The following is a 144,179-nucleotide window of genomic DNA, read 5'->3' on the forward strand; positions in this document are numbered from 1 at the left end:
TCATCCCAGACTCTTAGTTTTTATAAAAGATGGTGGATGAGTGGGTATGGGACGTCATTTCTCCTGAAACTGCTCGGAATCCAAGGACCATCAAATCTACTACTCCTAGACTGATTCCCAAGCTCCAGCCTCAACTCTAAGAACCATTCCTCCCATATTAATAGCAGATGATCCTTAAACCTTATCCCCATCTTCATTCGCATATTAAAAGACTTATCAGTGACTGTCCAGGCTTAGCCCACCTTGAGGAAGGAAGTAGGAGTTTTGTGGCCTTATTGTCTATGTACCACCTCCTCCTTTAGGGCTCTGTTTTCTCAAAGTCAGGGGTTTGGAATGGTAAGGACTCTTTAATAGGAATGAAGCCACACACACACACACACACACACACACACAAATAATAATAATAATAATAATAATAATAATAATAATAATAGTAATAATAAGAGACAGAACCTCACTTTGAAACCCTGAATGGCCTAAAACTCATTATATAGGCCAGGTTGGTCTCAAACTCGCAGAGATCTGCCTGCTTTTGTCTCCCAAGTGCTGAGAATAAAGGTGTACACCACCACCTCTGGCTACAATGGACATATTCATTTAAAATGGGAAAACCCAGGAGGAAGATAGTGGCATAATCACTGCAAATACAATTCAGAGCTGGGAATGTGGTTTAGTCGGTAAGCCCTGGGTTCAACCCCCAGTACCACCTGAACTGGATGTGGTCACACACACATGTCATCCTGTCTCTTGAGAAATGGAGACAGGAAGATCAGAGATTCAGAGTCATCCTTGCTATATAGTGAGTCTGAGGCTAGCTGGGCTACACGAAGAGGTCTGAGCTTTCAGGGACACCTCCATGGGCCTGAGCTCCAGTTGTAAGAGAAAGACAGCTGGGATGTGGCTGACAACTTGTCCACCAGGGAGGGGAGCCTCTCTGCCTCCCCGCAGAGGCAGCCTTATCTGGGAGGTAAGTGAAAGTCATCGTGGAAGCCGCAGGATCTACATTTCTAAGACTGGCGTTGCTGTAGAGAAAGGCTTAGAAGGGAGCCAGCTGTGGACAGGTAATGCAGTCATCAGTGGCAGAGGCTAAACAAGATGAGGGCCAGGAAAGGAAGGGAACCTGAAGAGTCCAAAGGGACCAGCAGTCAGGGGATCCTGTGTGGGCAGGAAGTCACGGAGGAGTGAGATGGCGATTAGTAATTAGACAGGTGATCGCCGTATCTCGAGATGAGTAGCAGGTTCTGACACACAGATGGCCCTTTGAACCCCACCCTTGCCTTCCCTGGGTTGTTGCTGGGACAGAGTTTCCGCATTTGTGTTTGAAACATTCTCTATAGTGCCCCAGGGCTGTCTGAAAGTAGCTAAAAGGACACCAGGACCTACATCTAGGACAGTGAAGTTCTAAGGTCACTTCAGGGACCTCAGCAGAGGTCCTCCCTGTGGCCCCAAGTAACCTGTCATCCCTGCCACTCTACTGGATCCTCAGGTTGGCACCAGAATCTACAGGTCTTCCTATAGAAGTGGCCAGATGAAAGAGCAGGCATACGACTTAGACCTCTAGAGAAGGGAAAGAACTGAAGACAGGAGCAGGAACAGGGGCTGCTGCTCCCTACATCAGCGGCTCCTGGAGCTGGAAATAAACAAGGAAGATGGATCCCACCAGAGTCCAGCCCTGAACATGGTCCCGGAAGAGCAGGAAAGGCACCTGGTGTGGCTCCAGGTGAAGCTGGGCTTCTTCAGTGATAACACAGCCGCTGCTGACTGTGGCCTGCCTGGCCAGGCTTGCTGCCAGCATTTTGAACATCTCATTTTATGCCCACAAAAGAGGCCAAGCGCATCCCCCTAATTACTATTAGCTGTTGCCTTCTGTACTATGACTCTACCAATTGTTCCATGTCTGCCTACAGCCTCTCTAGTCTCAGGCTGTGGCCCACTGAGCACTCAAGGCTTAGTTTCAGGACTAATCCACGGTCCCTTACCCAGACACCCCCAATCTGACCTTCTCTGAAGTGTGTGGGCCTTTCTACCCTGACCCTCAGGAGGGTCCTCATAGCAGAGTCCTGAGGTTATCAGATGGTTACATGGCCCACAAAAGTTCTTTGCCTGGTCTGCTTCCCTCCTCCAAACACCAGCTTCCTTCTGGGGTCCCATGCCCGACACAGGCCTCTGGGCCCTTACATCAGCAACGTCCTCTTCAGGCTCACCCAAAAGGAAGTGCCTGTCCTCCTGTTCCTACACTACCCATTTGCCCTGTGTCTTTCCATCTCTACCACTGCCCCACATCTCAGTCAGGAGTGCACAGGGCTCCTGCCCAGACCCTGCTGCGCCCCTGCCCCCCAACATTTCCTGATGTCTTATTTTCCCCAGCACTTTCTTCCCTTCCAGTCCTGGGAGGTCAGGTCAGACTGTGGTATCCTGCCACTCCAGCTCTGACCAATCTAAGATGCTCCTGAGTCTCACGGAAGAGACAAAAAGGCCCTCTCAGAACACAGGCAGCAGCTTCTACGTTCTGGAACTGCAGAATCACTCAGAAAATGAGAAGCAGGGCATTGAGTGGCCTGCTAAGTAAAGCTAGATACTTAGGCAGTATGTAAGTTGTAGAAGGTTGGGGGAATAGAGGATCCAACAGTGAAGGCAGTTTTGCTAATGCTTCTTTTAAAAGATCCAAGAAACTAGTCCCAAAGTAGAACTTGTGGTCAGGAGGTAGGAACCTCAGCAGGACACAGGGGGACAGACCCTACACTGTGGCTGTCCTCCTTCGCCAGTGTCAAGCCACGCCTGTGGCCACAGCTTGAGAGACTCCAAATGTGCAGACAGCAGCCTTGGCTGAGCTATTGTGGGGACCTAGATCGGGGCCCTGAAGTCTTTTCCATCCTGAGCAAGCGGGCACGGTCTGGTGCCACTCCACTGTGTCTCCAGGTCTCCCATCAAAGTAGGATCCCAGAGATAACTATCTTAATGCCACATCAGTCTTACTATCTGCCAGTCTGTTGCCCAGTGACCAGAGGCCGAAAGCAATTCCCTAACATTCACAGGCCATGCTTCAGGGCCCCATCTCCACCCCATTTCCATTCTAGCCCCACCTTAGCCAGAATGTTCAGCTCTAAACACTCAGTGCCCCTCTGGCCTGGGAGGGGAGAAAAGGACAGCCCCCAAGCCCACCCCACACATACACATGTGACTTCAGTGAAGGAGGAACAGGCCTCCAGGTAGATTCCAAAAACAGAGCTTGTATGGCTCCTGCAGCTCAGGGGGTAGTGGGGTGGGGAGGGTGGATGGCAGGGATTAAGTGCAGGAGATAGACAGTTGCTTCAAGACTATCATTGTCCCTGTAGTTCCAGCCCCAAAAAAATCCTCTTTGCTTGTTCTGGTGTACACTGGCCAGGATTTCACAATCCGCTGTTGACAGAGGCGGAGGGCTGGGCCCCATCTCTATATCCCAGTGAAAATGGCTGATGGTGACAGTCCTTGAAGAGCACAAATCTAAACTTGGGTTCTCGGGCTGAGGTCATGGGTGGGGGGGGGGGGGGCGGAGCAGGCAGAAGGATTACCGACCACGTGAGCGGTTTAGATCTTTGTCACACTGGTTGGCAGTTTCCGGCCTCTTACGCCCAAGCTTCCTTCTTCGGTCCCTGCCTGGCACAGGGCCGTGGGGACCGTGCAGCCAACTGCAACCTATGACAGCACCGGGCAGAGTGTAAGCGGGGTTGGTGTGTGGTTAAAACAGGCAGCACAGGTGGAGCCGCCATCTCGGCCTCACAAAAGTGCTGTCTGATGACTGGCCAGGCCTCATAGCTGCTAAAGGACACAAAGAATTACAGAACACAGTAAGCATGGACCAGGGCCTCAGTAAGAACTCAAGGGCACGACTCGACTGGGCATGGTAGCTGAAGAACACAGGAATCCTCACTCACACTCTAGCTAGTCCGCCTCCCCAGCAGGTCTGCAAGTCCGTGCCTGAGAACACATACCGAGGTGCTCACATACCCTTCCCACCCAGAGCCTCCTCCCTCCCACTCCTCCCCATTGACCTCAGTGTCTGAAATTACAGACTAGTGTTTTGGATTAACACTGGGCCTAACACAAGATCAACGGCCCTACACAGACACAGGCACACTGTGGCCCTTGGGGTCTAACCTTGGCCTACTGGGGGGCAGGGTGGGAAGAGACAGATATGGGACAGGTCTGACCTTCCACAGGCTGCAGATAAAGAGGGGGCAGTCTGGCAGCGCCTTTTCCCAGCCCCATGAGGCCTTGCTCTCTAAGCGCTCGCCTTCCCCTGGGCCTCTCATCACCAGAGCTCCACTTCTGCATCTGAGAAATGAGCACATATCTCTGAGGGTTGTGGTTAAGACCAAATGCTGCGACAAGCTAGGCAAAGCCCTTTCAAGGGAGCTAGACACAGACCTAGACATAACTCCCAGAGCAGCAGGAATCTAGGACTGCAGGCCGGCCTTATCTACACAAATGCCTTTTCCCTGGCGGTCAAGGCTGCAATCTGAGGTCAAGCACGCACATGTGGCAGGGTGTTTCTCCCCAGGCCTCTGGCAAACTTGCAGAGGGCTGCCTTCTAGCTGAGTCTTCATGTGGCCTTCCCCTGTGCATCTGTCCCCTAAGCTCCTCTTCTTATGCAGACAGCAGACTCACACATTAGGTCCACCTGATGAGCTCAGTGACCCGCCTTCCAGAGCGGCCATGTACAGACTCGCTGTAGATACTGGCAGCAGGGGATTCAACACACGAGGGCTTTTTGTTTCAAGATTCATTTTTTATTTTCATTTGTGGTGTGTGTGTGTGTGTGTGTGTGTGTGTGTGTGTGTGTGTGTGTCTGGCTGTCTGTCTGCCTGTCTGTTTATGTGTGTGTGTGAGAATGTGTTTATGTGTACCGCATGCATGTAGGTGCCCAAGAAGGACAGAGGGCATCAGATCTCCTGCGACCATAGTTACGGTCAGCTGTAAACTGCCTAATGTGGGTGTTGGGAACTAAACCTGGAGCCTCCCAAGTTAGCAAGTGTTCTTAACTGCGAAGTTATCTCCCCAGACCTTGACTGGGATTTTTAAAAGTTCTATTTCTTCTTTGACAGTTTCGTACACACCTGTGATGTATTTTGCTCGTCTTCACCCACCCGTCTCTTATCAACTCCCACCCCCTTGGAACCACTCCTTCCTGCTCTGGTGTTTGCTGTCCAGCCTCTCCTGCCTCCACAATCACACCCTCGTCTAGGTGTGTGTTTCGCCTGAATCGTCCCCAAAGGACCCCCTAAGTGGTCTCCCTCCTGTGATGTGCCTTCAGCTCAGTTGTCTCAGAACAGCAGCAGAGGAGCCAGTGCCTCCCTAGTTGAATATCCCCTGGTATTTCCCTGTCTTTGTGGTAGCTCAGTGAGTCAGTCACACATCGTGAGCATCCAACCATGGAACATCTCTAGCCCTTTGGGAATACATTGACTATTTTCCTGCCACAGGACCTTTGCACTTACCACATCTTCTGCCCAAGAAAGAGTACTGGGATGACTCTCACTCTCCAGACCTTGCCTGGCATTGATCAGAGGCTTTGTTGGCCTCCTTGTGCTAATAAAAATGGCTCCCAATCCTGCCTCTCCCCTAACCGTCCCCTGCCTACTTTCCTTTCTCCGTGGATATGTCACTGTTAGACTCCAGAAGTATACAGGATGTGTGAGAAGGACCAGATCTGTTTTGTCCTCTGCTCTGCAGTCAACGTTCATCTGCGTGTGCTACGTGAGCGAGTTGAGCCAAGCGAACCCAGTGGGCTGCTGGAATGGGCAGCGGGACCAACCACGTGGCTCATCCCTCAATCCTGCCTTCTAAAACCGCCCTGAAGAGAAGGAGGACAACTCCCAGCTGACATAGAGGCCAAGAACGAGGTTGGGGTTGCTGAGAGGCAGCATGCACACCGAGAAGCTTCACTTGCAGTGAGGTTGGTGGTCTTGGAGACAGCAGCTCCTCCTGGGACAGAGAATGTAGCTCAGTTGGTAACGTGCTCCCCTAACAGGAATACATCCCCAAGTTCAGCCTCTACCACCGTAACTACACTTACAGCAGGCTGGTAGTGCATGTCTATGACTCCAGCACTTGGCAGGTAGTAGAAGGATTAAAAATTCAAGGTCATCCTTGACTGGAAAGCCAGGTTTGTTTTAAAGCCATTCCTGTGTCCCAGTCAGCTTCCTCCGCCTCTTCAGGCTAAGAGAATAAGTGCCGTTTATTTACCTTATTGCTTTTTTTTTTTCAAGACAGGTTTCTCTGTGTAGCTTTGGAGCCTGCCTTGGAACTCACTCTGCAAACCAGGCTGGCCTCGAACTCACAGAGATCTGCCTGCTTCTTCCTCCCTAATGCTAGGATTAGAGGCGTGTGACATTATGCTCTTAATAACCCTATTTCCATGGGTCACATGTTCAGGCCCAGAAATTAGACCTTTAACATAAGAATTGGAGACAGAAGAACCCAGCCTTCAGAAAACTGACTCGTTACAGGGGCAGCCCCCAGAGTCACTGCGGCTCTACAGAACTTCCTCACTTTCTGATGTTTCAAGAGAAGTCAGAAATTCTGACTTTCTGTGAAACCGATTCAACAAGTTAAAAAAAAAACTTTCCATTGTCCCCACGCATCCACCCACTGAAGTGTGTCTAATATAAGTGGCCAACTTGTTACCCACTGAAGAGTCTCCCAAAAGAGGCATTTCCAAAGCCAGGTTGGACAACATACAGGACTGTGGTGAAGTGGGGTGGAGAGAGTTGGGAAGGAAAGCCCAAACCAGAATTTCTATGAACTGTTGCTGAGTATGCAGGAGGCTGGGCACCAGGGTGGGGAGGGACAGGAGTGTGCAGAGAGGCAGACTAGCATCTCACAAGTCCCTGCTTCCCTCACACCTTCTTAGGAGGACTTTCTGGGTCCCGCTGCCCATGCTCAGCTGCACTTCATTTTCCAGAAACTCCAGCACTGCTGCAGGTGAGGAGTCTAGAGACCAGTGGTGGCATTTATTAGCATTAGTTACTGTCCTTACTGCTGTGACTAAATGCATGAGGACAATTGGAGGCCGGGCAGTGGCGGCGCACACCTTTAATCCCAGCACTCAGGAGGCAGAGGCAGGCAGATCTCTGTGAGTTCAAGGCCAGCCTGGTCTACAGAGCGAGATCCAGGACAGGCACCAAAACTACACAGAGAAACCCTGTCTCAAAAAACAAACAAAAAAAAAAAAAAAAAAAAGGAAGGACAATTGGGGGCTAGAGAGACACTCAGCGATTAAGAACATTTGCTACTCTTGCAGAGGACCCAGGTTTGATTCCCAGGACCCACATGGTGGCTAATGCCCTCCTCTGGCCTCTGCTGGTATGTATATGTGCACACGTGATACGCATACATATAACATAAATATAAATAAATCTGTAAAAAAGTTAAAAAGAAGAAGAGTGGGAAAGATGCGGCGGTGGGAGCAGGAGGCACCTGGTCACGTGATGTTTGGGGTCAGGAGTCAGAGAACCGTGGACAGTGCGAGGACTCCAGCCTCCACACTCCAGGCTGAGTCCTCCCTCATAGGCATGCCTCCTAGGTGGCCCCAGTCAAGTTGACAATGAGGGTGAACAATGACATTGTATTTGTAAATTTTATTGCTGTTTGTGATCCAAAAGGGGAAAAAAAAACAAACCAACAACAACAAACTCCCTGAGACTGGAGGAGGATGAGAAGTGGCGGGTGGGCACTGAGAAGAAAAGTGTGTGTTTTGATCTATTTCTGCCACTGTCACAGAACACTTGAGCCTGGGTCAATTTGTGCTCACAGGCTAGGCATCCCAAGAGAGTGTCCCTGGCAGCACCTTCCTGGCTTCTGGCAAAGGCTTCTTCAACGCATGGTAGAATGTAAAAGGGCAAGTGGGCACATGGAAGAGGCCACACACCAAGGACACTGTCACCTTATGCCAAGTCACTCTCATGGTAACTAATCTACTTGAGAAAACTCCTTCCAAGGCCCTAATCCCCCAATCGTCTCTTAAAGGTCCCACTTTTGGGACCAAGCCTGAGTGTTAAGTTCTTCCAGGTGTCAAACCATATCCAACCCACAGCAGCAATCTGAGAGGCAGAGCCGGGCCATGGCTGTCTGACACAGGGACAGATGCTCCGTGTGCATTACGCATCCTCATGACTGCCAGCACCACCAGGCAGGGACACCCCTTTCCCACCCCTCACATGTACACTCACAGCTGTTCCTGACCCACTCAGACTAGCTTCTGCATCCTCTCAGGTGTCTGAGAGCCTAAGTAACCTGTCAGGCTTGGCGGCAGCAACCCTGTGGCGGCTTTGGTGCTGGAGTCAGGCAGCGTTGGGAAGGGTCTGGCCCAGGGTGAAGTAGGTGAAGGCAGGCTTTGTGGTCATCCCTTCCCACTGTCCCTGGGCAGCTGCACTTGCCCACCATGGTATCTAATCATCAGATACTACAGATCTGAAAGGGGAAAGAGGAAGTAGAAGACTAGTGTCAGCAAGGAGAGGGGAAGAGCAGAGACTCTTCTTCCTTCTTACCAGACACTGCAGGACTGGGGATCCCCCCACCCCCGATGGGAGCCCACATCCCTGCTGGGATCTGCATGCCCTGCCAGCCAGTCCTGGGTAGTCTGCTCTGCCTGGGCAAAGCATACCATGCCTGCATGAACTTGCTATTTCTGAAACCAGAGAAGGCAAAAGGAGTGAGGGGGGAGTCCCACCCAGCCTGGGCCAGCTGGTTGGGTTAATTATAAATTTTTCCCAGTCCAAACAAAGCCCAGTAAGCTCCTCTACCCCAGAAAATGAGTGTGTGTTTGGATCAGTGGGTGCCTTCGTTCATGGTGTCCTCCACTTCAGTCCCCTCGAAATGTCCCCTCTGTCTAATTTCTGTCTCCCTTTCACCTCCCTCTCTCCCCTAGCTGCTACCTCACAAAGATCCTGGGTTTGGAAGTCACAGTGAAGCCCTGTGTCCCCAGCCCTGGCACAGTGCTAGGACCAAAATAAGTATGCAGTGAGCCTGGGTGGAATTAATGAATGGGCACTTTAATACGCACTGCCATGAAATACTACTGCAGGGTAAGGCTAAAGTTAGCAAGTACTGTAAGGTTAAAAGAGCCCAGGCTTTAAATCACCCTAGAACTCTGTCAGGAAGGCAGCTCACTGGACTGACAGTCTCTTGGTGAGTCCTGCCTCACCCCCAGCCTGCTGAGGGGGCCTGTTCTCTCACCCCCAACGCCCTCTACCTCAGATTCAGCACTGCAGTTGCTTGCTCAAGTAGTCTTGATGTTCATGCCTTGTGTCCCCTAAAGAATCCACATCGAGAACTCTTTTTTTTAATTGAATTTTTCTTTTATTTTCCTTTTATTGAAAATAGATTCTTTTCTTACAGAATATATTCTGATGGTGATTTTTCCCTCCCTCTACTCCTCCCAGTTCCTCCCCACCACCACCTCCCATCAGGATCTACTCCTTTTACATCTCTCATTAGAAAAGAACAGGCTTCTAAGAGACAATATCAAAATATAATATGATAAAACAAAAAATCACACTCAACTTGGGCAGGACAAGACAAAGAAGAAAAGAATCAGAGACCCACTTGTTTCCACACTCAGCTATCCCATAAAAACACTAAACTGGAAGCCATAATATAAACTCAGAGAACCTAGTGCAGATCTACGCTATCCATGCCGCTTCAGTGAGTTCTCATGAGCTTCTCTTTTAGAGGGCTGCCGGTGGCCATGTCAGAGGAGCAGCAGGTGGCACTTGAATTCAGGAGCTGCGTCCACCAGAACGCAAGGCACTAATGGGTGAATCTCAGATAGGCAAGGCCCCAAGGGCTTCGGCTCCAGAAGTCTCTTGCTGCTGCGCCTTTTTTTTTATTTACGTATTTATTTGCATATATATAAAACAATAACAGTTAAAAATAAGAGACTACAAATTTGAACCTGATGGAGAAGGGAAGAAAAGCGAGGGATTGGTGTAAAGAGAAGTTATGTAATTTTATTTAAAAAAATATTTCTGATCCCCAAGAGCCTCCAGTATGTACAATAGTTTATTCCATGTGTGTTCAAATTCCAAGACTTCCCATATTGTGTATAATTTTTTCCATGAAAAACTAATCACCTTTATGGTTTGTTTGCTTGTGGTTTTATTGTTGTTTTTATATTTTTATTTTATAATTTAATTTTACATATCAACCACGGATTCCCCTGTCCTCCCTCCTCCTACTCCCCAGCCTTCCCCCCAATTTACCCCCCCTTCCCACCTCCTCCAAGACAAGGTCTCCCCTGGGGATTCACTGCTGTGCCTTCACATGTTTGCTGCTGCCATTTTTCTCTGGTATCTGGCATGGTGTGAATGGGTGTGATTTAATGTAGTGTGATTATCTCATGGAAATATCCTGTTCTACTGGGCATTTTTACCTATGGATTATTGTGAAGATGATTTCCTCTTAAGCTGTAGTGTTTAAAGTGTTGTTCCTGCCCCTGATAAAGCAAGGGCTGCAGAGGATAGAAAATAAGAATGAGGAAGTGTCACACAGCTAAGACTTAGGAGTTTCTCTTGAGGAGCCATATAGACTATGGTTTAGGTTAATGATTAAGGAAAACAATTCAGTCTCAGGAGTTAGTTCAAGTTCTTTCTGATACTGGGAAATGTGTTCACAGGTTTCTGTGGGCATCACAGCTAAAACAAAGCTTTAAACAATTGACTTCATGTAACTAGAAAACAAATTTGATGGTTAGTTAGGATAATTGGACAAGACTGAAATATGAAAAGTGAAGCTAGTGACCTGTTTTTCTGGTAATTATAAAAACCACTGCCTGTGTAGACGGTTATGGCTGAAAGGCTCCTAGTCTATGAGAAGTCCTGTTTTCACCTGTAATATGTAAAATGTCCAATCCTGTAAGGGTGTGAAAAGCATGTTGTTTTTCACTTGTATTCATTGTAATCATTCACTTAAACAAAATGTAGCCAGGTGGCTGTGCTGCACGTCCTTAAACCCAGCACTCGGGAGGCAGAGGCAGGCGGATCTCTGAGTTTGAGCCTGGTCTACAGAGGGAGACCCAGGACAGCCAGGACTGTTACACAGAGAAACAAAACAAAAACAAAAAAACAAACAAAAACAAAAAAATGTAACCATTGTTATCATTGATTTAACAGCTAATATCCACATGTACTCTAATACATACCATATTTTTCTTTTTTTTTTTTGGGTTTTATTGTTGTTGTTGTTTTTGTTTTTTCTAGTTCCATCCATTTACTTGCAATTTAATAATGTCATTTTTAACAGCTGAGTAGTACTCCATTGTATAAATATACCACATTTTCTTTATTCATTCTTCTATTGAGCTACATCTAGGTTGTTTTCAATTTCTGGCTATTCTGAATAGAGCAGCAACGAACATAATTGAATAAACAAGTGTCTTTGTGATAGGATGAAGTGTCTTTTGGGTATATGCCCAAGAGTGGTATAGCTGGATCTTGAGGAAGATCCATTCCGATCTTCCTGAGGAAATGCCATACTGATTTTCATAGTGGCTGTACAAGTTTGTACTCATCAGCAATGAATGAGTGTTCCTCTTGATCCCCATCCTCACCAGCGTACACTGTCACTTGTTTTGTTCATCTTAACCATTCTGACACACACCTGGAGACCGTATGAGGCTTGGCACTGCCATCCTCCTTCAGGGGCTGCCCCTCTGCTTCCATAGCAGCTAGGGCAGGGTTAAGCAGAGTCTCAGATAATCTGAAGAATGAAACCAGGCCAGATGCTGGCGCACGCCTTTAATCCCAGCACTCTGGAAGCAGAGGCAGGCATTCTCTGTGATTTTGAGGCCAGCCTGGTCTACAAATCGAGTTCCAGGACAGCCAGGGCTACACAGAGAAACCTATCACACACACACACACACACACACACACACACACAGAGAGAGAGAGAGAGAGAGAGAGAGAGAGAGAGAGAGAGAGAGAAACCAGAGGCAGAGAGGGGGAACCCCCAAGACAGAGAATAGAAATAGAGGCTTTAGGATGTGACTATAATGCTTCAGTGTTGAAGAACATGAAAGTGTGAAGAGCCATGAAAGTATACAGTGAAAAGAACCTCTCGGTGTCCAGGCAAAAGAGAGAGGTACCCAAAGCTAAAGCCATAAAGAATCAACCAGAATCAAGCAAGGTGGCACAGGCCTGTGAGCCAGCCGCTTGGAAGTAGAGGCAGGAGGATCAGCGGCTGAAGTCGTTCTGTTGGCCGTGAGGAGTCTCTTTTCCTCATTTCCCCTCTCCAGCTCAGTCAGTTTCCCTGCCTCTTATTTACCAATTTCCAAACAGAAGAAAAAAGTGGACACGAAGGTACCCCAGATGCTCACGAGCCCCCCATCTCTGCTTAGCAACCACCTGTGTTGGCTACCTTCCCTCTTGAGCTGTGTTTGAGGATTTCCAGGGTGGGCTGGAGACACTGGGACATGCCAGCCCCAGACTTTTCAGCTGCTTCTTCTAAGAATCGTGCACTCCTACATAACCACAGAGCCACAGGTTCAGTCGTGGATATTTGAATTTAAAAAAAAAAAAAACTTCTAAGTAGTATTTCTTCTAAATAAAGAAGCTTTGCATGACTAGAAAAATAAAGGAGGGTCAGGGATTAGAGCTAACCCAGACCAACCCAAACCCAGATCTTCTCTGAAAAATGTCTAAATTGGGTTCTCATCAGAAGAAAACAAGTGAGCTTTCAGCTCTGCCAAGCATCTCCCCGGGAAGCTTCTAGAATGATACATATTAAACGGCAAGGCTCCCAGGCACATATTTATGTTTCCCACAATGGCACCTTGTGTTACTAGATCTTTTCCATACATGGGGAGATTCTCACATGGTAGGTGCTTACTAAATCCAAATATGAACCTAGCCTTTGTGGCAGCAGAAAGTCCCAAAGCCCACACTATCCTATATGGACCTGCTCAAGGCTAGTTCATCCTGAATAAACCCAAACTGAGCATCCAAAAGATGGCTTTACTTACCCACAAGACATGTCCTCTAGTCCCATCAAGACCCTAACTCTACGGCAGGGTGATGATGGTGATGGTGATGGTGGCGGCAGCAGTGGCGGCACATGCCTTTAAGCCCAGCACTCAGAATAGTCTAGAGAGTGACTTCTAGGGCTACACAGAGAAACCCTGTTTAAAAAAAGACCCTTAATTTAGCTCCTCTGAGAAGACTTTCCTGGCCATCTTCCCTTCTTTTTTTCTTTTTTTTTTTTTTTGTTTTTTCGAGACAGGGTTTCTCTGTGTAGCTTTGCGCCTCTCCTGGAACTCACTTGGTAGCCCAGGCCGGCCTTGAACTCACAGAGATCCGCCTGCTTCTGCCTCCCAAGTGCTGGGATTAAAGGCGTGTGCCACCACCGCCTGGCCCCATCTTCCCTTCTTATATCCACTCCTAATTTATTTGTCCATTGTGCATTAGTCCTTTTTCTGTTACAAAAACAAAATATCAGAGGCTGGGTGTTGTCTAAACACAAGAAGTGCATGTAACATTAGAGTCTGAGAGCTTGCCTCTGATGAGCGTCTTCTGGCTGTATCACGGCGCTGTAGGCAGCATCCGGGTGGGAGTACATGCTGGGGCTGGGAGCAGGGGCAGGGCAGGAAGCAAGAGGGCCTGAGGGCTGGACTTGCATCTTCTGTAACAACCCCCTCCCACAAGAACTTACCCGAGTTCCATGAGAACAACATCAATCCACACAAGAGTGACCTAAACACCTCTCCTGGGCTTCCAACCACCTCTGGCATTATTGCCAAACCCAGGACAACAAGGCTAGCCCATATCCAAACCACAGCAACAGTATCACAGCTCAGCCCCAGCTTGGTCCACCATTTTCTCTGTGGGCTCCTCTTATCTCCCCAAACACAGCCTAGTGCTCTTCTTTCCTCCCTGCCACAGAGCGTACAGGCAGAATCTGCTGTTTGGCTCCAGGCTTCTAAAGGTCAGAGTTATCCTAGAAGCCCAATCTCTTGGAGTGGTGGGTACTGGGCTAAGAAGCCCTTTCAAACATAATTTAATATTCATGAAACCTCAAAATTCATACAAATATGATTCCTGGTTTACAGATGGGGGTACTGGGACTCCTAGAGATGACCAAAAGTCACACAGCTTGGAAGTAGTGGGGACGTTCAGCAGTCCCCGGTTGTGTCCCCTTTAGAGTGATGGAAATGGGCTGCAGGGAAAAGGGCCTGTGCAGGTTACTAAGCAATTTAGGTCTTATGGAGGTCAGGGAGAATATGGTGCAGGGCTGAGTGCACAGAGCCAGCTGTGGTGGCACTGAACTGTACCCACCCCCCCACAGACAGTCCCTCAGAGCAGAGGACTGGATTTTCTCTCCAGCCTTCTCCTCGGATTTCACATGACAGGTGCCCATAAGCACTCAGGGACCCAGGCAGGTAGACAGAAGTATAATGTATATCTCCTTCATCTTCCCCACCGTGCAGATGTCCAGATGGCAGAGCCCAGGAATGCCGCAGCCGAACCGTTGGCATCCTGTTGCCCTTTCTGCGGCCCTCTGAGAACAACTGTGAGGAAAGAGTCTTGCTCTCTGGCTGCTCAGGTTGTGTCCTGAGACCCTGGCATTGTCTCCAGGGGAATATCTTTTTTTTTTTTCCCCCCCGCAACAGATGACCAGAGGAAGATACTTCACATTCTTCCATGGTATGTAAGACAGCTGTGTGGGTTCCGGAGGGAAGCCAGAAATGGTATGCATGGGGTTGCTGGAACTTCAGAAAGGAGATGAAACAAAGGCCTGACTTCTCTGTAGTGTTTGTGATTCAGGAAATAGGAAGAAGAAACAAAGAAAGCTTGATTCTTCTTCTCAAATGGTCAGAGAAAAGTTTTTGTTTTCTTGCAAAAACTCTGTGTGTGTTTGGGAAGGATGAATAAGCAGGAAAATTTACTTGTTTTGAGACAAGATCTCATATAGCCCAGGCTGGCCCTTAACTTGCTATGTAGACAGGGTTGATCTTCCTTAGATCCCGCCTCCACCTTAGAAGTGATAGGTTACAAGCATTCATTTGATGCATGCATTGCTGGGGCTCGAACTCAGGGTGTTATGATTGCTATGTCAACAAAGCAACATTCCCAGCCCCATGGGTTTGAAAAATATTAATGAAACCTTGACGCTCTGCCTTGAGCCTCTGTTCCATTTGCTTGGGGACACTTTTAAGATGTGTTTAAAAAGTTGAATTAAGAAACAAAAATTAGCCGGGCGGTGGTGGCGCACACCTTTAATCCCAGCACTCGGGAGGCAGAGCCAGGCGGATCTCTGTGAGTTCGAGGCCAGCCTGGGCTACCAAGTGAGTTCCAGGAGAGGCGCAAAGCTACACAGAGAAATCCTGTCTCGAAAAACCAAAAAAAAAAAAAAAAAAAAAAAAACCAAAAAAGAAACAAAAATTAATGGGGCATAGGGGCACAAGCCCTTAGTCCCAGTATTTGGGAGGCAGGGACAGATGGATTCCTGTGAGATCTAAGCCAGCCTGGTCTACATAGCGAGTTCAAGGACAACCAGACTTACATAGTGAGACCCTGCCTTGAAAACAAATAAACAAAAGAAACAAACAAAAATTCAGCTTCTGTCTTGGAGAGGAAAAGGCTTATTTCACTCACAGTTCCACATAATTATCAAAAGCAGTGAGGGCAGGAACTCAAGCAGGGCAGGAACCCAGAGGCAGGAGCTGATACAGAGGCCACAGAGGGGTGCTGCTTACTGGCCTGCTCCTCATGGCTTACTCAGCCTGCTTTCTTATAGAACCCAGGACCACCAGCCCAGGCGTGGGCCCTCTCCTATCAATCACTAATTAAGAAAATGCCTTACAGCTGGACCCTACAGAGGCATTTTCTCAATTGAGGTTAGCCTCCCTTCAGATAACTCTAGCTTGTGTCAAGTTGACTAAGTAGCCAGCATGGGCCTCTGAAGGGAACTTACCTCCCTGCCACTGCAGGATCCCTGAGGACAGGCTCCCAGGCTTGGGTGGAGGTCCAACACTAGGGCTTAGAATTCAGGGCTTAGTTTGTGGGCAGACACAGTTCTCTGGGAATGGCCTTCAGAGCCCACAGCAGCTGGGGGTGAGGTGGGAGTGGAGGTTGTAAACTGAGCGCTCACACCTCAACAGGCCAAGGGTGGGGTGCCTGGGCTAAAAGCAGAACAGGCAGGCAACATCCCAGCAGAAAACAAGTGGCCCTTCTTCCACTCAGAACCCCTTCTTAGCAGCAGCTCCCAGCAGCAGGGGCCAGAGTGCAGAAAAACAGACTGGAGTGAGTCCACCTGAAGGCCCCATTCACTCACTGACCTGCCAAGACTGTGGACCGTGTCTCATCTTCTGGAGCGCTTCTCACCTGACAGTCCCTAGGCTGACCCCACTCCTAAGCCTCTCTCCTGTTACAGAACAAGTCCCCAAATGCCAGCTAGGCTCTGTGGGCCAGTCTGATGGACTACAGAGTGATTCAGCTTCCCAATTTAAAAAGACCAGCACCATAAGCCACCATCTCCCTCTCAGTTCTTCACTAAGACCTCCTCGTACCCTCGCCTGCCCTAGTCCCTGTCAATTCCAGCTCCATCCACATCCCCAAGCCTTTCTACGCTGAGGGTACCCCTCCAGCACCAGCAGCATGGTCCTGTCTTCTAAGCACATATCTACATTGCCTTCTTGCCTCTGCATCTCCTGACCAACGCTTGGTTCCTCAACTCGGGCATCCCAGCTTCAGAAAAATATCTGAATCTCTAGTGAGGATCAAACTCCAACACCCTGCACTGACCTTGATCCTGGTGTTTCATTCGTTCATTCAATCAATCAATGAACACTTAGTGTCTGCTAGGTACCAAGAGCGCAGCAGTGAACAAGAGACAAACAGGATCCCTGTGCCCAGTTTCCATTTAGAGCACCTGGGAGGGACAGTGATTAATAATACAAGGTCAGCCTCAAGTACAATGAAGACAAAGGAGACAGAAAAATGGATGGGGAACGGGGTATCTTATAGCTACAGGTGCCAGAGACAACACATTCTGAATGTTTCTCTTTGGGCCTCCTGACCCAAAGGGCAGGCTCCCCACTGTAGGCTCTCCAGAGGTGGAGCATGTATGACCACTTGCCCCACAAGAGCCCAGGGACTCCTTGGGTGTCTGCACCATCCTTCCGGAGAGCTCCCTACCAGTCACCCAGAAGTGAGGGTTCAATAGGTCAAACCAACTGCCCAACTGGTACCCACCAGCCCAGGCCTTCTTAAAGACAGGTCTGAGGGACAAGCCAACGACATGCATACAGCTTTGAGCCCCAAAGAAGGCTCGTGAAGACAAAGGAGCAGTGGACACAGAGCCCCGATATTCAACATATATAAGGATAGAAACACACCATTAATGACAGGTGGCCGGAGACATCCCTTCCTGGGTAGCTGTATAGGCATGTACCACTATACTTGGAAACCTTCTCTGTTCTACTTATTACTTAATCTATTCAGGGATCTGTCTCTGACAGGGTCAGCTTTAATGTTACTTTCAGAGAAGTTATTTTCATATCCCTCCTCTTTTTGAGACAGAGTGTCATGTAAACCAGACTGGCCTTGAACTTCCTATGCAACTGAGAATGGCCTTGAACTTCTGGTCTTCCTGCCCCCACTGCCCAAGTTTGTGCAGTGCTGGGGATTGAACCCAGGAAAATACTCTACCAACTGAAATACACCTCCAGCCCCCTTTTTCATATTCATTTGTTTGTTTGTTTGTTTGTTGGGATTGATTTTTTTTTTGAAACAGGACATTATGTGTACAAGCTGCCTCAAGCCTGTTTGTAGCCAAAGATGATTTCAAATTTCTGATCTCCCTGCTTCTATCTCTCAAGTACTGGGAGTGTGCCAGCCTTTTCATATTCCTGTGTGTGTGTGTGTGTGTGTGTGTGTGTGTGTGTGTGTGTGTGTATGTGTGTACTCGAGTAGGCCAGATAAGGACCTCAAGTGTCATTTCCTCTTCGGTGCTATCTACCTTGTTTTCTGAGACAGATCTGTCACAACCTAGGGTCCTTAGCTCCATGGTCTCTCACTCAGTTAAATTCAAGGTACCACCGGGCGGTGGTGGCGCACACCTTTAATCCCAGCACTTGGGAGGCAGAGCCAGGCGGATCTCTGTGAGTTCGAGGCCAGCCTGGTCTCCAAAGCGAGTTCCAGGAAAGGCGCAAAGCTACACAGAGAAACCCTGTCTCGAAAAAACAAAACAAACAAAAAAAAAATTTCAAGGTATCAGCTGGGACCAGGGTCTCACTTAAAGGCTCAGCTGGGAAGGGTCCACCTCCAGGCTCATAGGCTTACTTCCAGACTTGCAGGCAGACCTGAGGTTTCCATTTCTTATCATGTGGACTTCTACCATCTACTTCATAGCAAATGAATAAAAAGAGCCATGAGGGGGTGCAAAAAAAACGGCAGCCAGCCTTTTATAGTCTATCTTGGGCTGTGTTCTTATGCTATGACAAGAAGGTCTGAGGAAATATAAAAACACGTTGGGATTCTGCTGCACTCCAGCTGCATGACTGCATCATACGCAATCTGGGCATGTGTGGCATAGCTCCATAAGCCCACCTGTGCCTTAAAGAGCCGGACACAGACCCCACCCTCTCTCTCTGTTCTGTTCTCTCTGGCCCCAATCGCTATCCCTCTCCCTCTCTCTGCATGTGCTTCCCCCCAGGCCTGGTTCTTTTGTCCCTCCCTCCCTCTTCCTCCTAATAAAGCTCTGATACTGATACTGGGTTCTGTGGTGGCTCATGACCTTTCCTCGAGGTAACCAGTGCCAGTAACCAGCACTGCGTATCACTTTTAAAACCATCACACACACACACACCCAAATACCCTAAAGCCACCATTCTTTATACAGATACAACCCCCAGTTGACTTGGAGCCCAAATATCAAGAGAAAGTGCTCAGTCTAGTCTGGGCAGTGGTGGCGCATGCCTTTAATCCCAGCACTCAGGAGGCAGAGGCAGGTGGTTCTCTGTGAGTTCGAGGCCAGCCTGGTCTACAGAGCAAGATCCAGGACAGGCACCAAAACTACACAGAGAAACCATGTCCCGAAAAAACAAAAAAAGAGAGCTCAGTCTATTGTAGCAAGCACAGTATCAGCTTGGGTATACAGTGTTGGGAGAAAAACTAGGTGTGCTTGCCCAATGAGTATCTGTTCAACAAAGTTTTTTTTTTTTTTTTACAGAGTTTCTCTGTGTAGCTTTGCGCCTTTTCCTGGAACTCACTTGGTAGCCCAGGCTGGCCTCGAACTCACAGATATCCGCCTGGCTCTGCCTCCCGAGTGCTGGGATTAAAGGCGTACGCCACCACCGCCCGGCCCAAAGTTTTGTTTTTAAATCACCTGATACGTGTGTGGGATTGCTCTAAGTGCTGAGGATGCACAGTGAGGATTTAATGTACTTGACAAATGGTTGTTTTTCACCTGTTCTGTCCTAAGAGCACTTCAGGGCTCTCAAACTTATTCACTACTTGACTGAAACAGACAAAACTGGGTTGGAGATTGTGAGTGGAGCCATCCCTGGGCTGGTGGTCCTGGGTTCCATAAGAATGCAGGCTGAGCAAGCCATAGAGAGCAAGCCAGTAAGCAGCACCCCTCCTTGGCCTTTGCAGCAGCTCCTGCCTCCAGGTCCCTGCTGTTTGGGTTCCTGAGGACAGGAACTTCCTTTGATGATGAACAATGATGTGGAAGTGTAAGCCAAATAAACCCTTTCTTCCCCAAGTTGATTTGGTCATGGTATTTCATCACAGCAATAATAACCCTAACTAAGACAGAAGTGTAGGTCTGTTAATGGGGTTGGAGATGTAGATTTATGGTAGAATGCTTGCCGAGCATGTCCAAGACCCTGGGTTCAATCTCTACAGCAGACAGACAGACAGACAGACAGACAGACACACACACACACACACACACACACACAGAGAGAGAGAGAGAGAGAGAGAGAGAGAGAGAGAGAGAGAGAGAGAGAGCGCATGTAACTCACACTTATAATGTTAGCACTTGAAAACTTGAGAGACTGATATAGGATTGTCCTGAGTTCAAGGCCATCTTGGCCTTCGTAAATTCCAGGCCAGCATGTAACTTTAAAAAAAATTAAATGTGCCAAAATAAATAGTACTAACAAATCATATACATGAATTATTTGATATTTTGTAAATTGACATAGTAGTTATCCCACTTAGATCTCAAAAGACAGAAGATCCAGTAGCACGATAACTGGGGAGCTGAAAACCAGGACGCAGATTTCACCCAGGCCCCGAAGGCCACGGTGAGTCAGAGGCATGGGAACATGGTCTTCTCTTCCTTCCCCAAGTGGTCCTGGCTGTTCACTAGAGCCGCCCAGGGCTCTTAGGAAAATGCTCAGTGCAGGGCCTGGATATGGGGCTTCTAACAAAAAGACTCCTGGGCACCTGAACTTTTAGAAAGCACCAGCTGATGCCGCAGAAGGTCCCCAGAACTCTGTTTGGAGTGCATCACAAGCCCTTCTACCAGCCCAGAGAACTTGGTCCAGGCTTCCGAGCCTCTCACCTGAGACCTACAGATTCAACACAACCTGACCAACATTCATTTATTCAGATGAAGCTTTATTTTAAAAGCTGGGGACAGAAAGACAGGATGCCAACATGAAGGAAGAGAACCCAAATCGTATTATAATAATGACCAGCTCTGTTTTGTTCAAGCACACAAGTTAAATGGACTGGTTAGACTACTTCTGGTTGTGAAAACTATCCTATAACTGGCTAGACACAAGAGATGCACCATGCCACAGGGACAGCGCATTCACAGAGGTAGTTCTTGTCCTCTCTGCTTCAGGCACTGTGCTGGGGATGCGAGATATCCAGACAGGGTCCCAAGGTCCTTAACCTCAAGGACAGTCTCAAAGAGAGAGAAATGTGACAGATGCCCTTGAGATCTGTGTTGTGATAAATACTGAGCCTGAGCTCACACCCCGCCTGAGGCCACCAAACAGGGAGAGCGTCCTGTGAGGAGCAATGCCTGCGGTGGGATCTGAGCATGAGTGAGAAAGATTGCAGAGGAAAAAGGAGTGGGAGCGATATTCCACTGCTTGTATCAGAACTCAGAGGGGTGAGACCTTGGATCTCAGTGACTAGACTGAGAGTGAACATGGAGAAAAGGCAGGGTCCAGCCCTGAGGTGCACACATCCTCTTGAAGAACGTGTGGTCTGCCACAGGACACACTGTTCACGGGGCAGCTGGAGATGGAGTGCATGGGTTTCAGGGTTGTTGTGTTTTGTTTTGTTTTTTCATCGTGTGTGTGTGTGTGTGTGTGTGTGTGTGTGTGTGTGTGTGTGCTAATTGAGATTGAATCTAGGACTTCACACATGCTAGGCAAGCACTGTACTCCTGAGCTATATCTCTAATCCCTTCTTTACCAATTCGGAAAAGGACTTTGTTTCTTATGCTAACGTTGCGTAGATAGGGGGAGGGGGGAAGGACTATAAGTAGTAGCCAGACAGTGGTGGCACACACCTTTAATCCCAACACTTGGGAGGCAAAGGCAGAAGGATCTTTGTGAGTTTGAGCTAGCCTGGTCTACAGAATGAGTTCCAAGACAGCCAGAGCTACACAGAGAAATCCTGTCTCAAAAAAACTAAAAAAAAAAAAAAAAAAAAAAAAAAATGCAAGTAGTGGCAGGTTACAGTACCATCCACAGGGCTTTCCCCCTTTAAGGTTAAGCAATAAAGAATCTTACAGCCAAGTGTCTGGATTCCATGAACTACAGCATTTTCCTTTGGTTTTAGGACCAGAAATAACACAAACAAAGGCGCACTTAGCATCAGACGTGCATACTGTGGCTTATCAAGATCTGTATCTTGAATTCCTAATCTTTGAATCTAGAAATTAGAGATTTAAAAGCACAATCCTCAGGGAGAACAAATGGCTCAACTATTAGGAGCACTTGCTGCTCTTGCAGAGGACCTGGGTTTCATTCCCAGGACCCATATTGGGCATCTCACAACCACCTGTCACTCTAGCTCCAGGGTACCCAATGCCCTCTTCTGATCTACTCAGGCACCCTCATACAGGTTCACAAACCCACATATAAACCCAGACACATGCACATAAATAAATAATAAAGTAAATAAATAAAATTCTTTAAAGAAATTTTGAGTTGTTAGATGTGTACTCTCAGACTGTACAATTGTCCTTCTAGGCCTCCGAGGTATCCTTGTAATAGCTATTATGAATTATACATGTGGTGGGGAGGGGGCGACCCTCAAGGGTATCCCGAATGTGCAGGGAAACATGCTGGGCAGATGCACACCATTCAAGCATGGTGGTGGTGGTGGTGGCCAGTAATTCACAACTCAGAACACTGCATCCACATGGAGAGTTTATTATAATGGACAGGTGAAGAGAAAGATAGGAAAGAAAGAGACAGAGAGAAAGAGAGAAGAGAGAGAGAGGTCAAGGGTGCACACCTGGTGGGAAGAAAGGAAGAAGAAAGGAAGGGGAGGAGTTTTTCCTTAGAATGAGGCTTCTGCATCAGGATGCAGGGCAGGGCAGAATATTAACAGTAGCTAAGTGTGCTGGCTTGGTAGGTGGGGTTGGAAATTAGGCTACAAAATATGAGCCTGGAGACAGAAAAACAGAGAGAGAGAACTTGATCAGATAGAGACTCATAGAAGACACACAGAAACAGAAGACACTAAAGGTGGACACTAATCTGTCACCTTGTTGGAACCTTGGTTGAGAGGAGAGGTCAGAGATGCTAGTTCCAAGTCTGGGGAAGCGCAGGTGAGTCTGAATGAGGTTCATGGATGCCTCTGCCCCGCAGGAGTGAAGGAGAGCATCCAGAAGAAGTATCCTTAGCCACAAAGGGTTGGGGATGTGAAAGAATTGTTAAGGCCGGGCGGTGGTGGTGCACACCTTTAATCCCAGCACTCGGGAGGCAGAGACAGGTGGATTTCTATGAGTTCAAGGCCAGCCTGGTCTACAGAGTGAGATCATGACACAGAGACTTATTATTAATTATGAAAGTTTGGCCTTAGCTTAGGCTTGTTTCTACCTAGCTCTTAAAACTTAAATTAGCCCATTTCTATTCATCTATGTGCTGCCACATGGCTTGTGGCTTTTACCTCTCTTCCTGCATGTCTTGTTTCCCCTGCATTCGGCTGGTAACTCCTCCTTTCTTCTTCTTTGAGACCTCTCTGTCCCCAGAAGTCCCACCTAACCTCCTCCTGTCTAGCTATTGGCTGTTCAGCTCTTTATTAAACCAATCACAGTGACACATCTTCACAAGTGTAAAAGGATATTATTCTGCAATGTATGTGTTACCTTTATGACAGGGTAAATCAAATGTGAAATTGCTTGGTTTTGTATACAGTTCCACATATGATTCTAGGAATTAGTGAATGAAGGTAACCATAGGGAGATAGAGGCAGGAGGATAAGGAATTCAGTCATCCTCATCAACAAAGCAAGTTCAAGGCCAGCTTGAGCTACATAAGATGCCATTTCAAAGAACAAAGCAAAAGGTAGCTCTGCAATTACTCACAGGTTTATAAATATCTATGATGTAATTTGTCCTTTAATTCAATCAAGATTCCTGTAGAGAAGAATTTTGTTGAAGCAATCAGTAATGGAACTTAATTTGAAATGCTGAGTTCAAAACTGAATTCTTTTAGTGTACTATTAATTGGAAACTTTCCATGCTATTAGGGTTAATTTGCTTGGTAGTTTTAACCGGGACACATAATGCTTATTGGTGAATTCATTGGTTTTTTTTTTTAAGTGTCTCATCTATTTACAATTTTGCTTTGCATTCTGTGGTGATTTGTGGTATAATCGTCATAAAATAAGCCTGGGCCAATGCACACCAGTGATCAACTCAGATATAAAAACAGACTATAACTTTTTTTTTTTTTTTTTGGTTTTTCAAGACAGGGTTTCTCTGTGTAGCTTTGCGCCTTTCCTGGAACTCACTTGGTAGCCCAGGCTGGCCTTGAACTCACAGAGATCCGCCTGCCTCTGCCTCCCGAGTGCAGACTATAACTTTAATGAAGATGTTACATTGTTAGTACTTTATATCTCATGAAAGTAATTTTTACTTCTTTTAATCTGTAGCTCGTTTATTGAATAGTCACTCCATCTCTAGGCTGACTTCAGAAATGGCTGGGGATTTATTGTAATGATCCCAGGGATGGTGTAATACGTGTAGTAGGTGTAGGGCTCCCCAGCCTGAATGAATCAAGCTTTATTTTCAAGGGTTTGTTCTGGGCCACCTCCAGCATACTTCATGTACCTTGCATACTGTAACGTACTGTCCCCTCAGACACCATGACAATACAAATAACATCTTCCACATCGAGCCTAAAATAGCTGGAGACATCGCTGTTCCTTCTTATCCCCTGCTGGCAAGGACAGGCTAATGCCATGTCCATCAGCTGCGTCCTCACTGCACTGGTCCAGGCCTGAGTCATTACATGCTGTCTGCCCAGACCATGCCTGGACTAGACAGAGCCTTGCCTGCACCTCCAGGTAGGTCTGAGCAATCTTTTCTGGAAGCATCAGGGCTAAATCACGGTGGCTGGCAGCTTCCCTGGGCTCTCTTCCACTGTAGCTTAATCATGAGATGGCTGAATGCCAAGCCGCAGCTGCTGTTTGAGCATCATGGCATGACATCTCCATCCCATTCTCTGCAGGGCTCCGATCCCTGGGCTACCTTCTTCTAGAAGGTGAGTAACTACACATGCTGGCAGAGGCCACTGGTCACCAGGTGAGCCTGCACTGGGACTTATCCCACCTAGAAGACTCAATGCCTCTCGTGTTTTTTCTCAGTGGGGAATGAACTGAATGGAAGATGTAGGCTAATGAGGTTTTCCCTCCCTTTCCTTTCCTGACTAGCCCAGCAAGCGCTGCTTGGCATAGGCTAGTGAACTTTCTGTCTACATGCTGTGGGCTTCGTCTTGCTGTACCTCTGTCGTACATCATCACGCTCTCTGTCACATACATTCACTCACCTGTACACGTTCCCCCAGAGCACATCCTCACCAAATGGGCAAACTACCTGTATCACCAAGGTTCTCCAGTGGAACAGAACTAATAGAGTTATATACTATAAAAGGGTATGTGTGTCTGTCTGTGTGTCTGTCTGTGTGTGTCTGTGTCTGTAGTGTACATGAACAGAAGAAGCCAGAGGTTGATAGTGGGTGTCTTCCTCTGTCCTTCTCTATCTCAGTTTTTTTTTTGAGACAGGCTATCTCACCAGATCTGGAGCTCACTGATGATGTTAAATTGGGCAGTCAGCAGGACCCTAGCACCCTCCTGTTTCTGCTCTGCAGCACTAGAATTACAGGCATGCACCACTGCGTCCAACTTAAGAGCAGGTTTAAGAGACCGGCTTACACAGTAGGAACTAGGAAGACAATAGCTGTCTGTACACTGGAGAGACAGAGAACCCAGGAGCTTCTCACACTATGAGGCTGGATGCCTCAGCAGCCCGAATCCTGCCTGGTGCTCCCTGAAGAGTAGCTGGCAGTGAATCTGCACAGGAAGGCTGAAGAAGCTGGCATCTGACAGCAGCCGAGGAGAGCAGCAGCCGCAGCAGCCAGGATAAGCGCATGCGCTCCAGAAGCTGTAAAGACAGATGGATGCATGCTGCTTTTACCTTGGGTCTCTTTAGCAGAGTCACCCACTGGAAGGTGCTTTCTACTTTGAGAGCTGATCTCCCCTTCAGCCAATCCTCCCTTCAGACATGCCCAGAGATGTGTGTTCTGGTAATTCTAAATTCCTTCAAGTTGACAATCTAGACCAACCACTGCTGTGACAAAATACTTGGGAAAAAATCAATGTAAAAAGAGGAAAAAGCCGGGCGGCGGTGGCGCACACCTTTAATCCCAGCACTTGGGAGGCAGAGCCAGGAGGATCTTTGCAAGTTTGAGGCCAGCCTGTGCTACAGAGCGAGATCCAGGAAAGGCGCAAAGCTACACAGAGAAACCCTGTCTCAAAAAAAAAAAAAAAAAAAAAAAAAAAAAAAAAAAAAAAAAAAGCAAGCAAGAAAGTAAAAAGAGGAAAGATATATTGGGGTCCTGATCTCAATGACCTAATTTTCTTCCACTAGGCCCCCTTTCTAAAGGTTCCACCACCTTCTAATAGCATCACAGGCTGATGACGAAGCCTTTCAAATATAGACCTCTGAGAGACATTTAAGATCAAAGCCATAACATTGAGCAAACTATCCAAATGGGCCAGCATCTAAGAGGACCATGATGTATTGTTCCACTTAATAGTAATCAAAACTCATCCCTGATACCTAGAGCAAAGCAGAAAAGACCCAGCTATCCATAGAGCTATGATCTTTGTGTTGAAAGATTTCTGAGCACTGTGTCCCACTAGATAGCCAGGAGACAGCACAGTTGAATCCCTGCAATGCCTGAGTGACACTGAGATGCCTCACTGCCACCAAGAGGGTACCATGGATTTCCTAGACTGCCACCTGTATCTCCTGATGAACATCTCACCACTGTTGGTGTTGTCTAAGCTTCAGATGCTCTTGGTAGCACCCTTACGTGTGGATATGAAGCATCATCTGACTTCTTGCAGTCAACATCATCTGAGGAGGTATGCTCTATCCTGATCACACCAGGATAGATAAAACAGTCATATATTGGTGAAATTATTAAGGCAACTCCATGTAGTTAAAAGGGAGGTTTATTTTGTGGGGTAACTCACAAGTGAAGGGATAGGTAACAGGGTCTGGGAAAGGTGTAGCTCAGTCGGGCAGTGTTCTCTGGAGAACTCTGCTCGGTCTACCTCCAGCATCCAGGGTCCAGGAACCAAGAGAGCCCACGCATCCGGAACTCAGGTCTTCAGGGTCCTTTCTCGGCCCCGCCTTGTAGGCGTGACAGTTACCAAGCCTCAATGGGGGTTGGAACTTCCAGATCAAAGTTGGAATGGCTATCCACTACAGTCATATCCATCTTTTGAAGTTCAGATCTTCCATCCAAGGCAATTGGGAAAAAAATGTACTAGAGGAATCAGCTAGCATGTGACCATGCCCAGCAGGTACTGATGTCTTTGTAAAGAAAGAAAACAGAAAACTTCATCTAAATCTTAACTGCCTAGAATCAGAGAAGGGGTACTCCAAGATAAGAGAAGTCCATTTGGAAGGGAAATTGGGGGCCTGATATATTGCACATTCATCAAACCCCAGGTAGATACTTAGATCCAGCACTCAGGAGGCAGATGTAGGAGAATCTGTATGAGTTCAAAGCCAGCTTGATCTACATAGTGAGTTCCAGGCCAGCTGGCTGTTTTAAAACAGCGTATTGTTGTCTCAAGAACAACAACAACAGGGGGCTGGAGAGATGGCTCAGTGGTTAAGGCACTAGCTGTTCTTCCAGAGGACTTGGGTTCAATTCCCAGCACCTACATGGCAGCTCACAACTGTCTGTAACTCCAGTTCCAGGGAATCCGACACCCTCACACAGACATACATACAGGCAAAACACCAGTGCACATGAAATAAATAAACAAGTAAATAATAATAATAACAACAACTCAGAACCATCCTCTTTCTCCCTAGTCCCCAAACCTTGTCTGTTGCCCTAATCAGGTCCATCACAGTAAGAGACTGTTGCTCAATGGTGAAAATTTTCAATTCGTAGCATCAGCACAGACGATGCAGTCCATTAAAACTGAACTTCTGAGGGCAGATAGCTCAGGTAAGGGCCTGTTGGCCAGTGAGGAAAACCTTCCAGACACACTTGGGCCAAACACTTTGAAATGCTGTGGGACACCTCCTGTAGCTCATTTTCAGCCACTGTGTCCCCATCTGTCAAGGGGGTGTTCTAAGTCATCAACTCTCCAGTGGCCTTGGTTAGCACTCCAATTTTAGAGTCGTGGTCCATGTGTACTAATCTGTGTACTAATGATGTGTGCTAATCTGCCTCTTTTTTTTTGGCGGGAGGTGGGGGGGTGGGGGGGTAGGGGGGTGGGGAATGGGGGGTGGGAGTGGTGTGGTGGGGGGTGGGGTGGGGGTGGGGGGGTTGGGGGGAGGAGTGGGGGTGGGAGGTGGGCTTCTGAGACCGGGTTTCTCTGTGTAGTTTTGGTGCCTGTCCTGGATCTCGATCTGTAGACCAGGCTGGCCTTGAACTCACAGAGATCCTCCTGGCTCTGCCTCCCAAATGCTGGGATTAAAGGCATGCGCCACCACCACCCAGCTAATCTGCCTCTTTTTATCTCTGTTTTGTCAAAATATTAAGTGACCCAGGTTCCTAAGAGTGTCCACCATTGCCAGATACTGCTCCTCTTCAGCCGGAATTCACTCTGCTCAGCTGTTGTCTGCATCACCTTAGTTATTAACTTTTGAAAAAATATTTTCAATATCACCCCTGGCAACACACAATCAGCATGACCCATTTCCCTGCCCGCCTCTGTCCAGTCTTCCTGCTTTGTCATTCTTTTAAGGTCCAGAAAACACTTTCCACAGTGAGCTCAGATTCTCTCTAGCCATGAAATCCTTACTACCAGCACTGGTCTAGGCCTGAGAAGACACGGCACAGGCTACCCAAGGATACTGGGATTTCTCAAGGGTTCTCTGGTGATCAGCTAGTCCCTGGGACCTAGCTCCAAATATTCTTATTTGACCGAGAGGAGACAGATCCCAGTATAGTTGAGGTGGTCCTCCCTTCACTCACTGCCTTCAAACATTCCTGACTGCACACATTCTGTCCCATAGGGCCTTCTTTACCAACTCTTACTACCCTGCCAAGAAAAACAAGGAGGTGGAGTCAGGTTAAAGTCACATATGTCTTTTTATTTATATTATTTGGCCCTTTATGGCCTCTCCACCTCCAGTTTTTAGAGCCTGCTCAAGGCTCACCCTTGTTCTTCATGATGGTCACTAAGCCACCCTACTCTTGTGTAGCTCACATCAGCCTGCCTTCTGCCCAGTGCCTGTCCAGGCCAGACTTCAGAGGCCTGGATATTACTTCCTCCTTCTAATAGAAGTATTGCTACGTGTTCTAACACCATTTCAGGTCAGAGGCATCTCAAACCCCAACAGAATATAGAGATTCCTTTTTCTTTTTTTTTGTATGGTGTTTGTGTACATACAGATTCATTTGTGTGGACATGTATGAGATGTACAGTCACATGTGTGCACAATTGTGTTAAGGCCAGACATCAACATAGTCTTCCTCTGCTTTGTTTTGGAAAGGTATGGTGGTTTGAATAAAAAAATGGCCCACATAGGCTCATAGGGAGTGGCACTATCAGGAGGTGTGGCCTTGTTGGAGGAAGTGTTTGTGTAGTCAGGCCCAGTGTCCCTTTCTGTTGCCTGTATCTCCCAAGTGCTTGGATGTAGAACTCTCAGCTTCTTCTTCAGCACCAAGTCTGCCTGCATGCCATCATGTTGCACCATGACAATAATGAACTAAACCTCTGAAGTATAAGCCAACCCCCAGTTAAGTGCTTCCTTTATAAGAGTTGCCGTGGTCATGGTGCCTCTTCACAGTAATAGAACACTGACTGAGACACAGGGTCTTATGTAGCTACAACTAAACTCAAACTTGCTCTGTAGTCAAGAGTAATCTTGAGCTGCTGATCCTCTCGCCTCCACCTCCCTAGTGCTTGGATTATAGGCTGCACCTATACACAAAGTATTATGTAGTATTAGGTCTCAAACCCAGTGTTTCATACATGCCAAGCAAGCACTCTAACAACTGAGCTGCATCTCCAGAACTCTTCCGCTTTATGTTTTTGTTACAGAGTCTCTCACTGAACCTGGACCTCATCAGTTTAGCATGACTGGCTTGGCCAGCAAGCTTCAGGGATCCTCCTGCCTCAGCCTCTCCTGCACCAGCACCATGATTACAGGTGTGCATCAACATGCTCAGCTTTTTATGTGGATGCCGAGGATCCAAAGCCAGCTCCTCATACTTGAACAGCCAACACTTCGCCTGCTGAGCCATATCTGTAGTGCCAGCACCAACTTTCTGCAATCTGTTTGACCCTGGGAATGGTGAAGGGACTGTAGTCCCCAGGGTTTAACCACAGGATGAATGAAAAAGAGGTTCAGGGCACAGACGGTTGTCACTCCAGCAAGGCAGCCGGGATGACTATTGGCTGCCGTTAAATGCAGTCCTCCATGGTGCTGTAGTAGACAAAATCAGCTGATAATTAAGGAGGTGATTTTCTTCAGGCTAGGATGATCAGATACCATTCTTTATTGAGGAGTACCTCAAAGAGAGCCCAGGGTTTGTAGAGGCATCATCCCTCAGGCTACGGAAGTCATGAGGAAGGACAGAAATGGGTTTTCTGACTAGAATTGTGGGTTCTATACAGCCCTTGTAGTCAGATAGTTCATCATTTCTGAAATATACAAGTGCAGAGGCATTTCTTAACCATGACGGCTGAAATTGCTTAAGACTCCTATAAAGTACAACACTGACAGGCGCAACCTCTGTTCAAGGTGAGTGTCTTCCATCAGTGAACATCTCAAGTGGACGTAAGCCTCCTGAATGTGTTCAAGGACCGAGTAGGCCTAAGAAACAATCTCTCTGGGAGTTTGTGTGTTTGACTTCGGTTCTGAAGACTGAATTCAGGATTTCATACACGCTCAGAAAGCACTCTATCTCTGAACTACATCCCTGGTCCTTAGAACTTGCAATCCTCCTGCCTCATCCTCCCCAATCCTGACATTGCAAGAATGTACTATCATACCCAGTGCTCTTTCTTGTTGGTATATCTCCTTTAAAGACCAGTTGAACCATCTATTGAGAAGTGAGTTGTTTTAAGGTTTTAGTGGTGGGTGCCTGTCTAGGAGTGAGGACTCTTACTATAATCCCAGTATTTGGGACACTGAGGCAGGAGGATCATTATGAGTTTAACACCAGCCTGGGCTAGACACAGTCTCAAAATAAACACATAATAAAATAAATGAAAGAGGGATGCCTGAGATAGAGAAATAATAATACAAAAGGTCGATTACCAAGCTGGAGAGATGGCTCTGAGGATAAAAGTACTTACTATGCAACCCTGACTGCCTGGGTTCAATTCCTGGGACCCACAGTAAGAAAAGAGAACTGACACCCAAAAGTTGTCCTCTAACCTTCCCACATGCACTGTGGCATATAAGCACAGACAGACAGACAGACGTTCACACATACACAATTACAGTAATAAATAATTTTTTTTTGTTTTTTTGAGACAGGTTTTCTCTGTGTAGCTTTGTGCCTTTCCTGGAACTCACTTTGGAGACCAGCTGGCCTAGAACTCACCTGCCTCTACCTCCCAAGTGCTGGGATTAAAGGCATGCGCCACCACCGCCCAGCAGTAATAAATAATTTTAAAAGAGGCACTTCATAACAAAATCCAGTAGTTGGACCCTGAGAATTAGTAGTGATTAGAGAATCAGCAGAAGAAAAATATCCCAATAGCACTCCTTGAGTTTGAGATGTGATGTCCTTGACAATGTCCCTGGTCATGCTTCTTCTCATATGAGGCATTCATGACCTGAGATTTTGGCTGGACTCCTTAGTGGTCCAGACAGTGACTTGTTCAGGGAGAACTCTTGCCTGCCATTCATGGTCTGCTGAGGTGTTTCATCTGTTAAGGTTAACACCAGGTCAGTTTCCATTTGCACAACCTCCATAGGTTCTGGGAGACATGCCAGCTGCAAGGCAACCTAAACTCCTGCTAGGAATCTGGGTTTTAATTCTTGATGATGCCAGTCTAGGCCAGTGGGCGGGAAAGTAAAACACTGAGTTAGGGGGTGGGAGTGAAATATGAAAGAAAACTGGAGAAATTTGGTGCGGATGGACAATTTGAGCAAGGAAACTGGATACAGTCCAGTTTCAAGAGAAAAAAACAAACAGGTTTTTCCTTGAGGAGTGGGGGAAGGAGTCAATTAAGTCTCATCAGGCAAGACAGTCCATCATCCACTACTGCAGTGTGTGAAGAGAAACAGGAGACTTCAGATGCATAAGCAGCACCGGTGTCCCATCACTGTACATTGAAACACAGATTCTTTTTGCTTTTGATAAAGGCCATCTGAAAGATTCTCCATCACAAACTAAGGCCTTTCTCCTTAGTTTGGGTCACTGTTTCCCAGAAACAGGAAGCACAGAGATTTATCATATAGTCTTAAGTTTGATTTGCCTGGCAACCTCAGTAAACAGTCTCAAACTGTACTTTCTTATTTGGGTTTTTAAGTCTCATGAGGCCCAGGCTGGCCTCAAGCTCTTTATGTAGTTGAGGATGAAGTCAAACTCCTAATCTTCCTGTCTCTGCAAGAAGCCTTCCACGGCCATACAGTTTGTAAGCAATATAAGTCTCTGTGTGTTTACTCGGTTGGGTCTAAGTGGCTGCGGGACTGGCGGGTAAGAGAGATTTCTCCTGACCGTGGGCCAGGCAGGACTGGAGAAAAACTCTAGCTACAGGTCTACATAGCGAGTTCCAAGACAGCCAGAGTTACATAGTGAGACCTTGTCTAAAAAAAAAAAAAAAAAAAAAAAAAAAAAAAAAAAAAAAAAATCAATTTGGAAAATGTAAAGTACCAGAAATTACCAGGTGACATGGACTCTTGAGCCAAGCAAGATCACCAGTTACTGTAAACCAATACTTGACTATTTCAAGTCAGGATACAATATTTTTAAATAAATGTGGGAGATAACATGATGAAGAGTCCAGGTTTTTCTGGAGAGGATTTTTGGTTACTCTTTTTTTTTTTTTTAATTGTTATTATTCTTAGGCTGGCCTCAAACTTGTGATCCTCCTGCCTCTGCCTCCTTCAGCAAATCCTACCGGCATGCACTACCACAACCGGCTTGGTTACTCTTAAGTAACCAAGAAAACCACAAAGTTAGTCAAAACCAACAACTATCATTTGGATAAAACACAGGATTCTTGTCCTTTAGGCAAATTGCACAGAAAAAAAAAAAAGCCTTTCAGAAACTCACTCCTGTTCATTTCCTTTTGCTCATGTACCAAATCACTAGGTATCTCCAGGCTTCAACAACACACACTCACTACATGAGTGACTAGATCAGATGACCAACTGAGCCAGCATGGAGCAAGCCTCAGGACACACTCCTGCAGGCTTGAGAAGAGAACCCTACCTCAAGGTCCTTAACATCTCCAAAGTTTCTTTTTACTATATGAGGCATCTTCAGATTGCAGAGTTGAGGGCTTGGACATCTGTGGGTAGACGACCACATTTAGGCAGAACCAATATCTTCTCATTTTAACAGACATCCAAACTCTAGCTCTGCATCAGCAGATGTGAGACTAAAGCTCATTTTACGTTTTTATTTTACTTTATGTGTATGTATTTTATGTTTATGTGTATGAATGTTTTGCCTGCACGTATGTATGTGAACCATGTGTGTGCCTGGTGCTCACGGAGGTCAGAAGAGGGCAATTGGATCCCTTGGAACTGGAGTTGTGATGGTTATGAGCCACCCTGGGAATTAAATCCAGGTCCTCTGTGAATGGAAAAAAGAAATAAAAACGGAGGCCGTGATTGCTCCTGGATGTAGTGGAGGAGAAGGTTTACTGTAGATATGAGGGAGAGCACAGCCAGAGGCAGAGACATCTGGGAGAGTCCAGAGTGAACATGACCCTGAGCTGGGCTTTGTGAGGAAAGCAAGGAAGGGAGAGGGAAGAGCCAGAAGACCAAGAAGCCAGGAGGGTAAAGGGTAGAGAAAAGGATCTGGTGACCAAAATGTCTAGATTATACAGAGAAGTGCCAGCCACACCCTATAGCAGGTAGGGACTGGGAGCGGGAGGATGGGAAAGCTGGGAGAACTGGGAGGCCAGGTCCTTTTTGATATGTTAAATGGCAACTCAGCGATTTGTTCCGGGTTTAAGACCTAACTAACACTCTGAAAGAGCAGCAAGGGCTAGTAACTGCTGAGCCATCTATCCAACCCCAAGTCTCATCAATAAAGCCAGTGAGAGGGCTCAGCCCCTGCCACCAAGCCTGAGGGCCTAAGCTGCACCAGGACTGTCACGATGGAAGGAGCGAACTGACCAATGCAAACTGTCTCCACATGTGCATCATAGAAAGTGTATACATATGCGCGCGCACGCGCGCGCGCGCGCGCACACACACACACACACACACACACACACAGAAGCATACTGAATAAAAATAAATAAAACATTTTGTGTCTCTCAAAAATAAGCATATTAAAACCTTAGCCAGAACTGACCATGACAAAAGTTTCCTTTCCCAGAATCTTCTACATGTTATGTCCTGTGCTTTTCCTCATTCTGGAACAACTAGTCATTCACATCAGGACAAAAGTTCTGCTCTTTCCCCCTAGGTCCCAGGCCCTTCCCCTTTGTTCCACACAGCCCCCTCGTGTTGAACTTCATTCTCTTTTATCTCTGCCATTGCAGCCCCCTCCTTCCTTAGAGAATCTGTGAGCCTCCGCCACGCTGAGGGCTCCTCTGTCTTCCAGAACATTCTTAGCAAGATGTCCTCTCCAGCTGTACTCCACAACTTTTCTATCATGGACATCCTCTGTTGTTTCTCTGTCACATCTCCCCGTCACATCAGGTTTTCTTCACTCAGGACTCTACCCTGAAGCTGTTGCTGCCCCAGCAGGTTCTCCTCAAGCCTTCTAGCTCTCCCCCTTCTAGAAGCTTTAGATTGCCCATTAGGCTTTGCCTGAGTCACGGCTGAGTGACACAATGCTTTCCTGGTTTTCCTCCTGGCTTCTGATTGCTCCCAGATAAAGCCCATCTAAGTAAATAGCCGTATTATCCAAACAGTTTTCTAGAGCAAAACTGGTTTTCTTCCTGGAGTCTTGTTCCTTCTTACCTTCATCAAATCATTATCTACTACCCTTTGAAAATAGCCAGCCTAGCTCAGACCTTCATACCTCTTGCCTGAAGGAGAGGGAGTAGCTGCCTACTGGCCTCACCATCTGAAATCTGGCCCTCCTGTCACTCTGTGTATGTCTGATTAGAGAGGTGTTTGGAATTCCAAAGTACTCATCTTAAAGTGGTTGGGGATATAGCTCAGTGGTGCTGTATACACTGCTTGCTCAGCATGAACAATGCCTTGGATTTCACCCCAAATACTGCACTGAGAGCAAAAACGAACAAAGAACCCCCCAAAAACCCCACATCTGAACATGGCATTCAATGGCATAAAGTTTCAGTGTATACCTACCCACCCTCCCAGTACATCTACACTAAAGTCCAGGTCCCTTAGCATGGGGGACATAGCTTTTCATGACACAATTGCTTCTTTCCAATTTTATCTGTTTCTACCTTCCCCGTCCCCAACTCCAAGCTCTGTATACACAACTGGTTTTACATCAGCAGGTCCTCAAACTCACCATGCTTTTAGAGCTACTTCCATGTTTTGCCTTGAACATTAACCCCAACATTCAACTTACTAGATCTCTTACAGACTTTGTGTCTCACTCCCCTATAATTGCCCATTTGCCCCAAGTGTCTTTGCTGGACGCTGAGTGGAACTATGTATCAGATGCCAATGCTTCGTTCCCATCGTTGGAGGTTATTATTTACTCTCAAGAACCATTATGTCAAATAAACAAATTCTAATGAGATTTAGAGCAGGTTTGGTGAGTCTGAGGGTGTGGCAGGTGGGCAGATGAGAAGGGAAGCAAACAGGAGTGCTGTAGAGTTCAAACTTCAAGAGCAGAGCCGTTCTGGAAACTACAGTGTCGGGGTGGGGCTGCTGAAGTGGAGTGGAAGTGAAGGTCATGGGGCAGCATGTGAGGGACTGATCCAATAAGATGAGTCGCGGTGACATAGCCAGGTGAATGAAGGCACTGGGTGGGGTGGGAGGGAAGCTATGAGTCGGGCTCCAAAGTCCTTTCCTGGATGGTCTAATTACGGCAGGGAGGTACCTCCATCCTGTAGCCCAGCCTCAGAGAGCAAGAGGAAGAGATGGGACGATGGAAGGTTTGCACAGGATCATTGACTCTGGGGAGACAACAGCAACAACTCAGCCTTCTGACCCTGGTGCTCTGTGGACCCAGCACAGGAAAATGAAGGGCCCCTGAGAAAGTTTAAGATGAAGATGGAGAACTTTCCAGAGAGTGTTAGCATGCACAGAGAAATAGTCTAGTAAAAGAGCTTTCCAGAGACCCCACAACTGAATACGGAAAATATCTTTCCAGTGTAAATTCAAGTGGCCAGAGTTTTTTAACAATACCTGTTCTGGAAATTCCTACTGTCTTGATGGTACAATTCTCAGCTGTTGTAGGTTTATCCGAGCTAAGAAGTTATGCTTAGGCCGGGCGGTGGTGGCGCACGCCTTTAATCCCAGCACTCGGGAGGCAGAGCCAGGCGGATCTCTGTGAGTTCGAGGCCAGCCTGGGCTACCAAGTGAGTCCCAGGAAAGGCGCAAAGCTACACAGAGAAACCCTGTCTCGAAAAACCAAAAAAAAAAAAAAAAAAAAAAAAAAAGAAGTTATGCTTAGAAGGAATGCTAGTCTGACCTGCCAAGCAAAGAACTCACAACTCTGCACATGGAATTACCCACCCTATGCATTCTTTTGTTCTGTGGGAAATTGGGTCTTGGCATGTTTTTATGGAGACAACTGAGATGAAAAATGACTCTTACCTTAAAGAGAGTCAGGCCAGGCGGTGGTGGTGCACGCCTTTAATCCCAGCACTTAGGAGGCAGAGGCAGGCAGATCTCTGTGAGATCTGAGTTTGAGGCCAGCCTAGGCTACAGAGTGACCAGGGTAGTCAGGGCCACATAGGGAAACCCTATCTCAAACAAACAAAACAACAACAACAAACCAACCAACCAAAACAGAAGAGAGCTGAGTAGGACGGTACACTTTGTGATTCCCAGCACTGTGAGTTCAAAGCCAGCCTAGTCTACATAGTAAATTTCAGACCAGCTAGGGCCATGAAATAAGACCTTGTCTCAACAAACAAACAAAACCAACCAAACAAACACTATTGACAAAAGCCTTATAAACAAACACCAGCAACAACAAACCCAGAACCATGTGGGAGGCAAAGTCTTTGGTGAACTGAGTTTCAGAATTAGGTAATTTGCTCTCCCTCGGATTTCACTTGCGAAGGGCCAGAGGCTGTACCCCCCTACACCCTTCAACAGTTACAGAGAGGAGGTTGGTCAGCTGCCTTCCCCAAACTTGGAGGCCTCTTGGAGAATCTAGCTAGTTTTCCCAAGAAGCTTTCAGGGTGTTTGAGATGAACTATGCTTGGTTGAATGGATTTTAAGTGTTAACATGCTGATTTTTTGTTTGTTTGTTTGTTTTTTGAGACATGGCCACCCTGCAACACCAAGAATAACTTCAATTCTTCATCCCTCCCGCCACTGTTAAGTGCTAGGATTATAGGTGTGCATACTATACCTGGCTTACACACACACACACACACACACACACACACACACACACACATTGGGGGGTGGTGTGAGACAAGATTTTGCTATGTGGTCTTGGAACCCTGGAACTCACTACGTAGATCACGCTGGCCTCAGATTTGCAGCCTCTGCCTCCTTAGAACTGGGATTATAATAAAAACAGGTCCCCAGACCTTAGCATAACTGACACCATGATGGAAGTAGTATTCAGGCCTTGAAACCCAGGACATAGGCAGCAACATCTGCCAAAATAAGAACAAAGACCTAATCCATCAAAGTCCATAGTTCTAGGAGAGTCCGCAAATGTACTAGCCTTGCTTTTTGGCTTCTGTAGTTCTGCTTCTAGCTTGTTAACTGAGGTGTGTCAATCCAGGATAGGATTTTTGTTCTTAAAAGCTGATCCTGAGAAAGGCTTGGGACTGCACTTGGGTCCTGAACACCCAATGTTGCCACCAGCTCCTTGTAAAGACTTTCTACTGGCTTGAACCCATGTCCGAGTGGTAATCTCTGGTGGATACATCACAACAGGCATGTGTCACCCTCTTAGTCTCCCACGTCTCCGTCTCAGCTCTCTGAACCTACCATATATTAGACAAGACAAGCACTCAACACTTGAGCTACACCTCCAGTCCTACTAGAGGGCTTCAACAGTTCTAACTACTGTCCTTGTGGAATTCCTCAGGCTCTTCCCTTTGGTCTTCGTACCACAGTCACAGTGATCAAAAAACCCTTTAAAAATGTCAAAGCCCTTTCCCTTCTCACTCCAAGAAGCCCTCACAGGAGGCTCCCATCACCTTCCTTTCTTTGGGGAGCCACTGGAAATAGCAACATCCACCATCTTTCCTCCTCATCCTGTGCTTTAAACTGTTCATTAGTACATATTATTGCTTTGTTTATTTTCACTTTCTCACAGGAGCAAGGACTGCTTAAGGTCCAAGCCTCCTCCCCCACCTAGATTAGTCCTAGCACACTGTAGCTGTTCAACTATCCTGTTAAATTACAAATCTAAAGCAAAGACGCACATGTGGCATTTTGTATACCAGACTCTGTCATCAGACCTTTGTAATGTATTATTTTATTCCTGAGTATACTCACTGCAGTAACTACTGTATCATTGCATTTTTATTTTTATTTTATTTTATTTTTGAGACAGGGTTTCACACAGCCCAGGCTGGCCTGGACCTTTGTAACCTAGGATGACCTTGAACTCGTAGTCCTTCTGAGTTCACTTCCAAGTGCTGGGATTACCACCGTGCACCTCTACACTCCTCTCTGGAAGCAGTATTTGCACTCTGGTTGAACCCTATTTCTTTGGAATATTCTATCACTTTTTTTTCTCTGTCAGGAGATGCAAAAATGAAGTTGCAGGTTCTTTCCAAGCATGAAAGAATCCGTTTGAACATTTTTGAGCCCTCCACCGAAATAAAGTTTTAAGACTTGAGGGGTCGGGCGTGTGTTCCTCCAGGAACAAGGCTCAGATGCCCAGGAGGGACTGCGTACCAACCAGCAAGTGGGAGGAACTTGGCTCCTGCCTCCTTCTGAGCCCCCGGCTCTTCTCTAGCCTGCGAGTCAGGCGCCCTGAGTCCTCCCGGCCGCCCGGGGGCGCCTGAGGCTGCAGAGGACGTTGCGGCGCCGCCCGACGTCGCACCTTCGGCGGCTGCGCAGTGCGCACGTCAAAGCCGGGCTCGAGCCGGAGCTGGGCGCGGGGCGCCAGGAGCCGCGCGGCCTGAGAGAGTCCGGGGCTTCGGTAGCCGCGCGAAGGCTGAGGAGACCTCAGAGGCGAAGGCGGTGCCGGGCCTCAAAGACACAGCCGCAGCGGGATCGAGCGCAGCAGCGCGGCGGCCACCGCGGGAACCCCCTGGGCCACCGTCCGCCCGCGCAGCCGCCGCCGCCGCCGCCGCGGGAGCCTGTCGCCCGGAGCAGCTGCGGGCGGAGGACAACGGAGGGCCGGAGCGCCCGAGCCGCGCCGCGGGGACCGAGCGAGCAGCCCGAGGCGGCGGCGGCCGAGGAAGGGGACGGCGACGACGCGGAGAGGGAGCTCCCTGGCCCGGCCCAGCCCCGTGAGTGACCCCCCGGCCCGGCCCTGCTCGCGACGCGGACGCCCGCCGGCTTCCGCCCGGCCCGCCTCCATTTTCCCGGGTGGCGGCAGCGGCGGGAGCGGCCCGGGTCAGCCGGAGTCCTGGGCACCGCCCCTGTCCTCGCCGGTGCTAGGCTCCCGGGGCCTGCCGGCGGGGGCTGCAGCTGACCAGGGGAGAGCTAGTTCAGCCAGCTGTCACTCCCGCCGCGCCGGGGACTTGGAGCACCTAGCTCCCGAGCCCCGCGCAGCCTCCCTGTTAGCAGGACGCAGACACTGTCTTTTAAAGGGAACCTTTCAGGAGAATGCCTAACTGATTTCTGGCTAGGAATTGTGCGGTCGGCGCGTTCCCGGGTTCGGTTGGAGCAATCCAAAGCGCCGACTGCGTACTGGAGCCGTAGCGACTCCGAGGTGAACCTGGCCGGGAGGTGGCCTCCCCCGGGGAGCCTTAACGTTGTGATGTGAGAGATAAGACGAGTACACAAATAACCACGATACCAGGCAGGAGGGGATAGATAAGTCCTGTTTAGGAACTACCAATTGCTGAAAAGGTGCTCGGGAAAGACCAGACCTGTCGATCGTTTGTTTCCGCCTTCCCACGAATCTGGGAGGTTTCCTGGGCGAGGCGGTGCTAAACTGGGTCTAGAAGGCTCGATTGGATTTGGGAGGAGAAGGAGGTTGCAGAGAAGGGCGTGGAGGGGCAACCAAGCTGTAGAGGACAAAGGTACAAAGAGCATGGGAATGTTGCTAATTCCATCATCGAGTGCCGCGATTGGTGAGGTAGTCAAAAGAGGCAGTTGGGGGTCAGATCTTTGAATGGTGTAGAGGAGGTGTTTGAGCGACCTTCCACGGAAAACTTAGAACTCATTTTTCAGTGACTCATGAAGCCGGAAATGTATGCTAGGGCATATTAAAGACGCTCTTGTGAAAGACAGGAGAGCAAAGAAAGCCACCATCAGGAGTTGACATTGTTCCTTAACTATAATGCAATTTGAGATCGATTTTGACAGCTACCAGGATATTTAAGCAAATCTATGTCCAAGCCAAGGAAAATACCTTTTGCCGAAAGTGTTACTAGATACGTGTTTGTTAGAAGTTAATGGAAAGAGGTGCCTAAGTTAACCTCCTCTGCGCACACAAGGTGTTCGTGTTGGTGAGTTCCTTAAAGTTGCATCAAAACTCTTGGACCTGTGTGTTGGAATTGAAACTTAAACTGCCAATTTATAAAAATTTAAAAAAAAACCCTTAACAATTGGTTGCACATACACTCTTTGCTTAAAAGGGTAAAATTTTTGTTAGTTTTTAGTTATGAAAATATTGGAGAGCCAGAGGTGAAAGTTTTTAAGCTCTATTTCATAGGTTAGTAATAATAATAATAAACCTAGCAAGTAATTAGTAGCTGCTAGAAGCCTACAATATATGACTTGTGAAACTCTGACTTAGAACTTAGTATTGGTTTTGTAAACTCTTGTATGAAGAAGGAAATACAATTTTTTCAGTTTTACATTTTTCTTTATTAAAGTAAGACATGATCTAGCTGATGGTGGTGGTGGTGGTGGTGGTGGTGTACACTTTTAGTCTAGCACTTGGGAGGCAGAGACTGGATCTCTGAGCATAAGGAACTCCAGACCAGCCAGATAGATTTACAGTGAGACCCTGTCTTTTTTACTTTCTTTTAAATTAAGTTATGCTCTTTGAAATGTGGAAGTAGGAGTCCATCTCTCCTTTCTCCACTTCCCTCATCTCCCCCACCTTACCCCCATCTTTTTTTGTTTTGTTTGTTTGTTTTGTTTGTTTTGACAGGGTTTCTCTTTGTAGTTTTGGTTCCTGTCCTGGATCTCCCTCTGTAGCCCAGGCTGGCCTGGAATTCACAGAGAGATCCGCCTGGCTCTGCCTCCCAAGTGCTGGGATTAAAGGTGTGCATCTCTGCCGCCTGGCTCCCCCGTCTTTTGAAACAGGGTCTCATTCGGTAGTTCAGGTCCTTCTCCAATTTGCCATCCTCCTGTTTTGGGCTTCCAAGTGCTAGGATTACAAAAACAATTGGATTTTTTTAAAGTTATTTTCTTATTCTTAACTCTTAGATTTTGTTGCTGTCAGCATTTTTGCATAGTTCCTTTTTGGTCTTTTTCTGTGTATATTTACTTTACATAAAAAGATATACTATGTACATTATTTATTGTTTATTTATTGGCATTTTGAGACAGCATCTTACTCTAGCCCAAGCTGTCCTGGAACTTGCTGTGGAGGACAGACTAGCTTCAAAACTCCAGATAGTTTTCCTGACTTAGCCTCCTAAATGCTGGGGTTTCAAGCATGAACCAATAACACCAGTCTGGAAGTTTTCCTTAAGTGTTTTGTTTGCCTTTTACTTACAAGGTTGCATTGTTATTTACGGTTTCTTGTTTGAAGTATATTTATTAGCTTCTCTTCAAAGTGTGAATCCCATTGCTGCTTATTGAGTATGGTTTTATTTGGCAGAATGCATGCACGTATGTGATCATGAGGAATGGAGGAGAGCACACGGCAGAGGTGCTTTTAGAAGGGCACTGAGGGCCTGGAGAGGTGGCTCAGTGGTTTAGAGTGTATTCTGTTCTTGCAGAGGACCTGAGTTCTGTTCCTGTTGGGTTTCCAGAATCCAGGTTGGTTCACAACTGCCTGTGTAGCTCTAGCAGCTAGCTCCACACATTCCTGTCTTCCACTGACACCAGAACTCATGTTCACATACCTACATGTGTACACAATTTTTAAAAAAAATTTTAAGAGGAAGGGCACTGTGAAAGATTACATTCATGGCTGATACACTGTCTCAAGAACATTATAATGTTGTGGCCCTTCCTACCCTCTACGTACTACTAAAAAAAAATAGTCTCTGTATTAGGGCTGTCCACAGAGGTAACTTTTTGAGCATGCCATTAGAAAGCTTCAGGCTGAATATATTTCCTGTTGGCATACAAAATTTCTTAGTGAAATGATATGCTGTCATTAATGGGGGGTATTTTTTTTTTAATTTCAAGATAGTTTAGTTTATTGGCATTTTAGACTAGGTCCTTGTATTAAATCGGTTATTCCTTTTGTGTTTTACATTCTAAAATGTATTTATACAGTCCCTGTTTCTTTTTCTAACATCATAGAAAATGAGATGATAAAGTAGACTGGATTTGTTGTTGTTTCTTTTTTCTTTTTTTTCTTTTTTTTCTTTTTTTCTTTTTAAAAGACCGGCCTGGCCTTGAACTCAGATCTGCCTATCTCTGCCTCCTAAGTGCTGGGACTAAAGGCATGCGCCACCACCACCTAGCTTTGTTCCTGTTTTTTTGAGACAGAGTCTCATTCATACTGAGGGGCCTGAACTTAACTTTGTAGCCTAGGCTGGCCTAGAACTTGTGGTAATCTTTTGGCCTTAGACAGATGCTGGGATTACATATGTGTGCCACTACTGTAGATCTGAGTTTTCATAAGATTAATATGAAATAGTTTGAAAATTCCAGTTACTTATTGGCTTTAGTTTTATAATTTGTCTTATGTGAATCTTTATTCTGTATTGCAAATGTATATACTATATAGCATCTTTGTTATTTTCTAATACTCAAAGATTTTCTTTTGGTCAGTTTTTGTTAAATATAATTATATTTATATTTAATATATAATATAATAAAAATATATAATAAGTTACTATATTTTACCAACGGCATAATTTTCCTGAGAAGTTCCTCACTGACTGTTGATACTTGCTGGCTGTATAAGTATTTAAGTATAGATGCAGACACGAAATCACACTCTCCTTCCCACAAGCATAAAAGATAAAATCCAGTAGTAGACCAGAATTTCAGGTGGTGTCTTTTGGTTACTATTATTGAAATTTGAAAGCTTACCTTTTAAAAAAAATCCATTTACTTCTTTTTCATCGGTCATTTTAATAAGGTGTTTGCTTTATGGGTACTCTTATGTGTTATATAAATAGGAATGTCATAGATAATTGGATAGTAGCAAAATTTTTATTTTTGTAGACAAAATTTCGTCATATGATAAAGTTTGGGAAAATGAAATCTCCATGGATCCCTGGACTAGATTCCCTTCTGACTTTGGATGTTTCATTCCAGAGGTGTGAAAATACTGTATTTGTGTGTGTGTGTGTGTGTGTGTGTGTGTGTGTGTGTGTGTGTGTGCAGAGCAGTCCAAGTAGCTGAATTGTCACAAGGGTATATAGTCATTCTGTTGTTGGTTTTTTTTTTTTGTTTTGTTTTGTTTTGTTTTTTGTTTTTTGTTTTTTTGTCAGAGAAGACTGATTCTGAACCTCTAGTAAAACAGTATGAGAGTCAGGCGGCGGTGGCGGTGGCGGTGGCGGTGGCGGTGGCGGTGGCGGTGGCGGTGGCGGTGGCGGTGGCGGCGGCGGCGGCGGCAGCAGCAGTGAATGCCTTTAATCCCAGCACTTGGGAGGCAGAGGCAGGCGGATCTCTGAGACCAGGCCAGCCTGGTTTACAGAGCAAGTTCCAGGACAGCCAGAGCTGTTACACAGAGAAACCCCGTGATAAATTTTGTGTGGTTTTATTTTTGTGCTTTTTGTTTGTTTTATCTGGGGTCCAGGTATGTGGCCTCACATGGTCCTTGTGCTTCATCCTCCTTGGAGTGCTTGGGTGCTTAGACATGCCGTGTGCTATCGTGCCTGAGGAGTCTTGACTGTGGAACTGGTTGTTCGTTTGTTTGTTTTTTTGTTTTTGTTTTTGTTTTTGTTGTTTTGAGAATGGGTTTTTGTGCGTAGCACTGGCTGTCTTGTAACCTAGGCCAGGCTGGCCTCAAATTAAACAAGATGTGCCTGCCTCTGCCTCTCTAGGGCTAAGATTAAAGTGAGTGCTGAGATTAAAGGCAGGAGCCACCACACCTGGTTTAATCACTGGATCAATCCAGGGGACGTGGTGGAGGGAGCCGATGGAGGCAGTGTTTTCACTACCATTACTTGTAGACGAGTCTGGGAATAAAATGGGAAATGTTTTGCTTCTACTTCTCAGACCATCCAAGGATTATGAGAAGAGTTATTGAGGTTCTTGGTAACAGAGTTTAGATTGAAGGTTAATGGCTCATTGCCATCAGCATCATGTGTGTTGTTGTGTATAGTCCTCTGCCATTTTTGATCTTACAGAACTTACTTTTGCTGTCATTTTAATTCCCCAGGAAGGCAGAGGCAGAAGAAGATAGACTTGTGATCTATAGCAGCTGTGCATTTAAACTGGCAGAGGAAGGGGGAATGGCATGCAGAGAATTGCAAGAGGTCAGTCAGGTGTGAAGTAGCCCGGAAGGAGAGTGGTCAAGCCTGCCCAGGCCATTTATGTAGACTGTGTTCATCGAATACCTATTCCTTGATTATTTCTTCTAACTTGAGACCTTGTTACTCTTGGTACTCAGAGCCAGTGGATTGTTTTAAGCTGTAGGTTTATGTTTGCTTGTTTATAGGTATATGTTTTGGGGGGAGTGGGGACAGGGTCTCATTGTGGCCTAGGTTGGCCTCTAGTTCACTGTTAGACCAGTCTAGCTTCCTCCCTCAGTTTTCTAGGTACTGGCTTACAGGCATGTACCACCACACTCAACTTTGTGTGTGTGTGTGTGTGTGTGTGTGTGTGTGTGTGTGTGTGTGTGAGAGAGAGAGAGAGAGAGAGAGAGAGAGAGAGAGCGAGAGAGCGAGCATTTTCAGTGCATATTACAAAGAAAGAAAGCCTAGTTAATTAATTCACCAGTGTTTAGTAGCAGCCTGATTTTATTGAGCAATCATTCTTTGGTGCATTATCCAGTGGGTATATTGTTGACCAAGGAAGTACAACTCCTTGATTAATTTTGGTAAAATATTTGCATGAGAAACAAAACATAGTTTTTGTGGCTTGGTGTTAAGTTGCTGCTTTTACAGCCTTGTCTAATGGCCAATAGCTTGCCTTCTGATAAGGCCCTGTTCTTCCTCCACAGATTACGAACCTGCTGTATTAAGCGCAGGGGAAGACAGCCTCAGCAGGTTGTGGTTTATAAGTCTATGTGGGCCCATTCTTGGGTTTATGGGATTTGGAGGGCAGGGCTAATCTTGGGGTTAAAAGCAAGTTCCTGAACTCCCTTTTAGTTTAGATTCCTTAGATAGGAATGGTAGGACTACATCTGAAAGGCTTGTAGGGGTGGTGGGCCTGGCATACTAACTGTCCAGACATCTTAAGTTTTGTGATGCTAATAATACACTGTTCTGGGTGGAAGAAACCTTAGGACTTTAGAAACAGTCTAGTCAGAATGGTTCTTCCTGCAGATGGAAACACTGAAACTCACCGTAACTGGAGGCAATGTTTGGTTAACTTTGCAGGTAGGGTTTTCTAGGAAGTGCAGCCATTTGCCCAGGGTTGTACAGCTTATGAGCTGTGCGACTGGAACTGGTGTTGTATGACGGGTGTGGGGGTAGGTTCACAAAGGTTCATGGACTCAAGAGACAGAGGCACCTCAAGGATGATTCTATTCCTTTCCAGCTGCTGGTCTCTCTTTGGACTGAACCACTGTAGTTTAGCAAAGGACTCTTTTATTGTTCTCCAATTTGCACCCCAACACTTCTCATCTAAGCTTCCCAAAGGGACAATGCCAAATACAAATTCCTCAGCCAAAGAATGCCTGCAGTGTTCCTGGTTCTTCTTCAGCCAAATTTACATAGGCTTTGCATCTTCAGAAGACTCTCAGACCAGAATCAATAGAGGATACTAAGAAACAAAAGGTAGCAATCACAAAAGGTAGATTAAGGCTAGGTGCTAACACTCTGGAGTCAAATCAGGTGTAGCTCTGTGGGAATTCTCCCCACAACTGGAGCTGGGTCTCTTTGTTCTTTTTTTTTTTTTTTTTAAAGATTTATTTATTATGTATACAGCATATGTGACTGCAAGCCAGAAGAGGGCACCAGATCTCATTACAGATGGTTGTGAGCCACCATGTGGTTGCTGGGAATTGAACTCAGGACCTCTGGAAGAGCAGTCAGTGCTCTTAACCTCTGGGCCATGTCTCCAGCCCTCTCTTTGTTCTTCATGGAGATTGCTTGAGTGGAATTTTGGTACTTTATGAAGTAATGTCTTTTTTGAACCTATTTTTTTAAAATGTCCTTTAGCATATAGTATGCATTTTTTTTGGTTTTAGCATACAAAGGTTCATAATCATGTTTGGGGTGGCAGTATGAAGATTAAAGGTGAAATAGAGAATCGAGGGAGGTGAATAAGAATTACTAGATAAACTTCACATGACTACCGTACCTGTTGACATGTTGGACAAGCCTCCATAGTGTTTATTGTCTCCATCATTACAGATGGGAAACCAAATTGGAAATTTTCTAAGCATACAAATACTGCAGTTGAGCTGGGATTAGGAACCAGGCCCGCCCCACTTCAAAACAGGAACTCTCTGGACTAAGCATTACTTCATCATCTGAAATTGTTTTTCTCAGTAAGGATTTGGTTTCTTGTTGAGCATTTTTGAGTTAGTGTTTTAAATGAAGGTTTATTATTAATAAAGGCAGATGAGGATTTTTGATACATTTCTAAACAATAGCCACATGTTATAATCTCCAAAAAGATGGTTGGATTTAAATGGTTTAGTTGTATAGTTATAATTGCTTAGTAGTTTATAGTTTAGTTAGTCCAGCGGGTAGCATTTATTTTTTATGTTACTCCTACTGTGAGGATGAGAGGCATGTGGGCAGTAGGCAGGACTGGGTTCTGATGGGATGACTAATAATATCACTCTGGGCTTCAGTCATCCTTGATTCTACCAAGAGGCCTGGGTTGGAAACCCCTCAAGTCTATATTGCCTGTATTTTTTTGTGATGGTGTTGTGGGAGTGTGCCTTACCTTTTTTCCCTCTGGGGATTTGTTTGTGGTCTTGAAAGCTGTTTCTCTACGGAACGGTAAAGGCAAGTGACTGACTGCACTGGCACATAGTTTTTCCCAGTGAGTCAGGTGCCTAGAGTTATCTCACACTATTTAAGTCCTCAGCGTAGGGTGAAGATGAAGAACAAGAAGTCTGGGGGGAGGGGGGACCTGAACCAAAGGCAGTGAGTGGAAGGAAGGATCAGACCTGGAGGGTCAGGTTGGAGATAGCAAGGTCGGTCCTGAGGCAGTTCCTGGCAGATGTGCTGATGTTCTACCTGCATAAAGCTTCTGCACCAGCTGAGCTACCACTCCTTGTCAAACTAGGATTATAACGGTGGCCAAAGACAAGGTGACCCAAACGAGTAACAACTCCTTGGTGACTTTTGTTTGATTCACATGCTACAAACTTTCTGCTGTTTTTAAGTGCCTGGCCTCAGGAAATTGTTAATCTAGCTAAACAACTCTTTTCTGCTTTAATGGCAAACTGTTTTCTAGATACTTCTGGCAGGCAGGCAGGAACTTGACTCACTGGTACAATCTATGCAAATCTGGTTCTCAACCCCTTTACACGATGACTTTATCCTTTGTTCAGCCTTTATGACTTACATTAGGTATATTAGTTGTAAGTTGGAATTGAAAATTTTGGTGTTTGTTCTCACTTTTGAAAACCTTTTTTGGTGTTTTGAGACAGGGTTTCTCTGTATAACAGCTTTAGTTGCCCTGGATCTCACTAGGTAGACCATGCTGGCCTCAAACACAGGGATCCTCCTCCCTCTGCCTCCCAAGTTCTGGGATGTGCCACCACGTCCATCTTGAAAAACTTTTTAAGGTCTCTTCTTGCTTTATTTTGTATTTTTAGGGAATAAAATGTTTCTGTAAATAATCAATGATACAGGCATATGATAATTGATAAAATTTGTAGTCAGCTGAGATGAACTTAAGAACCAAAGTACATTTTCCTGTTCATCTATCTATCCCTGCTGTATTTGCACTTGTAAGTTATTTACATAATAGAAGAGATTGTAGTAGAAAGTTAAAGCATTCTCCTTTCCTGGTAAGTTTATTGTGTTTTGTGGAGTATTATTAGTCTTTGATAGCTCAGTAGCTGTTATTGTGGGTCTGGGGGGGGGGGGGGAGGTGAGAGGGGGCAGGGCCTCATGTCCAGGCTGGCCTTGAATTTTCTGTATAACTGAGGATGACCTTACATTCCTGATTTTTCTGCTGCTGCTTCCCAGGTGTTGGTTACAGGCATGTACCACAGTTGTTTATTTTGTTTTGTTTTAATGATTGATCTCAGGGCTTCATGCATTCTAGATGGATGCTCTACCATCAGGCTTTAGCCTTACCCTCAGATTTTTTGCTGTTGTTGATGTTGCTGTTGTTTTTCCAAGACAAGGTTTCTCTGTAGCTTTGGATCCTGTCCTGGAACTCGCTTTGTAGACCAAGCTGGCCTTGAACTCACAGAGATCCGCCTGCCTCTGGCTCTCGAGTGCTGGGCTTAAAGTCCCGCACCACCACCGTCTGGCCCAGAGTTTTATTTTTAAAGGTGATTATTTTTTTCTGTAGAGCTTGTCAGAGAAAAACAGTGCACATTATGACCCTTTCCAAAGGCACCACAATTGGCAACACTTCCCAACATGCTGAGGTTATTTGGTTATAATGTCCCTTTCCCTGGGAAGACCCATGAAGACCTTAAGAGAGGTTCCATTGGAATAGTTTGAGAAATAGTCTCTTTGCATACTTACTGGTATCATCATAGAATTACTTTCTGATAAAGATGTTAATTTTTTTTTTTTTCCCCGAGACAGGGTTTCTCTGTGTAGCTTTGCACCTTTCCTGGAACTCACTTGGTAGTCCAGGCTGGCCTCGAACTCTGCCTCCCGAGTGCTGGGATTAAAGGCGTGCACCACCACCGCCCGGCGTTAATTTTTTTTTAATAGCAATTTGCCTTGTAGCTCTGGCTGGCCTAGAACTTGATAGGTAGGTAGACTAGGCTGGCCTAGAACTTTTGGCAGTTTTTGTTTCTTTTGTTTTATTTTTTTGTTTTTCGAGACAGGGTTTCTCTGTGTAGCTTTGGTGCCTGTCCTGGATCCCGCTCTGTAGACCCAGCTGGCCTCGAACGCCTGGCTCTGCCTCCCAGTGCTGGGTGGGATTAAAGGCGTGTGCCACCAACGCCTGGCTGGCAGTTTTTGTTTCTTGCTTCCTGAGTGACAGGTTTACAGGTGTGTGCGTGCTACCATGCCCAGCTGGGAGATGATAACTTTTTATCAGAATTAATATTTTCGTTTTGAAATGAGTATTTTGCTTACATGTATGTGTACCACATACATACCTAGTATCCATGGAGTTCAGAAGAAGAAATCAGAATCCCTAGAACCAAAGATACATGTAGATGCTGGAAATCAAACCCTGGTCCTTTGGAAGAACACTGTGCCATATCTGCAGCTCATGAAGCAGTTTTTAAACCTTATGTATGATGCTTTCCAGTATTCTAGATTTATTAATGCTTGTTATAAGCTATTAGAAACAATTCACCATGCAATTTGAGATACTACATTTTTAAGTTACATGGGTTATAAACACAGGAGATATAATAGTGAGGCTGTACTATAGAGATAGTTCTGTAGTGAAACAGCTCAGAAGCTCAGTGTTTAAAGGCCATAAGAAAGGACTTAAATCCTAGTTTAGGCTGCTGGGGATCATATTGTAGGCCCATTCTTCCCTACTTTCCTGTTCATAAAATAGTAAGAGTAGACTGCTGTCTGTAAAGAAGCTGTGAAGGTTCAATAAGAAAACATTGTGCACAGTATCTGGCGTGTTCCAAGTACATAGTAGCTGTTACAGTGACTGACGCTCTCAGAGCTCTTTTTCTGTGCCATATATGTGTTCAGGATATTTTATGACTCTGGAAATTCTTTGAGTAGCTTACTCTTTGATCTGTAGTTGAATGTGTTATTTGTTGTGACGTCAGCAGAAAGGACACACTTAAAAGTTTTACCTCCTAGTTATAAGCTTTGTGGTACAGTATTGCACAATTAAAAAGTTTCTTTTACACAGTTCCTTAAATAAGCATGTAATTAAATACAAACGTATCCATACTAGCCCAGCATTATGGTGCATGCCTGTAATCCTAGCTCTCAGGATGTTGAAGCAGGAGGCAGATTTACACATTTGAATTTAGCCTGGGCTACAATAGTGAGACCCTGTCTAAACAAACAGTGCGTGTGCTTGCTACAATGATTAGTTTCTTGTAGTTTTTTTTTATGATTTATTTATTTTTATTTTATGTGCATTGATGTTTTGCCTGGATGTATGTCTGTGTGAGGGTATCTGGCCATCTCTCTTTCTCCAGCTTAACTGACAGGATTTAATGGAGGTGCGATTGTTCCAGCCATGTGGCAGGTAATAGTTGAATGGTGTTTGTGTATGTGTCTACAGGTACCAGGGAGGCCAGAAGAGGGTGTCAGATCTCCTGAAGCTGGGATCTCCTGGAACTGGAGTTACAGTTGTGAGCTGCCATGTTGGTGTTGGGAATTGAACCCAGGTCCTCTGGAAGAGCAGCCAGTACTCTTAATTACCAAGTTATCTCCAACCCCATTTCTTGTAGTTCTAATTCACTAAAATAAAAGTTGATGTTTCTTGTTTTATTCCCATTTCTACAGGTTATTTTTAGTTCTCCTATTCTTAATATTTCTACTGTCACTGGGGCCTTAAGCCAAGAAAAGAGACAGAGGAGATCAGTAATGGTGGAAGCCAAATCATCTATCTATTGTCTTAAACATAGCTGACTACTTCATGTATTTATGTATTTATGTACACAACACATTTGAGTGTTCTAGCCGAGAGTAAATTCCTCCTCACTTGACTTTTTTTTCCTGGACTTTAAAAAAATTAAGTTCCCCCCTCCCCTTTAAAAAAAAAAAAAAAAAGTCAGGCTTGGTGGCACATGTCTTTCATCCCAGCACTTGGGAAGCAGGTGGATCTCTGTGAGTTTGGGGCCAGCCTGGTCTACATAGAGTGCCCGGACAGCCAGAGCTGCATAGTGAGACCCTGTCTCAGGGGAAAAAAAAAATAAGTTTCAGCTGTACTGTATTTGAATGTTGGAGTGTGCACGTGCGTTCAAGTGCCTTCCTGGGGCAGAGGTAAAGAAACACTTGGGAGCTAGAGTTACAAGAGGTTGTGAGCCACCTAATATGGTGCTGGGAACTGAATTCAAGTCCTCTTCAAGAGCAGCAGGCACTCTTAACTGCTAAGCCATCTCTCCTGACCCCTGGTGAACATTTTTTATGGCCTTCTGGTGCACCTGAGAAGGGCTTCTCTGTTAAATACAGCGAGTAGTCAGTGGAGTCACTAGTCTGGGGTATGCGAGAGGTGCTAAACTAAGAGCAGCAGACAGTGTCCTCGACACATGCCAGTTCAGTATGAAAATAGCACCTGGATTCTATGCTGGTGCAAGCACAAAAATCGAGGTACAAAGTAATTGCCAACCTATACATGGATACCAGTTGCTGGTACATTGTCAAGACCTATGTGAGTATTCAGCCCATTTATAAGAACCCAGTGTTTTCATGTCTTTAATAAATGAAACAATAGCCTCAGTTGTAAATCTAGAAAGGGTCCTACATTCAGAACTGTGGTGCAGAGCTTAACCTTGTGTACATGGTATAGTTTTGTCTTGATGGGTTGTAGACCCATCCTGGAACATAGCCAAGCCAAGCCTTCTGGTCAGGCAGTGTGTTACTGAGTTACCATCAGTGCTGATTAAGGAGCTGAGAAGAAACGGAGTCTTACAGGAAGACTAGAGAAGTTCAAGTGCTGTTACTCCACTGAATGGAAAGGTGAAGTCTACAAACCATAGAGCTGGAACTTGGTATAATTGCCGTATGCCACAGCCAGGTGTTGATTTCTAAAAGCTCCAGGCCATTAGCTATTTTCCTTCTTTCAGAATTCTAAGTAAGGAAAACATTCAGATGGTTTTAAGTTGGAATATTTTTGATGTTTTAACGAAGTAATTCTATTTTACTAGTTAGGTTTTTAGGGTTTTTTTGTTTGTTTTTGTTTGTTTGTTTGTTTTGTCAACTTGAGACAAGCTAGGGTTATCTGGAAAGGAGAAACCTCAATTGAGAAAATGCCCTCATAAATCAGATTAGCCTTTAGTCAAATCTGTGAGCCATTTTCCCAGCACTTGGGAGAGCGAGGCAGGAGAATCACTGGATTGAGTTCAGCCTGGGTTGCAGTGAGATTTTACCTTTAAAAGGAAACTCTTCCAGTATTGCTGTTTCCTCCCTAACTTAGCATGTTCTTATTCTGGCCAGGACAGCAGGACAGCAGGACAGCAGTAGGCACCAGCTGTGTCCTTGTATCCTGCTTGTTTTCTAAGAGCTGTGGGCAGGAGGAACAGTGTAGTTAGTTAGCACTCTCTTCTTGGAGAATGCCAGCCTGAGAAACCCTGAGGTTAAATGTCCTCTAGTGCCAGACCCAGGCCCGGTGGCTTACATCCTAAAGCTCTTACTTGGAATTTCTCTATTGTGTGACTAGAATAATAATCTTCTCAGGCTTGCTGTGAAATGAGTAGACCAGAACCAAGCACACAGTAAATACTAGTTGTCACCCTCTTAACAATTCCCTGCTTAACTAAACTTGATGGTATTTTATAGTTTCTATTGCTGTTTTGTGCTGGGATTATCAGCATGTTTCACTGTACTCAGCTAGTTATAATCCTAAACTTAGTAAAATGAGTACAGTTAGTTAAAGAGCTAAAGAGTTCAGCCCAGTAGCCATATTTTATACAAAGATATTGATTTCTTGTTAGCAGTATTATAAATGTCAGAACAGAAATACTCTGGCTATGAAAAAAATGAAATGTCTAAATATGAAATATTTGGAATTGCTGGAAAAAAATAAACTTTTAAGAAACTGTATAATCCTAAGAAAAAGTGGGAAGACTAAGCAAGAAAAATATTTCATATTTGTGCATTAAATTGTATTTATTTAGTGTGCATGCATTCGATTTATGTGTGTAAGTGGACACACACATGCCACGGTGTGCCTGTGGAGATAGAGGGCACAGTGGAGGAGTTGGTTCTCTCCTTCCATGTATGCATCCTAGGGATCAGACTTGACAGCTGTTCTCTGGGAACTACCACGGCCTAGTATGTGTGTGCGGGTTGTTAAGATGTTCATGTAGCTAGAGGTTTTCTCTCTGGGTCCCCCCAAGCCCCGGCAGTCCCTTAGCCCACTTATAAAATAAACATACACACACTTATATTATTTAAACTGTTCGGCCATTAGCTCAGGCCTACCATTGTCTAGCTCTTACTCTTATACTCAGCCCATTTTTGTTAATCTATATGTCACCACATGTTCCGTATTTTTACCTGCTGCCTCTACATGATGGTCCCTGGACGGCAGGCTGGTGTCTCCTCTCCGCCTTCCTGTTCTCTTAATTCTCCTCTCTGCTAGTCCCGCCTATACTTCCTGCCTGGCTACTGGCCAATCAGTGTTTTATCAATCAATCATCCCCAGCATGCTCATTTCATGTAAACCAGTAAAATACATTTTATTTTTCATACTTAACTATAAGTGACTGCCAATTAAAAGTCCACTTATAAAAATTCTTACTGGTTGTGGGGTTGTAGTTTAACCAGTGTTTGTTGATTGGGCAGCATTTTTGTTTACCTCATCATTTGTCTATTGTTTCCCATTTACACTGTGTTCTCTGCCTATTGCTTGCCACCCCATCTTCATTTATATTCTTGGTACTTCCTTGATGCCCTTGATGAGATGAGAATAGACTATGAAATGATATGCAAGTACAGCTTAGCTGTTATTTTAATTTATGAATGGAAATTTTTATACTGTTTGAATAGAATATATTTTGTATACCTGGTAAAAATAATTTTCTATGAAAGCAGACATTTAAAACTTAGTTTCTTCAGTGCCTTTCATGTAACAGCAGCTTGAACAATATGTTGCATAAGCTTGGAAATACTTGTGTTTTTTCTTAACCAGAAAGGAGATTGATGGGAACTAAACAGGTACATAAATGAGTAGACAGTGTACACAGTGAAGGTGCTGGGGCTGCCCTTTTACACTCCTGAGGAGGCTGGACCACTCTCAGAGCCAGAATTTGACTCTTAAGAAAACACAGTCCCTTATTTTGATTTTGTGTAAACCATACGTATCGATTGCCTTAATGTACTTTCTCTTTTTTGACATAGGATCTTCTTAGCATTGTTTCTAAATCTCACCTGGGGGAGATAACTAACACACTGGGTTGTGTTGTATTAAGCAAATTTGTAATGTAAAGCTAAGATTAACAGCTTATGTTTGCTCCCATATGCTAAGCTTAGATTCTTTTGTCCCTCACTGCTATGGTTTGGATTTGATTTAGTCCTCAAGTATCCAAATGGAAGACTTGTGGAAGACGTGATCCTCAATGGATCATAAGTCAGGCCACCAAGAAGTGGGCCTAGTGCTCCTAGTAAAGGGGGTGAAGTTCTTGTTAGAGGGACCCCTTTTCTTTTTTTTTTTTTTTTTTTTGCTGCTGTTTGAAATGTCTCCAGTAACTGCTGTTCCTGCCATTGTCACCTAATAGAGTTAGTGTGGCACCATTGAAGAGGCCCTCCTTAAAGTTGCACTGATGCAGGTGCTGTGCCCTTGAACCTCTAACACTGTGAGCTAAACAAACAGATTTTTTAAGTTAGCCTGACTCAGGCAGTTTTGTTACAGTGATGAAAAGCTGACCAGGCACCTATTACCATTTTAGGAAATGGAAAAAATTAGGAGTATTTTTCCTTCTCTCTCTTTCTTTACTAACTACTATCCATAGAAAACAAGATAAGGAATGTAGAAAAACAGGACAAATCGACTCGAGTAAGGGTTAATACACAAATAAACACATTTTTGTGTGCTGTTAGGTGAAATCCCACATTTGGCTTTGAGTTGGGTAGCTAGAATAAAGAGTCAGCTCCAAGCATGACTGTATGTAAGACACAAAACAAACTGGTCATTTAAGAGAAGCATGACTTCCAGGAATTAAGGATGTCAGTATAGTGTCTATTTAGCTATTCAGGCTTAAGTGTAAGATATTTTAGTTTAAAACCTAAAAGATACTATTGGCCTGGAGTGCAGTATTATTAAATCAGTATTTTTTTCTGACTGACCCAGTTGTGATTCTTCCACCTCAGCCTCTGGAGTTCTGGGATTGTAGGCTTATACCACTATACATGTTCAAGTCATTGGCTTTATGATGCTCTGGAACTGTGATAGTGGCCTTTCAATCATGCCTCTGAATGTCTTAGTAAAGTTAGATACCAGAAAGGTTCAAGGTTATACTCTTAGGTTCTGGCTTTAACAATTGGCCAGTCCTAGTGGACAGTACTAATAGCTGCCTCTGAAAAGAAAAGAGCTTGCCCAGAGCTTGATTTCAAACTAGGTGCCTACATTGATTTGAAGGGCTAGGTCTTGGCATCTGCCTGTGACCCCAGTACTTGGGAGGCAGAGTAAGAGGATAATGAGTTTGAGAGGTTATATACTTAAGGCTTTGGCTTAAAAACAGATTATGTTCTAGTCACAACATAGAAGTCCACTATGTAAAACCGATAGGAATGAAGTGATTTAGGTTGGAGTAGATTGACCTCTCACTCCAGAACTCAGTGCGGTCAGCACCGTAGCTAATACCATTTCAGTCTGAAGACATCTCTGAGCTTGCACCGTTTATCCCCCATTGTTTTGAAACAAGCTCACCCTATTTGCTTCACTCCTAGAACACATGTGGGAATCCAGTTTTAATCAGGGTAACTTCCTGTTCAAACCGCTATGATTCAGACACTATAGTTAACAATAGTCTCAATATTTGGAGGAGTTAAATAAATAAATAAATCGGGCTGGAGAGATGGCTCAGTGGTTAAGAGCACCGACTGCTCTTCCGGGGGACCCGGGTTCAGTTCCCAGCACCCACGTAGCAGCTAACAACTGTCTGTAACTCCAAGATCTGACACCTTCACACAGACATGCATGCAGGCAAAACAAACAAACAAATAAAAACAATAAACAAACAAATAAATAAATCAAGGAAAGGCTGGGCATGATGGTACATGCCTTTTATCACAGCATTCAGGAGGCAGAGGCAAGCAGATATCTGAGTTCCAGGGCTAAATTGTGAGACTGATTTTAAAAAACTAAAAAATAAAGTAAGAAATTTAAAAAATCAAGATGAAAGATGTGGGGTATTTGCATATGAGAATGATAATCTGTATGCTTGAATTGTTCCTTTGTGTGCAATAGCACTCAGATATTTAGTCATTGTAGATACTTGGGTTAGTAGCATTCCACTTATAAAATGGGGAAGGAAAAATAAAATCCTATGTTGAAAATTTACAGAGGGAAGAAAGTTTTCAATGTAAGAAGCTTTTCCTGGTTGGAGTGTCTCTCAGCTTAACATCTTATGCTCCCTTGGCTGTAAGAAGCTGTTTCTTACATTTGAGATAGAGATTCCAGATGAAAAGGCAGATTTTCCAGTTTGACTGTATTGTGCTGTCTACACATCAGGATTGAAATGTTCTTTGAGCAATAAAAGAAGGCATGTGGCCATTTTGTAAACAGCACTGAGCTTTTCAACTTTTGCCTTCCTTTCCACTACATGCTTTATTACCCACAAAAGTACAAAATAGTTTTGTTTCCATATCAGACTTTAGACTGTGGCATACAGCTCTCTAGCCAACTTCTGGCTTTCATCCAAAAGTATCAGTGTCTAAGAGCCTGTTCAGGGAGCATCTTCACCTTGATACCTGCCTTTAGTGTGCAGTGTGCCTTGCTTGTCCTCTGAACTTGGTACTGGTAGGATATAGTAATGGCGTGTTTGTTGGTATTCTGTAGATTTGAAGTCTGCTCTGTGTGTACCTCTCTTCTTATTCTACTTCATACCATGACCTCATCTTTCTAGATCCATGAGCTGAGTTGTTGGTATGTGGTAGAACGTTTTATTTCCTCCAAAAAAGCACAAGCAACCGCCAGCTTCTGTGTGATCCTGCCAGTTAGTGACAGCTGCAAGATCTAGTTGCTTCCTCTGATGTTAAACACTGTTTAGCTTCATTGTTTCATTGAGAACTCTTCTCTCAACCTAGGATCAAGCCTTCATATGCCAGTTAATTTGGTGACATGGAGGGTAGAAAGGATGTGGTGTCTGGGTAGGAGAAAGGTCGTCTTAGGATGTGGTTCTACCTAAATAGTTCTCGGTCTTTGGGTTGTGACCTCTTTGGGGATGCATATCAGATTATGATTTGTAACAGTAATGAAATTGCAGTTATGAAGTAGCAATGAAAATAATGGTATGGTTGGGGGTCCCCACAACATGAGGAACTGTATTGAAGGGTCAGAGCATTAGGAAGGTTGAGAACCACTGCTCTATATGATCTTAAGTCTAAAGTACCATGCAGTTGTACATTCTTTCTCCAAAAATATTTGCTGAAAAAAGTTTATTTACACTAAATACTACTATTGGACAGCCTTCAGGTAGTTAAAAAGAAAACAAATCTGTAAATCTCCAGCTACGGTGGTGCAGCTTGGGCAGGTTTTGCAGTATGTTTGTGCTTTTGTGGGCATTTGGCCAGAACAAAAATAGTAATGCCAGACCTTGAAGGAGAGCAATTTCCCAGGTTTATATCTGACTCTGTAGACATTTAAAGCTGTGAGTTTAAGTTTTTTAAAAAATACAGTTTTTCATCAGAATGACTAAAGGCAAATTTAGAAATTGCCTTTGCAGGTATGACTTTTTAAAGTCACACATTTCTAATACACTATTACTTCTTCAACATAAAAAAAAAAATCTTCCAAAAGGTAGTTTTGTCTGACCATACTTGAAATTTGTTTCAGGTTTTTCTCATCTGTTACAGGTCAAGTTTGATTGTTGCATCCTTCTTCAGGAATTCGCTTTCTAAAGGGCAGGGTTGGCTATTTGCTTTTCTTATTTACAAAAATGTGGGCGAGACCATGATGTTTGCCCATGATCATATGGACTGTGTTTGCACAGCCTTGTGGCAGAGCAAGTAAGAAGTTTACCTTGACAAAAGGTAGATTGCAGTTTCTTTCTTTCTTTCTTTCTTTCTTTTTTTTTTTTTAAAGATTTATTTTATTTATTATGTATACAGTGCTCTGCTTGCATGAATTCCTGCAGGCCAGAAGAGGGCACCAGATCTCATTACAGATGGCTGTGAGCCACCATGTGGTTGCTGGGAATTGAACTCAGGTCCTCTGGAAGAGCAGCCAGTGCTCTTAACCGCTGAGCCATCTCTCCAGCCCGCAGTTTCTTTCTTGAAGATTGATACTTTCTCGTTCTTTTAAAATAAATTTTTTCACTACTTTATTATGTGCATTACATTGATCTTACTTTGTATATGCAGAGGCCAAAGGACAGCTTGCAGAAGCTTCTACCATGTGGGTTCTATGGATTAAACTCAGGCTTGTCAGGATTGGTGGCAAGTGCCTTTGCCCACTGAGTCATCTCATTGGCCCAGTTTCTCATTCTTTTTTATTTCATGTGTATGAGTATTTTGCCTACATGTGTATGTATGTACTATGTGGGTGCCTGGTGGCTCTTGACACCTAAAGAAGGTGTTAGAGTCCCTGGAGCTGAAGTTGTAGATGATTGTGAGCTACACTGTGGTGCTGGGAACCGAACCTGAATCTTCTGCAAGAGCAGCAAGTGCTGTTAACTGCTGGGCCATCTCTCCAGCCCCAGGTTTCTTTGTTTGTTTCTCTGTGTAGTTCTGGCTGTCCTGGAACTCACGCTGTAGAGATTCACAGAGATCCTCCTGAGTGCTGGCATTAAAGGCATGCACCACACTGTGCCCAGCTTTTCTTTTTTTTCTCTCTTTTCTTTCTTTTCTTCTCTTTCTTTTTTTGGTTTTTCTTTCTTAAATGAGGGAGTTGGTTTACCTACTAAAAGTATACTACTGATTTGTTTAGAAATAGTTGAAATTCACATTTTTGAAATTAGTTCTAAAATAACAATACTGTACCTTTAATTCCTTAATATATCTATGAATCATTTTTATTGATTTAAAAAAATCAAAGAAAGCAGTCATATATTACAGATGTTTATAAATAATATTTTGTAATATATAATTTCCAGGCTCATTATATAAAATCTTTGTGGTTGTTTGAGAAGTCCAGCATATGAATAAGAAAGCTGTCAAAGCTTTTTCAGATTGACTTTTAAAGAATTATTTTTATTTTTATTTCTGTTTATTTACTTGGTGTGTGTATATATGTATGCGCACATGTATAGTATGCATGTGTATGCCACATATGTGTCAGTGTCTGCTGAGGCCAGAAGATGTGGTCATATTCTCCCCGCTCCTGAATGAGTATTAGGAGCTGAGCTTGGGTTCTCTGGGGGAGCTGTGTGGGTTTTTAACTTCTGAGCCATATTTCTAGACCCTTCAGATGGATTTCCAATCTTTGTTTTGCTTATTCAGGTCTCATCGGTAGGTTGAGAAATCATCTTAATGTGAGTTACCACCAGCCTTTAGAAGAAGGAGCAGGATGGAACAGAACAGAATACAGAGTGAAAGTATAAAATTATGATAAAATAACAAAATTAGACAGTATAGTTTTACCTGTTAACAGTAAGTAAGTACTCTTTGGTGACATTTGTCTGTTGGGTCGGTTGGTTGGTTGGCTGATTCGTTGTTTTTTTTTCAGACAGTTTTTCCCAAGCTGACCTGGAACTCAGTGGCTAGGGAAGATCTTGAATTTCTGGTCCCCCTGCCTCTGCCTCTCAAGTGCTGGGGTTACAGATTCATGTCACTCACTATACTTGATTCTTATTAACAAATGTGTGTTGTGGGGTTCTCTAAGCCTCCATTAGTAACGGGAGTAAAGTTAGGTATCTTGGTGGTCTTGTTTCAGTAACTACACAAAAGAGGCTGACAGCAGGTGTGTATTGGAAAGTTCCAGTACTGTGTCTTGCCTGACCTGTTTGTACTTTTAACAGGAAGTAAAGGAAGACCTATGTGATTTACTCATCCAAGTTGTAGTTGACAGGAATTTGATAGAGAAGCTAGTAACACCATAAGTGACAGAATCAAGATTCAAGAGAAAACAAATTTTTATTTTATGTCGGGGGTGGTTGGGTCTCTGTTTGTATGTATGGAGGACAAAGGACAGCTTTGGAAGTCAGTTCTGTCCTTCCACCAACTCAGTTTATCACATTTGGCAACATATGCCTTTACCTGCTGAGCCACCTCATTGCTCCCCTCCCACCCCTCAATTTAAAATATACTGTATATTGGATCTAAATCAGAAGACATTTAGTAGAAATAAATGTTCATTCCTACAGGCTCATTCCAAAATGCAGTAGTAAACAAGTGAAGATGTAGCTTGCTATAAGACTACACATGAGCTGGGTGGTAGTGGCGCTTGGGAGGCAGAGGCAGGCGGATCTCAGTGAGTTCGAGGCTAGCCTGGTCTCCAAAGTGAGTTCCAGGACAGCCAGGACTGTTACACAGAGAAACCCTTGTCTCTGAAAAACAAACAAATAAACCAAAAAAAAAAAAACAAAAAAAAACAAAAACAAAAAAAACAAAAAACAAAAAACAACCATGAAAGACTGCAATTGATGGAGTTGCTCAGAAAGTTTGTCAGCTGTATCCTTTGACTATTCAAACTATCAATGGGGCTCAAGACTAAATTTAAGAATTATGTTGATCAGGTCTTGGCTGGTCAGATCACATGTGGACCACCACACTCGGAGAAAAACAGTTGAAGTCATGGAATATCTGGAGAATAATCAAGGGAATCCCTGCTTTCACCAGCTCCCCCAGTGCTCATTATTTTTATCTGTAACCAGACTTCAGCTGGATGAGCCATACAAGAAAGGTTCTTGTATGCTGTTGCTAACTTGGCTAAATCTTGTGCAGACAGCTCATAGGCTAGCGTGGAGATGGTAATGTGTGTATTAACACGTCTGATTTGACTGTTCAAAATGCTGCCTTTATGACATCTCTCATCTTGTTTCCTGTAATCCTGCATTTCTACATCCTAGGGTGCAGGTCTTCTCTATCCCATGTCTCATTGTTGTCTACTACCCACTGAAATGGCTGCCCTGGAACTCACTCTGTAGACCAGACTGGCCTTGAACTCAGAAATCTCCCTCCCGAGTGCTGCGATTAAAGGCGTGTGCCACCAGGCCAGCAGCTGCCCTAACTTTTATGATGTATTTTGACGACTTGTAGGATTTACCTCTTGTCCTAGACTGGAATGAAGCCTAGAAATGGGAAGGTTTTGTTTGTTTTTTATCATTAGAATTCATTTACAATATAAAATTTTAAATAGCCTCAAATCAGAGGCTTCTAATTGTGAAAAATGCTTCAAATGTAAATGACTTTGCTTAACATCATACTTATTTAATATGTATTTAAGTATAGTTAGTGCGTGTAGAAATATACTATACACCCCAGAGAAACTTAGTTAGATGGTTAACTGAATAAAACCCCAGAATTCATGTGACATAGTGGATTCCTTAGTTGATTATTCTCCCTTACAACCAAGCAGTGCTTTAATGAAAGAAATCAAACTGGACAATAAAATGAGATTTAAATGGGAGTCCATTAGAGTGGCATATTTGTTAAAAAAGATGCCATTAATTATAAATGTTCGATAACTGTAGACATAAAAAAAAATCTTTCGTATTCGGCATGCTGTTATAAGTCTAGTAGGAAATCCAAACTTACTTAATTTAAAGATTTATAGGTAAGGCTGTAAAAAGATGAAAACCGAGTCTGGAGAAGTGGCTCAGCAGGTAAGAGGGCTTGCTGCTTCTGCAGAGAGCCTGAGTTGGGTTCTCGGGACCAACGCTGAGGGGCTTTAATCACCTGTAACTCCGTGTTCAGGGATCTGATGGCCTCTCTGGCTTCCATGAGCACTGCCCAAACTCACCCACATTCACACATAGATGAAATTTTAAAGAAAATGAAAACTTTGTACATTAGATGACATTAAGTTGATGTACAAGTGACAGACGAGGAGAGCATATTTATAAAAATAAAAGGGGGACTGCACAATATTTCACAGATCCATAAGAAAAAGACAGTGGGTAATAGGGATATGCAAAACATACAAAAACAAAACTAGTCAGTGGAATTGGTTGGAGGGGTGGAAACACGAGGAGCTCAAGGCTTTTGTTGAGACAGGGTCTCATGCGTTAGGTCTGTAGACCTGGGAATTTACTCTAGGCCAGACTGACTTGAACTTGTGATCTCCTGCCTCAGCCCACCAAGTCATAACCTTCCTATTTTGATAGTCTCAAACTGCTGCTTATCTGAATTCCTTTCACGCTCTCCCATGGCTTCAGTTGGTATACAGAACTTTCTCTGGCCAGAACGGCCCTTTGTTTAGTCATTTCTTAGGAACCGATTTCTAGGAGGGCAGGTCAGGAATCATTTCCTCAATTTTTATAAAGGCCAGGAAGCTGACATCAACTCAGTGACTCAGGCAGGACTGGCTGTAAAGAGGATGAGGTTTCAGATTCTTGTCTCCACTCACTCAGGGACTCCAGGGAGGCTGTACTGTACCTAAGACACAGTACAGTTGGCTAGGGCTTAATGACCCTGGTAAGTGTTGTTAGATCCATTGTGTTAATGTAACCCAGCAAAGATTACAGTAGTTTATTAGCTATATGGATTGTCTTTAAAGAACTTTGTCAGCCCTGAAATAATGGGCTGTACAAAAAAGGTAGAATAAATGTGATATTACTTCCTTTTTATTTATCTTTCCGCCACCCCCTTTTGGTTTTTCAAGACAGGGTTTCTCTGTGTAGCCCTGGCTGTCCTGGAACTCACTCTGTAGACCAGAACTCAGAGATCTGCATGCCTTTGTCTCCCGAGTGCTAGATTAAAGGCATGCACCCTTTACTGCCTGGCTTGACCACTAAGTTTTTTTTAGTACTTTTTTTTTTTTTTAAGTTACTGTTGTTTCTCTGTATGTACAGTTTGTATGTGCTTATGTGTGAGGGTCACTTATGCCAGAACTCACAGGGGCTTCTCCTGTCTCCAGTTCCCACTCCACCTTGCTGTCCTCAGGGCTCAGCTTTTGTATGTGCCCTAGGCATCTCTTTGGGCTTCAGCTGCAGGTTCTTCTACTCACAGAATTACCTCCCCAGCCTTGCTCATACTTATAATGAATTTCACTGTTGTACTTGTATTGCTTTTAAATATTTATTTTGTATATGCAGGTGTTTAATTTGCTTGTCGGTGCATTATTATTATTATTTTATTTTTATGTCCAAAGTGACCTGTGAAATCCTAGGCCTGTACATCTGTTTTGGCATGTCCCAGGACCGTTGTTACCTATTTTCCACTCTTTCATTAGTATTTCTCTAGTTCCTTCTAGTGGGAAATGATCTTGAAATAATTACTATATCAATGTTACATCTAGGTTAGAAAGATGCTCATTGATTAAGGGTGCTTCCTGCTCTTCTAGAGGACCTACATTCACTTCTTAGCACCCATCAGCTACCACCAGAGGGATCTGATACCCTCTTCTGCCTTCCCTGGATACCTTCACACATACAAGTCTTTCTGTAGATATTACGTTGTACATGATAAATTTCTAACTTTAATGAAAACCGGTAGTTCTTATTACCTATGACTTTGCTTTTGTGTTCTTTTCAGCCAGCAGATGCCTCTGAATGTAAAGATCACAGATTGAAGGCTGGCAAGATGGGTCAGTGTGTGGGGTCACTTGGCTGCCAGGCCTAGTGATCGAGTTTGAGTCCCAGGACCCATATGAGAAGAGAATTTACTCCTTCAAGTTGTCCTCTGACTTGTAATACATGTACGCTGTAGCATTCCCATGCATACCTCCTCTCCCCTACATAGATATCACAAGTAAGATTATAGTATATGTGTAGTTTTACATTTTAAACTTGTGGTTTTTGCAGGGGGTTGGGATTGAGGGTTGATTTTTTTTTTTTTTTTTTTTTTTTTTTTTTTTTTTTTTGAGACAGGGTTTCACTGTGTAGCTCTGGCTGTCTGGAATTCACTCTGTAGACCAGGCTGGCCTCAAACTCAGAGATTTTACCTGCCTCTGCCTCTGAGTGCTGGGATTGAAGGCGTGTGCCACTACTGCCCAGCAAACATTTTTATTTAAGAGAAATTGCAGGTAGTTTTCACAATTAATTTTAGATTTCCCAGCATTTGGCTCTAGTTCTGAGAATTCTACTCTGACTGATGTAAAGAAATGTCAGTTTCTTTGTACATAAATTGTAGAGAAGCCGTTATTAGGATACCTGGTAAAGGGAAATAACGAATAGATGTTTATAACATGAAAGATGCTGGATAGGCTGATAAATACTGTGTGAAAAATTGGTCAGGACCTAATTCTTAACACCCAGGTCTTCTCCTTTTCTGACTTCATGATATTTGGAAAGCCATTCAGTTTTTGTTTTTGTTTGTTTGATTTTTTTTTCCCCATTTTTTTTTTTTCCCCTCTGTCTTTTCGTTGGGGTGAGAGCAGAGTCTTGCCATATTATCCTGGCTGGCCTGGAACTCTATATGCACAGCAACTAGCCTTGAATTGGTAGCAGTCTCCCTGATTCTGCTTCCAAATGCTAGGATTACAGGTACATACCCCGATTCTCAGCTTCAGCTAGTACTTTTTGAGCCCTCTTAGTCATATATAGAATAAACTAGAAATCAAATAGGATCTGTCTTAGGAAGGAAGTATCAGAACATCACTCTGATATTTCGAGAATTAGAAGAAATACTCTATTTTATACATATGATACAAGGCCTGGGGAGATGGCTCAGTGGTGAAAGTGCTGCTGTGTAAGCACAGTGTGAGGACTGGCCTTCAGGTCCCACACTCCACATAAATGCTGGGTGGCTTAGGTGGCCTCCCTGTAATTCCAGATCTAGATCCCTGAGACAGGAAGATTTCCAGAGCAAGCTGGCTAGTAAGACTAGCCTTATCAGTGAGCTCTGGGCCTCTATGAATAAGGTCAAAGAGCATCAAGTACAAGTCCCTCCATCATCAACTTCAGGCCTTTGTGAATGCGCACACATGTGCTCACCACACATTCAAACATGCATACATACATGTTACAACACATATACACAAAAGATGGAAAAAAGAAATAACTAAATAGCCTGTAAGTATCAGATCATAGGTAAAAACGTGTAATGAAGCAATGAAATCAACAAAGCCCTTGCTTTCGTGGGACCTATAATAATAGAGAAGAGAAATGGATAAATTGATGTCAGGTTATATAAGATCTGTAAAGATAAGGAGAGAAGGCTTTTTTGGGAAACAGCAAAAGGGGTGTGTGTGTGCATTCTTGCATTTATTTATTTGCTTGTTTGTTTATCATTTTAGCCCTGGGATTTGAACCCAGGGCTTCATTGCAAACTGAACAAGCACTGTGTCAGTGTATACCATACTCCCAGCACCGTGTTTGTTTTTTGAGACAAGGCTGACTTCAAACTCATGGTCCCGCTGCCTCCTCCTGACTGTTGGGATTGTAGGTGTCAACAGCCATACACCTTGCTGTAGGCCTTTGTAATCTGATGTCATTTGTACAGACATGGATAAAAGAAAAGAAAGCCATGGTGTTTGGGTTATTTGTGTGCAAAATGTGGGAAATATGTCTGAGTCCAGTCTAGAAATGTCAAAATGAGTGTAACTAAAGCCTAGAGTAAGGAAGATGAGCCTAGAGAGGAGTTTTGTGATCTTGGTGAAGAGTCAGCTTTATTGAATGAAATGCTAAGTCATTGGGTGGAATTAGAGGTTGAACAGAGAAGCAACAATGCTTTTAAACTGTTCAGGAGAGGAGCTACATTGTTTTAAATAGTCCTGTTACTGTAGCCATTCCTACCACAATCCGGTTCTTATCTAGGCTGTAAAATTTCACTGTCAAGTGTTTAATTAGCATTGGCCAGAAAAAGAACCCCCCCATCCCGCGTGTGTGTGTGTGTGTGTGTGTGTGTGTGTGTGTGTGTGTGAGAGAGAGAGAGAGAGAGAGAGAGAGAGAGAGAGAGAGAGAGAGAGAGAGAGAGACTGAGACTGACTATGTAGGCTGATCTCAAAGTTACTACATCTTCCTCTCAAGTGCTAGGATTAAATGTGTGGGCTACCATGCCTAGGCCTGAAAAGTCTCTGTTAATTGCCAAACCCACTCTATCCAGTGTCTCCTGAGCTTTGGTTTAGTTTTGGTATAGTTTAGAGTTATGCTTCTGGTGGCTTTGGTAATGAACCAAGGCTTCAGCTGGCTTCTTAAAGATCTTCCTGGTTTAATTTTAATTTTATTTGAGAAAGGCAGGCCTCCCTTCCTTCCAAAAGCTGAATGGAGTTTTTGTAGTTACAAGCACAAAAGGGAAGGATATACACTCTCACTTTGTTACACTATAATAGATAATAACCTATTTGGTTTTATTCTGAAATTAGTAGTCATGAATCAGAGTTTAGAGGCAAGGGTGGGTAGCTAGCCCCTTCTATTCAAAATTTTTTAAGTGTTTCAAACAACAGCTACTTTACAGTGTGATGTACAGATTAAAATTTTTTGTTATTTTTTGAATTATATGTATGCCTCTGTTGTGTGTGTGTGCACATGCACACAAGAGTGCACATGCTGACAGAGGCCAGGGGTTTCAGATGCCCCTGGAGATGGAGTTATGGGTACTTGTGAACCACCTGGTGTGGTGATGAGAATTGAACTCCAGTCCTGAAGGAGCAGCACATGCTCTTAACCACTGACCCATCTTTCCAGCCCATGATGTGCAAATGGAAATACTTGTGTTTGAAGTATTTTTTAAAAGATTTATTTATTTATTATGTATGCAGTGTTCTGTCTGCATGTATGTCTGCAGGCCAGAAGAGGGCACCAGATCTCATTATTTATGGTTGTGAGCCACCATGTGGTTGCTGGGAATTGAACTCAGGACCTCTGGAAGAGCAGCCAGTGCTCCTAACCTCTGAGCCATCTCTCAGTCCATGTTTGAAGTATTTTTATTTGTATATTACATTAGTAGCTGCTGTTTTTCACATTTCATATGTAAGGAAAGGGTGCTTAGTATCTGCTATTTGGTAATTGTATGGATTAAGTAGCATTAACCATGGTAGTATAGCATTGGGTCATAGAGTTTGTACTGCATTCACACTTTCTATGACTGCACACTTAATCGGGGACCCTAATGGCCCTCGGATGCAATCACCTTACAGTGTGTGGGCTTTTTTTTTTTCCCTCCATTTTTACTGTTTGCATTTGACCACCAGGTTGATGAGTCAGATCTAACACATATGTTAATATAGAGTTTTATGAAGTCAGCTGTCTAGGAATGTGTTGTCATTTAGCAGTTTTCATTATTGTCTCCAAACACACACCCACATCCATGCACACCAGAATTTTGTCTGTAAAGCAAGCACTAGATGAGATATATTATTGAATGAATGACTGTGTCCTGATACTGACTTATGGGTCATCTGATTTTTTTTTTCAGTATTTATTAGCATGTGGGTAAATAGGAGTGTGGTGCATAAACCAGAGCAATCCAGTTGCCAACGTGGTAGTACCTAACAGTCCTAACTTGAATGGCTTGGATATTTTGTTGGTAAAGTTTCAAGCAGAAGTGACCGTTTCTAGTATCCTCTGGTTGCCCATCTATTTTGGGGAAGAGGGTGGATACCAGTGTAAACAAGTACAAATATACAAGCAAGAAATTAAGAGAATACATTTTGACCCACTAATAGCATCTCATTGTTCCTTAGGTAAACCTTAATGGTAGAGTTTCGCAGAATGAACAGTAGAACCGTTTCTTTAAAAGCTGGGTGTTTATTTCTCAGTGATGGACTTAGATACAGCAACAGATAGGAAATATTCATTATTCTCACTTATACCTCATCTGAGAATATGCAAACTCACAGGATTAGACTTACGTGGACACCAACCAAAAAGCAATGCTTCCTTTTCAATGATGGCAGTACTCTTTCCATAGGTCAGGTAATGCCTCAGTCATCATAAAAACCAACACTCTTATCATCCTTGTCTTACTCTCATGTATACTGCTGTGACAGTTCTGGAGGCTAAATCCCATAACAGGTTTCTGGGCTGAACAAGTGGTGAGGTCTGTATCCTCACATGCAAAAGAAAGTGCAAGCTCTTATAAAAAGGCACATGAGGTTCCATCCTCATGACATGAACACCTCCCATTTAAGTTTCAGCCTCTCATTGTGTGCTGGAGGATTAAGTTTGCAGCATATGTATTCTCATATCAGGTCCTAGGAGAACTGTGGATTCCATTGCAACCTCTGGCCTATATGGAGAATGCCAAATGTCCTAAAAAAAATAGAGATTTACAAAATAGAATTGACTCAAAATTGTGATCTGATCATATGGGAGAGTTAAGCAAGTGGCATCTGCTATCATGGCCAAGTGTTGTGATGGAATGGGGCGGGATGCTGTGACACAAGAATCAAGAAGCAGGCCTTAGATGAGAGTTGGGTGTTAAAATGACATGCTGGTATCATTTGTTGAAACTATAGATGGGGCTGACAGAGCAAATAGAGGGCAAGGGAGACAGCCAAAACCTTGAAGGACATTAACATCAGAGCCAAGATGAGTCATTGGATTAATTTCAGAAAAGTAATAAATGCAGAGGAAGGCCACTGGTGGGGAACAAGAAGGCAAAGCAGGAAGTAGCAGATGCAGTCCCAAGTTGAGCCTCCAGTGCTCTGCATGTTCCCTGTGGCATGAAGTGCTGTGTTAAATTATACCGCCCTTTTCAAATCACCCTTGGCCTCCAGATCCTTAGGAGTCAAGCACACATCACTGATTACTGTCACAAATAGGCACCTATACGTTCACTCTAGCTTAGGAGTTTTTTTTTTTTTTTTTTTTTTTTTTTTTTTTTTCTTTTTTTTTTTTTTGGTTTTTCGAGACAGGGTTTCTCTGTGTAGCTTTGCGCCTTTCCTGGAACTCACTTGGTAGTCCAGGCTGGCCTCGAACTCACAGAGATCCGCCTGCCTCTGCCTCCCGAGTGCTGGGATTAAAGGCGTGCGCCACCACCGCCCAGCCTAGCTTAGGAGTTTTAAAAACTTAATGATAATATATAAAGGAGTTTTTGTCCATCGTGAGTAAGCTTCCTGATGTGATTGGGTTCTTCGTGGAATATCTGTTTGTTGTCTTGAGTACATGTCAGTACATTGGATTTGTTTTTATGTTCTTGTTTGGTCGATCAATTAAGAAGAATAATTATTTCATAACCTTTCCTGAACAAAGGAATTTTATATACATGATCTCCCTGGCAGCTGTGTTTTGTGTTGTGACCAACACCCTATAGGACTCTTTAAACCTCCTTTAACCTGATCACCTCTTCCATGGTCTAGCCAGAGCTGAAAACATCTGCATAGCTCCATAGCACTTTCTGCACAATTCCAGATACAGAATGCAGGTACAGAAAGATAATCTTTTCAGAGACTGTATTATGTGACCTTCTGTGTATGCAGAGATAGCCTGTTTGCTCCTACCCCATAAAAAGGTTTAAGGGAATGGTACTAGAAGAAAATGATCCGGAATTAGAGACAGCATAGCAGTCACCCAGACTTCTTATTTTAAAAAGATGCTTAGAAGTGGATTTGAGTTGTGAGAACCCATGATGAAGGACATGTGTTAAACTGTTTCTTGGGGCTGGAGAGATGGCTCAGTGGTTAAGAGCACTGGCTGCTCTTCCAAAGGTCCTGAGTTCAATTCCCAGCAACCACATGGTGGCTCACAACCATCTGTAATAAGATCTGGTGCCCTCTTCTGGCCTGCAGGGATACATGCAGGCAGAACACTGTATACATAATAAATAAATAAATCTTTAAAAAAAAAAAAAAACAAAAAAACAACTGTTTCTTTGTTTAATGAAGATATCATTTTAATTTGATCAAAATAGGATTTGAGGGTTTTTTGGGGGGGGGGTGGGGGGTTGATTTTGTTTTGTTTTGTTTTCAACCCACCACAGGGCTTCTCTGTGTAAGCCCTGGCTGTCCTGGAACTCACTCTGTAGACCAGGCTGGCTTCAAACTTGGAGGTCCACCTGCTTCTGCCTCTGGAGTGCTGGGATTAAAGGTGTACACCACCACCACCACCACCACCACCACCACCACCACCACCACCACCACCACCACCACCCGGCTCAGAATAGGATTTGTAAGATAATAGAAACTGAGACAGGGAGTAGATTGGTCAGAAGAGATCACATAAAAACTTGTTGAGAGCCAGGCGGTGGTGGCGCATGCCTTTAATCCCAGCACTCCGGAGGCAGAGCCAGGAGGATCTCTGTGAATTCGAGGCCAGCCTGGGCGACAGAGTGAGTTCCAGGAAAGGCGCAAAGCTACACAGAGAAACCCTGTCTCAAAAAACCAAAAAAAAAAAAAAAAAAAAAAAAAAACTTGTTGAGAAATAATGTATTTATGATTTAATTGTAGGCTTAATATTAGTAGCAAATCTGCATGTTCTTTCCCCTATTTGTTCTTTGTAAACAGACATGCATTTTTCTGTGTCATATTGGGGGAAAAGTTCAAAATTTTCAAATGAATCATCAAAAGTCAAAGGAAGTGTTAAGACGCTGTGCAGTGGAGGTATTAATGTAATATGCATGTTTCCAAAGGAAAACATAAAACTGGGCTGCAGTATTATATTTGATATGAAGTTATTTGATGTCCATTAATGCTTTTGGTTCAACTTTGAAATTTTTATTTATTTTTCCCATCACTGGGAATTGAACCCAGGGTTTTGCAAATATTTGCAAATAATAGGCCCGTTTTCTACCACTGAGCTATACCCACTCCCAGCTCTTCTTTTCAGTCCTTTTAATGAAAAAGCAAACAAAAAAAACCTAGAGACTTCCGTCATGTTACCATGTCAGTCGCTTCCATTGTTGTTCTGTTAAGTTTGTTTTGACAGCAGCTCACTCTAGACCTGGCTGTCTGGAGTTTCTGTGAGAATCAGTCTAGCTTCTCCTGCCTTGCCTCCCAGGTGCTGAAATTATGAGTGGGCTTGGCTGTCCTCTTGAGTTTCTTTGTGGTAGCTTTTAGATAGCTGTAGTCCTTCTTCAGATAAAGTAACATTGTGATTTGTATAGTTGAAATGTTGGTTTCCACTACTATAAACCCCATCACAAACCTTTGATCAAGGATGGTCACATCTGCACTAGAAGAGTAGAAAGTCCATGATGTAACAACCTTAAAGATCTGATGGGAGATTGATCCAAAGTGTTGTCAAGGTTCCCTCCAGCTCTGAAATACTCAGATGCCAAAGAAGTACATGCACATAAGACAAGTCTACTGGGGTGTTTTTTGGGGAGCAACATAACCTCTGGGGTAAGAGTGTGTTTGCTGCTGCTGCTATTTAGTTGAGCTCCATCTCTTGATGTTTGTCTTGCTTTCCTCAGCTGTAGAATAGACACTGTCAATTGGAGTGTCCTTAACTACAGTTAAGGACAAGGTCAGTAGGAACTGGAGTTTGTTTTTACCTTGAGCCAGATTGTCAACCTTACTAACCTCATCTGTAAGGAAGAAGTAATGACTGCTGGGGTTGTTTGAATGAGTAAAGTACTTAGCATTGGATCTGATAGTAGTAGTTACCCTGTCAGATGTACATTCTGCTGCTGCACATGGCAGAACCATCCACAGGCACCTGTTTGGATGGTTAGACAAACAGAAGATTGGGGAAAAATAAAATGGTGCTTAAAAAGCTAAGAGTGTTAAGTTTTCAAAACATTTATTTTATGTGTATGGGGGTTTTGCTTGCATGTGTGTCTATACACCATGTGTCTGAGGAGGCCAGAACAGGGTATCAGATAGTTGTGAGTGCTGGGAACCAAAGCCCTGTCCTCTGGAAGAGCAGCAAATGCTCTTAGGTGCTGAGCTGTCTCTGGCCCCCACGATGGCTTTATTTACAGATTAGAATGTGAAGTGTGTCTTCTGTTGGCCCTACTTCTTTCTTATGATCTTTGTGCTGTGTTGCAGGTCTAGCAGGCAGAGTGCAGTGGAAGCCTCTGGTGCTGCCGTCATGCCGTTCCCGTTTGGCAAGTCTCACAAATCTCCAGCAGATATTGTGAAGAACTTGAAGGAGAGCATGGCTGTTTTGGAAAAGCAGGACATTTCTGACAAAAAAGCAGAAAAGGTATGCATCTGGCTTAACTCCTTTATTAAGGAACAAATATAAGGTAGACTATGAGATAACTTGAAAACCAATAAATTCCCATATGGATGTAATTGAGTTTATTTTTTAAATAGGGTTTCACTTTGTAGCTCAAGCTGATCTGGAATGTGGGGCAGTCTTCTGAGTGCTGGAATGTGATTGCCGGTGTGAGCCACGCACCCAGTATTCATTTACTCCAGTCTTGAGTAAATGATCTGATTCTGGAAAGCAGTGTTTCCACCAGACGGGACTAGGCATTAAACTCACAGCTACATATAGGCATCCTGGGCAAATGTTCTACTACTGAGTCACATTTTCTGCTCCTGGTTTTCTAGGTTTTTTGTTTTATTTTGTTTTCCTCTCAACCCGTAGCATCTCTATCTACCTAATCACTACAGTCTAAAGCCTAGCTTTGATCCCAGTCAGGCCTTACCCACTCTTCTCAGAAGAATCCTGTGTGTTCTGCTCCCTAAAGGGCTTGGACTAGAGCCTGTGAGTTCCACTTTTTCTTGAAGACAATCCTTGTAATCTATCTCACAGACCTTAGCAGTTGTTCCAGCCTCCACAAGGTCAGAAAATCAAATAGACTGTTTGTAGTGCCTTTGTCTTGTTGTTTTTCCCTCATCCATTTACACCAAAGCCCCATTCATCTCTGAGAACTCTCAGATAGATGTATTTTCTTTTCTCAAAATAGTCTCAGACTCTTCCTCCATCCCACTCCTGCCCACTAAGACAGATCTCCACCATTTGGGCACCTGTCTTAAAATGTCACAACTGCCACCATCTTCAACTTGTTAACTTGTATTTTGTCCCCCTTGCTAGTCTGAGAGCTCTGAGCACTGTCTTTACTGTCCCCTTATGCTCCATAGGATGTCTTACTCTAACGGCCTCAATAACCATCATTTAAGAGTGAATGGTGAGATGAAATCTTTCACCTTATCTTTATTTAAGAAATTATTTCCTGTCTAGGGATGAAAGTTAGGTTACTTAGCTACTACTTTTTTGTTTGTTTGTTTGTTTTCTTAAAGCAGTAAGGCGTTAGAGTTTACCTTTGTTTTTAGATAGAGTAATGTAATCATTGTTTGATTTGAGATTCTTACTCTAAAATATTATGTCACAGTATATTATGGATGTTTTTAGGTTTATCTGTAGAACATATGGCTGATTCTTCCTATTCTGACTGGTTCTAGAGAGGCTGAGATGGCCCAGTGTTTAAGAGCACTTACTGCGTCTGAATCTGACCACTCACAATTGCCTGTAACTCCAGCTCTAGGGGTTTTGATGCCAGGAGTTCTCTGTGGCCACCTACACTCAAACATGTACATACTTATTCACATAAACATATAAGTAAAAATAACATAAATCTTAAATAACCCCAGAGTCTTTGGCTGTGAACTGTCATTTCTGCTCTGTTTTCCTCTGTGGCTTTACCAGTGTCTTCTGGTTTATGGCTGACTGATCTTAGCCTTATCCCATCTCCTTTTGTTTTCTCATTCTATTTAATATTTCCATTGCCCTTTGAACCAAGAAACCAAACTGATTTAAAGTTGTAAAGAGTGTCTCTGTCTGTCTGTCTGTCTGTCTGTCTAAAAGAACTGCTGGATAAGGTAAGTGCTAGCATGTACACAGAGTGCAGAGCTGTCCCATCTTACTAAAGTGTCTCATAAGATGTAAAAGTAGAAGTCTAGTTGCAGACAATGGGAACAGGTATCCTCAGGAAGTTAGAAGGGGCAGTTAACAGAACCACAGCAACACTTGCAATGCAGAAGGTAAGCTTGCATACTCTGGCCTCTCTCTCACTATTGGATGTCTACACCTGTACAAAACGGCCAGCAGTACTGAAAGTCCACAGGGTCTAACAGGAGGTAGAAGTAGCTACAGCTAGCAAGAAGCAGGGCTGACACCTGTGGCTGGCACAGGAGCTGGCCAGCTTGTCTTAGAAGGCAATGTGAAGGAGAACAGACCCCACTGAAGAGTGATTCATACCTGTATCATCATCCTCAGTGGCTGTTCCTTCATCCTTAAATTGTTCGTCATTGAAAGTATGTGTGTGTTCTATAAAATGATTCTTCTTTTGTTGTTCCTTAAAGATACAGTCCATTCCTTAAATTCATTCTGTTCATTAAATTGAGTGTGTGCGTGCGTGCGTGCGTGCGTGCGTGCGTGCGATGCTGGGGATTGAGTCAGGGCTTTGCAAATGTTGGGCAAGTAACTCTGCCACTGAGCTACACCACAGCCTCTCATCAAACTTACTCCATTTCTGTACTAGGAATGTCGTATATACAAGATGACAAGGTCTCTGCTTTTTAGAGCTTCCATTCTAGTTGAGAAGGATGGATGATGGACACATACTGAAAACAGTTTCAGGAGTAGTAAGAAATGGGTTTCACAAAAGCAATAAAATGGACTGACAGACTAATAGTTCTTAAGCTTTTTGTTCTCAAGACACCTTTATACTCTCAACTTATTAAGACCTTTAAAAACTTCATGTAAGTGGGATATTGATATTACCCCACTAGAAATTAAAATCAAGAAAGTTTTTGTTGTTTTTTTCTTTTGTTTTTGTTTTTAAAGATTTATTTATTTATTATGTATACAGAGGAGGGTGCCAGATCTCATTACAGATGGTTGTGAGCCACCATGTGGTTGCTGGGAATTGAACTCAGGACCTCTGGAAGAGCAGTCAGTGCTCTTAACCTCTGAGCCATCTCTCCAGCCCCTTGTTTTGTTTTCTTGGGTTTGTTTTTCTTTTTTGTTTTTTTGTTTTTTCGAGACAGGGTTTCTCTGTGTAGCTTTGTGCCTTTCCTGGATCTCCCTCTGCCTCTGCCTCCCAAGTGCTGGGATTAAAGGCGTGTGCCACCACCGCCTGGCCTGTTTTTCTTTTTTTAAGCAGGGTTTCCAAAACCCTGTCTGTAGCCTGGGACTTGCTCTGTAGACCAGGCTGGCATTGAACTCAGAGATCCGCCTTTGTCTGCCTTCCGAGGTCTGGGATTAAAGGCGTGCACCACCACACCAGGCTAAGAAAGTTTTAAATACTCATTCAAAAGTAATATACACATTCCAGTTTAACAAATAATATTTTATGGAAAATAAACCATATCATCTGAAATGAAAAATTCAGGGAGAAGAGCAGCATTGTTTTGAAGCAGTTTTTTTAAATCTCTTCTACTGTGCTGTTAGAAAGCCATTGGATCCTCATGCTTGGGCTGGCATCGCTCTCTTACACATTGTGTTGGTTTAAGTATATAAAGAAAAAAACCTATCCCCTCATAGACTTATGTAGTTAGATTTGTCCTGACTGTGGGCCAGGCAGGAAAGACTTACATAGGTATCAAACCTCTTATGAAAAAGAGAAGCCTAGGGCTAGCTCAGCACTTGATACTCTTGCAGAGGAACCAGGGTCCATTCCCAGCACTCACCTGGCATCTCAGAACCATCTGTAATTCCAGTTCCAGGGGACCTGACACCCCTTCCAGATCTCTGTTGTGGGCTCCTGCATACATATGGTAAACTCATGCACATACACATTTTTTAAAAGAAAAATTTTAAGAGAGAAAGCTGTTTTAATAGCATTTCAGATAATTTTGAATGTTTGATACCACTCTGTCACATTTATAAAGAACCAAACATATTTCACATCTTTCATACCAAATTATGTACTTTAAGGACAAAATTTAATAACATTAATGACTTTCTAATACTTCATTGGTATTCCTTTCTTCTCTCCCTCCACCTTCCTCCTTAGCCTAGACTTTCCTCACACTTGTGATCCTCCACCACCAAACTTCCTTAGTACTGAGATTACAAGTGTGTGCCCCTGTGCACAGGTCTCCTAGGCATTCTTGAGTGAAACCAGCAGTCTTGACTAAGTATGTAGTCATGCAGGTTTGAGTAACTGCTACTGTATTTTGTTAGCACCTCCTTGTTGTGTGCTGGAGTATTAGCCCTTTAATGTCAATAGCAGTGCAGTGGGGACAAGGCAAATGATGTCTTATCATTGATGTGAAAAACCTCAGACCTTGTGGGATGGTCTCGTGGAGTCCAAGAGTCACAATGTACTGTGATAGTTAATGGGAATTATGGCAGGGAGGGGACTGGCTACAGAGATGGGGGACTATCCTAATTTAGATAAGGTTCCAGAGAAAAATGTTAACTAAGAGTGGTTTGATGGAAGTAGTAGAAGAAAGTGATGGAGTCCATATCTTCTACTTGACTGAATCAATGACTATTTTGATTCACGAGCTGTTTTGTTCTCTTAGAGGATAGTTGGAATACCCGGATCATTTTTGGTGATAGCGCTAGGGGAAGGCTGCTACTGACATTCAGTTAGTAAAGCCAGGGATGCTAAAATTAGAACAGCAACAAAGAATTACCCAGTGAAATGTCATTAGTGTGGAGGTTGAGCACTCCCACTATAAGCCAGCATTACACAAGAATAGACCTGCTATGAGTATAAAACAAACATAGGGATTTCTGAAGAATAACTCCATGTAAATTACTTATTCTGGAACAGATTAAGAGTAGAGGAGAAAACACATGAGATTTCTGACTGATTTGTCAGTGTCTAAAGGAAATGGTAACTAGTGCACGTGGTAGAGAACTGAGACATGAAAGTAGAGGCAAGATAAGTTCTGAGTATTAAAACTGTGAGCTCAACACACTGTTAGTATAATGCTGAGGCATTAAACTAGGGAACTGGATGTAACCTTTTAACATTGTACTAAGGATTCTGGGCAACAAACTAAGAAATGGTGTACCAATTTAAAATATAACTATTGCAGATAAAGATGGGGGATTAACAATAGTAAGCTATTAATAAATGTTGACAAAATGCAAGAAGAGCTAGGCCAGAAGTGCAGGGATGGTAACAGACACCTTTTTATACTAGCACTTGGGGGAGGCTCTGTGTTTGAGGCCAGCCTGGTCTACCTAGTGAGTTCCAGGCTATATAGAGAGACTCTGTCTCAAACAAATAAACAAACAAAATGCAAGAGATGATAGGAAAAGTCAGGACTGCTAAGTGAGTAGACTATCCAGCCTTCTTTAAATGTTAGCTGCAGAAAAGAGTGTGTCTATGTCCATATCAGTGTCATCTGTCTGTCTCATTCACTATAACAGAAAGTACAGACTGTCCAGGAATACATTAATCAGGAAGTATGCTGAACCCTATTCAGAAGCACAGAATGCTGGATCCATGTTACGGATAAGGAGGTGAGATGCACTTCAGATGCCATTTCTTCCCTATGCCATTTTTGAGTCTAAAACAGTTTTATTCAGATCATAACAGAATCTTTTGGAGACTTGACAAATAGAGACTCCACTCTGAAAGAAAGCATGCTCCCAGCCCTCTTCTGTTTAGTCTTCACAGTCCTTGTGCATGACTCCATTCTTGTAGGCACAGGTCAGAAAGCACCCATTATTCTTCCCAAATCAGTTGTTTGAAGAAATTAATTTTTAAAGTGTTGTTTTTTAAATTTGTTTTTAATTTTGTAATGAGTTATTGATTTGTATTGTATGTCCATTGATGTTTTGCCTGCATGTCTATCCGTGTGAGGGTGTCGGATCCCCTGGAATTGTAGTTACAGACAGATGGGTACTGGGATTTGAACCCTGGTCCTTTGGAAGAGCAGCCAATGTTCTTAACCACTGAGCCATCTCTCCAGCCCCAACGAAGAAAATAATTTTTAAACCCAGAATCTAATCCTATCTTTGGTGTGAGCCATCCTTCACTTTGCTTAGGATTTCTACAGTGTTTATAACCATTGTGATCTTTTCAAAGTAAGTCAAATAATATTTATTTTAAATTAAGTCCTTACATGGACCTAAATTATTTTCTGCAGCCATATCTTGTCTAAGTCTGTTTTTCTAAGATTTTTGAACAAAGGGTAGTTTTTACATTTTTTAAGAATTGATAATCCAGCCTGTTTTCCCAGCACTCCAGAGGCAGGCAGATCTTTGTGAGTTTGAAGCCAGCCTAGAGTTACAGGACAGCCAAGATTGTGTGAGAATCTGTCTTGAGTGAACAAACAAAACCAAGTACATGACATAACCTGAAGGTTAACACCTCACATTTACAGAAAAATAATGCTGCCCCTGACCTATTACACTGAGGTCTGAGCTTAGTGTCCTAACACACACACACACACACACACACACACACACACACACACACGTTAACCATTTTCCTGCTTGATCCCCTCACAGTCCTGCCTTAAGCCTTTGCATTTGACTCTTCCTTTTTTTTTTTTTTTTAAAGATTGATTTATTTATTATGTATACAGTGTTCTGTCTGCATGTATGTCTGCAGGCCAGAAGAGGGAGCCAGATCTCACTACAGATGGTTGTGAGCCACCATGTGGGTGCTGGGAATTGAACTCAGGACCTCTGGAAGAACAGCCAGTGTTCTTAACCTCTGAGCCATCTCTCCAGCCCGACTCTTCCCTTTCTTAAGGATCTTCTTCCTAGCTCGCTCTATGATTTACGTAGGATCTTTTTTCAAGTCTTTGCTCACCTTTTCACCCAGTTTACTATTTGAAATGAAACCCTGCCCTCTTACTTTGCTCTCTCTTTCTTGTGTAATATATGTAATTGTTTCTTCCTCAGTAGAATGTAAACCTTCCAAAGATAGACCTCAGTAAATACTTGTATTTATTGAAGATTGAATAGAAAGCAGAGTTAAAGCAAACTGCTGCCACTTTCCTCTCATCTAGCCCTTAATGATTGCCGAATGTGATAAAATGCCCACATTTAGTGTGTAACTAACAATAAGGAGCTGTAACCAAGTGATTCCTTGGATCGATTAAAGATGACCAAGAGCCATATTTCTCTTAAAAGAAATATGCTGCCACCTAGAGCACTGTCTTGTGCTAGTATCTCTGCTGAGATATATCTCTGTCTTGATTGCTTCACTGTTGCTGTGACAAAACACCACAATCAAGTCAACTTACAAAAGAAAGTGTTGAATTGAGCTCATGATACTAGAGAGTTAGAGTCTATAATGGTGGAATTATAGACTCTATAATATAAGCATGGTGACAGGTGGCTGGTGCAGCAGCTAAGAGCTCACATCTTGATCCCCAGGCAGGAGCAGAGAAGAACACTAGGAGTTTTTTGAAGGCTTAAAGACCACCCCCAGTGAAACACTTCCTCCAAGGTCATACATTCTAATCCTTACCAAACAGTTCCACTAACTAGATATCAGGCATGCAAATATATGAGTCTTGGGGAGGAGGGGGTTCTCATTCAGACCACCACAGTGTCCATTTCTCTCCTTGTAGTTAAGGATGATCAGAAAATATTTTTCATGATTAGATAAATAGAATAATATGCCTAATAACTCTGAATCAGAGTTTAATCTCAAGGTTCCTGTGATCTTCTGCAAGATATAGCCCTCAACCCTGAACTTAAATTGTGATTAACTTATATGAGGGGAGTCAAAACTGTAACTAGTAGTTTGATTGACAAGGAGAATAGAAAACTATGGATGAATGAAATCGGGCACCAAAGAAAAATTAGTTACCAGAGAGCTTTAGAATGTTTAATATGGGACATATTTACTATGGCAAATGTTGAGTACAGAGCAAATGGAGCTGCTGGAAGTATGAGATGGTACAGCTACTTTAGTAAACAGGCAGATTCTTTTTTTTTTCAAGATTTATTTATTTTATATATATAAATGTATATATAAAATATACAGCCTGAATGTCTGCCTGCTGGCCAGAAGAGGGCACCAGATCTCATTATAGGTGGTTGTGAGATACCATGGGAATTAAACTCAGGACCTTTGGAAGCACAGGCAGTGCTCTTAACCCCTGAGCTCTCTCTCCAGCCCCGACAAGCAGGTTCTTAAAGAGTTAAATTTATATCACCCATATGATCTAACCCATGCTACACCTAAGAATTTACCCAAGAAAACATGAAATATATTTCTGTACAATGACTTGTGAATATTTATAGAAGTTTTATGTGTAATAGCCCATCAGGAAATAACCAGAAGCATGAATAAACCACTTATGACAATCCACCAATTTCGTGTGTGTGTGTGTGTGTGTGTGTGTGTGTGTGTGTGTGTGTGTGAGAGAGAGAGAGAGAGAGAGAGAGAGAGAGAGAGAGAGAGAGAGAAGGCACATGCCATGAAGATCAGAGGACAAGCCTCAGAAATTGGTTCTTCTACCCCATTGTGGGATTCAGAGCTCCAACTCAGGTTTTCAGGCCTGTGCACAAGCTTCTCTACCTGATGAGCCATCTTGCTGACCTTAGTTTATGTTTAGATCCCATTTTACATCTTGGTCTTTTTGGTTTTTCGAGACAGGGTTTCTCTGTGTAGCTTTGCACCTTTCCCGGAACTCACTCTATAGCCCAGGCTGGCCTCGAACTCTGCCTCTCGAGTGCTGAGATTAAAGGCGTGTGCCGCCACCACCTGGCACGTCTTTGTCTTATCTTCATATCTTTCTATATAAGAACTTTGATCACCCCACCCCTTCTGTTTTTAGACAGGGTCTTACTATGTGGGTCTAACTGTCCTGGAATTTGCCGTGTAGACAAGACTGATTTTGAACATACAAAATTCTGCCTGTCTCTACCTCCCAAGGGCTAGGACTAAAGGCACTCACCCCCCACTCCCTATTCCATTTTATTTTAAATATTTATTTTGAAATTGCTAGTTCATAAAAATGAGGTGCATCTCTTCCTTCTTTTGCCCAGTGGGCAGTGAGTGGCCTTATTCTATCTTCCCTCTGCTTGTTGCTGGTGTGGCGCTATCTCTGTGCACGTTGGTCACAGTATGGCCTGTGTGGCAGCAGCACAAAGAGGAGTGTTAGAAGGATGTCAGGTTTAAGGCAGAGAGGCTTTCTGGTTTGAGGAGGTCCTGAGATAGGTAGGTGCACCAGAGTTTAGTTTCCTGAGGATTTACTTTCCACTTTATGTACCCGTACACCCTCAGGCATCACTCTGTTACCAGGCTGGCCTTGAATTCTTCCTCTGCCTTTTTCCTTGACCTCCCAACTTCATTTTAAGGGGAAAGTCTCATAGCCTGGGTGCCACCATGAGAGGTTATACTGGACACTACCTTAACTTAAGGTTGAAGAACATCCCTACCTTCCTACCCTGAGTAGGAAGGAAGTCTTGTTCTAATATTGTTACCCATGATACAAACATTAGCAGTGACACAAGCATTAGGTATGAATTTTGAGATACTGGTTCTGTTTACATTGATCAAATAACTTAAATAATTTAAAAATAATTCCTAAAGCTAAATAAAGTTCTTATTTGATTGTTTGTGGATTCTAGGGAACCTTCCTACTTCAGGAGTCACTTGCCCACCTCCCAAGGGACTTAAGCTCTGCTTTTCTACCTCAGAGCCTGAATTCCAAGAAACTACCATGCCCAGACTCTGTTCAGCTCCACCTCCAGCCCCTGCTATATGCAGCTATTTCATAGGTCATTTCTCAAAAGTCCCAAGGAAACAACTAAGACCTTTCCCTCTCACCCCACAGAGTAAGCAGTGAGGGACGTGTGACTTCATTTTCCAGTCACAAGGGATATTCTTGACCGAGTATTAACAGTTGGCTACGGTTAGTATAGCAGTCTGCCTGTGAAACCTAATATGAGGCTCCCTGGTCATGCAGGAGTAGCATCTATGCCTTGGAACACCATGTCCAGCTGATGAACACTTGAAGAGTGTTCGGACAGCTCACAAAATCATGAGGTCATTCCATGTGTAAATTGCTGTTGTACACGAAGGAAGGTAGAGCTAGGACTGTGAGTGCCCTTTCCCTAACTCTCAAGTATGTTAAGAAAGTGAGAGGCAATAATAGGGTACAGCCCTGCAAGACTGGCAACTGAAGGAAGACACAGCTGCTGGTAGATATCAGGGGAGAATGGGGCTCTGGGAGGGCGGGGGGAGGGAGGGCGGGAGGGTGGGAGGGAGGGCGGGCGAGCAGGGTTGGAACACATCTAGAAGAGAAAGGGAGGAGTGTGAACCTGGAGAAGAGATTAAGATGTCCAAGGTGAGAATGAAAGTAGATGACAGCACAAAAGAATTGAAGACCTAGGGGGCTGGAGACAGCACTGGCTGCTCTTCCAGGTGACCAGGGTTCAATTCCCAGCACCCACATGGCAGCTCATCCCTGTCTGTAACTCCCGTTCCAGGGCTTCTGACATCCTCACACAGATACACATGCAGGCAAAACACCAGTGAACATAAAATAAAAATAAATTGTATCTTTAAAAAAGAATTGAAGACCTTTATTTGCGTTCTGAAGTCAGTTGGATCAGATGACCCTCTAAGACACAAAGGATATCCTTGAGGCCCTTTGTTTAAAAGCCATTTCTGCAGCACAGAGATAGAGCCATAGATTTTGGTACTGAAATGAGATGCCCCCTACCTTAGAAGAAAACGCAGAATAAGAGGGATAGTAAACCTGTTAGACTCTTCCCCACTTCCACAAAGGTTACATTTAACATCATCACAGAAGGAGACAGAAATCCAGAGTAACGTGATGCAGTAATGTTAATGGATGCAGTCTTCAGATAACCTTCTGGACCACAATCCAGTTCAGGGTCACATGTTGCATTTAGTTGTGTCTCCCCAGCTGCTTCAGTCTGTAACAGCTTCTCAGTCTTTCTTTAATCTTTGTGACTTAAATATTTGAATGTTTATAGAATGATCACTGATTTTGGTCTTGCTGGTATTTCTTCACGATCTAGTGTAGGTTGGGCAGTTTAGCAAGAGCTCCACAGAACTAATGTGCCCTGTGAAGGGCATCCTATCAGGAGATACTTGATTCAATATATTTTATAACTGGTAATGTTCATAGCAGCACTTGGTCAAAGTGGTATTACAGTGTAAAACTACTATTTTGTTTTTGTCGTTAGTAAGTACGCTGGGGTTATAAGTTCAGTGGTAGAGTACTTAACTGGGTTCAGTCTCTCGTACTGGAGGTGGGCCTTGTGTTTTAGGCCAAACATGGTGGTATATGCCTATGATCCCAGGAGAGTGAGGCAGGAGATTGCTGTCAGTTTTAAGTTAATTCAGACTATATATTCTGGGTCAGCCAGCACTACAGAGTGAGGCCATGTCTGAAAACAAGAAAGAGTATTGGGGGGACAGCATGTATTCCAGGACTGAGTAAAAAGGAATATATCAATATGGAACAGAGTTTGGAAAGTTTCCATGGGAAGGTCTCATCAGAGAGGAGTAAAGCTAGGTGCGAGAGTTACAGCTCTGGAGGGAAAGGGATCCTTACTTGTTGGGAAGCCAGGCTGTACCTAGCACCTGGATCTGCAATAGGACAGCTCTGGAGGCTGGAGCTGCAATAGGGCAGCTTAGTCCCGGAGGGAGAAGTCAGGCAATATCTGAAGCTGGTGTGCAGTGCAGTGGGGGATGGTCTCCCCGAAGGATATAGCAAATCCTGCTCCTCTCCTAGAGAGCTTTGCTCCCCCCTCCCCTTAAAGGGGCTTCCCGTAGACTCCGCTTCTCTCTGGCTCAAGATGTTGCTTCTTCCCAGCTCCAGCAAAAAAGTTACTTTTTTCTGCTCCGCCTTGCTCAGTCCCCTAAGGGACATCTCAGCAAGGTTCTTTTTTTCTGTGCTGGTGAATAAAGAACTTCACCCAAGACTTTTTTGAGAAAGGGATTTATTTTTGGAGGAGGAGTCCAGGAGAGTGGTTCTCCCTGCCAGGGTGGGAAAGCACAGCCCACAACTGAACAGGCGGAGGGGCTTACATTGGGCTTCTTAGGGGTGGAGTGTCTCCAGAGAGAAGACTTCCTGCTCAAGGATTGGTTAGTTTTCCTGCTCAGAGATTGGTTGGTTTTGTTGGTCAGTTGGTCAGGGGCAGACATGGCCCTGATTTCAGGGCCAAACTGTTTCTTTCACTGGTTCTTTTTTTTTTTTTTTTTTAAGTAAATAAGTGGACAGTTTGTTGAACTTTTTGTTTGAAAATCTACTAATGGGGCTAGAGTGATGTTTCCTCAGTTAAAAGTACTGGCTGCTCTTCCAGAGGACCTGAGTTTGATTCCCAGAACTCACGTAGCAGATCAAAACCATCTATAACTCCAGTCCTAGGGGTCCAATGCCCTACTCCCCCCCCCCAGGTAAGACACATTTTATTCACTCCAGTTGCAGACCACAGCACACCCCCATGTACATGCCAGCACACATGGCTGCACACAAGACGGTGGCACACTCGCTGTTCTTTTTAGCCTTTGGCTCTAATTTTAGGGCCAGGGTGTATTTCTTCCACTGACTCTAATTCTAGGGACAAAGTGTGTTTCTTTGGCACTGGTTTCAGGGTCAGGGTGTGTTTCTTAGGTTCTGGGTTCAGGACTAAAGTGTTTCATTCACTGGCTCAGGTCTCAGATTCAGGGTGGGTTTCTTTGATTAGCTCTGGTTTCAGGGCTAGGGTGGGTTTCTTTGGTTGGCCCCTTTTCACTACATTAGGTGTGTATATCCAGAGTGGGATACTAAATAAAACTCTGGAGGAAAGTGCAGCTGTTTTGAAATGTCTACTCCTAGGAGTTAAGTACTTGGGAAATCAGTCCAGCTGACAGGAATGCTTGAGCTGGATTGAAGTCAGACAAGCAGCACAAATCATTAGTAAACCAAATATGCAAGGGTTCCATCACCTTTACAATTACAACTCCAGGACCTGGGGTAGGAAAGTTGTGGGTAAATTATCCAGGAGTGCACTGAATCCAGAGGCATTGATCTCTTGTTGGGGGCAGCATTGAAACACAGTCTTAGTACACAGGTGATGTGGTCAGTAAGGGGCCAGTGGATTAGGTGACACGGGGATTTCAGCAGCTTGAAGCAGGGAGTGTTTAGAGGTGCTGCAAGTGTGAATAGCTACTCCGTAAGTGTGAGGACACGAGCAAGAGAGATGTGGTGAGAAAAGCAGACTACATATTGACTAGTGGATACCCTCCAGAGAGTTGGGTGTGGCCACAATAAGGACACCAGTCAGATCAAACATGACCAACCAGTTCTCTCTGTGGCATCCCCCTACCCCCATGGTTTCTCTATGTAGCCCTGGCTGTTGTGAAACTCACTCTGTAAATCAGCCTCCTGAGTGCTGGGATAAAGGCACATACCACCACTGCCCAGCTTTCTCTGTGGCGTCTTAAGACAAGTAAATGCTTGCTGAATTACCTAGCCTTGTAAACACCACCACCACCAACCACCACCACCATGGAGTGGGGAAGGGGGTTGCTTGCTTTTGTTTAATCAGTTGGAAATTGTTCAAGAAACCAAACATAGTTGAAATAATTAAAAGACCCTGGCTTTGATCCCCACTGCATCAATGAATACTCAAACAATAAATAGGTAAAGTAAACAAGTGATAAATTCGCAGAACATTCAAAGAAGTCTGAAAGAGTGAGAGTGAGTGAGTGAGTGAAAAGTAAAGAGGAGGCAGATGGTACCCAACTTGGTGTGTGTTCCTTTAGACTAGTAGCTCTCAATCTTCCTGATGCCATGACCCTTTATGGTGAGCCCCAACCATAAAATTATTTCATTTTTACTTCATAACTGTACTTTTGCTACTGTTATAAATCATAATGTAAATATTTGATATGCAGAGTATCTCTAATACTCAACCCCCAAGGAGTCATGACCCAAAGGTTAAGAACCATTGTTTTAGACTGCAGTTATAGGAACTAGGTTGTAAATTGAGCAAAAGACACACTTACCTTTGAACTTACTAGTTTCCCATACAGAATAATACACAGTGTGGGTGTGCTGTGACTCAAGATTTCCAAAACAGCCAGCATGGAAACAAACTGTTCTCATGAAAACAAACTGGTACTCAGCTTCAGTTAGTTGAGTACCAGATGCAGAAATTGACTTTACTTGGGGTTAGCTTGGGGAGGTGTCCACACTGAACTATATGCACACCAGGAGCCAAGTTTAGAGTATTTAGTCCTTAAGCGAAATGGCAGCCTTATTGTCAGCCAGTCTGTTCCTTGCTCACACTGTAACTTGGTCAGGCAGATACTGCTATAATTTGTTGACTCCCTTCCATTGATTACAGTTCTTTTTCCCCCACATCACAGATGATTTCTTTGTTCATCATTAAAGTCAGGTCTGTTCGTATCCAGTACCAGACAGCATTTGATTCCTAATTTTAGTACCACCTTCCTTTCTTCTTCCTTAAAGATTAGCTTAGTTGTTAACTTGCTTTGCCTATTTGTTGAAATAGTAGTGCTGGGGAAGTTAAGTGGGGCGTCTGAATTTAGTGGATTCTTTCAAGAAGTAAACCAAACAAGCTGCCCCCGCCCCAGCCAAATAGTTTTTCTCAATCTAGGCTGCTGCTTTTAAGCACTCTTCCTTATGCCTTCTCAGTGGGATTTTACAGGGTTGCTCTGCCCTTGAGATCCTGTATCTGCTGCATGTATGGAGCACCCACAAGCTCTCAGTGTAGCAAAAGGGAACAGTAACTGGGAAATTACAAGGGACAGAAGAATCACGCAGCTGTGAGAAAGAATGTGTGGGAAAACTTGATAGTAGGTGAGTATGTGACAGAATATACCTGGGAAAACTTGTGAAAAAGTGACCCATACTGAGCTAAGCACTGCAGGAGAAAGGGAGTTGGCCAAGAGGTGGGTGCAAAGGACACATGAGCATAGATGAAACCACATACACAAGGACTCTGAGGGAAGACATCTATGTCCAGAACATTGTGGGTAGATGGGGGAGAAATTAGAGTGCAGGTCTAGGTTAGACAGTAGGGTCAGACTTTGTAGGGGTTATAGGTCATTTTAGAAAGAGTTGGCACTATTCTAAGAGGAGTAGTCATTGGAGCATTTTAAATAGAATATCTTTGTTATTTGTTAGAGTGTGGAAAAGCATGTAGAGTCTAACAGGAATGCAAGGAAGTCAGTCAGTAGGCTGTGGAGTAGTTTCGGCAGGAGTCACAGGACTTTGATGGTATGACAGGAAACAACAACAGATGGCTGGATCTGGGAGAGTTGGAGACTTAGCCATTGGATTAGTTCAGAGGAAGGAAGGGTTGATGATGAACCTTGAGTTTCTGACATGTGCAGAAGCACCTGTATTGCTACCTGAACTAAGGACAAGAGAATACCAGGCAGTGGACAGCAGCGTGAGTTGTTTCAGGTACATTGGGTTTGAGGTAGGTACTGTACCATGAGACTTCTAAACAGAGACATTTTTTATTGACTGCTAAGTGGCAAGGCCTGGGAGAACTGGAGATAGGAATCTGTGAGGCATCTGCCTTTAGGAATTAATTAAAGCAGTGGGTGTGGATGAGATCATTTAGAGAGAGACTGCAGAATGACAAAAGGAAGGAAGACCTCATACCTGGTCTTGTGAAATGTTTGATAATTAAAGGTTTAGTTAAGGAGGACAACCCGAAAAGGAGACGAAGAAGCAACCAGAGAGGTGGGAAAGGTAACAATTAGGATAGGGAAGGGTGTAGTAAGCAAGTACATCTGCTGCAGGAGCCCAGGCACAGTGAAGGTGGGAGATTGCTCTTAGTGGGGTGCGAGTCACTGTCCGGTTAGCCAAAAGCAATCAGGTGTAGGTGTAGGAGCCACGTGGGATTGGGAGGAGCCGTGAACAAGGAAAGAGATGTGGCAAACATGGGCAGATATTTGAGAGACTTACTTATGGGTAAAGTGTAGCTGGGAGGAGTTGTGGTGTCCAGGAAGAGCTTACTTGGTTCTGTTAAGGAGAGTCTTGACCATGTGTAAAAACTGAACTGTGGATGAATTGGGAATTGGCTGTATAAGAAGAAGAGATAAAATAGGGGTTCCCAAGAGGGCAGGAGGGCATCAGAATCAAGTTAGCATTGAGAGGTGGACGGATGTAATTCCATTGTCATTGGCTCCCCACACATCATATGGCAGGTAGTGCGTCTTCTGAAAAGGAAGGGGCTTTCGGCTCAGAAGCTCCTATTTTGTTCCTTCCTCTCTTGTGTAAAGACATCTTTATTGTGATAGAATTTGCATGCTGTGGAGTTCACCCTTTTAAGGTATATAATTCCATGTCCTTTTAGTTTATCTATGGATAGATTGACCAGAACTGCAGTCAGTCCTAGAGCATTTCGTCCTTTAGCTGTTACTCCTTTCTTAGGCACCTGTTGCCGTCAAAAGAAAGCACGGGGTTTGACCTGAATTCAGATTTTAAAATCATAATGATTTCAAAATGGATGAACTAAGAGTTTCTAAGAGCATTAAAACTTGAGTCTAACCAGAAAGCAAAGGAGGCTAAAGGAGACCTGCCATTTAGGATCATGGGTGTAAAACTACCAAGGAATACACTCAGAAACCCTAGTAAGTGCGGATTTTTTTTTTCCTTGTCATTGAGAATCACTTGGAATAAAGGTTAATGAGATGGAACTGAAAAGGCAGTGCATATAAACAGATTATAATAGAGTCAGTCCTGCTGTTAAACGATTTCCTCTTGGTCCAGAAAAATTACATTTGGGGTTCTATGGTCAGAAGTTTCTCAGTCCTGCCTGGCTCTGCAGTCCCACAGCCACTTATAAAATAATCACTCAGAGGCTTATTAATTACAAACAATAGGGTGGATGGCTTCAGCTTCTTGCTAGCTAACTCTTGCATCTTAAATAACCCACTCCTATTAATCTATATGTTGCCACGTGGCCATGGCGTTCCTAGTCTGCTGGCATCTTGTTGCTCCTTCTGCGGTGGCTGGCTGTAGCTAGAGTTTTCCTGCCTGGCCCACAGTCAGGACAAATCTCTCTCACCTGCCAGTCCCACAGCCACTCAGACCCGACCAAGTAAACACAGAGACTTATATATTGGTTACAAACTGTATGGCTGTGGCAGGCTTCTTGCTAACTGTTCTTACAGCTTAAATTAATCCATTTCCATTAATCTATACCTTGCCACGTGGCTCCTAGCTTACCGGCATCTTCACATGCTATTTCTCATCATGGCGGCTGGCAGTGTCTCTCTCCCTCAGCCTTCCACTTCCCAGCTTTATTCTCCTCCTTGTCCCGCCTACACTTCCTGCCTAGCCAATGGCCAATCAGTGTTTTATTTATTGACTAATTAGCAACACATTTCGCTTACAGAACATCCCACAGCAGCTGGCATCTCTCTCGATTCCACCCTTCTTCTCTCTGTATCTCTGCTTGGATTTCCCACCTGGCTGTAAGCTTTCTTGCCATAGGCCAAAACAGCATTATTATCCAGTGGGAGCCACACATATTCACAGCATACAGAAAGACATCCCACAGCAGGGTTCCTTATTGCATATGAGGTGTTGAACTATTCAGAAATCTAAATACTGTAGGTAATAAGGTAGATACTGGACCAGAAGAGGTAAGCTCTGCTGAACATAGATACTTAAGATTTTATAGTAGGATTGATGAAGGGCAATTTGTAAGCATTTAGAGGGGAAAGCCTTAGTCAGAATAGGTTTGATAGTTATTTCTTAAGTCAGAGTCACACTGTACAACCCTAGCTGGCCTGAAGCTTGCTATGTAGACTAAGCTGGCCTGGGACTCAAAAAGATCTGCTTCCCTCTGCCAGGATTAAAGGCACTGACCACTGCACCTGGTCAAAATGGTTTAGTGCAAAGATTTTATTAAATTAGCTTCATTTTATTTTCTTACAGTCAGAATATGAAAGAAATGCCGTTTTATCAAGATAGTTAACAAAAATCTTTATAAATACAATTTGCAAATAGTGCTGAGTAGCTATACCCCAAAATTATTAAATCATTACTGAAAAGAGTGGGTAGTTCAAAGATATAATAGGCCCAATTGTGGTTCTTTCCTTCTAGACGTTTTGGCTAGCAATTTAGGCAGGCCACAGGGGCATAACTAGACAGATGATTCAACTGTAAGAGTAGTATAATAGGCAATTTACTGAGTATTCTTCGGAACACAGAGATGTCTATGCAGCTGGGGGGTTGGACTGATGATAATGCAGTTGAATGGTGACGTGGGGAAAGTGAAAGCCTTACTCATGCACTCCAGTTGGCCTTAACTTGTAGCAGCCATGTAAGGCAAAGAGGTTCACTCCATGCTAAGTTCTTCCCTGCGTTTTATGATTGCCCAAATTTTTAAAGATGCCTTTAAGCTGTGTCAGCATCTGTCAGGGAAGCAGTGCTGTGCCATGTGCAAGATCTTCTGTATCATTTCATCGGGGGCAGGGTTGGGACGTTCATTACCCTCCCTTTCTTAGAAGAGTAATTCACAAAGTTGAGAAGAGGTTTTCTGGAGATGATAATTTAAAAGAAGTCGGGCATACTACTGCAAATAGACCTTTGAGTGGAAGAGAGGTTACTGCTTGGGACATCAGACAATATATTGAGGCCATGTTTGTCTGATTCTGAGATCTGCTAATACAGCATTACTGGAGGCAGTCAGTAGGCACGGTGAAGTTGTGTGATCATTTGGTAAGAAGTTTCCATGGTTGGTTGTAAAGGGATTCTTGGGGACTGGATAAGTTTTCTGAATAGTGTCACAGGCTGATGTCCTATAAATCTGAATTAACTTGACCTTTGAGGTTTATTTCTAGTTTCTTTTTATGTAGATTTTTACAGCCTTTATGTTTTACTATTCAATCCATTTAAGGAGCCTTTGTTGATCTATAGCAAGCCTTCTATATTTTGATGGGTTTAGTTTTTGTTTGTTTGCTTGCTTGCTTGCTTACTTCATGTAATAATATAAGCTGGCCCTGAATTCACTGTAGCTCAGGCTGGTCTTGAACCCTCAATCCTCCTGCCTTGGATTCCCAAGTAGTGGATCATAAGCATTTGCTACCACCTTTATCTGTGTGGGGTTTTTCTTTAAGAATTTGCTTTAAGGCATATGTTCATAACATCTCTAACTTCTAATAATCCGTCTTTAGGAAATATGATTCTGTGTTGGTTACACCTCTCGAGCTATTGCTGTCACGCATTTTTTGTTCTACATGCAGTAACCTTAGAATATACTATTTACTTTAAACAACCAAATTTTCTTAAATAGTGAAGGAAAATTTCATATTTACCCACATTTTTTTTCTTTTTTTTTTTTTAAAGATTTATTTATTATGTGTACAGTGAGTGTTCTGCCTGCGGGCCAGAAGATGGCACCAGATCTCATTGTAGATGGTTGTGAGCCACCATGTGGTTGCTGGGAATTGAACTCAGGACCTCTGGTAGAGCATCCAGTGCTCTTAACCTCTGAGCCATCTCTCCAGCCCTTACTCACATTTTCTTCTCCTCATTTGTATCTTTTAACTTGAATACATCTCAAACTCATTTTTCTTGTTGTTGTTTTATTTTGAAATGGGCTCTCTAGGTAGCACTGTCTATCCTAGAACTCACAATGTAAAATTATCTTGATTTTTTTTTTCTTTTCTTTTCTTTTTTTTTTTTTTCCGAGACAGGGTTTCTCTGTGTAGCTTTGCGCCTTTCCTGGAACTCACTTGGTAGCCCAGGCTGGCCTCGAACTCACAAAGATCCACCTGGCTCTGCCTCCCGAGTGCTGGGATTAAAGGCGTGCGCCACCACCTCCCAGCCCGATTTTTTTTTTTTTTTTAAACTTTTTTTTGGAGTATAAAATTCTAGGATGATAGCTTGGTTGTATGTTTTTTTCCATAGTTCAAGCAATTCTCCACTATCTTTTAACTTACGTGTTTCTGCCAAGAAGTCTGTCGTCATTCTTTGCTTTTCTTTGTCTGAGGTCTTCCCCTCACCCCACTCCCTTCACCCCCCACACAGCTACTTTTAAGATTTTCTCTATCACCACATTAAAACATTGCATTGTTCTGAATATCTGTGCACACCTCTCCTCTGGGTCTGTATCTGTGTCTTAGTACATGTGTATACACAGATTTTTCTTTGGGCTGTCAGCTCACAAATAACAACACAGAGTCTTATTATTAATTATGAAAGCTTGGCCTTAGCTTAGGCTTGGTTTTTAACTAGCTCTTGTAACTTAAATTAATCCATTTCTACTAATCTGCATCCTGCTTCTTCCTTGTTTCCTGGTGTCTCGCATCCCTAGATTCATCTCTTCTTTTCTCTCCCTGGAAATCCCACCTATACCTCCTGCCTAGTTATTGGCCATTCTGATTTTTATTACACCAATCACAGCAAATACATCTTCACACAGTGTACAAATACCCTACAACACATGTACACATGTGTTGGAGCCCTCTGAGTTGAAGTTAGAGGCATAATGTGGGTGGTAGGATCTGAGTCCTCATTATTGCAAAACAAATGCTCTTAACCACAGCCGTCTCTTTAGCCCGTAATCTTGAATATAATCTTATTTCTTTTTACTTTTTTAAATATGTAAGGGTGTTTTGCCTGCATGTATGTCTGTGTACCACATGCATGCTTGGTGCCCAAGAGGCCAGAAGAGGGCATCATATCACCTATAACTGGAGTTACCAGACTGGGGCTAGAACTCAAACTTGGGTCCTCTGGAAGAGTAGCCAGTGCTCTTAACTAGTGAGCCATCTCTCCAGCCACCTTATTCCTGTTTCTTACACTTGAGATTTATTTACCTTTTATCAATATTTATTTTGACAGTTTTTAATCAAATTCATATTTTTTGTTTAGTTTTTTGTTTAGTTTTGTTTTTAAAGACAGGATTCCTCTATATAGTCCTCACTATCCTGGAGCTATGTAGAGACAGCTGGTCTCAAACTCACAGACATCTGCCTGGCTCTGCCTCCCAAGTGCTAAGATAAAAGGTGTGCACCTGGCAAATTCAGAATTGTTTTCATTCATCACATTTTCAAATATTTTGTCTGCCTTTTGCCCTGCTTTGGGGACTATAGTTATATATATTACTTAAAGTTACCCTACAGCTCACAAATGTGATATCCCCCTGTACTTCACTCCCATGATTCATTTTTGGATAGTTATTACTACTCACCTTAGCAACATTTTCTTCTTCAGTGTCTTATCTGCTGTTAATATCCACTGTAGTTTTAACCTCAGATATTACGGTTTCTATTTCTAAGTCTTTATGTCTTCAATTTCTGTATTTAATACCCTTGGTTTTTCGTGAATGTGTGGCTATAGTTAATAGTGATTTTTTTTTTCCAGTCTATTATCTGTCATTTCTTTTGGTTGCTTGTATTTCTTATTTCTCTCTGAACTGGATGTTAAGCTTTGTTGGGTGAGATGAAAGCTAGGCTCCTTTTGTGTAACTACTGAGGTAAGCCATCTTAAGTGTTCTGCTTGGTGCCCTGTGACTTGGAAAGACTTCATTTCATCTTGCAGCTCATGGTCTATCATGAAGGGAAATCAGCAGAACCTCAAGCAGAGGCCATGGAGTAATGCTGCTTAATGGCTTGCTCTCACGGTTTGCTCAGTTTACTTTCTTACACCACACAAAGGTACACACCCAGAGGTGGCACCACCCTCTGTGGGCTGGGCCCTCCCACATGGATCATTAATCAAGAAAATGTCCCCAAGGGCCCGTTTAATGGAGACATGTTCTCAATTAAGATTCCTTCTTCCCAGATGACTCTAGCTTGTATAAGGTTGACAAAAACTAACCAGTCCAGGTTTACAGTTTCAGAGGTTCATTGCTTTTAGACTTGAGGCAAGTCCGAAACATGACCCCGATGGAAAGCTGCCTACCTTGTGGCAGTCAGGAATCATAAATAGTAAGAAAAGAGGGGTCTAGGGACAAGGCACATTCCCAGTAACCTTCCCCCAACTAGGCCTTAGTTTCTCATGAATGCCATCAAATATTAATCTAACGGTACTCATGAGATTAGAGCCCTTTTGATCCAGTCATTCCCCTAAAGCTTACCAACTACAACCAAGCTTTCCACCCATGAGTCTTTTGGGGGATACTTGAGATCCAAATTATAAAAAGACCCTGTACTTTTTCTTCTTTCTGATCTGTGCCTTGTACTGCTCACGCTCCCTGACATTCGGTTGTTAGTCACACACACACCCCTTCCCCTATCAGCTCACATGCCTCTTCCGCAGTAGTTTTCTGAGTGTGAGGAGGAACCCAGCCTTGTCATTCCTGTTTCTACTATACATTAGTTGCCTTTCCATTTTATACTCAGTGCACATTATCCTTCCTGTGGGGAGTGCATGCTGTTCTCTTTCGTGTACACGTGTACAGTATCCAGCTCCTGAGGTCAGAGATGGAGCTTGCACATAGGTCTGAGGGTACATAATATAGAAAATGGATTTTTAGCTAACACAGGTATGATGTCTGTCTGTCTGTTAAATGAATTGTGTTTCTCTCTGTACCTTCCTCCCAAAATCAGGCTACAGAAGAAGTTTCCAAAAATTTGGTTGCCATGAAAGAAATTCTGTATGGCACAAATGAAAAAGAACCTCAGACAGAAGCGGTAGCTCAGCTGGCTCAGGAGCTGTACAATAGTGGACTCCTTAGCACTCTGGTAGCTGATTTACAGCTCATTGACTTTGAGGTAAGAAATCCGCTTCTCAGTTTTCAGAAACAAGTTTTGTGGTCCCCTTCCATACATTCTATCCTTTGGGACATTTTAAGATCCCTGTTGACCCAGGGGCTCCTGACCTTTGTACACACATTTCACCACAGTGTATGTGAAGTTTCTTGGGTGTTTGTGATACCCTTTCATTTAGGTTGTATTTCATAAACAGCTGCTTTCTGGGCCAAGGAATGAGCAGTCTAAAGAAAGTTGTAGAATGTTAGAAGAGCCTAAAAAATGTCTATTAGAGCAGAGATCATGTATTTTGTGTTTTGCGCTTGCTTGACACTGTTTTTAAATTTTTTATTTAGTGTAGTGTTGAAATAGCAGGTTGTATTGACAATTCTGCATTTCTGACTTCTGTAAAATTGTCTCTGGTAATATTGGGTCTGTACTCTGGAGCAGAACAACCACAAGCCATTCACTCTTGGTCTAGCTGCAGACAGCACAGCTTGCTTTTTCTCTAGGGGTCTGCTTTACCCCACCCCCCACCCCCCCACCCCCCAGTTTGTTGCCTCAACTTACGCAGTCGGATCATGACGTGTTAGGTGTATAGTGAGTTCATGAAGATTCCATGATTCCAGCCTGAAAAACATACATACAAAGAACTCTACATGGTCACAAAGCAGCCTCTTTGCCTATCATGAGTGTGCTTTAAGTCTCAGTGTCTATCAGCCCAAGTGATTAGATGTCTGTGCAGGTTTTGTCGGGGAGGGGGATGATATGATATAGTTTGAAGAAGGGAAGCATGGATACTTCAGTAATCCTTAAAGAAAAACATTTTTGTCCTACTATAGAGAAGATAGAACTGATATTTCCATTTATTTATATGTCTGATTTTATGTATTTTTAATAGTTCATCGAATTCTAACAGTTTATTTTCTCTGCTAACTTGAGGGGTGCACTTGGGATATCTGATCCTTCTCCTTTGTCTCTACCCATTTTGTTCCCCATTTGAGACTTTAGAGACACCAGGGTTTTTTTGTTTTTTGTTTTTTGTTTTTTTTTAAGTGTGTGCCGTGGGACTGATTTGGAGAAATTACCATTACTGTACCGGAGCCAACACAGGCCCCAAGTCCGTGGGCTTCAGTGCTCTCTGGGCTTTCTCAGCCTTGTGACAGTGGCTGTTCTGAAACATCTCTTGAAGACCGGTTGTCCATGATTGATTTCTTAGGCAGCTTTCTGATTGTTAAGGTTCAGTAGGTGATTTGTCTGTTTTGTGCAGTGGTGTTGGAAAGTTCTCATCTCTGAACTACTGCATCGTGATACTTAGTGCTTTCCTTATTAATATAGTTTTATATATATATAAAATAAGTGTTTCCTAAGTGACTGAACTTAATAGAAGAGATTGTCTACTTGCTATTAAAGCTGTTTTTTACAGAATTCTCTGAAGTCAGTACATTGAGAGTACAATCTCTTCCCTTTCCATTTCTGTAGAAGAAAATGTACACTTTGCATTATTCACAACAGAAGTATCCACTTGTGTAAGGTTGTAAGTGTACTATCAACATCTGCTCTCCATAGTGAGTCAGTGTGCTTTTGAGCCTTAGTGGTGGTTGAAATTATGTATGGGTTGTAATGAGATTTCACATTGTCGATAAAATTGTGTTTAAAAATTGTACACTATTAAAACCAAAAATTTGGGATTATAACTAGATAAAATAAGAATTTTTTAATGTTTACAAACGTTGTAAAGTCAGATACTCAGTCATAACTAATACACAATGGCTCTTTGACTTTATATTGAAGGGTGGATGGACATTTTAATATTTAGACAGGTAAATATTTTAATGATTGTATTCCTAATAGGGCAAAAAAGACGTGGCTCAAATTTTCAACAATATTCTCAGAAGACAAATTGGTACAAGAACTCCTACTGTTGAATACATCTGCACCCAACAGAATATTTTGTTCATGTTATTGAAAGGGTATGTACAATGTGATAAAGTTTATATTCTTAGTTGAAAATGAAAAGGAAAAATTGTTTGGGTGGGGATAGATAACCAGGCTGGTGAATATGGGAAGATTTTTCTGTATAGTTTTAGCTCACTTTTCTGTAGCTCTTGAACATACTACCCTTTTAAAATTTTGACCTGTAAGCTAACACAAACATGCCCTGTAGATGTAAGCTTAAAACTGGGTGAATTGTGAACCCTTAGGAAAGACATAGAGCCTTATTTCTGTCTGTAATGTTGAAACGGTTGAAGTCCATTGAAATCCCAGCCAAGTTGTGAGTCCAAAGACGCCTCCTCTGCACCTGGCAGCAGCAGAAGAATCCTAGTGGGTATGCTTGCTTCTCACCCTCACTCAACAGAGCATGCACTATGGGGTCATCACTGTGCACCTTCCAGGAGTTATCCTGAACTAAGTATGCAGGCATTTATGATTTGGGTAGTTGTCCATTTCAGAAAAAAGTGAAAAGTTCTTTCTCAGCACTGAGCCCACCTTGCCAGCTCTCAGGACCATCCCAGCACTGTCAGTGTTCTGCTAAACTAGTGGGCAAGCATGTTCCTGGCATGACTGCTGGCGTGAATCAGCTTGCTTCCCCCCCCCCACCCCCCCAGCTTTACAGCTTACCTCATGAGGATTGGTATCTCCGTGGTTTAACACTTCTCCCAAGTTCAGACTTGCTTAGACAAAGCATGAGTCAGTGACGTGTCACATGCCAGCGTCCTGCTTCCTCCTTTCTATTTCTACCCATCCATGTTGCCTCTTCATGTGTTGCTGTACAGAACTTTTGTTGTATGAGTCCAGTGTCCCTGTGGAAAGGTGCTGTGTGAGTAGCCTGAAATTTGGGTGTTCTTAAAAATGTGTTATTGAAGCCAGAATTTCCTTTGCCATAAAAGCCAGAGGTTTATTAAAAATCTATAAATTAGTTAACACTTTCTATTATTTCATGACAACTTTGATGTAAATATTTTTTAGACAGTGTATAAAATTTAAAACACACACAACTAGTGTCTCATTGTGTAACTTTTGCTGGCCTTGAACTTAAAAAATTCACCTACCTCTGCTTTCTAAATGTTAAGATTAAAAGCGTGAGCTGTTAACTCTAGGCTAAAATAAATTTTTGAAGGATAGTTTAAAGTTTAAAGCTCTCACCTGAGCTGGTCAGAGCAGAATCCTCAGCAAGAAGGAAAAGCCTGAGAGTGGAGCTTGGCTTGGGACCCACACCCACATTCCTTCCACTGCACTTTATTAGGGAACTGAGCATACAACCATAAAGAAAAGACAGCAGACCTTCCCACCCAGAGCACCTCACCAGAGCCATTAACCTTACACCATCCCTGCTTGCTATGGTCCTCACTCTATCTTCCTTACACACAATGACGGCCTTGTTCATCCATGGCCATCATGCACATACAGTGTGTGTACCATGCAGGCTGGAACAACCACAGTACCTTCTACATACCTGCTACAACCCAGGGCCCAGCTTCTGTATTTCCTTGATTTTAACAAAATGAGTTTGTTTAAATTGGTTTTCTTTTTTAACAAGGTTTACAAACTGAATTTTATAGATAAAACTCTTAGTTAATAGTTAATCCCCTCATTTAAAAAAATGTATGCCAGTTCGAGGCCAGCCTGGTCTACAGAGCAAGATCCAGGAAAGGCGCAAAGCTACACAGAGAAACCCTGTCTCAAAAAAACCTTTAAAAAAAAAAGTATGCCATTTATTAACTGGGTAATTTGTTCTGTAGAAAGCTACTTATTTTACTAGAATGTGATGGCACATGTCTATCCCATCACTTAGGAAGCAAAAGCAGGAGGCTCCCCCAGGGTCACAGTCATTTTGTTGTGCTGCATAGAAAGTTTTATAGACCAGCCTGAGGTCCATAATGAGACTGTCTCTGAAAAATTATTTTTGTCTTATATTTTAAATTTACATTCCTATGATTTTATTTAGCATATTTCACCGTCTCTTATCCCTTGGAACTGATGGGTAAGATTTAGATTCACGTTGAACAAAGCATCATGGGTGATGCCATGTACTGCCTGTCACATGGTATAGGCACCCATTGTCTCACTGAAAATGAAGTTGAGAGTAATCGTTGGTTGGATACAGGTCTTGTCTGTTCATTTTGAAGTTTGCTATCAAACTTACACCTTGGACTTTCATATGATTTTAGATGATTTTTATATCTACCAAGGATATTATCCTGATTTAAAACACCAGTTTACTATGCCAGATGTGGTGTCACAGGCCTTTAATCATAGCACTTGGGAGGCAGAGGCAGAGGCAGGGGCAGGTAGAGCACCATGAGTTTGATGCCAGCCAGGGCTACATAGCAAGTCCCCACCTCCAGTCAATCAAACAATCAATAAGTAAATAAGTAAATGAGAGTTCACTGTAGATTCTGGTATTGCTTCTTCTAATTAAATGTTTTGGGGTTTTTTGGGGGTTTTTTCCCCCATAAAGTAGAACCTCTCGACAGTGATGACTTGGCTAGCTCCCAGTACAGTCTGTCTGGGGAAAGCCAGTGCCATTCTTTGAATTCGTTGGTGCTCTGGCTACTAACTTGGATACACATTGAATATATTGTTGTTTAAGACTTGTTATTAACTCCAAATAGATATTGGATATTGTATCAGGCACTTTCCTGTTGCTGTACTAAAATAATCCTGACGAAAGCAACTTAAGGAAGGAAGGGTTTGACTTTGTGATCACAGTTGGAGGATGTAGTGGGAAGCCGTGGTGGAAGGAGCTGGAAGCCACTGGTCACGTGGCACCACAGTCAGGAAGTGACGAATGCTGGTGCTTGGTTCACTTTCACCTTTTTGTTTAGTCCAAGACTGCAGACCTAGCTCCTGGGATGGTGTTGACTACAGCTGAGGCAGTCTTCCCACTTCCCACAATCAAGATCCTCCTTCACAAGCATGTCCAGAGACTAACTTGGTCTAGATCATTCCTCGAAGGTGTGCTGAGAGGCTTGCCTCTTAGATGATTCTTATCTTGTCAAGTCGACTGTCAGTATATTAACCATCACAAACGTGGTCCTTTGTGAACATTACTTTTTTAAATTTAAGTTGTCTCATCTCAGGCCACTGTATGCTCATTTGGGTGGCCCCTTTGTTCTTTTGGTAGAGTCCAATTGTCCTGTGATGGCTTCTTTGCTTTCTGCTCCCTTACTCATTTTGTATGATTCCTGTCTGACCTGGGAGGTAGCATTCTTTAAGAAGCCACTGTAAGCCATCTTTTAAGATACCTGTCATTGGCTGGTTGTGCTGCTAGTTCTAGTGTGCATACGGGAAGTGCCAGCATTGGCCTGGATTTGGAAACAGTAGAATTTTATTGGCTCTTCAATCTACTGTGATCTCTAGTCTAGTGTTAACAGGTTATACAGAGTAACTGTTTGCCTTGTACTCACTGGCTTATGGTTTAATCATTGAGACAAGCTTGACAGACTCCCATCAAAACCTGCCAGACTTGTACCGGACTGCATTACTTGTCCTGCTAGTCTCCTGTTTATTAGAGATAAGCAAGATTAATGGTGTCATCAGCTATTTTGTGAACAGAAATTTTAATCAAATAAGAGCCAGTCAGCATGCTGAGTACCGTGCCCTAAGTGAGGCAGAGGAAGGGCAGGCCTGCTCTGGTTGAGGATCCATGAGCATATGTACAGTGAAAGGACAAAGATAGGGCTGCTAGGCAACAAGTTAAGACTGCAGGATCTCAGGGTCCGTGGGTTTGCAAGGGTCAGTAAAAGGAAAGGATCTTAAAATTGGAGTTTACATAGAAAGAAAAAAGCATCCTGGTGGCATATCTCTGGTGTAAAGGTCCAGGGCAGGAATGAATACCATGTGATCAGCAGCATTTTATGCCAGGCTAGGAGATGGCCTGTCCCAGAGCAATGGATCCAGTGAGTGGAAGACTGGACAGTGAGCCCAGCAGTCTGTTTGGCTGTAGTTTTGACTGCTAAACTCGAAATGCCGGTAGTAAACTTGTTTGTTGGGTAGGTGGTTTAGGGCAGCACTTGAGCAGATGTGCTGCTGGTTAGAACGTTCATGAGTGAAGGCAGCAGTGGGAATAGCCAGAAGGAAATAAAGCTAAGACTTTAAAGAAGTATGAAAGAGTCCAGATGATTCTAAAAATAAGAAGTTCTTGAAAGTTGGAGATTTGGAGCTGGGATAAGAAAAAGGGAAGTTTTTGAACTGCACTGTCTAATGGAGTAGTTATTAACCATATGTAATGGCTTAATTTTAAATTATGGCAATTTCATCCCTCTTTTGCATTAGCCACATTTCAAATGCTCATGGCTTAGTAGCCAGCATAACAGACATCCCACCACCATGGACGGTCTGTTAGACTAGGTGTTGGTGACAAAGCAGTGCTGCCAAAATGAGACCTGGGGGAGCAGGGGGTTGGTCCTGGTCTGGAACGGAGAGATGACATGTCATGGTAGATATGCTTAGCTTATGTAGACCTTTACTTGAGGCTGTCAGAGACATTGGGAAAGGAAACTCATTATGGTGGTGGGGGCTATGACATTGTGGGCGCTCCTTAGCAGGTGAAGACCTCAGCAGAAAGAAAGGGGAACCATCAGGGAGATAAAAAGGAGAACTGGGAGGAGTTTTTTCTATCCTATTTTTTCAGAGATGGGATGGTGCTGGGGTGGGGGTGGGTTAGCCTGATGATAGAATACTTACCCAGCATTCACGCGTCTTTGGGTTTGATCAACCAAAACCAAAAAGAGAAAGGCAAGCAAAGATGAGTACCATCAGGACATTACTCGGGTGGAGCTCGGTTAGTCCTGTTTTAGCCAAGAGGAAGTCTCTGCTGGCCAAGTAATGATTTCACTAGAGTATTGGGAAATGCTGACTACCAAAAATGAACCAAACAAAAACCTTGTCAGTGGGAAAGAGCTAGAGCCAGTGAGTGTAGCATGGAAGATGAGAGCAGCCGGTCTGAGCAGGTGTCAGCCTGTGAAAGGGGCGGTGTGCTGCATGAGAAGGGAAGAAGAAATGCCGAGACGGAGCTGAGAAGAAAGGGAGAGACTGTGTTTGGAGAGTTGTTGAGGAGGCTCCAGGGTCTTGGGGTCCCCTGTGTATTCTTAGGGTCCCCAGGCTCTCTGTGGTGGAGATGCTCTGTAAAATCCTTGCGGTTTTATAGGATTTACATGTTTCTAAGGGTCTGAAAGTACTGTTTTGAGTGTTGAAACAATGAAGTATTAATGCTGTATATTTAATGGACCTATGTTTATACTATGTTTATACCGAATTCCTGAATTTGGAAAGAGTATTCTGTATTACTCTTCTATTCAATTTTTTTGGTTCTTCTGGTTGTTGTGAGCACAGTAGGTAAAAGCTAAGCGCATGGATCGAATGGTCCGGGCACTTCCTTCTAGATGTTTTCAGACACGGAACTTCTGCTCTTGTGGTTTCTGCTATAGCTGATTTTTCTTCATTGAAGGCAGCTGTTCATCTCTGCATACAGCTGTAGGGTCCAGATTAAGTGACCCTGCTGTGTACTCTTGAGAGAAATACCTTTTGTAACCTGCTGTGGTCACTTAGTTATGAGTGTCTGAAACTTCTGTTGAGAAAGTTTGAAATGCTCACTTTTGCTGTTTTGAAAGAGCAATCATATATGGCTTTTATTTGCTTTGTTTTGTTTTTACAGGTATGAATCTCCAGAAATAGCCCTTAATTGTGGAATAATGTTAAGAGAATGCATCAGACATGAACCACTTGCAAAAATCATTTTGTGGTCGGAACAGTTTTATGATTTCTTCAGATATGTGGAAATGTCAACATTTGACATAGCTTCCGATGCATTTGCCACGTTCAAGGTAACGTTGAATTCCGAACACACTTGCAAGTCAGATCAGCTTTGCAGTTCCCAGTCTGTCTCCCCTACTCTATACACGACTGCCCTCTAGTGGAAATAAAAAAGATGTATTTTATATGAATTGGTATGTTTTAGGTATTTGTAATCCCCCCCACACACACACACACACAAACCAAAACAGCCTAAAAAGGTGGAAAAATTAAATTATCATATCTCATTGGAAAGGCAAAAGTCCTGTAAGGTCAAAATTACACTTTAATCATCCACTAAATGTGGCACGGATAATATACAGAATACCCACCAACCAGGCTTTCTCTTGTGATGGGGGAATTCTCTGCAGTACTTCCTTTGGTTAGCACGAGATGAGGTGATGTGATTGCCTCTGCTCAGAGGCCATGTTTTTTGGAATATATGTTATTAAATATAAGAACCACATTCAGTATGGAGAAACCCACTATTGTTGACAGGCCCAAAGCAGGGTTCACCTCCTCACACCAGAGCATAATTGAGTCACAGCAAAGGAGCAGGATCATCTCTACTGTTCCCTCCATCCCCATCTGCCTTACTTACCTCCCTGTGTCTTTTCATATACTGAATGCACGTGTGTGACCCCACCAGTTTCTTTAGTTGCAAGCTTCTGTTTATGGTATATAAATGAAGCAGCAATCTTGTATTTTCTTTTTTTTCCCCCATGAGGATAAATCTTGATGTATATTATATCCCCCTAAATGACCTTATAAGTTGTTGAATTCGTGTTTAGTATACATGTAGCTCACTCACGCTCAGAAGCCATGAACACTTAACACAGTGAGAAAAGCTCACTTCCCTAGTAAGAGCTCAGCTTTTTAATAAAGAGCACCTGAGGTAAGGACATGTGTGAGGGTGATGAATACATCGGGAGAGGATGAAGGCCTGGGAACTGGCCAGTAGGGTTTCACCCTGGCTGAGAATAGTGTCACCGTGTGAGTGGTGCCAAGGAGTCATCTCCCAGAATCAGTACAACTTCTACACGAGCTTTAGGGAAGACCTCAGATTAATGCATATGTGTGACTGTCATGTACAAGGCAAACTGCAGTGAATTTGAGATCATAACACGGTCACTACAATGTCCTAGGTGTCACCGCAGTGGTGGGATAGGACTCATGATTAGAATGCATCGATGGAAGGGAGTGTCCCATTCAGGAACAGCAACCCGGCTTGAAGGGAGGGAGGTGTAGTAGAGCACCTGTGTCAAGGAGAGACAGCCAGGGTCCCGAGAGTGGCAGCACTCTGGGCGCAGGAGGGTGAGGGAGGAGGATTGAGGAGCAGCAGTGGTGTGGGAGAATGCAGCCATCCTCCTGACCACGTGGAGGACATGGGTGACATGCTCCTGGCACAGATGGCCAAACTGGCTCCAAGGTGAGAAGTGTGTGCTGGCTGCATGCCGGAAGTGTGAAACCTGATGGTCTTGTGTGTGCTGGCTACATGCCGGAAGTGTGAAACCTGATGGTCTTGTGTGTGCTGGCTGCATGCCGGAAGTGTGAAACCTGATGGTCTTGGGTGTGCTGGCTACATGCCGGAAGTGTGAAACCTGATGGTCTTGTGTGGCCTTGCTGGTAATCTCATCTCAGTTAGGTTTGCTTCTTCCATTTAGCTCTCCTCAAGGGTAAGATGGTGATGGAGCCACTGTGGGTAACACAGCCCTCTCAGGTTATGGTAGCAAGAAAGGGAAGGGTCTGGCAGAGCCAGGCGGGCGGTGTCTCCTTGAAGAAAAGAAATTTCAAAAACCACTTCGGATTCAGAGGGTGCACTCCAGAAAACAGCTCTGAGCCAGTCTGCCTCTAGATTGCAGTGTTCCTGGTAACACAGAAAGAGAGAGCTCATGAGAGGCTCTGAAGTGAACAGAGCATGGCCTATAGGAAAGACCATATATTTGCAAGGGAAAGAGAGACCTACCCTCTAATCTCAGGAGAACCCCCCTCAGGGACAGGCCAGCACTTTCCCGACGAAGGTGCCTGGGAGAAGTGAGCAGGGCTTCTCCTTTTCCTATTTGTGGGTATCCCTCTGCAGAGGTGGCTTTCTGCATGTTGTCCTTTGAGAAAAGATACTCTGCACAGTTTTCAGACACATGGAGCTTGTGTGACAGGTGCTGTGTCTTCACACTAAAACCACCATCCCACCCCACCCCCATTTTTCAAGACAAGGTTTCTCTGTGTAGCTTTGGAGCCTGACCTAGAACTCTCTTTGTAGACCACGCTGGCCTCAAACTTACAGAGATGTGCCTGCCTCTGGCTCCTGAGTGCTAGGATTAAAGGCAGGTGCCACTGCCACCCGGCTTAAAACCATCCTTTCTAAAAGTGTCGGGGATCCAGAGCTTGAATGAGTACTGAGCTAGCAAACCAGGTGGCCAAATACCTGATAGTGACCAGCAGGGGTTTGTTTTGAGGATGAAAGAGATGGAGAGAGACGTTTGAAGCTGACAGATACTTGTACTTTTCAGACTAAAGGAGCATAGGAAGACAGAGTAGAGCTTGGAGCTTGAGATTACAATGCCTGTGACAGGTCTAGAGTGTTTCCAGAGAGATGACTTGTAAGCATTGGAAGGGAACCTGTTTACTGACGGCATGCCTAGCTCACTAAGAGGGAGTTTAGTCTGCTGATGCTAAGAGCCCCCAGGTCAGGAGTGCTAAGGGTTTTATCTGCTAGTTAAAAGTTAGGTAAGATACAAGTACCGTAGCACTGCCACGGTGTGTAGAGCAAGCAAGTTGCTGTTAGGGGACTCCTTCCTGAGAAGCTTGAGGGCATGGTGGGTAGTTACTAGCCCTACAGATGTTCTCAAGGAGATAGGGAGGTAAGCTTACAACTAACTGAGCAAATGCTTATCCATATCATTGGTAACTGAGTGCTACCACTCAAGGTGAGTTATGTAACAGATCTCTGTGGGTTCTCCCATCCAGCTCAGCTGACTTTTTTTTTTCTTTTTGTTTATTTGTTTGTTTGTTTGTTTTGTTTTTTCCAGACAGGGTTTCTCTGTGTAGCTTTGTGCCTTTCCTGGAGCTCACTCTGTAGCCCAGGCTGGCCTCGAACTCACAGAGATCCACCTGGCTCTGCCTCCCGAGTGCTGGGATTAAAGGTGTGCGCTACCACCGCCCGGTTTAGCTGAACTTTTTATTAATGACTAAAGGGTGACTATGTATACTCAAGTATGTAGACACTGGCCAGAAACTGGATCTTAAGATTGCTGAAGATCTTGAGACGCCAGTATAGAACAGGATGAAACTAAATGCAGATAACTTGAGTATCTAACCTTATAAATTACAGAATGAGGGAGTAAAGTAAATAACTTGGTGGTTATTGTTTTGCACCAGCTGAGGGCCCAAGGAATACAGACACAAATTATTAGAGACAAATTTTACAGAAGCCAGAGATTCAGAATTGTGAATAAAATCTGCCATTTCAACATTATACTAGATAAAACATTTAAAAGCAGTGCCAAACAAGCACAAACCACATGCTCTCTGCAGTGATACATTTTTAAGGGTCTTCTGACTTTCTATGACTTTCTTTATACTGCTCATTCCTTGACCCAGAGAGGTAAAGCATAATAGTAACAGTGACTACTAAGTGAAATAGTTACTGAGTACGGTTATAACTAGACTATAATTACCCCTGTTCAGAGTCTTACCTTCTTTGTGAGAAAACTGAACCTGGGAATGGTAGTAGCCAGACAGTGGGTGCAGAGGCCAGACAGTGTGGTGGCAGCCTCAGAGTGACCACAGGTGAATGACATCAGGAGCAGTCCATTGTCTCACTTTCAGGTAAATACTCCTTTCCACATTATTTCCAGGTGTGCTTAGACAAACAGGTGACTTTTAGAAAGTGATTAGGGACTCAGATCCCTGTCACTCAAGGAGTGGCTAAAGGAATGGAGACCTGCCATGAGACGCTTGTATTTGAAGTGGGGTCTTCTAGAAAGTAGATGAAACCCAGTCTGTCTGCTCCAGCAGTTTATGACAATAACGCAGGGACAAGTTGAACTCTAGCTCAGAGAACTCTATGACCCTGTGACCTCGAAGGGGTGAACTGCACAGGTAGAACTGAGTTCCATGTCCTTGGACATAGTCAATCATTAAGTGGGACCTAGGGCCATCTTACTTGCCAAGGCTCTGTGAAAATAAGCACCCCTTCTGGGAGGTAGCAGTAGTCTTTCAGGAGCTCCAGGATCATCTCTGTCACCTGCTTCCTGGAGTTAAGGGACGCTTTGTGGTTTAGCCCATCTTAAAAGTTGGCTGCTCTCTCTTCTCTGCTAGACATCAGACACAATCCACACACCCTTTTCCCCAAGTTGTTTTGGGGACGGATCCTTTCTTTGGGTTTTGGTTTGGTTTTGTTTTTGTTTTTTTTTTTGTTTTTTTTTGTTTTTTTTTTTTAAAGACAGGGTTTCTCTGAAACAGTCCTGGCTGTCCTGGAACTCATTCTGTAGACCAGGCTGGCCTCGAACTCACAGAGATCCAACTGCATCTGCCTCCCAAGTGCTGGGATTAAAGGCGTGCGCCACCACCCACTGTCTACCTCAGGTTAGACCAAGTTTTCTAAGTCACTGACTCCACGCTGACTACAAGTCCTTTTCCCTTCACTTTTGCTACCACCTAATCTTACCCCAATTTAAGGTTCCTTCCTTGTCCAGGAGATGGAGATACTGCCAGGACCCTGTCTCTTCCTTTCACCTGTAATATTAGCCAGCTCTTAGCAAGTACTCATTTCCAACAAATCCTCTGCCATCCCAGGCCCTGGACATCTTCACAGAAGGCTTTCATGCTGTTATACGTAAGGTCCAACTCCTGCCTTAGCTGCCTAAAGTACCCCCTTCGGTCCCATCTACCCTGACACCATAGAAATTTGTTTCCCAGATTGACCACAGTCTGAGTTCCCAGATGATAACATGTGGGTAGAGAGATGTTGAGGATCTCCCTTTCTGCCATGTGTCCCTTTTGTCAATCTCTTGCTCCTCTTTACACCATAGACCTTTGCATCTTAGAGCAAATACTTTGTACTGACCTGTTCTGAAACTCCAGGCTGGGTTGAGCGTCAGCACCTCTTAGATGCCCTCTCCATTAGTCTTCTGTAGACTGTGACCAGAGAGCAGTGGGCTCTGGCTGCACTTACTCAAATTGTCCACAGGAATTGTTCAGCCACAAAAAAGAAATGGCACTCACTGTGTACAGACACATTATTCTCTTACTACCCCCACCCACCCACTCATCCATCCATCATCCAGTTTCTGAGTGCCTGCCTTGTTTTAGGTATTGTTTTGAGGTCTGGGGATTCAGCAGTGGCTCATATATTTAAGCCCTGTCCTTGTGGTACCAAGCATGGTAGCAGGCTAAGGGGAAGAGAATGCTCTTTGACAGGCAGGCTTGGATGTTTTCTCCGTTAATACCTCCCTTTGACGTCATTGTGTTCCTCTCTGCGTTGCAGTCATTGGCACTTGCTAAAGTGCTGACCACACTACCACTTCCCTTTTTGCCTATGACAGAAGAGTTGGTGGTGCCTGCCAAGTGGAGGTCCTGTATGAAAAGTCAGGCTGAGCAGCAGATGTGTACTGAAGGTTTCTATAAAGTGACTACTGCATCTCCAAAAATGCTGGAACTGAATTCTTTTTTATTTTACCTGTTTAATTCTCATGGGAGACTTGGGGAAAATGACCAAAGTTTCCTGAACATCCTTATTTAAGTGAGGGAATTCAGCACAAACCCTATCCAGCAGTTTGAGTAGCTATAAATCTTTGGGGTGGGGTTAGAAGCCTTCTTAAAAAGCATACTGTGAAGAACATTTAATGTCACGCTTTCTCAGACATGTCTTCTGATTTTCCTGGTTCGTTCATTGATTTATTTAATAATACTAAGCCCTTGCTATTACTGGGTAGTGTTTAGGTGCCAGAAACTCAAAGCTTGTAAAAATTAGCGTGATTCTTGTGTTTATGGAAGTGACAGTCTAATGAAATGGGGCGGGCTTTACTAAATAACCCCACAAACAAATGTAGAGTCACATCTATGACCAGTCAGCAAAGGTTTTCTGAGGAAGGGATGTCAAGTCAGAGTTCGGGATCAGGAGCAGACTATTGGACAGACACACAGAAAGCCTCTGTGAAGGGAGGTTATCAGGAGGTGAGCGGCAGATCAGTTCTCTTCAGATATCTCCACAAAGGAACTCAAGCTGGAGTGCTGTCCATGTGCTCGAGCCAGCTCCAGAGAGCCGAAATGAGGTGTCTGACCCAGGGATACCAAGGTTGTATCATGGCTAACTTCATGGTCCTGAGTAAAATTCGAAATGAAATATTAAATACTGTCTGCTAATATTTAACATCTGTTTATCAGGCAATTTGGCACAGAATATTTTAGAATTCTCTTTCCTAGGAAAACATTAATGGAGAACATCTATAAAAATACGTCTTTTTCTTTTTCTAGGATCTACTCACAAGACATAAATTGCTCAGTGCAGAATTTTTGGAACAGCATTATGATAGAGTAAGTATGTGAAATATTTTAAATAACATCTCTAAGTTTTTTAACAGAAATTAACTGAAGATTTAAGGTAGGTTTTGTATCAGAATATTTGACTCTACGGTGTTTGTAAATGGTAATTACTGCTTTACTGAAACAACGTGGAGTACTGCTAAGTCTTGATTCATACACTGCCCCTTGCGTCTTTTCTTATTTTAGAAGATAAAACAGTCATTTTTGCTCCTGAATGATAATCTAGTTAAGATGCAAAGAGAATTTAGTCTGACTTTTTTTCACTTTTTCTTCCTTTTCCATCAGTTGCTCCCTACAAACAGAAAGAGGCAGCAGCTGATGGATTTGAGCAGCGCTGGCCTGAGTTGGCAGGACAGCAGCTTTGCTCCTGCCTCCCTGGGTAATCCTTGTGGCCATGGCCAAGGCACTTACTGCTGGGGGGCTTAGAGATCCTCCTCGTTCATAAAGTGGGGACATTGCTTCCAGCTCTGTGCGTGTCGGTCAGGCGCAGCACCAGTGACCTCCAGAGAGCTGTCGGTGATCCCAGGTGCTTGGACGACTTACTGTCTGTCCTTCAGTCACACCGCTGCTCCAGGGCTACAGTGCCTTCCTCTGGAGGGCGTCTCGCTGTGTGTGCCACAGTAGTTCCCAGAGCTGATGGGCACATTTAGAGGCTTCGAATACCTGTCCTCTTAAACCTCTTGTCTGTCCCGTAAGACTCGCCTTAGTTTTTTAATTCTCCTAGTAGTTTAAATCTTTGCTGTTTTAAATGTTGTTGATGGTTCATCATTTGCTTTCCTAGTCCACTCCATCATAAGGTCTTTAGAGACAGAACCTGTGCTTCCTCGTGTGTTCCTTCTGCTTCTCTCCCCTCCCAGCAGCATCATGGCATGTGGCTAAGCAAGCAGCCTCATAAGTGGCTGAAACATTGACAGCACTTTATTTCTGCCATGAGTGTTTGGACATGGGTGTTTCCTTTTGTGTGTGTCTGGTGTGAGGCAACAGCCTTCATTGCATTGGGGCCTTACAGGCTTTAACACAGTGGTTCTCAACCTGTGAGCTGCCACATGTCCTGCATATCAGATATTTACATTGTGATCCCTAACAGTGGGAAAATTATAGTTCTGAAATAACAACAAAATAATGTTATGGTTGGGGTCACCACAACATGAGGAACTGTATTAAAGGGTCACAGCATTAGGAAGGTGGAGAACACTGCTCTACCATCAAACTGCCTGAGTCTGGCTTCAAGTGCTAGTAAGACCAAAGGTCACTCTCTGTGACCTCTTTAACCACAGAATAGCAACTGCCTACTAATAGTGTGTGGCCTTCTGATGCTAAAGCTCACAGAGATAATGCTAGAACATTATAAGCAGTTAGTAATTGGTACCTTTTTTACTACATGTTACTATCTTAATTTAAAACCTCCCACACATAGACTACTTTATTTAAAGAAACTTCTATAGGTGATGAAGTCTGTTTTAATGTTGAAGTAAAATAGTTTCCTATGTATTATTAGTGGATGTGACATCAGCCTGTGAGATTTTAGAAAGACGTATGTGAGATAACTAGCAGAAATGTGTGAAGTACAGTCAGATCTGAGGGAGAAGGAATTGAAGTCCTAACAAAAAGTACATGCTCCTAAAATCCTGACCACTTAGGTTTTTTTTTTAATGACTAAAGCATGGGGAGAGCAATTAATTAAAAGACCAAAAGATATGTACTGGTTGCTCCGAATTTTCTGTTGACATTCTTGAAGGGGACTCAGATTGCCTGGCATGGGTTGGCTTTAATGGCTCCTACCCTGGTGACATGTTCTTGTTAGTGTTGCCACTTTGAAGACCTGGTGGGCTCTTGTCAGCTCTGGTTTACAGCTTTGCACTCTCCAGTTTCTCAAGCAATGACTTTTTTGTGTTTCTTCCAGGATATCTTTTCCTCTGCCCATTTCTAAGCAGTGCTGCTCTGTTCACATTGGAACCCAGTTCTCACCTTCCCTGACCTCTGCTTAACACACTGCTGGGTTTCTCCTCAACCTTATACCTTGAAAGAACAGCGTCATTTTTCTCTCTGTTGTTTAGATGAATTGAGTCCCTGTATATAAAATAAATAGGAATTTTCTAGTTTAACACAAAGCAATGAGTATGGAAACTGAGAAGGAGTTAGTGCTTTATGCAGATGATTTAGGGTGCAGAGGAGGACTTTGTCAGAGCAGTCTCTGGATCCTGCTAGACCCTGGAGGGACCAGTCCCAGGAGCTCCCTGCATAGAGGAGCGGCACAGAGGAAGGAAGGTTTGACACCATTGTCAGTGAGAGAGCACAGGCCTTTGTTGATGTTCAGAGTCGGCCCTGAACTTTATAATGTTATCGCTCCTCCTTTTCCTTAACCTTGATGTATGTTTTCTGGTCTCAGTTTTTCAGTGAATATGAGAAGCTACTTCATTCAGAAAATTATGTGACAAAGAGACAGTCACTGAAGGTATGTCTGATTCTCTTTCTTGTGTCATTTGTTTCTCTTCGTTGTGTATTTGCAACTTGAATTTGGAGAATTGGGGACATGCTGATGTTGGTTGTAGACCTTTAGGAGAAAATACATTTGTGATTTGGGAGTAGTCAGGACTTTTGCAGAGTTTGGGGTTTATTAGTAGTCTATATGGGGTAAATGCCCACAAGCTTGTGGTTTATTAGTAGTCTATATGGGGTAAATGCCCACATGTAAGATAGAGACATCAAAAGGGAGTGTAACAGGAGATGGAGGAGGATTTTATCTCCTAACAGTGCAGTATTTTAGATTCTGAAATATTTTTATAGGGATTGAAGTTTTTATTGGGCTGGGCAGTGATGGCATGCACCTTTAATCCCAGCACTCTGGAGTCAGAGGCAGGTGGATCTCTCTGAGTTCCAGGACAGCCAGAGCTACATAGTGAAACCCTGTCTCAAAAAAACCCCAAGAAAAGAAATTTTTGTTGATTTTGGTTTCATTTTGGTTTTGAGACAGAGTCTTGCTATATAGCTAAAATTGAGCTTGAATCCTTCTGTCTAAGCCTCCCAGTGAAATGACAAGCGTGGACCTGTAGCTGAAGTTTTCTCCAGTCCTGCCTGGCCTGCGGTCAGGACAAATCTCTCTCACCCGCCAGTCCCACAGCTGCTCAGACCCAACCGAATAAACACACAGAGACTTATATTGCTTACAAACTGTGTGGCCATGGCAGGACTTGTTATCTAGTTCTTCTATCTTAAATTAACCCATTTCTATTAATCTGTACTTTGCCACGTGGCTCGTGGCTTACTGGTACTTTACATCCTGCTCCTCATCGTGGCGGCTGGCAGCATCTCCTCCTCTCCGCCTTCTTGTTACCCCAATTCTCCTCTCTGCTAGTCCCGCCTATACTTCCTGCCTGGCTACTGGCCAGTCAGTGTTTTATTTATCAATCAATCATAGCAATACATTCACAAAATAGAGAACATCCCACAACATGGACCATCATGCCTTGCAGAAACATATTTTTAAATGGATTCATGCCAACTAGATAAAGCATTCTGGGCGTACACCACATGTGGTATAGACTTGGCAGTGAGGGTTGGGGGCCAGCATGTGAATAGTGAAACTGAAATGCATAGCTTTGCTTGCTTTTATCAACACAGGATATGGACAATTCCATTTGAACCTTAATCCTGCTAAATGTAAGAGTGAATCGTTGGCAGACTGAGGAGTTGGGAATACAGCTCAGGGGCAGTGCTTGCTGTGCAAGCATGAGGACTAGAGTCAGACCCCAGCACCCACGTGAGTGCGGGGCGGCCACGGCAGTCAGCCTGTGTGCTCGGGTGGTGGAGACGGGAACCCAGGGTCAAGCTGGCGAGCTAAACCAAATCAACTCTAGGTTTGAGTAAGACATTCTGCCTCAATACGGCAAGTGGAAAAGTGCCTAAGGAAGACACAAGTATTGGTCTTTGCCCCCCCACACGCACACGCACACGCACACACACTCCCATATACCCATCTATCCATATACAGCCACATGTGTGTGCCTATCTATCCATATACAGCCACACGTGTGTGCCTACACACATCAGCATGTTTGTGAACCACACACATGCAGCTGGCAAACTACGGCCTAGAGTCCAGACTCAGCCAACTGATTGACTTTTGTAAATAAAGTTTTATAGGAACACAGACATTTACTTATACATCATCTTTGGCTGTTTGAACTGTATCAACAGATGTGAGTGGTTGTCACAGATCATACGGCCTACCAAGTTTAAAATGCGTGTTGTCTGACTTTATAGGACAGCTGCAGGCCTCTGTACGTCTTATGGTGGTTATTAAATATGTCGCAACACATCCATTTGTCAGGAAGTTAGTTCTACAGGAACTGGAGGTGGAATTCCAAGGATTTCGAATCTCATTTAAATGTTTACTGGATGTATTTTAAATTCCACTTTGCTCAGAATTCCTTAAAAGTACCTGATTTTGTATTGATGAGACACTATTCCTTCCCTGTGGGCAGCAACTTTATATCCCTGGGTAAAACTTCATTTTCAGTGTCCAAAGCCTTTGAGTTCTCAGTCATCTTGTTTGAGATAACTAAACTGCAGCTTGTCTTGATTCAGAATGCCTGTAGCTTCTGTGATAGATAGCGAATGCAATGAAAGCCACATCCGGAACACCCACTGTGAGTCTTCATAGAATGCAGGCAGGCCGCTAACTACCTTGAAGATTAGTGATTATAGGACTCAGAGTGATATGAAGCCTGAAGTTTTTTTTTTTTTTGTTTTTTTTTAAGATTTATTATGTATACAGTATTCTGTCTGCATGTATCCCTGCAGGCCAGAAGAGGGAGCCAGATCTCATTACAGATGGTTGTGAGCCACCATGTGGTTGCTGGGAATTGAACTCAGGACCTCTGGAAGAACAGCCAGTGTTCTTAACCTCTGAGCCATCTCTCCAGCCCCCAGCCTGAAGTTTTTAATTATAGAAATTATTATATTGCTGGTACAAGCCTTTAATCCCAGCACTCAGGATGCAGAGGCAGGTGAATCTCTTGAGTTCAAGGCCAGCCTGGTCTACAGAGTGAGTTCTTGGACAAGAATTATCACACGGTTATGTGGGGGATGGGGCACGTGTGGAGGTCAGAGGACATGTTAGGGAGTCAGTTCTCTCCTTCTACCACATGGGTCCTGGGGATCAAACTCAGGCTGTCAGCCTTGATATGAAGCACCTTTACCCACTGAGCCATCTTGTCGGCCTGAGTTTTATCAATTCTTTATGAATCTTAAGTAGCATAGATTTGTTTTCCTGACCAACAGACTCGGGGATGGGGATATGAATACAGGTGCTGGAGGGGAGGCCAAAAGAAAATGTGAAATCCCCCAGCAGCTTTGGTTACAGGACAGCATGAAAGCAGCCCACGTGGGTGATAGGAACCTCTGCAAGAGCATCAAGTATTCTTAACCACTGAGCCATGTCTCCAGCACCACAGTTTTTGAGTCTTGGTTTTTGGTGTTTGTTTTTTGTATGATGAGAAACTGTTTACCTAGAGGTCAGTTGTTAGGAAATGTCAAATATCTAGAGCTCATCTGGGAACCAGGTGGTTGCTAAAAAAGCAGCTGCCATCAGGCACAGTTCTGTGCTTATGTTCCCCATATGATCACACTTGAGTGTCTCACTGCATTCTCCAGAGGTCAGTACCATCCCGACCTCATTGTATACATAGTGAAGATAACGTACAAAGAAGGCAAGTAACACTCCAGGTTACATGTCTGAACCCAGGCAGGCTGGCACAGGACATGCTTTACTCTCCGTCTCTGTCCACGAAGATGATGCTGATGCCTGCTCCTAGCAGGGTTCACAGCTGGCACACTGAGCACACTGGGCCTCAGCTTGAGCTCAGCATGAGAACACATGGAGGAAGATCTCAACTGAGCAGTAGCCATTCGCATGCTGTGAGTTTATATGGTCTATGGAGGACGCACTGGAACAGGCAGAGATGGTCTCAGCTCGCTGCTGTAGTTCCTTAACAGTCAGGATTGTTGAGGAGCCTCTGCTGGACATACAGCTTTGTGAGGCAGGTGTGAGAAAATGAAAACTTTAGCATGTGTTTATGCAGACATCACCCTTCATCTTGGAAAGCCCTGCTAAATATAATTTAAAACGTGTGGGGGAGAGGGGCTTAGTTAAGATTAATGAACAGAAATTCCTAGTATCCTTTGTTCTGACCACTTTCTTGGGTAGTGTTTATTGTGTTGTTCATTTTTGTTTTTTATTTTTGCTGTTTCTTGAAACCTGTCTCTAGTCTCGTGATTACTATAAAATGGGCTGTTTAATTTTTTATTTGCTTTAAGGCTTACTAATTTAATAAATGTGTTCTCAGCTTCTTGGTGAACTGCTGTTAGATAGACACAACTTCACGATTATGACGAAATACATCAGTAAACCCGAGAACCTCAAATTAATGATGAACCTCCTCCGAGACAAGAGCCGAAACATCCAGTTTGAGGCCTTTCACGTGTTCAAGGTGGGCTACGCTGCCAAACAGTGCTCTCCTTCAAAGCTGTGCATCACAATTCCTAAAGGACTGCCTGATTACCGTGACCAGTGTGGTACTCAGTTCAGTGTCTAGACAGAAGCTGGGACCTGGAAATGGGCGGGCTGTTTGGACTGGAGACTAGGAAAGCAGAGTGGAGGGGGCAGGAAACAGCTTGCACAGAAGGTTGTTCAGAGAAGTGTTTCCCTTGCTGCCTTCCTCCCCCATCCACCCCTTCTGAAGCTGGCCTCCCATTCACAGGCTATCTGCAGCTGATTGAGGACAAATGCAAAGCCAAAAGTATGGTGTAATGCTTTGGGGTGGAAGGGGTGTCCTCTTAAGATCTAATCTAACGTCTTGTGCCCAGAAATAATTTATTTGATTTTAAAATCAAAGCCAGTATTTAGTCCTAACTATGTTTCAAAGTTGGCAGAATGAGCTTGGCAGTCTTTGTGCTAAAACATGTAATCATTATTATTTCTCTGTATCATTTAAAAATAAGCTCTTCTAAAGCAAAAACCAATTACCTGCCCAGGTAAGGTTTCTATCTGCCCAGGAGCTTGCTTCTCTGAATGCCTCTCTGACAGACATGGTTTTCTCTTACGCAGGTGTTTGTGGCCAACCCCAACAAGACACAGCCCATCCTAGACATCCTCCTCAAGAACCAGACCAAACTCATTGAGTTCCTCAGCAAGTTCCAGAACGACAGAACGGAGGATGAGCAGTTCAATGATGAGAAGACCTATTTAGTCAAACAGATCAGGGATTTGAAGAGACCAGCTCAGCAAGAAGCCTAATTTCAATAAACACCTTCAGTATCCCATCCAACTTGAGCACTTGCTGTTAGCTACTCAGCATCAGGCACTCTTATCGATTCATGAGGAACATTACTGCTAATCTGCTGTTAAGTGAACGGTTTTCATTTTACCTTTTTGTTTTTCAGTCCAGGTTGGAGAACGTAGCTGCTGCTGCTTGCACATTAGAGCGCACGTGGCCTTTCCCCTGATCTCTGTGTCATTTCAGAACTCACAGACTCCATTTGCTCCAGGAGTTCTGAACATGGCTGGGTTCATGAAGGTAGATGTATGATGAAAGCGACATCAGCTGACACCTGTACATCAGCACTGCTCTTTGCAGATCTCTGCAGTATGGCATGGGTACACCTGGCATCCCAGAACCACATCATCCACCGAAGGAACATGGCGTGGACAGAGATTTTTGGAGATGAGAGGGGAACTGTATCCAGTGTGAGCTTTGGGGAACATAAAGTTGACGTGCAAATAAATTGATACTGAAACTTAGCAACTTCTCAAGTGTGGAGCTTCATAAGGTCATAAGGAAAGTGTATATATGCTTTTCACAGCTTTCTAGAACTTTTTGACATTTGATTTTCTTGAGACTCGTGAACCTGGATGTGTTGAAAGGAATTTTCAACAGTAGAGCTAGCAGCGACATCTACGTTTCATTTCAACACTGCTTACAGGTTTCTTTTGTATATAATTCTTAGAATGCTCATTTCTTTTAAATCGTTTAATTTGTACAGCAGAGGAATGTTATTGTAGTAGTCTGTAACTATTACCTGAGTTTTGCAAAAAAAAAAAAAAAACAAACAATGCTCATATGTAATTGAATACTTGAGATCACATGGAAATGCTGATTTTACCATTTAAGGATCACAGCACTAAAAGAAAAAGAACCAGTGGGGCGGGCGCTGTTGGCAGGCGGAACTACAGACCTGGAACTCGGTCCACTACATGGACTTGCAGAATATTGGCCTTATTCATTTAAAATGAGTCCTAAGATTGCCATATCTATGAATGATACAGATTATGCTAATAATGCTGATTCTTTGTGGGGTTGGGGGGCCTATGTAGAGCACCCTTTCTTTCTTAGAGTAAGTAATATCCAGTACAGTAGTCGTGAAACTGAATAATTAAAACTTTGGCTTCTCTTAGGAAAAGAAGAGCCCTAGTCCTAGGTGTCCTCTGGGGAGATTGATGGTTTTTAATGTCCTTTTCCTTAATGCTGCAAATTATCAGTATTTATAAAGCAACTGATTTTGCACCACTTTTTGTGACTGTGACCACAGCAGAACAATATCTCCTAGACTCTATCTACATAAAGTGACTAGAATGGTGTCTCAGTGACACACAGATCACAACTAACAACTTAAAATCAGAGTTTGCCCGATCCAGTGCAGCATGGCTGTAGCTGACTAAACAATTGACATCATTATTCTTTGCTAGCCTCTCTTACTAACTGATTCATTGACCAGTAAAAGGAGCCTCCCAGCTGGGGTCTTAGCAGGTTTTAAGGTTTCCTTCAAGGAACACAAGTCAGAAAAACCACTCCAGAAGGTATAGGTGTGTTGTATTTCATTTAGATGGCAGTCTACAGTGAAGAGTTTCCAAGGCGCTCTCCACCAGGGTGTGTGTGTGAGAGGGAGAGGAGAGGGAGAATTCATGTTCGCTGGCAGAAGTAGGGAAAGCATTAGTCTCCTGGACAAAGAGATCCTCAGCAGGAGGCAGACCCAGCTGAGCTGACCCAGTCCTTGCCCTCCAGTGCTGTGAATTAGAATTTAGTGTGACAGCAGTCCTTACACCAAGTGGAAGGGGTATCTCCTTGCTGGCTAGCTCTTAGAACTTCAGGCAGAAAAGAGTGTCCACTTGGGCAAACATAAAGTAGTGCTAGAGTCCTGGTGTGCAAGATGAAGTGCGGTGTGTCAAAGAAATGTGTGTTACTAATGTATCGGAAGCTGGAGGCAGAGAAGACTTCTGGATTGTTTTTAAAACAGAACAATGTGAAAACATTTAAAATTGAAAAGTTGCATTTGACGTGTGATCATTTACTAGGTTCCTATTACCAAAACGATTCTCCTGGGTGTGGTTTCTTTGGTGTTATAAAGGGTTAATTTTACTTAAGGCAGTTACTTAATGTAATTTTTTTTAAAACCCTTTAAAAAAAAGTGGGAGATGTATACAATTGTTAATGACATGGAAGTGTTTCCTTTCTCCTGAGGAAAAGTGAATTTCTTATCAGAATATCTGGCTGGCCCTGTAATTTAAATTAAAATAAAATTTTGGAGAAACTGCCTTGTGATGTCCTTTAGACAGTCACATTATGTCACTGTGGAGAGTCCCATCAAGAGACACAAGCACACATTTTGTTAAAGACTGGACAGGAAACGTTAAGTCGCACTCTTTGCCTACTCAAGAGCTAATGCACCCACCATGCGGTTTCCTGGCTTGCCCCTCTACAGCATGATGTTCATGTCACATCACCCTTCCTTGTCTGTCTGTCTCTCTCTGTCTCTGTCTCTCTCTGTCTCTGTCTCTCTGTCGCACACACACACACACACACACACACACACACACGGGCTGCAGGTTGACCAGGCACCCTCTGCTGCTTACCTCCATCCTAGCCTGAAAGAACTAGAAGAGCTCATAATCATGGAAGCCCCAAGGGCTGCAGTGTTCCATAGTCACCCCACAGATGCCAGTGAGGTCCTTTAGAGGAAGAGGACAGCCTGATAAACTGCCTCTCCTGACCATTGGGAACGAGTTATTCTCCCGTGAGACATTGATACCCGAAGCCCACTGCCTCCCCAAAATTCAACTGCTAGAAAGACAGACCTCGGAAGTGTCTGAACACATTCCTCTTCCTACCATGTGTGACCATCAGTTTTCTCCTAAGGTTTCTTCTTCCCCACATACCTTCACTGTTTTGCTAAGGCCTGGAAGGTCTGGGCCTCCTCAGATGTCTCCTTGCCTTCACACTGCCTGGAGGGGCCAGGTGATTGCACAAAGCTGTAACAGTTGTTTGTGACACATCACCCACAGTGACCTCAGAAACTTAAATGTCTGATTTTCCTTTGTGCCTGTCCTGGAGAGGCCAGTCACACACAACACGCACGCGCGCACACACACACACACACACACACACACCCCAGGTTCCTAGACAAGAGATTATGTCCTCTGCAGTTAATTTTCTTTCTGCAGTGGAAGTGCCTTTTTTGTTGGTGTCTGCAGACACCACACAGGCGGCAGGTTGTATAATTTTGGCTGATCAAAATTAAAACTTAGCAATAGCTTGTTACCACCTGCATCTCGTTGGTCCCCGGAGCTGATGCATGGGGTAGGAGTGGAATGGATACTGTGTAGTGGCTGGGACTTCCTTTCAGTTGAGATGCCAAGATGAAGTGACCAGTGAGTGGCAAGCCCTTGGAAACTCCCGGGTGCCCTTCTCCAGCAGTTCCTTGGCTGGGTTTAGTCCGTGGACAGGGCTGGACACCAACCTGTCCAGGACCATCGGTACCTTGTACTTGCCCTGTATTGTGATGGCCACAGGGCCCTCCTCTGAACCCAAGTATAGGAGTGACTGTACCCAGCAGCTGCCCTAGCTGCCTTAGTGATGGTGACAGCTGTGGCTGGTGGGAAAAGAAAGACCCAGTGCTTTTCAACCTCAGAAGTGTTCACCTGCCTCTGGAGTTTGAAGCCCGAACATCCACCATGGTAGCCAGCTTTGATTCACTCTGATCCAAGCAGAGCTGCTTTCACACTTGAAACCCACTGGAGGGCAGTGTAGCTCCTTGGTTTAGTGCTTTACCTAGGCATTGACTGAAAAGACCCAGAAGCCTGGGGGTGTCCTGTGCTGGGCAGCCTGGAGCTTCCTGGTTGAACAGCATTTTCAATCAAGAGAGAGTAGACAGGATTATAGAAACGTGGGTGTGGAGGAAGCAAGCCCTGAGTGAATGTGTGTTGTTGACATGGGCTTCACAGTGGTTCAAGCCTCCACATAGTTCTTTGGTTTTTAGAGTCTGAGTGGCAAACCCTGAAAGCCCTCCTCATTTCCCAAGCATGTTGGGGCAATGCAGAGGGAACCAACAGCCAGCGTTCCTGTGGGCTACACGTGGACATACTCCTGTAGAGCACACTAGTGGCTGAGGACAAGTAGACAACATCTGAGACTGGACGTGCTCTCCTCTCTGAATGTCTCATGGCACCCACACTAAGAGGCTAGCCTGGGCTGCTATGATTCTGGGATTGGTCCCCACAGACCAGGACCTGCTGGTTGTGGAGACAGGATACCCCCTATGCCCTACTCCCCACACCTAGAAGACAAAGTTCCAGGGACTGAAGAACAGCAGGGGAAACATCCCAGGCCTTGATACCCTAGGAGGCTTATGAAAAGCCATGGTTTCTCTTATGTGCATCTAAATAATAGCCCCCAGAGTCCCTGGGATCCTTGTAGAGGAGGAGGCAACCGTAGGTGTGAGGGCGGGCTATCTGGGTGGCAGTTGGCTCTTCATGGGCCCCATGGGCACAAAAGGGTGTATCTGTAGAGCTCCTCCAGTTCACTCCCTCTATTCCCCATGGAAGATGTGGAATTTTGACCCAGACTTAAAGTTGTGAGGGTTTTAAGAGCTGTCTCACTGTCAGGATCTGTCAGTTTAAATCTGGCTGTGGTTGTGAAAACATGAGACAAAATGTCAACTTCACCTGGGAGCAAAAGTGAAGAGCCATGGCAGAACAGGTTTCCCACTCTAACCAGCATGCCTACTTCATTTCTGCTCCCCGCTGCGGGCCTTCCTTGCCACATGACTGTTCAAGATGGGGAGAAGGGTAAGAGCCAACTCTTGGGCTTTCTAGAGGGGCTGAGGAGAGTGCCATGCAGTAGGAAAACCCAGTGTGTGTGTGTGTGGGGGGGGGAGTCTATGTTCCTCAGTGCCCTTGAATATTCCCCAACTTTGATTCATCCTCTGGTTACAGAGATAAAACGAATCCCGCTGGGTCTGACACTGGCTTTTAATCCCAGCACTTGGGAGGCAGAGGCAGGTGGATCTCTTGTGAGTTCAAGGCCAGCCTGGTCTACAGAGTGAGTCCCTGGCAAACCAAGACTACATCGTGAGTTTCCATCTCAAACAACAAAACAAAAAAGCCAGTCCCTTTACTGGCCATTTGTGATGGCTTTGTTATCACTGCGACATGTACTGTTGACTGAACACCGACACCTGCCACTCATGGTGTCAAATGCTAAGACAGCATGTGCAGTGGTTCATTGCGTCTCCCCGGGGCCCAGAGACAGATGTCCCCAGGTAAGTGGGGACAGCACCATGCTGGAATGACTGCACCCAAGAAGCTCCGGATTCTGCCTCTCTTCCAAGCACTGTTCAGAAGGTTTGAGGCCCTGGTCTTGAGCTAACAAGAGGAACCCAAGCAACATCTGTCTGTTCACCCAGTGAAAGTGGAGGCAAAGGGAGCCAAATGAATTCCCATGATGGCAGAGGCTTTCACCCGAATGCCTCACCTGGTGAAGGAATGCTTTATCTGAGCATAGGGAAGTTGAGGAAGACAGGGAAAAATCAGCTGGGCTCTGGGGAGCAGAGTGGGTTTATATGACAGGTTAGAGTCTGGAAGAATAGAATGTTAGAATAGACACTTGGCCCAGAAACAGCCTCCTCCACATTTTACCAAGAAAGTAGCGGTCAGGCGGTAGAAGGAAGTGCAGATCCTGGACATTCTTGGCTGTTCGTTTTGTTTGTTTGGGGTCTTGCTGTGTCATCCAGGCTGGCCGCAACTTTTGTCATCCTCCAGCCTCCGCCTCCCAGATACTGGGATTACAAATGTATGCCACCACATCCAGTTTGGAATCCAGAACTTTCCTGAGGTGAGCAGATCCTACCATCCCGCCAGAATCAGATCCAAAGGTGAACCAAGAAGAGGTAAAATGGCAAATGGTCAACTCCAGGTTCAACTAGAATACAAGGTTGGAGCTCTGCAGACTGCATATCAGGCACCGGGCACAGTTACAGCTATGGCCAAGTCGAGATGATCGAATTCTAACCTGAAGGTCGGTTCCCAGTCACCCATATATAACAACCCTGTTATTCAGCGCATCCAAGACACTCAATGGACTCTCAGATAGGTCAGTGCAGAGGTCCCGAGAGCAGGCCTGCAACTGTGTCAGAGCTGCAAATAGGAGAGACGAGAGCCAGAGGCACCTGCCTGTGATCTCAACATTCAGGAGGCTGAGGCTGGAGAGTGGAGAGGCTTCCAGATCTGACTGCAGGGCTAAATAGTGAGACACTGTCTCAACACAAAAAGTAAAAATAAAAAACAACAAAAAAGTTTCAGGGCAACAAGGATACAACTGTTTCTCTCAGAGGGATAGGAGCCAGAGGAGGTAAAATAGCAATAGTAGTAATAATAATAATAATAATAATAATAATAATAATAATAATAATAATGTGCCTAGAGTGCTAAAGCTCAAAGCAAAGAGAGCAATCAACCAGGAGTTCTATGCCCAGGAACCAGTGAGATAGCTCAGCCAGTGAAGGCAGCTGAGTTTGATCCTTGGTACACAGGGTGGAAGGAGGAACTGATCACGTGTGCACAGGCAAATAAATGGAATTGAAAACGATTTAAAAGTAAAGGTGAAATGAGGACATTTCGAATTAATAGTGACTACTGCTCAGAAGAAATAAATACTAGAGAGAAATTTTAGGCTGAAGAAAGAGAAACAGATGTTAATGAAATGACTGGAAGGAGAGCTCCAGCCAAGGTGAATATGTGGGTTTTTCTGGCTTTTGTTGTTTTTGTTTTTTGAGACAGGGTTTCTCTGTGTAATGGTCCTGGATGTCCTGGAACTCACTTTGTAGACCAGATCTGCCTGCCTCTGCCTCCTAAGTGCTGGGATTAAAGGTGTGCGCCACCACCGCCCGGCAAATATGTAGGTTTTGAAATAGATAAATATGCTTTTCCTCTGACTTCCAAAAGAAACAAGTGGTGTGCTGCAGTGTTTTGTTAACACACAGGCTTAGTGTCTAGGGCTTCGCAGCACACAGGGAAGAGGGGCAGAGCTGACTTACGGTGGAGCAAAGGTTCATATTTCCACCCAAGAGAGTTAGCATCCAACTTCAGTACATTGTAAAAGGCGTACTGATATCTAGAGTAATCACTTTTTTAAAAAGCTGTTTAAAAATCAAGAGTTAAAATGACACTAAAAACATTGAAAACAGACGGGTGGTGTTGGCACACGCCTTTAATCCCAGCACTCTGGGAGACAGAGCCAGGCGTATCTCTGTGAGTTAGAGGCCAGCCTGATCTACAAAGTGAGATCCAGGACAGGCTCCAAAGTTACACAGAGAAACCCTGTCTCGAAGAAACAAACAAAACAAAACAAAACAAAACAAAACAACAACAACAAAAAAAACATTGAAAACAGAAGATGCTTCTAATGAGAAAGGGGTTGCAGGAGAATCGAGCTATACGGTCTCTCAACAGCAAATACCAATAACAGTGTTAAAGTGTGCCCCAGCTGAAAGGCATGACCAATAAGCCAGATGTGGCAATGATATTCTGCCCATAAGGGTCATTCCTCGGGCTGGAGAGATGGCTCAGTGGTTAAGAGTACTGGCTGCTTTTCCAGAGGTCCTGAGTTCAATTCCCAGCAACCACATGGTGGCTCACAACCATCTGTAATGAGATCTGGTGCCCTCTTCTGGCCTGCAGCCATATATGCAGGCAGAACACTGCATACATAATAAATAAATAAATCTTAAAAAAAAAAAAAAAAAAAAGTCATTCCTCAGATCCCAAGACACAAATGATCGAGTTTAAGGCCAATCTGGCCTATGTAACAGTCTCAGACCAGCCCGGGCTATAGAATGAGACCTTATCTAAAAAAAATAACAAAATTTTAAAAGGACAAGCAGGTTGAAGACCAAAGGGCAGAGGAAAGGAAACAAGGAAAGAGTAAAGCAGGAACTCACCGTGGCCTGAAACAGACAAGCACCCAATACACACCTGGGGGAGGGCTCTCTGGGGAGGAAGGGCCTCCATCAGACCGGCTTGACTGAGGGGGCATTTCCTTAGTTGATAGTTGATTAGGAGGGCCAGATTCCAAGAGATCTGCTGAAAAAAACAAAAGCATGAGTCCCCAAATGCCATGTCTTGAGTTTCTGCAGCAGCCTTCTTCAGAAGCACAGGCTTGAGCAGTTCACTGGTCCAACAGCTAATGGACACGTGACTGGAGTGTGCCCAGTCCCTCCAGGGAACACTGTGTGACTGCTGCCTGCTGCCACATGGAGGGGCCTGGAAAGCATTGCATGAAGGGAGAATCTTGATGCCAGAGACTGTGTGTCTCAGCCGGATACCCGTTCATGTGACAGAGCCTGCATCCGGAGGGCAGAACCAGGAATTAGCTACAAACAATGGGAGCAAGTAAGACGTTCTGACCATGAATTTTTAAAATAGTTTCTCAATTCTACAAATTTACTAAAAAGCATCAAGTTAAAACTTTTTAAAAGATTTGACAGACTCATCTGCTTTTACCCATCTATCTCAGTCTGGTAACATTTTTGCATAAAAAGGAAGTTTGTACTTTTTTTCTATTGACTAAATATAATTCATTGAGAAATTAATAATGATAACGTATTTCTTTAGCATAGTGCTGGTAAATTATATTTGGCTGTCGAATCAGCCAGCAAGATGATAGCTGAACACTCCACCACAGCTACTTAACTCAGATGAAAGCCGCTCAAGACTCCATGTCAAGGGCAGCAAAGCAGGACCCAGCTCTATTCTGTGTACGACAGTTGCCCTTTAAATATAAAGGCACAGACAAGGGTGGAGATGGAGATTCAGCAGGTAGGAGCATGCGCTGCTCTTGCAGAGGACTCTGGTCTAGTTCCCAGCACCACAGCAGCTGGAGCTCTAGTTCCAAAGGGTCTGACGTTTTTTGGCACATGTAATGCATATGCATACATGTAGGCATTCTCATGTACACATAAAATACTATATAGACAGATATGTGTAGAAGTTAAAGCAAAGGGCTTAAATAGAATATGCAAACACTAATTACATCTGGTATGCCCAGATGAGCACCCATTAAAACAGACTTAGAACTGTCACCAGAGTTGATCTTCCTTGTTCATTATTGAAAGAGAAAAATTAAGCATTTCACTTACTTCTTCCTTAGAGTTTAATGGGAAGTTGGTGATGTGAAACAAAACCCACTATAAGGCCCCCACCCAGCCCCTCCTGCATCCCTCCCGACATATTCAGGACTTGCTGCCTCAAGACCAAGGTGGAACTGAGCTTCAGGAGTGCTACATGATCTGTGGTGGGCAAGATGAGGCCTCCAGAGGCTCCTGAGAAGACAGAGCATCAGTCACACCCATTCTATTCATCCCTTGTCTCTCCTCCATTAGAGTCCACCACTGTCACTTCACCTGGTGTGGTCTATGTGGAATGCTCTTTGCATCCTGTGGGGCCTGCCAACCTAAGGGAATCTGAAGTAGACACAAGGCCACATAGTTTCTTCAGATGGCCATAATGCTCTGTGTCACACTAATCCCAAAGGTGTAGTCCCACACTGTGGCGGCAGCAGTGCAAAGGGACCTTGGACCAGGTTCTGCTCCTCAGGGACCTTTGGGCATGGTGGAGTTGCTGGGGGTCATAGAGTCTCATTATGCAGGTAGAGACAGATTGGCCACTGGAGTTTCTGCCTTCCTAGGGAAAAGACATCAAATGTTCACAACGTCGATTTTGTGGAAAATGATAAGAAGTCCTTGAGTCAACATCAATGGGGCGGGGTGTGGCTCAGTGGGTGGAGTGTGCTTGCCTGGCGTTTGTGAAAACTAAAACTGGGTGTGGTGATGCCTGCCTGTGATCTCAGTACTTCAGATGGAGGAGGCAGAGGGTCAGAAGTTCAAGGGCATCCTCTGCTACATAGTGACTGTTCTACTTTGGCTTTTGTCCTGTGATAAAACATTGACCAAAAACAACTTGGAGGGACTGGAGAGATGGCTCAGAGGTTAATAGCACTGGCTACTCTTCCAGAGGTCCTGAGTTCAATTCCTATCAACCACATGGTGGCTCACAACCATCAATAATGAGACCTGGTACCCACTTCGGGTGTGCAGGCACACATGCAGGCAGAACACTGTATACATAATAAATAAATAAATCTCTGGGGGAAAAAAAAACAACTTGGAGAAGAAAGACTACAGCTTACAGTCCATCATCAAGAGAAGCCAGAGCAGGAACCTCAAGCAGAAACTGAACCAGCAGAAACTGAGTCCCTGGAGGACTCCTGTCTACTGGCTCGCTTCTCCAGCTGGCTCAGCCACCTTTCTTCAACAGCCCAGATCCAAGTGCCCAAGGACGGCACTCCTTCCTCAATCGTGAACTAAGGAGCTCTGCAGACATGCTCCAGGACGGCACTCCTTCATCACTTATGAATTAAGAAGCTCTGCAGACATGCTCCAGGACAGCACTCCTTCCTCAATCGTGAACTAAGGAGCTCTGCAGACATGCTCCAGGACGGCACTCCTTCCTCAATTGTGAATTAAGAAGCTCTGCAGACATGCTCCAGGACGGCACTCTTTAATCAATCGTGAATTAAGAAGCTCTGCAGACATGCTCCAGGTTGGCACTCCTTCATCAATCGTGAATTAAGAAGCTCTGCAGACATGCTCCAGGTTGGCACTCCTTCCTCAATCGTGAATTAAGACACTCTGCAGACATGCTCCAGGACAGCACTCCTTCATCACTTATGAATTAAGAAGCTCTGCAGACATGCTCCAGGACAGCACTCCTTCATCACTTATGAATTAAGAAGCTCTGCAGACATGCTCCAGGACGGCACTCCTTCCTCAATCGTGAATTAAGAAGCTCTGCAGACATGCTCCAGGTTGGCACTCCTTCATCAATCGTGAACTAAGGAGCTCTGCAGACATGCTCCAGGACGGCACTCCTTCCTCAATCGTGAATTAAGACGCTCTGCAGACATGCTCCAGGTTGGCACTCCTTCATCACTTATGAATTAAGAAGCTCTGCAGACATGCTCCAGGTTGGTACTCCTTCATCAATCGTGAACTAAGGAGCTCTGCAGACATGCTTCAGGTTGGCACTCCTTCATCAATCGTGAATTAAGAAGCTCTGCAGACATGCTCCAGGTTGGCACTCCTTCATCAATCGTGAATTAAGAAGCTCTGCAGACGTGCTCCAGGTTGGCACTCCTTCATCAATCGTGAATTAAGAAGCTCTGCAGACGTGCTCCAGGTTGGCACTCCTTTATCAATCGTGAATTAAGACACTCTGCAGACATGCTCCAGGACGGCACTCCTTCATCACTTATGAATTAAGAAGCTCTGCAGACATGCTCCAGGTTGGCACTCCTTCCTCAATCGTGAATTAAGAAGCTCTGCAGACATGCTCCAGGCCAGTCTAATGGGAGCAACGTCTCAACCGAGACGCCCTCCTCCCAGGGATTAGTCAGCTTTTCTATTGCTGTGATAAAGCACCATGATCAAGGCAGCTTATAGAGGAAAGGATTTATTTTACAGTTCCAGAAGGATAAGAGTCGCCATCGTTGCAGGGAAGCATCCTGGCAGCAGATAGGCATGGCAGCTGGACCAGCAAGCTGAGATCTCACACCTTAAACCACAAACATGAACCAGAGAGCATGAACTGGAAATGGCACATGGCTTTGAAATCAGCGATTTACTTCCTCCAGCAAGGCTGCACTTCCTAAATCCACCACCACCTGCGGACCAAGTGTTCAATATCTGAGCCTGTGGGGACGTTATTATTTAAACCACAGAGTCAGGTACCTCTCCCTCTTTGTGTCAAGTTGACAGAAACAACCAACAACCCTGTCTCAAAACATAAACAACAACAAAAGCTTTAATGGAAACCAGATTCGAGATCAACTTTTAGAGCGCTAGAGAACGCCCGCCCCTTTCAAAAAACAAAACAAAACAAAGTGAGATTATAAAAAGCAACCTTTAGAAAACGCATCTGGAACAGCCTTTGTGGTGTATGGGGCAGGGAAGAGGACCCTTAGGGAAAGGGTGACCTCCAGGGACGCAGCCAAAGCTAGGTGAGGGAGAGTGAGCAGGGATAGAAATCAGAAGGAAGTATTAAGCACGGGGGAGGCCGCTGGGGGAGAGGGGTGCAGCTGGGAGGCCTTGGCGGGGAGAAAGGACAGTGTAGGTGGCAGGAGCTTAGAGCCAGCTGTAAGTGCCAGTTCAAAACTGGACGCCTCCTGGGAGGCGTTTGAAGGGACACGCAAGTCAAAGAGATCCTTAAAACAGTTCAAAAGGCCCCAACCATACAGGAGCCGAGCCGAGCTGACCGATGCCTTCTTATGTAAGGTCTGTGAGGGAGGCTGTGGTGGGGGTGGGCAGCAGCTCCATCAGGAACATCAAGTCCTTTCTGGATTCAAAAAAAAGCAGTGAATGCTCACCAGATACCCAATGGAGAGAGAATTTACCCTTTAATGCTGAAGGAGACTAGTTCCAAAGCAGATGGTAAGATTAACCATGCTGGACACTCCAAGAGCACAAGCCAACATTCTGTCAGGAAAACTCAGATGAAGCATGAGCTGTAACTGAAGCAAGTCTGCTTCCTGTGAGAGAAGACAACTCATGATGAGGGACTGAGAACCCTCGAGCTGCAAGGGACCTTGGTCATTTAAGAAAAGTTACACAGTAGACTAAATAAACACATAAAATAATTTAAAAGTTATGTTTTAAGTTTAAATTAAGGGATCTAGAAAATAAAAATGCCTCTTAACTTGTAAGCCCCACTTGCCCAAGCACAGATAACTTCCTAGAATTCTGGGGGCTGTTGTTCATGTTAGATAACAAGCCCCTGTTTCACTTCTGTAAACAAGTTTGGTTGCCCCAACTGCACAGGATATACTTGATCACACATAGGCAGGAACTACATAGACAGGAAGTACATCAGGATCTATGCTTCTCCCCAACTGGATGAAAGCAGGAAGTAGGTAGTCTTACGGGTTTTGCCTTTATAAGCACCTGGCTAATGTATTTGGCCGCCATTCTCTGGCAATTCTGGGTACAGACCTGGCAAGTGTCCATTGTCTTGACCAGTATTTAATAAAACTTGCTTTGAATTTAGCTCAAGAATTGTGGTAGCAGTCTCATTCTTGCCAGTGGGATCAACCCTGTAGAGATGGGTCAGCTGGTAAAATATTGCATATGCAAGCATGAAGACATGAATTCAATCTGCAGAACCCACAGATAGAGCCGAGTGTAGTGGTACATGTCATGTGATCATAGAGCTATGGAGGCAGAGACAGCATCCCTGGCTTGAATGGCCAGCCTAGCCTGATCGGCAAGGCCAAGGCCAGGTGAAAGATCGTGTCACAAAACAATACCAAAAGTTGACCTCTGACCTTCACATACACACAGGAGGAAGGGAACTGGGAGAAGGAGGAGAGAAGGAAGAAATTAAGAGTGCCAGCACCCCTGATGCTCCAAATAGTCTCTGGGTAGAGGCCAGTTGGGTTGTCAGGTTGAGTACTAGTAACCAATTAAAAAGGAAAATATTCTGCTGAGTGGTAGTGGCACGCTTCTTTAGTCCCAGCACTTGGGAGCAGAGGCAGACAGATCTCCATGAATTCAAGGCCAGTCTGGTGTACACAGAGAAACCCTGTCTCAAACACAAACAAACAACAAAAAGACATTTATACTAAAAATTATTTGTTGCATATCTGAAATTCAAATTTTTCTATGCATCGTCTTAGGGAGCACCTGAGCTCTTGGGTCCTCTGGACATGCTTGTGAGAGATCGTCTTGCTTACCTTAGCTGATGTGGGAATCCCCATCTTAGCTGTGGGTGGGGTCCAGAACTCTGACTAGGGATGGCGAGGGAATGAAAAAAGACATGCACACACTGAAAACACACAGTGAAGCTAGGATTGGGTGGGGTTCTACTGTTCCTTAGGTGCAATGGGGGACAGGAGCTAGCTGGTCTCTGTAGGAGGTCTCATCTGGAGCGGGGAAGCCACAGTCACTGGTGTTTCCCCACACTGATCCATAAACACCCACACTCAGACCCCAGAGGAAGTGTTGACATTCCTCTCAAGCCTGGCCCGCATGCGTAATGGCTTTGTCAATTTCCTACCCTAGGCCTCCTCCCTCTGCTTTTACCACTTTTCTGTGACTCCCCAGAGAGGCCTGCCCCACCACGGCTGCCAGACCCTCCATCGCTGTCACTCTTTTTTGTCCTCCAACCACGACCACCTCAGCACTGGTTGTCTGTGTGCTTACTCTTGTCTCTTTGGCTAGGATGTAAATGCGAGGGAGGGAGGTATCACACCTACCTGTTATACGTCACGAGGAAGGAGAGACTCAGTACTTACGGGTTCCAAAGATTTTAATAATTCACCACATAAGCAGGTCGCTAATCCATCAGGCCTGCAGGACAAGGACTCAGGAGTCTTGTTTCTCCTGACGGCCCTGAGCAGGGGCAGAAGCAGGGGTTAGAAGCATAAAATTCACAAACATTTGTTGCCAAGTCACGGTTACAATTTTCGTCAACCAGTATTTAGAGATTAGGGGCTTCCCTGAATGTTCCGTCACTGTCAATCGACATACAACACAAGCCTTGCAGTCCAACCAATCAGATTCATTTGTTCTTTCTGTGGTTATAAAGAACTGAAGATGTATAACAACTATTTCTGTGGTTTAGGGAGGAGGTTGATCAGCTATTGAAAGTTCTCGGCTTCCCTAAGGCTTGGGAACCTGAGCTTTCTTTCTCCCTGCAGGTAAAATGGAGTCTGAAGTCAAAATGGCAGTACTCAGGCCCAGGTGCTTCTACCTGCTCGCTTCAGTAGAACCCTCATCTGTCACTGTTCACATCTGAATGCCACAGGCCTCATTGGTCAGATGTACCGGGCCTGTTGGATGGATGAAAAAACTTCCACGGATCTAAGAGTAGATTTGATCTTAAAGTGGCCGTTTTAACATTCATCTTTCAAGCCGTGTTTACAGTTTTCTGAATCCAAAGCCTTGAAAATCATCCACCTTCCCTAGAAAGTGACTCAAGTATCTCAGTAAGGCGGCAGGAAGTGAGTGGACTTAAAGCTTAGCAGAAGCCAGGCTCCAGAAGTGCCACAAGGGGGCAATACCCAACAATCGCAGGCAAATCTGTGGGCACCCCAGTGCTGCTCAGGTCTCCTGCGGCCTGCCCTGCCTCGAAGTCCATTGTCCGACGTGTCTGCACTGTCCGGGCGCCCTGACAAATTACAAAAGTCAATAATATTGACGATATACTGTAATAAATAAAACCACAACGATTTACCAAGGGTTAAAGATTAATAGACTGTATTAATTATTTTTGTGTCGCTGACCAAAATCCCTGACAGAAACAAGGATGGACCATGGTTTCACAGGCCCCATGGCCCCATGTAAGTGAGCAAAACATCATGGCAACGAGAGTCCTGACCAAAACTGTTTGCTTCTTGGTGGAAAGAAGCAGGAGAGGGATACAGGAAGAGTTCAAGCAGCCACAGCCCCTAAGGACAAGCCCCAGGTGACCTACCTCCTCCAGTCCCACTTACCACCTCTTGATAATGACATCTGATTCTGAATCTGCTGATAGATCAAACTGTTGATTAGATCAGAGCCATTGTGACCTTGTTCTTTCTGGCAACACCATCACAGACATGGCCAGAGCAGAACTCAGCTGATATCCTAGGCACTTCTCAAGGTGAAACTCAGACACACATTCATTCACACGCATGCAGAATGGAAGAGAGAAATTGTTCAAAAGCCAGAGAGGTAGAGCCCTGCGTGATGTGACAGGCCCAGCTACAGACCCAGGGCAAAGCCTGAGCAGGAGAGGAGGGACCAGTGTGTGCAGAAGTAGGAAGAAGGTTGGGGTCAGCAGGCCTGACAAAGTGGCATCTGAGGTCCTCTGGCTGGGGCTTAGGATTTATTCTGAAAGAAATGAAAAGGCAGAGTGAGGTTTAGGCAGAGGCAAGGCCTGACCTGGCCTAACATATTTTTGTTATGAATTAATCAATCATTGTATTTATGTGTTCATATGGGTGGTGAAGGGACACTAGCCACTCGAGCATGTGGCTCTGGCCCGCCTTGCCCTTCTCCCCCATTCCCTCTGCCGTGCTAAAAACCGTTACAGTCCTAAAGCTAGCCCCCAAGTCTATTCCCTTATTTGGCTACTTCCTGTTTCTGAGGCTCACTACCAAGGTCCAGCTACCAAAGCGTTGGAAGTCCAGCAATCAGAAGCCCCCTTTGGCTCACCTGTTAACATGCCAATTAAACTTAAACACCCCATCCTAACATGGGGTTTCCCCCTTTGCCTGTATAAACCGCCATTTGCTTGTGTGCTACGTCTCTCCTCGCTATCCAGAGGCGGCCCTTTGGCCCTCTGGGACAAATATCCCCTTCTCCCTCATCCTCCATCTCCTTTACCACCGCATCCCAGCCCATTCTAACACAGACCTCCCCTTCTCCTCCCCTCAAGAATCACACCTGCAAGGTCATTGGCTGCTGTTCTTCCTGAGTCAGAAAGCAGCCGCTTTAAGTTTTCTTCCTGCTTAACAAATCATCTGTGAAAACGGGTGTTTGGGTGTGGTTTGTGTCTAAACCGGGGTCTGGAAGGGAGTCCCCTTCAGGTGGGTTTGTGTGTGCACGCAGAGGTCAAAAGACAACCCTGGTGGCTGGGTCTTGGCTAGCTTTTGTGTGAGGCCGAGTCTCTCACTGGCCTAGACTTTGCCAGCTAGGCTAGACTAGCCAGCCAGGGGGCTTCCTGGGATCTGTTCGTCCCTACTGCCCACCCTGTCATTGTTGAAATTTCAAGAGTCTGTCACTACGTCCAGCTCTTTGTGTGTCTTAGGGGATCCAAACTCAGGTCCTCATGCTTGCCAGGTGAGTGCTTTTCTGACAGAGCTATCGGCCCAGAGCTGAATTACATTTTAAAATGAGCCCCCCAGCTTCAAGAAGAACAGGCTTTGGGTGGGAGATGTCTTACAACAGCAGAGATGGTCCAAGAGAGATGATGTAGTAAGACCAAGATGTGAGAAGTGGGCAGCTCTGGATAGATGGAAGAGGCGGAGTCCAGGAAACAGGCTTGGAGATGGAGTGGAGAGTGGGAGACAGAGGCGGCAAGAACTATGTCAAGGTTGGCTGGAGCAGCTCAGCTGGCTCCCTAAAATAGGAAAGGTGGAGACAGGAGCAGGTGTGGAGGAGAAGACGTTAGTGGAGGCCAGTGTGGCGAGCCAAGGCTTCTGAAGAACATGCCATCGACACCAGTCAGATATTTTGCAAGATGTGCCCTGTATTGGCATTCCTGGAACATTCACTGCACTGGCATCTGCTGTCTGTTGAGCTATCATCTTAGATTTTTTCCCGTCTCTCTCTTTCTGAACTCACATGCTCAGCCTCAAGGCCAGTTGGATTTCGAGATAACAGCCCTAGCAGGAAAGGGTTTTCTGAAAGTCAGCTTGCTTCAAGCCACTGGGTGGCTCCCCTGCTTCATGTTCTCCCTCCTGGACCCCAGGAAAGCCAGGGCACCTCTCCCGTGTACTCTCTGACCTCATTGTGTGTGCGTGCACACATGAGTGAAGCATCTGGATGCGCACTGTGCACCCCAGGACCGATAAATAATAAAACCTTCGTTTCTACTCTGTGCCACTCCTTATCACTAAGGGGATGTCTCTCCAGCTTGAAGCTCCTGATTTAGAACCCAGGTATCTAAAGCAATTGGCCCATGAACAACAATTTAAACCTTAGGCAAACAGCAGGCTAGGGAAAAAAGGAATATGACGTGTTCACAGGTATCTCCACAGCTGTTCTGCTTGTCAGAGAAAGCATTTGGGAGAACATAGACACTCTTCAAGTCAACAAAATACAGCATATCAAAAAATCAGAAGCCTGAACGATCATTAAAATAGAGTCCATGTTTGACGACACAGTGTTCAGAACATTGTGTTAAGTGACAAAAGCAGATGGAGAGACTTCCCAAGCTTGGTAGCACATGCCTGTAAACCCAGCGCTCAGCAGGCTGGGGCAGGAGGATCGTGGGTTTGAGGTAGCCTGGGTTACATGGCCGGCTTCTGTCCCAAACAAAAGAAAACAAACAAAAACCAGGAAGGGTGGAGAAAGAAGAAATGGGGGGGGGGGGCTGTACAGTTTCTTTTAACTAAGTGGGCAGGGCGTGTGAAGAAAACCCGGCAGCTGTGAAGCGAGGCTGCAGACAGCAGCCATCCTAGTCCCCGGGACCCCTGAGTGCCCTAGGAAGGGTTACTACAAATGCCCTTGCTTAAAAAGTCGTCTTAGAGAAAGCCTGCAGCCAACCCGAGGTTCTTAAGAAAGCGGGTCCTCTGCTTCCCACCAACATTAAGGACGCAGTGTGGCGGCCCCAGCAGGAAGGTCTGGGAGAGAGGCCCCCCGAGAGGCAAGAGAAGGACCTGCCCTGCTTACACTCCAGAACGGAGACAAACCTGTCTGCAGATCTGTGGACTTTCCGTCCTACTAGCCTTCAGCAATTTAAGCTGACTTCCACAGAGTCTGAAAAGTCTGTTCTGTGCACTCATTTAATCGATCCACAGAAAAAGAAATTACTTCCATTTAAATATTATTTTTAATTTAAAATTGAATCCTCCAATTTCACTTAAGGAGACAAACAAGACAAAACAAAACCCAAAATACCATTTGCAGCAAAATGTATTTTAAATTTCCATACCTGCGGGGTTTTTTTTGTTGTTGTTGTTGTTGTTTGTTTGTTTTTCTGAGCAGTATCTAAAAATTGCAGGGTTTTAGATTTTTAAATGTTTCAAATTGGAAAAAAAAAAAAAAGACTCACAGCACTAGGGGAGGGGAGGGACGCATAGGAAGGAAATAAATAGCACCAGCGGCAGCTTGGGTGGTGTGCATGGTTTGCCCAGGACGATCAGTGAAGGTTAATGAGGATGTCCACAGCAATGCTGTTTACAATTGTGAAAACTAGATACTGCCCGGACACCAACACAGGAAGTTATGTGGTTTATTAAGCCTCCACGTTCTATGCTGTTTATTTTTTTAATGCCCATTTCCTTCCTTCCTTCCTTGTAAAACATTTTATTACATTTATTTGTTTGTTGTGAGGAGCACAGAGAGCCACAACTTGTGGCAGTCAGGTCTCTGCCTCCACCACTGTGGGTCCTGAGGATTGAACTCGGGTCCTCAGGTTTGACAGCAGGTGCTTTACCTGCTGACCCATCTCGTAATGGTCTGCATTATTTTGTTTAATGCTAATACCACTATTTCATGAAATAAGAAATTTTTTTTTAGACTGTAAACAGAGACCTAGTGAACATGGTTTGTGTGTGTGTGCGCGCGCGCGCACGCGCGCGCGTATGTGGTTAATTTTTTGTTTTAAGTTCATCCCTTTGAACAATTTTTTAAAGTAGGACAAAAAAATAAAAGAAAAAAGAAAAAATATTAGATTTTTAGGCAGAATTGAAGTAATTATAGAAAACAGAAAAGAAAATCAATAAATCCCCAAACTGGTTTTAAATACACACACACACACACACACACACACACACACACACACACACACATATGTATAATCTGTAAATATCTGGCACTTTAAATATATTTTAATTAAAAAAAGTGATGAAGCACAGCTGGGCACAGTGGTGCACGTCTTAATTCCCAGCACTCTGGAGGCAGAGGCAGATGGATCTTTGTGAGTTCTAGGCCAGCCTGGTCTACAAAGTGAGTTCCAGGACAACCAAGGCTGTTATACAGAGAAATTCTGTCTCTAAAACAAACAAAACAAAAGTAGTATAATATCGATAGGGGTGTTTGTTGTTTGTCTGTCTGTTTGTTTGTCTGTTTGTGACACCGAGGCTCACACCCTAAAAGGCTTGCACATGCTAGGATCTCACTAAATTGCCAGGCTGGCTTTGGACTCTGTAGGACAGGCAGGCCTTTCAACCCTCCTGCCTCAGTCTCCCAACTAGCTGGGATTACAGCAACGTACATTTTAACTTGTCAGATTGAAGGGCGTTTTTTGACCTGCTCTATTTCTGACTTTATCACTTAATCACCCCTCCTTAGGCAACCTGGGTCCCTGCTCCTGGGAAGCCCCAATACATGGATGCAGATTCAGAGTTCGTACCTGAGCTCCAGGTCAAATAATCCTCCTATCTCAATCTCTGGAGCAGTGGAACTACTGATACCTCACTATGCGTATTTTAAATTGTGTCACTCAAATATGGTGATAAGCTAAAACAACGAATAAGAAAGATTCCTGAAGATGAAAATGGTAATATTTATTTAAAAGCCTGTGATGGATCCCCAGTTTCCCAGGAGTCAGTGAGTAGCCTCGGGCCACACTTGGACAATTGTGTCTCCAACCCCTCATCTGCTGGATCCATCTTCACATAGGTGATGCAGCATGGAACCCTCAGGCTTCTCCACTCTGGCTTCTGCCTTGTCCCTCACTGTGGCCAGAGAAGCTTCTCTGCCCTCAGGGGTGTGTGTGGTAAGAGCGAATCCACCTGGCTACAGTAGGTTATTCACCTCCTGTTAAATTTCATGAGTGAATGACATCCACAGTTTTCCACCGTGTTAGGTAACCAGTTCTCAGGCTCCAGAGAGTGCAGCATGGGAAGAGGAGCTTGCCGAGCATGGAGGGGAGTGGGGCACGGGCACAGGTGAGGCTGAGACATCTTACAGAGGAAAGGACCAAGATATTGACCCAAGTACCTTGGTCTTGGAGCTATTGGCATTTTAGGCTGGATGATTCTTTGCTCTGGCGACCATCCTGCACGTTATAGGATGCTCAGCAATGTTCTTGGCTACTACCCATAGAGATAATTAATTCATGTTACATCCCAGCTGAGACGACTGAAAATGTCTAAATATTGCTAAGTGCCCTCTATGGGGGAGATCAAAATAGCCCCAAGATGGGAATTACACACACACACACACACACACACACACACACACACACACACATACACCCTATTAAAAACAGTGTACAAACACATGCTGATGGGGAAGAGTTAAAAATATCCAAGAGGGCTGAGGACGTGTCCCAGTTGGCAGAGTGTTCACCTAGCATGCAGGAGTCCTGAGTTCAGTCCCTAGCATACACAAAACCTGGATATGGGGTGCACACCTGTTTTCCGAACGTTCAAGTAGTAGAGAGGCAAGAAGATAAAACATTCAACGTTTGGCCTGAAGAGAACTCAGTGGTTAAGGTCGCTGGCTGCTCTGTGAATCAGGCTGGCCTCAAACTCACAGTGATCCTCCTGCCTCAACAAACAACAACAAACAAGCAAACAAAGAGCATTAGCTGCTCTTCCAGAGGATGGGGTTCGATTCCCAGCACCCACATGGTGGCTTCCAGTGGTCTGTAACTCCAGCTCCAGGGGATACAACACCTCCTTCTGGCCTCTTCAGACACCGCACAGACATGATGCACAGACTTATGCAGGCAAAACATGCATACATATAAAATAGTAAAAAAAATTATTTTAATGTTTTGAGTTCAAAGTCATTCTATACTATTTAGCAAGTTTGAAGCCAGCCTGGGCAAATGCAACCTGTCTCAAAATATTTTAATTTTAATTGGAAAACGATGAGGTGTTATAAACAGTGCTATTGCGGGTTTTATCCTAATACTTCTCCCCACTCAGACTCTCAAACATGAAGTCTGTGGCCGTGTTTTGGAGGAGACCTACCTAATGCTCTTCCCTGCTCCGAGGACTGTGACTCTCTAAGAGACAGGCTGGTGTTTTTCTTTGTATTTATTGGATTTTTCTGTTGGAATGTATCTTTGCCTAAAATTAATCGGCACATCAGTAGAATTAGCTGTTCCTCCCCTCTGAGAGAGGCAGCCAGCTAAATGGCTTGCCTGTTCAGAGCCATTTGGGAAGAGACAATTGCCTGAGAATGTTTTTTAATAGTTTCCTCAACTATAAGCCATTATGATTTTCTTCTTCTCTGGTCCATTTTGGCCATTTATACTTTTCTGAAAAAAGAATCACTCACTTTACAATGTTTCTGTTTATTAGAGAGAACTGTACGTAAAAGGACCTTATAATTTAAACCATACCTATGGTTTAAAATCATTCTTTTTGTATTGACATTTTCTCTCATTATTAATTATATTTCCTAGAGATTATCTCTTTTGTTGATTCTTTCAAAAGAACTCCATCTCCAGTATACTTATGAGTTCTTCCAGTGTTCCACTGCATTAGTCTGTTCTTTATTATTATATAAAAATACTGGAGGCAGGCTAATTTCATAAAGAAAGGAGACTTATTGAACTCATAGTTTTGGAGGATCAAGGGCATGGCACTGACATTGCTCATGGTGAGAGCTTCCTGGGCACCTAGGCATCTTGAAAACCCAAAGCCAGAGAGACTGAGTAGAGCCAGGTTCAGGCTTCCCTGACAGCCTTCTCATGAGAAAGGATGAGGGTCCCATAAGAAATACCTAAATTCCCCTAAGAGCTGTAGTGGGTAGCTGTTTTAGCTACAACCTTGAAGCACCACCCCTAGTGAGGTAAAACTTTCTTTACTTCTTCAAGCATGCTTTCTAAGGTACCTAACTTTGGATCAGCTATTAAGATATCATCTATATAATGATAAATTATAGATCATGGAAATTTCACATGAATTATTTCCAATGGTTTTTGCACAAAATATTGGTACAGTATAGGGCTATGTGGGAGAACCTTCCATTGATATCTCTTGACTGACTGGGAATTATAATTAGGAAATGTGAAGGCAAATTTTTCTCTATCCTTTTCTTATAAAGGTATGGTAAAGAAAATCTTTTAAGTCAATAACTATAAGAGGTCACTCTTTGGGTAATAGGGCAAGGGCATCCCACTCCACAGGGAGCCCATAGGCTGAATTAGTTTATTAAATGGCTCTCAGATCTGTCAGTATTCTCCAGTTACCAGACTTCTTTTTAATACAGGAGAATTCCAAAGACTGATAGTTTCTTCAATGTGTTGAGCATTTAACTGCTCTTGAACCAGCTGTTCTAAAGCTTGTAGTTTCTCTTTTGTCATAGGCCATTGTCCAACCCAGACATGTTCATCAGTTAGCTGTTTTAAAGGTAAGGCTGTTGGTACTTCTGAGAGTTCAACAACAGTTGTGCTCTGTTTATATACAGCCTGAATGGTTGGTGGCTTTTTTTTTTATAGTATCTTATACTGTTATTCCAAGAAACACTCATTGGTCTGTATTCCTTTTCTGAGAGTGTACGAATTTTAATCTGGGTATTCTACTGCTGTAACAGATCTCAGCCCCAAAGATTCATTGCTACATTTGCCACATATGGCCTCAGCCTTCCTCTCTGTCCTTCTGTCCCTATGTACTCAACCCATCTCAAACTCTGTTTTATCTGAGATAGGGTTCCAATCCCTAGAAACTGGACATCTACCTCTTGAAGAGGCCATTTCAGGTGCCATGATTTTGGTGTAATTATTGTCACATCTGCACCTGTGTCTACCAGGCCCTCCAGAACAATGCCCTTAATTTGTAAGCTAAACTTTGGTCTTTAGATGGTAAAATATTTTCTAATTTTGCCAAATATAAATAGACTAGATATTGTACCTGTAATTCTTACTCAATAGCTGCTTTGTTATATATAATTTTACTATATTAAAGCTAAAACTTTCCTTTTTTATTAGATAAAAAGGGGAAGTGCTGTGAGATGACTTTCTGTATGCTGTAAATATATGCTGCTCCCATTGATTAGTACATAAAGCTGCATTGGCCTATGGCAGGGCAGGATGGAGCCAGGTGGGAAAATCCAAGAGAGATAATGAGAGGAGAAAAAAAGAGTTCGGGGAGACACCAGACTGCCATCCAAGTAGCAACATGTAATGGGACGCAAGTAAAGCCACAGAACATGTGATGATACACAGATTAATAAAAATGGGTTAATTTAAGATGAAAGAGCTAGTTAGCAAGAAGCCTGCCATAGGCCATAGAGTTGGTAATTAATATAAGCCTCTGAGTGATTATTTTATAGGTGGCTGTGAGACCATGGGTGGGACTGTGGGGCCGGGCAGGACCGGAGGGACTGGAGAAACTTCCAGCTACAAAGAGCAATGCCCCAAGTTAGGGCCTAAATACCTCCACCAGACCCTACTTCCTAAAAGTCCTACCCCTCCCCTAAACATTGCCATATGGGGGACCAGGCCTCCAGCACATGAACCTTTAAACTACGTCTACTCTGTATTAACCATGTTCCCACAGAATGCAAGGCTATCATTCATGGTATCTTCAGATTTCAAGCGTCCATCACGAGTTCTAGTAAAACTGGAAAGTCCCCAGTGTGTGTTTTATCTTCTTGGCATTTCCTTCTCACACTGTTGCTTTGGTTACCTCAGCATTTCCAGCCATCAATACTTCTGCATTAGTCAGGGTTCTCTAGAGAAACAGAACTGATATAGATCTATATGTATGTATGTATGTATGTATGTATGTATATTTATACATACATGTGTGTGTGTGAGTGTGTGTGTGTGTGTGTGTGTGTGTACACATATAAAGGGGAATCATTAGAATGGCTTACAGGCTGGGGCCCAGCTCATTCAACAATGGCTATCTACCAATGGAAGATCCAAGAATCCAGTAGTTGTACAGTCCATGAGGCTGGATGTCTCACCTGGTCTTCAGTGTACACCAGAATCCCAAAGAAATAGGCCTAAGGCCAGTGAAGGAATGGACTTTCCAGCTAGAGTGAAGGCAAGCAGGCAAAGAGAGCAAGCTTCCTTCTTCCATATCCTTTATATACAGGCTGCCAGCAGATAGTGTGGCCCCGATTAAAGATAGATTTTCCTGTCTCAAAGCATCAAGGTTAAAAATGGGTCTTCCCTCTTCCAAAGATTTAATGAAGAAATAAAATCCCTCACAGGTATGCCCAGTCATTTGAGTTTTAGTTAATTTCAGATGTAGTCAATCTGACAACCAAGAATAGCCACCACAATTTCTTTTCTTTCAGGTCCTGACAATTGTAGTGTGTGGCTTTTCAAGACAGAATTCCCATTCTTCCCTTATTTGTCCCCCCAAATCCTTTAGAGTTTTGATCACATCTGCTTATTTTGAGAGAGAGCTAGCAATTTTATTTTCTTCCCTTCCAAGAATGTGGTATCTCTCCACCCACTTGTATTATAAACCCTTGGTGGAATTTAGCGCCTTTTAAAAACTTAGGTTATTTTCTGTGAGTTCAAGGCCAGTCTGGTCTACAGAGTGAGTTCCAGAACAGCCATAGCTACACAGAGAGATTCTGTCTTAAACAACAACAACAAAATCTAAAAAAAAAAAAAACAAAACCAAAACAAGAAACCCAACCAATCCAAACAAACAAAATTTAGAAGCCAGTGGTGCATGCCTTTAATCTCAGCACTCAGGAGGCAGAGCCAGGTAGATCTCTGTGAGTTCGAGGCCAGCCTGGTCTACAGAGCGAGGTCCAGGACAGGCACCAAAGCTACACAGAGAAACCCTGTCTCGAAAAATAACAAAAACAAAAACAAAAACAAAACTTAGGTATAAAGTGTATTACTGGACAAGGAAATGGCTCAGTGGGTAAGAGCACTTGCTATGCAAGCATCAGGACCTGAGTTTAAAACCCCAGAGTGTGTGTAAAATGCTACATGTGTTTGTAAACCCAGTATTTGAGTGGAGGGGACAGAGACAGGTGACCCTTGTCTCTTCAGCCAGCTTCAGGTCCAGTGAGAGATCCCATCTTAAAAGAATAGGGAAGAGTAATAGAGAAAGACATCCAAGGTCAATATTTGGTTTCTGCATACATTCATACTGTATACTCCACATGTATCACACAGAAGCACTCGTGTGCACGTAGCCCCCCACTCACTTTTTTTTTTTTTTTAAAGATTTATTTATTTATTTATTATGTATACAATGTTCTGCCTGCATGTATATCTGCAGGCCAGAAGAGGGCACCAGATCTCATTACAGATGGTTGTGAGCCACCATGTGGTTGCTGGGAATTGAACTCAGGACCTCTGGAAGAGCAGTCAGTGCTCTTAACCTCTGAGCCATCTCTCCAGCCCCCCCACTCACTTATTAATAAAATAAAATAAAAACAATTCCAAGAAATGTTACATTGTAGTCACCACTGTGAAGGGAACTGTTCGCCTGAGGCTTTTCCAGCTTCATGGTACCGATGGTACATGCCAGAGCAATGGGGGTCAGTGTGACTGTTGCCTATCACTGCTACAGGCCAGCCTTCTGGTGAGATTAAGAAACTTCATGAGGAGGCCCCTGTGTGAGGAAGTGGTGGGGGCAGAGATCTGATCTTCCGTCTCCAGGCAGCCACCATACCCGCCTCTCTAAAGCCTTTTTACCAGATAGTCCAGAGTCATATGCCCCGCTCTGTGGATTAGCCCTGAGACCAGTGTGTGACAAGATGGTAATGGGAAGTGTGAGCAGCCTGCTCTGTCACCCAGGCCTGGAAACCTGCCTGGAACATCTGTCACAAAGTGAGACTCGGTTCCCAGGTAAGCGCCCCACAGCGAGTTGTCCAAATGTTCATTGAAAACCGGGGCCAGCTGTGACAGCTGTCTGTGGTAGTGTCTTTGTGGCAGTCTCAACCTAGATACAATCCAAACACCTCCCAATTCTGGGATTGAGAAACAAATTTTGGAGCACACTAGAATATCACACAATGAGAATGACCGGGCTACTGATTCCCACCACATGAAAGACTCCCACAATCCTAGTGTTCAGGATCCAAACACATGCACAAAAGTCACATACCATGAGATTTATGTGTATGAAAAAAATTTTAAATAATCTAGGCTCATAATGTGTCTGTTAATGCTCTCCTGTCTCTTGGTGAGGTACTTTGTTAAACCAGAAAGCCACACACAGCAATAGGAACACATCTGGATAATGCATCATTAGTGATTTTAATCTTGGAGTGGACTCCAGAGCGCGAACTTACTCAAGTTACAGTGGTGTCCTGTGACAGGTAGACCGAGGAGAGAGTACCGTCTTGTTTACTGACAGTTTCCCATGAAATACAGGCACTAGAAGTGGGTAGCTGCATCATTACAATCTCCTTTTGGGACAACTCTGAAAGATACCAGGGAAGGGAAATCTTCACAGAGGACAGAACTTCAAGCAGTGCACATGGTCATACATTTTGTTTGGGAAGAGAAAAGGCCAAATGTGTCATTGTTCACTGATTCATGGGCTGTAGCCAATGGATCGGCTGCGTGGCCAGGGACTTGGAAAGAGCATGATTGGAAAATTGGTGAGAAAGACATCTAGGGAAGAAGTATGTAGATAGATCTCTCCAAATGGGTGAAGGATGTGAAGATATTTATGCTCCATGTAAATGCTCATCAAAAGGTGACTTCAGCTGAGGAAGAGTTCAGTAATCTAGTAGATAGGATGACCCATCCTGTGGATAGTCAGCCTCTTTCCCCAGCTGCTCTGTTCTTTTTTAAATTGTTGCTGCCTTTTAAGCCACGGCTGTCCAAATCAGCAACTGCAACTCTGCAGCTACCAGCAGGATTAGGCTGTAAAACTACAGCCTGAGGGAATTCCGTTCCCTCAGGCTCCGACTCTTTCATAGCTGTGAAGGGAACTTAACCTCTGTTCCTCTAAAGAACTCAAGATTCAAAGGTTAAGGTGACATTCTGCTCTTCAGAAAGGCTGAATA

General features: G+C 44.1%; 1 protein-coding gene and 1 long non-coding RNA gene across 4 annotated transcripts; one reads left to right on the forward strand and one right to left on the reverse strand.

The window, feature by feature from the left end:
* The first annotated feature begins 39,271 nt into the window (after window positions 1-39,271).
* On the forward strand, window positions 39,272-117,309 carry Cab39 (calcium binding protein 39). 3 transcript variants are annotated; one of them, XM_059278484.1, is made up of 11 exons: window positions 39,725-39,850; window positions 59,787-59,940; window positions 63,981-64,196; window positions 72,316-72,472; window positions 94,713-94,877; window positions 96,708-96,826; window positions 102,514-102,682; window positions 109,128-109,187; window positions 111,586-111,651; window positions 115,544-115,687; window positions 116,305-117,309. In XM_059278484.1, exons 3-11 carry the CDS (start codon window positions 64,162-64,164, stop codon window positions 116,491-116,493), a joined length of 1,104 nt encoding a protein of 367 aa, XP_059134467.1. In that variant the 5' UTR covers window positions 39,725-39,850; window positions 59,787-59,940; window positions 63,981-64,161; the 3' UTR covers window positions 116,494-117,309. The 3 variants fall into 3 exon arrangements, with proteins under 3 accessions (XP_059134468.1, XP_059134467.1, XP_059134469.1); XM_059278485.1 differs by lacking the exons at window positions 39,725-39,850; window positions 59,787-59,940; window positions 63,981-64,196 and adding an exon at window positions 39,272-39,425; XM_059278486.1 differs by lacking the exons at window positions 59,787-59,940; window positions 63,981-64,196 and having other exon boundaries at window positions 39,733-39,850.
* LOC131923449 (uncharacterized) lies at window positions 111,325-119,495 on the reverse strand. Its single transcript, XR_009382619.1, has 2 exons — window positions 119,410-119,495; window positions 111,325-111,750 (listed from the first exon to the last, which is right to left on the reverse strand). It is a non-coding gene; the product is annotated as an uncharacterized LOC131923449 (long non-coding RNA).
* Between the last annotated feature and the right edge of the window lie 24,684 nt (window positions 119,496-144,179).

Source organism: Peromyscus eremicus, chromosome 13 (assembly GCF_949786415.1).
Source record: "Peromyscus eremicus chromosome 13, PerEre_H2_v1, whole genome shotgun sequence".
Classification (NCBI taxonomy): Eukaryota; Metazoa; Chordata; class Mammalia; order Rodentia; family Cricetidae; genus Peromyscus; species Peromyscus eremicus.

Coding starts and splice junctions, on each gene's coding strand:
- Cab39 (XM_059278484.1), top strand. CDS start 64,162: ATGCATACCTCCTCTCCCCTACATAGATATCACAA. Junction 94,878..96,707: donor TACAGCTCATTGACTTTGAG/GTAAGAAATCCG, acceptor TATTCCTAATAG/GGCAAAAAAGACGTGGCTCA. Junction 111,652..115,543: donor CAAAGAGACAGTCACTGAAG/GTATGTCTGATT, acceptor ATGTGTTCTCAG/CTTCTTGGTGAACTGCTGTT.